Below are 110,672 nucleotides of genomic sequence, written 5' to 3' on the forward strand. Positions count from 1 at the left end.
CACATTGGAATCGATTGACCATGGGGTGACTTGTGGACCAACGAACCAACTTAGGTTCGGTGGCATCTTCTTCTTCCTCTTCACCTGAAATTGGAGGTTATAGGCATGGTTTCAGATTTCAGTTTCGGAATGCGTTTCGGTCCTCACCGAAACTGAAATTTCAGCCAAATTTTTGAAATTTCGAACGAAATCCAACAAAATAAAAAATGGAATATTTTATCTCGTAAATTTTCAAAATTTTGGTAATTTCTTCTGAAATTTTGGGAAAATATAAAATAATGAATAAAATCCTGATTTTTTTTGTGATATTCCTTAAATTTCGGACCGAAATTTTGAAATTTCAGTCGAAATAAAGTAGCGCTTTTGTTATTAGGGATTTCGCTTTCGGTATCCACTGAAGCCCGAAATTTCAGATTTCGGCTGAAATTTAAAACTATGGTTATAGGACACGGTTCCCTGCTAGTTGTGGGCACCAGCTGTACATATCCTTAATTCTACCTTTGTGCAACATACTGTTCTCAAGTTATTGCTGTTTTATTTAGTTTTAAACTTTAGTGATCACTTCTGTTTTCTTTAATTTTTTTCCTTTTCGGTTTTCTTTCACCATTGTTAGTTGTAGGTCAATTGGTTTGGTGAAGACATCTCTCATGGCAGAACTCTTATGTATATTTTATTAGTTGTTTGTAGTAAATTATTTGTTCACTTTAAAGAATTTATTTTTCAGGATATTAACGTCTGTATTATTGCTGCAGGTTGCTTTTCTCATATAAATAAGAATAGTTCTGAACGTGGTATGTCACTAACTATGTTGCAAGCTTTATTCACTTTCTACATTTATTTGTCGGTTGAGGCACCACATTTATAAGTAGCTCGCTTCCGATTTTATCCATTTATCTTGTGGTGTATTTCAGAAAAGCCAGTAATTATCTCTCACAATGGAGCAAGTGGAATCTACCCTGGTTGCACTGATTTGGCTTACCAACAAGCTGTTGAAGATGGTGCAGATGTTATTGATTGTTCTGTTCAAGTAACAGCTGATGGAATCCCCATATGCTTAGGATCTATAGATCTTTTATCTAGCACAACAGTTGCACAGTCACCCTACAATTCTCGTTCAGCTAATATTCCAGAAATTCAAGAGACTCCTGGAATTTTCACCTTCAACCTCGCTTGGAAAGATATCCAGTCTCAGTTGAAGCGTAAGTCGAAGTTGGTCTCCTCTTTGCATGTTACCTTATGCAAGTTGACTTACTTTCATAGTTTAAGAACAGGTGACATGCTTAGTAAAAAGAAACAATGTACAAGAAAGAAACTTAAATACTTCCCGCAGCCACAAGTTGAACTCTCTCTCAGTGAATCCTGAACTATTGGAATCCATTATGTGTTCGACATGGGTACTCCACCCATTCAGAAGAATTCATGTAACATGGGTTTCTTCTTTTTTACTTGTACTGGTTTTACATATTTTTACTGTATTTGCCTTTAACGTAGCCTTGCTTACAGAACTTTATCCATTCATTGAAAAAGTCAAAATCCACTTGTAAGATCTCTATTTATGGATTTTTGATCTATTTTTATTTGAAGCACCTTGAGATTAATAGATGTTGTAGCACTCCTAGTAAGCAAAGAATAAATGAGTTGAAGCCACATGATAAAATAAGTACATATTTCTTTTCTTTTCTTTTTCTTTGTCAGAAATTACAATTTCATAGATAAAGATGGGAAATCATTGTTACAAAAGGAGCTGAGATGCCTAATACACGATTTGCAGCTCTAAGATAAAATAAAGAAACATCTGATACAGATGAAGAAAACAAAAAAGTGCTTGCATAAGAACCATAAACATCAAACAGCAGTTAATAAAATACAAGTTTCTTTCCTTTTCTTTTTCTTTGTAATAAATTACTATTTCATCAATAAAGATGGGAAATCATTGTTACAAATGGAGCTGAGATGCCTAATACACTATTCGGGTCCAAGTATTCCTTTAGCAACTGTATCATATCATTAGCTTCACACAAACATGATTAAATGACACTTCTATAACTTTCCAAGTCCAATATTTCATCACTGGTGCAAGCTCATCTCCATAGACCCGGATTCCTCTTCAATGGCCATGCTATTCCCCCCTTCAACTACCAGCTTTCCAGTGAAGTTTCATGAGAGATCCTTAACCTTTGCAAGAGTTCTTGAGGCTTGTTGTCATTTAGGTCTCCGATCCCTAAATTGCTGGATTTTTTTTGGTTCTTGGGATTTTTGTGGAACAAAAAACTTCCTGGGAGATTGGTGTGAAAAAAACTCCTTGGAAGTATCCCGGTAAAATAAAAATCCCATATTTGGTTGACCGGACTATGGTGGGAAACAAATGCTTTGTTTGGTTGCTTGAACTGTTGGGAAGAAAAAAATTCTTCTGCAAGCTTATTTTTGGTTCCTGGGAGTATTTTTTTTTTTCCTTCCTGGGGTTTCGTGCGGGGTTATTTTGGTTCCTGGGATTATTTTGGGCCCACCAACCAAACGTGGGTTTCCTGCGGAAATTCCACAAAAGTCCCAGGAACCAAAAAAATTCCGGCAACCAAATGGAGCATAAAGGTCTCGGGAAAGCTATCTGTCTTAGAGTTATTAAATGGTATTCCGGTAGCTTTCTCTGTTCCCTAAAGGTCCTGAGGAAGCTAATTAGATACAGGCCCAACCAGAAGAATTGTATTTGTTCTGGATCATTTGCTGTTTCTGAGAATCCTTGTTATTTTCACGGCTTTACATTGTAAAAGATTTGCATACCATGAATTGGAACTAACTTATTTGGTCCAGCACTAAATGCATCATTTCTGCAATCATCAATGTTTAGTATTTTTATCATTTGCCTTATGTTTTGCTATAGCAGTAGTTAATCACTCGTTGAGACATACTAATACTCATGATTGACATTTAGTATAAATTGGCCTTAGTATAAATAAAATTGCATAAATAAATGTTTTTTTGACCAATGAATTTTCCATGATGTCACTTTTTCTTTCTGTCTACTGTAGCTGCAATATCAAACCCAGACTTAAAGGTGTATGCTATGCGGAGGAACCCAGCATATGCAAATGCAGGAAATTTCATGTCATTATCCGATTTTTTGGCCTTTGCAAAAGGCAAGCCTATTAATGGTGTCTTGATCAAGATAGAGGTTAGTGCCTATTCACATCGCACATTTCTAGTCCTATTAAAGACCCTTAAAAAAAAGCAACAACTTCAATAGATCGCATGGCTTTTCCTATCTGCTTTTGCTGTCTTAGTTCAGATGGAGAGGGTTGACTGGCAATACCTCGTAGATTAGGGAAATACTAATAACATCTACCCAAATGGATTGGGCCGTGGCATTATTCTTTGTCCCGTGTTAGCACGGAAAGGTGGGACCATCCCTTGCATGTCAGGGATTTCAGGTGTTTCAAGTATGGGTCCCATCATTTTTATCAGTTAATGAAGCACATAATAATCCTTTTCCATGCGAAAGTGATATTATCATTCCTCGTTTAGTTTCTCCAAAAGCAACTAAACTTCTTCACTTAGGCTCTGTTTCTTTCAACGTAAAATGGGCGTAAAACAAAAAATTTTATGCCAAATTTTGAACCTAAAAATGAGCATAAAATTTGTTTTACGCCCATTTTACGTTGAAGAAAAAGAGCCTTACTGAAAATTTGAACTATGTGAGGTGCCATGCCATGGTTGATGTCAAGGTTGTAAAATTAGTTCATCTACCGATTGGTTTGATTGTTGGCCTGGTTGCAATGTTTGGGCCTAATCAGCAGTCCCATTCTTCTTTTTCTTCTAGAAAGAAGAAAAGGATAGAAAGTATCAACAAGCCAATTAAAACAAGTATTTAATAAAGTCAAGAGAGAGTCTTTTTACCTTTAAAAAAAAAGGAGTCAGGCATCATCAAAGAAAAAATGTAATCTTCACCATCTTCTCTTTCTCTGTTTTTTCTAGTTTTTTCATCTCTGCAACTCCAAAGAGGAAGAAGAAGAGGAGGAGGAAGAATACCTGCCAACTCATATCTTAATGGCATTGTCAAACCAGGTCTTTTTGACTTCTTTTTTTTTATGGGTAAGCTGGGGTTAGGCAGGAACCTACCAGATATATTAAAAGAAAAAGTGATACACAATAAGCTTAGAAAAGCAAACCCTCTACATGCAGAGGGGGGCAACAAAAATGAAGGACAAAAGACAACCCCACTTAATATTGAAAGGGGGAACAAACAGGAGCATGGAAGCTCAAGGGGGACAAAAGCACAACAACAAAGCTAAAATAAGCAGCCTAAGCTAAGGGATAACAAACATCAAAAAGCAAAGGCCAAGGAACTGCAATGAGACATGAGATCAAGCAAAGGTTTTGCACCTCAGATCCCCGACAGTAGCCTCTACCTTCTACCAAGAGAGAGTAGAGAAGGGAACCCGGAGGTAGAGGGTGTGAGGAAAGAGAGAGGAGATCTGGTCTTCTTTTGGACCAAATGCCATGGACCATCTTCAGGGGGTGGGCAATTCTCCATTTTTTCCTTAAGCTTTCCACCTGGCTGAGAGCTGCAAGTAGGGGGGTGAGGAGTTTCCACCTGGTGAGGAGTTTTAACTTCAAGGACCGAGAATCTGTTCTGAAGGGGGGAAGGATTTGGATGCACTGTTTCTTCTTGAATCTTCAGGACAACTTACTGATTTTCTTGGAGATTTGGACAGGTCCCCATTCTTTCCTTGGAGGCCGGGGTTGGCTTGGATAACACTTACAATCCTTGGATAGATGGCTGAAATCATTACAATTCGAACATGCTTTAGGCTTCCAATCATAAGTGATTTTTTGGATTATGTCTCTGCTAGCTGATTTGAGCTTAATAGAATCAGGCAGTGGCTGGTTTGCTCTGACTTGGATGCACAACCTTGCATAGTTAAGTCTGGTCTCCTCAGCGGTGTGCGAGTCCATGTACAACGGTTTCCCAATTAGGCTTGTAATCCTGCTAAGGCAGTGAGGCGACCAAAACTTAAGGTGAAGTCCTGGAAGACGTATCCATATCGGAATTTCAGACAAGAAATCTTTCTCTAGAGTGATATTAGGTTCCCAGCGTTTGATTATGAGAGGCATACCACCATAGTCAAAAGTCAAAACTAAGTCGATTAAACATGAATTCCTAATTCTCTTGGGTCTGCTATCTGATCCTATCAGCAGGACTGGCTGATTCAAAACTTGTTTACCAAGGGAGCCCATCATTGATACACATGAAGAATCTCATAATGCCAAACTCTAACTATAAAGATGAAACAGAATGCAGAAAAATGTCACATGGTGCACATATGTAGGAAAACCATTTTTAAGTATTGTCAAAATGAAGCGGTTGAAAGTTTAAACCTTTAGATTTGATATAAAGCATCATGAAATTTTTGGTCGAGGCCGCCAACTTCAGGTCAAGAAACGTCTGTTCTTATGATTTATTCCAGTTTAAATCCTTTTAAAAACTTCATGGTCATACCAAAGGAAATGGTTTCATAAGATCTGAGCTTGTACACCTTTGCCTTGAGAAATAACGTTTATTTGCCTTATTTCTACAGAATGCAGCGTACCTCGCACAGAAGCAGGGTATTAGCATAATCGATGCCGTCATCAGCACCTTAAATGCTTCTGGTTATGGCAACCAAACAAGTCTGGAAGTCACAATCCAATCCACCAATAGTTCTGTTCTGACCAAGTTCAAGCAGCAAACCAACCACAGGCTCATGTACAAGATTGATGAGAAGATTAGCGATGTCCTTAACTCATCTTTAAAGGATATCAAGATGTTTGCAGATTCTGTGGCAATTGGAAAGAGTTCTATATTTCCTCAGAATAGTGATGCCTTCATAATTAGAGCTACTAGCATTGTACAGAAATTGCAATCATTTAACGTCTCTGTGTATGCATATCTATTCAGAAATGAGTTTGTATCACAAGCATGGGATTTCTTCTCAGACCCATATGTGGAGATCAACTCATTTTTCCAGGGGGCGGGGGTGGATGGAATCATCACTGATTTCCCAGGAACTGCCAGATCATACAGAAGTAAGTCCAACCTGATCTATATTACTTTATTTGCCTATTCGTTCTGATTGATTTTTTTTTCTGTTGAGTTTTGAGGCTAGGGGATATCTACTATTATTATTATTTTCTAATTATTAATAAAATTTAAGGTGTCTGTCCGGGTTCGTAGGTGTCCATTTCTTTGCATGATAAAATGGATGTAAACTAAATTTTAAACTTATTTTCCACTTAAAATTGGGCTTAAAATTTTTTTGCACCCATTTTAGATCGAAAGAAACAGAGCTTAGATAAATTCCGGGTTAAAAAAAACATAAACCAGGGTTGTCATGGTGATGGTGAGTGTTATTCTTTCATGTAACCCCAGTTTGAACCTTCATTTGAGACCTTAATCTTACAGAAAAATGTGAGATTCTGCTGACCCATACAAATTCAAATAAAGTAGATAACTGGATGCTTTGTTCTAAAATTATAGTGTGGACTGGTTTTAAACTCTGTAATACATCTGGATGCAAAAAAGAGAACAAAAAGTCACCATTAGTATAGTAAATGTAAGGTCACTTGTTGTTTCTCTACAAGTCCTGTTTCTCTTACAAGTACTGAAAATCATGACAGAAAAAAAAAAAAAAAACACTGGCTTTTTGACACTTACCATCTTTCGATCATGTGAACTTGTTTCTTTCTGATTCTCTGCATCTTAGTGATGGAAATTTTGCCTCTATGCTTTCTTGCAGGCAATACTTGTTTAAAGTTGGGCAAGAACTTGCCTGTATATATGAGTCCTGTTCAAGCTGGAGGTCTGATGCAGCTACTTTCCACTATTCCTCCAGCCACTGCACCACTCCCAGCCCTGACAGAGTCCGATGTAATAGAGCCACCTTTGCCTCCTGTTTCAGAGCGAACAAACTCTACAGGAGGAAGTTCATCGTTACCCACCATCGCCCCTACAATATCTCCAAGTGGAAAGTCACGTACTACTTCTCGCATCTTCATGTGTCTGGCAGTACTCCCTGGATATCTCCTGCTTCTTTGAATGTGATCCTACCGTTGAATTTGTTTTGTGGGCCACGATATTATCTTCTTCTTCCTCCATCTTTCGTGTGCAGTGTTCAGGTGCTTTCTCTGCATGATCATACTATTGTTATCTGTTTTCCTGATTCACTGCAATTTTTTTGGACTTGGTTTAACCATTTTTGCACATTTTGAGAGCATCCAAGTCCTGTAATATTTCAAACTTACATTTGCTTTTAGATTATTTGTACTCAGAATTGTGTTGAATTAGAGACCGAACAATGGATATCTAGTGCAATACTCTATTCTCTCTTACAGGTTTATGGTTTGTGATCGTAGTGATCAAAGAGAAAAAAAACCAGTTCTTTGAATGTAGCAAAAATGAATTAGGAAAGAAAAATGAATATAAAAACCCTACAAACTCTAGGGAAGGAAGGATGACAATGACTTAGGAAAGAAACTCCTAAATATATTAGGAAATAAAGTAATAAACTCTCTATTACTTTAGGAAATAAACTCTCTAATACTTGACTAAAATAACCCTAAAATAGAAATTCCGTCATAGAATGGTACTCTGTCTATAAATCACCTATAACTTCTTCAAATCATCGTCTAAATCGCGTGAACTTGTACTCGTTAGATAGGTAATCGAAAAACCTTTCTAATGATACTAAAATCAGGCCAAATGCACAATATTTGATGCCTAAAAAGTAAGCTATGACAAAAATAAAGCTTGAAAAACAAACTATTTTGTTTCAGACTTTGTAGTCAATGGCAAACTACATGTTCTTTGTGGTTTTCGCCAACATCTTTCCCCCTAATTAAAAAAAAAGGAAAATGATAAATGCGCCCATTTTCATTACTTTAGACACCCAGCTACTACGACTGTAGAGGGGCTGATGTACTTCACATTTGAAGGAATGAAGTGACCTGATTGCCACATACAATGCAGCTGGGTGTCTAATAAAAAGACTTCTCGGTAGAAAAGAAACTTCACATCAAGAGGCCTGTAGGGGTGAAGCTGATGGGGAAAATGCTAAAAGGAATGGTTACTTACAGCCACTTTTTGGGTCCCATGTGCCAACTGGACATGATTGCCTACCTGGCTACCTTGTTCCTTGTTGAGATGATTCTAGCCTGGGTTTTGCACCTTTGATTTTTGTTTGCATTTTTACACCTCATCTTTTGATGATTTCAGGGTAGCCCACTATTTGCACTTAGTTCACAATTCACACCTCGCCCACATATTTTCAAAAAGTACTGTGCATGCCACGCCATAGGATGATCTCGACCGTCCTTTGATGGGCCAGGATGATTCAAACGGTCCATTTGATGGGCCACAACATAAATAGGTTGTGCCCACAAATTCATTCCATAGGATGGTCTTAGCCCTCAGATATATAGAGGTTTTCATAACCTATATACTAGAAACCCTCAAAATTTTCTTAATTGAATACATCATCATAGCATTCCTGCCCATGCCATGCATGTATGGGTGTAAAATAATGACCCCACATGAAGATGAGGTGGATAGGACACCATTTTTCCTCATGTTTTGATCGGTGGGTCCAATATTTTACACCCATGCATAGCATGGCAAAGAATGCTAGTAGTATAATTTTAAAACTCATTTTCATTTGGGCCCCCCCTTTTTTACCCCTAGTGGGGAAACCATTTTTCCTCTGTTTTGATCGGTGGGTCCCAAGACCATGCATTGGGGTGGGCCCAATATTTTAGACCTCATCTTTATGTGGGGCCATTGTTCTACATATATGCATCGCATTGGCAAAAGAATGCTACCATGATGTATTCAGTTGAGAGGAGAGAGAGTTAACCACAAACGTGTATGGTGCATGGGAAATGGCTTCATTTGAGATATAGACAGGTGAGATTGCAGGGATTTGTACAAGCATAATATATTAAGGGCAGTGATAAATCGACCCCCTAAAGTGATAAATCGACTCCCCATGTGTCTATCTCTCTGGGAGTCGATAAGTAGAGTAAAAACTTAAAACTTAATTATTGCAAAAGATACATGGGGAGTCGATTTATCATATTTGGGAGTCGATTTATCACTCCCCTATATTAAGGGTAAAATATGTAGAGTAAAAACTTAAAAGTTAATTATTGCAAAAGATGATGTTATTGGTAATTAAGAAAATTTTGGGGGTTTCTAGTATATAGGTTTTGATTTAGGGCGTTTTTAGTAGTTTTCCCTATTTTCAAAGATCAGTAAGAGTCTGGATATAGAAGCATCTAAGGATTAAAATCTACAAAATAGCTGCAAATCCCCCACCAAAAAAGTGTTGGAGAATTTTCCAAATAAATCTATTAAGGAATTTTCTGATAATATTAATCTCTACAAAACTACCAATATTTATAGAAATCAAATTAGTAAAAATAAATCACTCCATAGAAATGTTAGAAATAGCCTGTTTTAATGGATCGAAGCACGTCAGAAATGACGCTCTCTTTAGAGTCAAAACGCCCTTGCCTGCACTGGTTCGCCGGCGTTTGGCTCCCAAGATTCAACCATCCTTCAAGATCTCTTCCGTGTTGGAAATTGATCCCATGAACTCGTTATCGCCCGCATCGTAAACAACAGTAAAATCAAGAAGAAAATTGTTGAAAACCAAGAACAAAGATGTGGGGGGTTTTCTTGAGAACTGATTGTTTTTCGAAGAGATCATTCGGAAGAAGAAGGGATGCGTTCTCAATATATTTGACTAGAGAAAGCCGTCATAGATATTAAAAGAGTGCACGTTTCATACGTTCCTAAAATCTCTCCCATGCCCCAAAATATCTCATAAGGTTTTACACCTTCTAACTTCCCTAAATTTTTTTTTTTGAAATGGTAATATAATAAATGAGACCGAGATGGAACTCCTATATTTACAATAGAATACAAGAAGACATAAGAACCGAAAGATACAATCAACGGCACTCCACTCCTCAAGGTGGAAGATGGTCAAGCCACATAATAGGTCCACTAGATACACTGCGCTTGGCAAGCGCATCCGCCTTATCATTTGCCGATCTTCTGACATGCTGATAGCCGATAGAAGACCCCAAAGTTATATCACCAATCTCATCAAAAATGGAAAGAAATCTCCACGGAGGAGCCGCCCCACCTTTCAGCCAACGAATCACAATTAACGAATCTCCTTCAACAATGGTCTGATCCATCAAACTTCTATCAATATTAAAAATACCAAAATGCGCAGCCCACTTCAGCTTCTGAGGCTTCACAAACACCTATAGAGCCATAGTATGCCCACACTACTCCCCCCTCTTCGTTGTGACACACCCCTCTCACCCTAGTCGGACCCGGATTGCCGAAGCTCGCTCCATCAAAATTAACCTTAAGTATATTTTGTGGAGGCGACTCCCACCTTTCCGAAACAAGAGCTCTCCGATCAACACTAAAACAAACCTCCCTCCATCCTTCCCAAAGATCAAAAGCCGATGCAAACCGGAAGGAAGGAAGGCAGATCACCCAAGATATAACCAAAGTGATAATCTTCAAGTAGATCCAATGAGGGTTCTTAGTTTTCCCCTCAAAGATCCTAGAATTCCTCTCCTTCCAAATAGACCACCACGTAGTGAGTAAACCAAAATTCCACAAAGTTTTCCCTTTTTCCTTCCAAGGAACCCCTCCCCAATGATGCAATAACGACGGAATAGACTTTGGAAAAACCCAACAAATCCCAAATCTCATGAAAATGAACCGCCAAATGAGCCGAGTAAAAGAACAATGCATAAACAAATGATTCACAGATTCCCCATCTTACAGGCATAAGGGGGCAGTGATCGATAAGCCATATACCACGGTGTTAAGTATAAAAGATTAAATATGCCTTTCTCCAATAGCTTAAGCTTTTGGAGTAACTGGTTGTTTCACATGGTATCAAAGCAAATGCCTGAGTTCAAACCTCTCGGATAGCAAAATTCCACATGCAATGGCCAAACCCAAAAGAGGGGCTACATGTGCCACGTGTAGGCCAACCCAAGAAAGAGGGGCCACACGTGAGGGGGAGTGTTAAAGTATAAAAGATTAAAAATACCTTTCTCCAATAGCTTAAGCTTTTGGAGTAACTGGTTGTTTCACACACGGTTCCTCAGAAAATTGATAGTTTGAATTCTATCATGACAAACAGCCCAACCAAAGATACAAACTCTAGGTGGACATTGAAATTTTCATACCTTTGCCTGAATATGAAGAGTTAGAAATGGGCAATAAACTCTTATAGAAAGATTTGACAGAGAAAGACCTAGAAGGTTCCTCGATCCAAAGCCTTTTATCCTTTCCATTCCATTTCTTATCTGCTGCAAATTAATAATTGGACTAGTTGTTAGAACTGTATAAGAATCTGGGAAGATAATGGGAAATGGTTTATTACCCCCTTTCTTTCTCCAGACCACCCTTTCTAGCATAAAAAGAGTAGTCATCCATACACTAAAGGGGGCGAATATATCACTTCCTCAAGAGTATGTACTAGTAAGGGGAGATATTACTTGCACTTATTTTTTCAAAAGTACAGTAGGCCCACATGGTTCGATGATCCAAACCATTCATTTGTTGGGACATTACTGTTCCAAAATATCTGGCCCATATTCAATGATCTGGATCATTCATCTGCTAGGCATAGCTATGGGTGGGCCATGTACTAGAGTCCTCAACATCATCCATAGCAAGGCCTAGCAGATGAACGGTTTGGATCATAACAAGTGGTCCCACTTGTACTTCCAACCCTTCCGCGCACGTTAGCTACCTTCCCGTATTTAGAGGACAAGTGGATAAGATTGTAGACGTTCTTCTTTTGGAAAATGATATATTAACTCTATTTTTTTAAAACTAGGACAGCCTCCTTTGCTGTAAAAGAGTAGTCATAAATACACTAGAGGGCTGTCCCAAGTAAAAAAGGGGCGAATATATTTTTTCTTAGGTCTCATCGAACACTAACCGTAAGGTCGGTAACCGAAAAATACGATTCCCATTTTTGATAAATATAAACTGTAACGCCTCAGTAATTAAAACAACCATGCAGATGGATTAAGAATTGATATTTCCACTCCCTCTTTACATTCTCATTTAATTCATGAAAGTGTATACAATGCATTTGGCCTTGAAACAACCATTGAAAAATCCTCTAAATATGGAAGGAATGTTATATAATAATGAGTAACATTACAAGAAGGGCAGTGATAAATCGACTCCCCATGTGTCTATCTCTCTCTAACCTAGAGGAGAGAGAAAGACAAACGGGGGGTCGATTTATCAATCTGGGGAGTCGATTTATCACTCCCCTTAGAAATGATAATTCCCCCACCTTTTGTTTGTTTTTTCTTCTTCTAAAAATGGCTTTACATTCACAAAAAGAGAAGCAAAAACGAGTAGAATTGTTATTAACTTTAAGAAAAGAAGGACAGAAGGTGTTGAAAATAGTTGAAAAGGTGTGGAAATAACAATTCCTTTTTCCATATGATTAAGGATTATAAACTAAAATTACTAATATCATAAATTTAAAAAAAAAACCCAATACAGGGAATGCATCAAGGAAAAATGTTTGGAGGTTCTACCAATATGATTCTCTACTGTAAATAATCATCTAGAGACTATACACTATAATATAGTGTATATTCTCCAATACCAAGAACTGTGTATCTAAACATATCTACACAAGAGTAATGCTATTTTATTCTATATATTTTTAACATCCATCGCCAAGTGCAGAGATGGGTTTATTGAACAACCATCTTCCTGATTTTATGAAAAAACTACATGTGAATCATATATTGCATACTATTAAGTACCGCAAGATCATTCATCCCAGGGTTCTCCATTCGAGGGAAAGCACAATTGAAAAGTGAGAGTGGTGCTCGGACAATGCGTTTGAGGCTGGAGAGTGGGCCGCGTTGCCGGATTCCGGCAAGGTCCGGCAAGCCATCCCCGTACGGGCCTCCGATGGTGCTCTCGTCCACAACGCGGCTCTTCGACTTCATTAGTTTCCGCTTCACCCTCGCCAATGGACGCCACATTTCCGGTCGCCGGAGAAGAGTTGCCGGAATATTCTGTAAGGGAAATAGTTGGGGTGTGTGTGTTTGGCCACCTTGTCTGTGTGGGTGGTGGTGATTTGGTGGTTACTGAATTTTATAGGCTGATTTGGCTAAATTTTGTTAGGTGGGTCCCATTATAAACACCTCATCCTTCCCTAGCCAGCAATCACAGGCTGGCAATATTTAATATTGGGATATCCATAAAACGGAAAATATATCCGCCCCATTTTATTCCTCTAGCCACTACCTTGGGTGTATTTATAGGCTTATGGCTGCTCGTTTTAGATTAAAAAGGGGTGGCCCATGAAAGAAAAATGGAACAATATATCATTTCCCTTATTATTTTGTTTAGGGGACTCTGTTGCATGAGAGAGCAACCACACATAGGCTCATTTTTCAACAGATTTTGTCTTTGTTCATTATGTGGCTTCTCTCTCATGCAACAGACCAGCTGCGAAATGGCTTCTGTGATGGTCCCTAGCAAATCCTTTTGTTTAGACAATTGGGTATCTTGATACGAGTGAAATTACATGGTTTCCGAACATAATAGGGGTACCCTAGTAGGTGCCGCCGTTATATTTGATCCAATGGCAGGGTAAAAAAAACAGAGAAATGTTATCAGCAAAACCTTATTTTGATATTTGCACATACCCAGCTGTCTTTTCTTCTTTCTAATTGTACAAATATGCAGCATATTTTTTCTTTCTTAATTGGCTTGGTAGAGCATTTTGGGAACGATAATGACCTTTTACAGCTCTTTGAAGATAAGATGTGTTTGTGCAAATATCAAAACATGGTTGTGCTGATAGCATCTCCTTATAAAAATTTAGGGAAATGATATCCCCCTTCCTCCTAAACAGATAAAATCCCCTCCTTTAATGGTTTATGTGAGAATGGTTCGCTGCTTGAGGATAAACTCACCCCTTTTAACATTTTTCTTTGCCTTCAAAACTTAATGAATAGCGTTAAGGGAGATTTTATCCGTCCATGGGGCTTTCATTTCCCAATATTTAATGATAATCTGGATGGTTAAAGGGTCCGTACTTAATTGGACAGGACCTTGACATGGTCCGATTTGGATCCGTATTGTGGAAGTCCAAAAATATGTTGGATTTGAGTAATTTGACCAAGACATAACAGAAGAATCCGTTGGAGCATCCTAGATTTGGTTTGCAACTCGGGTCAGTTGTTGGGAATCCAGATTGAGCTTTTAACATAAAATGGGGTCGGGTTCGGATTCGGATTGATGCCGATTCATATTTTAACAAAAGCTAAACATGACCAGACCCAGGTGGCACCTCTATACCCAGGTGGCATCTCTATCCCAAGCCCTTATCATTTAGCCATTAATATATTCCACAAGGATAAAGCATGCATGTACGTAGTTTTAATTAATTTCTTTCCATATATGTATACTTTACTTATTTGGAAGTTTAGATTAGTCACAGATAAGGGACTAATTCGTCTAAATAAATTACATAAATACACAATAATTTTGGGTAAAAATTCTAATTTTTTTCTAAAATTCTAACTAAGTACAATGTAAGTAGAACCTAAGACACTACAATGGATAGTCTGATTCAAGATGGATCATGACTGAGATAGGGGTGCAACTAGGGGGCCAACCCGAACCCGACCCGACCTGAGTTCCAACCTGACAAGGTTCAACCCGACCTGACCCGAGGAACCCTTTTTGCCAACCCGAACCCCACCCAACCCGAGATTTTTAGCTTAAAAAATTTTAAAAATTATTAAAAAAGTCGGATTCACTCATGTCGGGTTGTCCAAGCCTTCAACATGAACCCGACCTGAACTCAACCCGGGTTGAGAAAACCCAACCCGAACCCGAACTCGAACCCGACCCAAACTCAACCCAACCCGACTTTTTCCCGGGTTGAACCCGTCGGGTTCGGGTTGAGCCCGCCCAGGCTGAACCCCTAGACCAAGATATATAAAAGTAGGATCCGAAGAATATTTCAAATATGGTCCAACAGGTAAGGTATTTGTTAGTTCCACCCTAAAAATTGGCGTGCGGATACCCTATGTCATAAAAAAGGTAAGGTATTTGTTAGAATATGTGAGATCTCACTGTTGGATTGAGTTGAGATCTCACCAACGAATCGTCTTGATACTATCTTAGGCTAGTAGATTAGAAGAGGCAACATAGATTGATGAGGAAAGTAGGTTAGGCTAGGATGATTCCATCTTTACATCTTTCTATAATTTCCCCTTATCTTTTTATGTTTATCTTTAGGTGCGTTTGGATTGCCAGAATCCGGAATTGGTATCAGTATTCGATTCCAATTTAGGCGATTCCAATGTTTAGTTTCATTTGCAAAATGTAATGGGAAATGATATTTACCTCCGATTGGAAAAAACAAGGGAATATTTGGCGCTTTTTGTTTCCCGCCCAAGGGGTGGTATTTTGATTCCTGGAATGGAGAGCAAAAACAGAGTTAAATCTCCTCCTAAAGGCACTTGATCGAAACCAAGTGAAAAATGACAAAAATACCCCCAAGACATAAAAAATGATCAAAATGCACCAGTAAAAATAATCAAAATACCCCTGCAACATGGAAAATGATCGAAGTATCCCGTAAATCACGCCTAAATTGTGGAAAATGACTAAAATACGCTTATGATATAAAAATGGTCATATACCCTCATATAGGGTAAAATGACTAGAATAACCAATCATGAAAAATAACTGAAATACCCTATATCGGGTAAAAATGACCAAATGCCACTAAGTCATGCTAGAAAAATAAAATCACCCCATGATATAAAAATGATCAAAATATCCCATCATGAAAATTGACAAAGATACCCCTATTCATGGAAAATGACTAAAATACCCCCACAACATAAAAGTTATCCAGATACCACGTATCGGGTAAAAAAGATGAGAATAACCCCGTGTCGGGAAAATGACAAAAAGAGACCATATATAGGGTAAAATGACCAAAATACACTTGAATCGTAGAAAATTACTAAAATACCCCTATAAAATATAAATGATCAAAATACCACATATCGGGTAAAGATTACAAGAATACACTAAAATAACATTATGTTGTAAAATAATCAAAATGCCCCATATCAAGTAAAAATGACCAACATACCACTAGTCATGAAAAATGACAAAGACTCCCATGATAAAAAAAATGATCAAAATACTCCATATCGGGTAAAAATGACCAAACTGCCCATGAGTTATGGAAAATAACTTAAATACCCATATATCGGGTAAAAATTAGAAAAAAATTCTTGAGTCGTGGAAAATGACTAAAATACTACGGTGATATAAAAATTATCAAAATACGTCATATTGGGCAAAAATGACCAGAATACCAATAGTCATGAAAAATGACCAAAATACCCCTATTATGGAAAATAAATAAAATACCTCTTGACATAAAAATGATTAAAATAAGCCAATCGGATAAAACTGAGCGGAATACCCCATAGTCATGAAAAATGAACAAAATGCCACTCATCATGGAAAAACAGGGGCCAAGCAACTAGAGGTGTAAATGGATATTCAGAAATTCGATTACCATCCGCATCCGAATCCGTTTAAAGCGAATATTATCTGAATCCGTTTCAAGCGGATTCGGTAATAGATATTAAATATCCGTAGAATCCGAATCCGAATTTGGATAGTGTATACTGTAATCGAATTCGGATATAGCCATATCCGCTCCGAATTCGTTCCGTTTACACCCCTACAAGCAACATATAGCATGAGGGGGGCCATGTTCCCCCCCCAAATGACCAATGAAAGCTAGTGTAAATTATTCCGCCCTCCCCAAGTGTAAATTCCTGGCTCCGCCTCTAATGAAAAATTTGATGATCCAGCATGACGTTATTGCATATAACATGTTTGTTTTAATGCCTAGTCATTATGGCCTTTAAATTGCTATTCGAGTGAAATTACTATACTGGATCTGATTTTGTTATGTTAGCAATGATATTTTTAGAGTGTCAGTAATATGGGAATGGCTAGCGTCCATCACAAAAGGCTTTTCACGGCCGGTCTGTCGCACTTCAGACCAGCCATATCTTGTGGACTATCACGGACTTGGGCAGGCTGGGGATTTTTGTAAACAACTTACAACCCAAGTTGGGTTGCGGAAAAAGGAATGGCGGGCATGTTTTCATGTTGCCCACGGCTCCAAGCGATTTGACCAAAGTCTAAAACCTCGTCCAGACATCACCATTACGTATTCAACATGTCATTCATCTCTGTGACATAAGAGATTAAGAGACATGGTACTGACCTCATTGTTACATAATCTGGCTCCACCTTCAATTGATCTAGACTGTCTATTCTCTAGGCCTTACTTTAGATACTCCTATGCCGTAAAATCAATCCAATCCTAAGCTTATAATAATATGAATTTTTGTCTTTGAAACTAAACCCTTGCTTTCAATTATATTTTGTTAAATGTTAGGATCAGATGATGAACGGGTTGTTTTTTAGAGCATAGGCGATCTAAAACAAAGCCTATCAAGTGGACGGCTCAGATCAATCAAATCTGGGACCCATTATGATCCCACAGAAGGCATTCCTCGCCAAAAATACATTTAATTGGTTGTTGGGACTGTCTGTATAGCGCCAACTTGGAACTGTTAAAGAAACAAGATAGGGCCCGTCAGATAGACGGTCCTGATCAACCAGAGTAGGGTCCACTATCAATAATCCCTCACCTAATAAAACTACAACTAGGGCGGCCCCACAAGGAATGGGCCCCGCTAAATAGAGAGTCCATACCATCTGCCCATCTCAAACTGAAAACATCAGCAAGTGGACGGCTCAGATCAATCAAATTTCTTACCAATTAGGCCATTACAGCGGGGCTTATGGCCCACTACAGGGCCTATACGGTTCTGATCAACCAAAGGTAGGGCCCACTATGAATAATCCCTTAATGACATTACAATGAGGTCAAGCCCTGCGTGGAATGGGACCCACCAAATAGAAAGTCCAGATCATCTGCCTATCATAATCGAACGGCTGGATTCAAACCTGAAAACATCAGCATGACATGACTATGACGACAACACTATAGAAAAGCCCACGGATTCACGCAAGTTGAAGAAGGCCAATCGTGAACTTTGACTCATGCAATGTATTCAAATCAAAAAAGACCCAAAATAACGTTATAAGCAAATCCAAATCTGCACTATAAATACATCATTCCCCCCAATTTCACTCAGCAATCTTAATCTTTTTTCCAATCCCAACTGATAAAAAAAAAAAATGTCTGAAACCCAGATTTCTCATCTCTCTCTGAGAAATCCTCGATCCGTTGTAAGAAAATTTCAGGCGAGGCCTCAACATGAAGGAGATGGAGCCGTTGTAAGGAGAAGTATAGGAAGGTAAAAAGGCTAACAAGCTTCTTCTTTTTTTAGTTTTTAGTTTTCTTTGTTCTATAGGCTTTTCTGCTAAATGGGTTGTGATTTTTCAGGTTCGAGCTGAAATATTATGATCCTTTTCTTCTTTTGGATGAATTCTCAAGTGGGTATTTTTTCATTATTTATTTGTTGTTTTTTTTTGGTGGGTGATTGAAGTTACTGTGTTTTGAGTGTTTTTATGCCTTTTTTTTCTATTTTGAATCTTGCAGTTTCAGCTCCTGCTGGATTTCCTGACCATCCTCATAGAGGTTTGATTTTCTGAAATTTATGTTTTTTTAACATTGTATTGTGAATTGGATTAGTTTGTAAAGAGAAGGAAATGGGTGGGATTTGATTCTCTCTTTCTATGTTTTTACAGGTTTTGAGACGGTGACTTACATGTTGGAGGTGCGTTTCACGTGTCCCAAGGCTACTAACTATAACGATGTTTTTGGTCATTCTAAGGCTGGGTGCAGTGCATAGATTGAAGTAGTGTGTATAAGCCCTTCAAAACTAACTTCTAGGCCCTACCGTATAAAATGGGGTGCAAGTTTGGCCCTGTCAGCCGTGACCCGTCCTGAGCCCGAATAGGGTCAGGGCTGGATTTTCCAACCCTTTGGGCGGGTCAGGGTTCATTTTTTTAGACCCTGACTTAGGTCGGGTCGGGTTATGGGTTAATGCATCAGTTACCCTGACCCGGCCCGACCCTAAGTTTTCTATTATAGAATTGAACCATCTATGCATGTTTCTTTTGCTAATGTTTTCTATTATCTTGGATTGGTGTTTCTTTAGATTATTATTATTAATTGTCTATGTTGCCTGTCATGTTGTTGAATTCATATTGTCTTATTTTGTCCCCTTTCTCTGTTTATTGATCATTTTGTTCTATATGATAAGTGGTTGTTTTATTTTTGCTACTCTTAACAGGTATTTGCACTAGGGTCAATTAGGGCTGGTCCGACCCGGTCCTGTCCTGCCCAATCAGGGCGGGCCAGGGCTAGGGCCAGCACTGAGCCCTACAGGGCGAGCAAGGGTTGAGGTTTTTCGGCCCTGACTCAGGGTCAGGGCGGCTCATGGCCGAGATAAAGGGATCCAGGGTTGAGCTAGGGTTTTGAAAAACCCGACCCTGTTGCAGCCCTAATATAAATGTTATGAGACCCCTTTTCAAGTTGTCTACTTCGGAAGATATTTCAAAAAGCTAAAGTAAATCATAGTCGTATTCGACTCAGCATGTCCCAATTGAATACTTGGTTAACACGGCTGAGTATCGGATGATATGTCCAAGTACTCGGTTGATGAGATAATAATTTGAGAGGGGAAATGATATATTCGCCCCCTTGTTTTATTTACTTTGGAAAACCATCTCCAGTGTTTTTATGACTGCCCTCCTCTTACACTAGAGGGGGCTGTCCCAAGTAAAAAGAGTAGGGCCGAATATAGCATTTCCCTTTTAGAGTCAAAAGAGTCTTAAATGATTTAAGACAAAATGCTGAGTCAGGAAAGAATGAAGGCAAGGTAGAAGGGAGTCAACGATGATACTGGCGAGTTATGTAACTAGGCTTGGGACCATAGAAGCTTGTGGTCATGGAACCCACATCACTGCATGGGTTTCCTTTATTATCTGTCAATAGGATTAGGGGCCCCACAATCCAGAGAGTACAAGCAGATCCCACGCCGTTTACCGACCGCTCTTGGCCCTCTAGATACAATGAATGTTGAAATCATATATTATGATAACTTTATAGGGGGTGATTGGGAGGGGGGGTGGATTTAAGATATTAGGGGTCGATTTATCACTCCCCCGTATTATTCAGTCATTAATCTTTCTCATGACCACCTCAATTTTTTTGAAATTTTCAGGGAGCAGTCATCCATGAAGATTTTGAGGGGCACAGAGGTACGATCAAAGCCGGCGATTTGCAGTGGATGACAGCGGGAAAAGGGATTGTCCACTCAGAAATGCCTGCAAGCCAAGGAACTCAGAAGGGTCTTCAACTCTGGATCAATCTCTCTTCCAAGCACAAAATGTAAGATAATCTAATCTTTAGTAGACCCATCAAACTATTTTTCTAAAGGGTGATCTATGAATTAAACACTTTCTTAGAGCCTGAATCGATCTCTTTCAATCAAAATTGCAGGATTGATCCAAAATATCAAGAGCTACAAGGCAAAGACGTCGCAAAAGTTTCGAAAGATGGCATTCAGGTTCGAGTTATAGCCGGCGAGGCCATGGGAATTCGTTCACCGGTCTATACAAGAACACCCACCATGTATTTAGACTTCACTCTCAAACCCAATGCTCATCTCCAACAATCTATACCTCCCACATGGAACGCCTTCGTCTACATCCTAGAAGGCGAAGGAATTTTTGGGAATTTAAAATCTCCCGCAGCGGCCGCTCACCACCTTCTTCTTCTAGGCACCGGTGACGGGCTCGAAGCTTGGAATAAATCTTCTAAGCCTCTTAGATTCATACTCGTGGGAGGCGAACCATTGGGGGAACCTGTGGTGCAATTTGGGCCCTTTGTGATGAACACCCAAGAAGAGATAGATCAGACTATTGAGGATTTCGATTCTTGCAGCAATGGGTTTGAGAAGGCCGAGCACTGGAGGTCTCAATCTATGCTTGGGTTTGAGTTTTAGGTTGTTTTTGGATTTTCGATTTGGTTATTGGTTTGGGAAATAGATAGAAGATGGTGGTGATCTTTGGGTGTATAAAAATTCAGTGTTGTTTCAAGAATAATCAAGTAAAAAAATTAAGTTCTAGCACATTTTTATTGGTGGCATTTTTTATATAATGATCTACTTAAAAAAGGCACTCAACACATGCCCCGAGAAAGAGATTTTAGAAATTTATTAAGGTCCTGTTTGTTTGGAAACATGCTTGGTGGGTCGGGTGAGCCGAACAAGATTTTTGGCTTTCTTAGAGCTTTTTTTTTCATTCGATCTCCAATGATTATTGTATGGATGATTTGTGCTAGAATCAATTTTACATTCCATTTTTGCATCACAACAATATATGTGTTTTTTGTAGGGACATGGAATCCATTTGAGACTAAAAATTGATTCTACAACCATAAACCAAATGAATAATTTTGCCCAGAATTAGTTTGTGGACTAAAATGTGCTTCTTAAAATCCAAAATAAACATCACCTGAGGCCCTTTTCTTTTTTCTATCTAGTCGAACTCAACTTTTCCGAGCCGACCCCATCTTCTATCGAATTAAAACCAACTTTTACCGAGTCAATCACAACTTTTATTGAGTCGGCCCCAACTTTTACCGAGGCGACCCCAAATTTTTGAATCAATCCCATCTTTTTACGAGTCAACCAAATAATTTCCAAGTTGACCCCATATTTTACCGAGTCAACCCCGAATTCCATATTTTTCCATTCCAAATCTTCTTTTTCCTTCTTCCTCTTCTTTCCTATTTTTCCAGCACCTTCCATTTTTTCGGTGTCTGCAATTTTTTCTGACACCTTCCTTTATTTCGGTGCTTTCTATTTTTTTGGCATCATTTCTTCTTTATCTTTCTTTTTCCTCCCCTCTTCTTCTTCTTCTTCTTCTTTCTCTTCCCCTTCCTCTTCTCTGTCTTCTTCTTTTCCCTCTTCCTCATATTCCTCTTGCAAGTTGTAGCGATGGTCGACAATGGTAGAGATGAGATAATAGAAAAAATTAGAGAAGATGAAGAAGACGGCAAAATGGTCTTTTGGATTCCTAATCCGCCAAATCTGAAGGCTTGGTCAACTAAGGAGCAAGCATCACCATTGACTAATCCAAAAGACTTGCGTATCACGAACGCGGCCGAAACTACTCCAACGGAAACTCATGGAAAACCTAGAGATTGGTCTAGCTTGTAGGGTCAAAGCTCCCTCTAGGGCACGCCTACAAGCTTCGACTCGATTCCTCACTATGCGTACATGCACAAGCAAGTTTTCTTACTACTCTTTAGAAAACCACCAAGGTTCCATCCCATAGTCTGCTGGGCCCTGGGGATCAACATGTCACAAGAAGCCAACCTCCTAAATGAGTGCGGCAAGCACCTCGCTTAGACAAGAGTGCCCATCAAACATCTTCTACCGGCATACTTTCGAAGACACAGCGAGATGCTAAGTTTCATAATACCGACTACATCCTTGTGGCACCACTCCAGAGAACTTAGATAGTAAACTACCATTCTTTCATATTCAAAATGCAATTTATTCCTGTTTCACCCCCAAATATAATCCACCATTAAGATTTTATAATCGACCCTATTGTACATGCAGGTTTTAGAAATCATTTTTTATGACAAAGGGTATCCCCACCCCAATTTTTAGGGTATCCCTACCCCAATTTGGCATTTCCAGAAGATTGGAGGATAGATTGGCTCAAGGACGGAACAGGAGTCTGAAGACTTCGTCAGTTCCAGTAGCGAGCAGTTCGTGATTGGCTTTCGGGTAGAGCTGGGCTTTTTTCGTTTTGTAGACTCCTAACGCTTGTTGATTGGCTTCCTTGTCTCCGGGGTATCTATTCTTTTCTTAATCTATTATTTTCTTACTATATACCTTGTTTTGACCGTATGCCCCCCTCATTGGGTTCCTGAATAAGAAGGAGGGTGGTATGCCCCCCTCATTGGGTTCCTGAATAAGGAGGGCGGCGTTCGTTATTATTGATTTGATTGAAGGGAAATATACTCTTAAAAAAAACTCTATTTCAATTTCTATAATTTGTAATGGGCTTAATTTTTTATAGCTTTATTGGATCTATGTTACTTTATATTGGTTCTTGGTATTTTAATGATGTTAAAGGCGAGTTGGGCAAATATGAAATAGAGCTTATAGATCAGGCTCTCTTTGAATTTTAATTGTAAATGTTAGAATGCATTAGTAGTAGCTGGAATTCCCAACTATTTTTAGTAAATGATAATGTTTAAGAAACTAATCATTAAAAACTAAAATCAGTGCCTTTGGAATCTATGGTCATCCAAATAGCATAATACTAAATGCTTGGAGATTACAGTCCAAACATCATATTTTAAAATCTAGGATTTAATAATCTGGCTTTCTTCAATTCTGGGTTTTGAAGAAAGTCAGGATTTTAAAATGATGATATCCAAACGGCCCTTTAAACACCCTTTTTCTCCAATGTCTTTTTCTCTCAAACAAATGAGTGCATCATCCATTTAACAAAAGAAAATTTGTCGATTACAAGTTCCATCCACCCAAAAGAAGCAAAACCCACTTCCAGTCTTCTCTCATACACCCCTATTTTCAAACGCAAGCAACTAAATCTTCTGCTTCCAACATGGATGGACATACATCAGTGAATCTAAGCTCAAATAACCAAAAAGTCCACTTCTACTTCCACTTCAAACCTCCTCACCAAGGCCACAAGGCTCCCATTCCTCACTCAAACCAGCTTTCAGTTTTCACTGCCTCTTCATAGCATTAGGCCCTATGGCATGCTTGGTTTTCTGCCTCACTATTGGCCTTGGCACACCAAAGAGTATCAGGAACATGCTTGTCATCCTCCCTTGGGTATTCATATAATGGCTCACCGAAGCTGTTCCAATGTGGATAACCTCAATGTTTCCTCTCTTTCTCTTCCCCATCTTCGGCGTTGCTTCAGCTGATGCGGTTGCAAAATCTTATGTGGACGACATTATCTCGCTTGTGCCTGGCAGCTTTACACTTACTGCACTCTCTTTTGAGCACTACGAGATCGATAGGGGACTGGCCTTGAATGTATGTATCAAATTTGAAGTAGTCCCTTTACCTCAGCAATTAAAATGGAAGTGAAATAATCAAGCTTGTAAGTTATACACAATTTTTTGGAATATAATTGATCACCCATTCCAAAAAGAATCTTGAGGCATGTGATTTAGAATTCTCTTTTAGGTAGTTAAATTCTGAATTGTTGGAAAGAAGAACGATCATGTGTATAGTCAGTTATCCACTTGCGATCCTCAATGGTTTCATCAGCGATCCGGAAAGATGAGAACATTCATGGGTAGAGTGTCACTCTTATGCTGATGTGGATGTGGCAGAGCTATTTCCCACAAGAGAAGCCTCTTAGTTTCAGTACTTGCCTTTTGTCTTTGGCTTCCTTTTTCGATTTTCATAGCTCTTGGGGGATACTCTGCTTCTTGTTCTTCTCCAAACAAAAGGAATTGCACTTTCTGCTTATTTGGACCCATTTGTAAAGGGAGGTTGGCATGCTTGAGGCACTGTACAATCTTGAGTTCAATTTAGGAACCGATAGTGGATAATTGACTATATACTGATAACTGAATTATGGTGTACAGTTTATACCAGAATGAAAGGACATTAACTCCTAGATATGATTGATTATGTTATTAAAGACTTGATTAGCTACATTAGGTTGGGAAATATGTGGACTTGGGTTAGTTTCTTGATGACTAAATTTCTTATAAAAATGAAAATTTTCACCCCTTATGCTTAGTTTATATTGAGATTTTGGGGTTTGTGCGACAGTGCCAATAGCTTTTGCTGGAAGTGTTGTCTGTATGTTTACAATAGCAATGAATTTTGTAAGAGAGTTAACTTGGACTGTATATTTTATTAACCATATTTGGTGCGTTTGTGTAGATGCTTGCAGTTTTTTAAATGACAAGAAGCCTAACAAATGATAAGGATGGAAGGAGAGAGGGCGTGAGGATAGGGTGAGAAAAGGCAGAAAAATAAGAAAATAAAACTCGAGTCAAAATACAATTTATTTTGGGAAATGATATCAGCACAACCATGTTTTGATAATTGCACCTGACCTTGTTCAACCATTTCAATTCAAGGCCATCAGAATACCAGCAGATTGAAACATAGCATCACCCATCAACTAAGCAAATTACACCTGACCTTGTTCAACCATTTCAATTCAAAGTTTCTAACAAAGATTCCCAAAACTCCTTCAAAAGATTTTGCTGTAAGATCAAAAGTTGGATGAACCCAAAGCATAAATCTACAGCTAATAAACATATTGAAAGGAAAACATATATGATAGAGGAAGGTTGAACTTAGAGAAACAGTAAGATTTAGGCAAACATGGTTAAGCAGCGGTGCCCTTGCCCTTCTTCCTCTGAATCTTCTTCATGTAGAACTCGAGTTCTTTACCCTCCAAGATATATCTGTCAAGCAACACGAAATTTGGGTGAAGGCGTAAGCTTCTTTTCATCAAAATGTTTACAAAAATCTAATATGTAAGAGACAATGTTAATCGAAAGTACCCATCAGCATGACCACATTGGCCAGGCCGAGACGAGATGGCAGCCAATAACCTGCCCCCGCCAAACTGCTCTTCAATATGTGGGTCATGTTTACAAAAATCTTCTTTTCATCAAAATGTTTACAAAAATCTAATATGTAAGAGACAATGTTAATCGAAAGTACCCATCAGCATGACCACATTGGCCAGGCCGAGACGAGATGGCAGCCAATAACCTGCCCCCGCCAAACTGCTCTTCAATATGTGGGTCAAGCTTGTGTTCTTGTTGACGTTTCTCTAACTTCCTCTTGACATGGTTGCTTTTCTTCAGCTCCTCAGCTGCACCCTCCCCCTCCTATCAACCATTAGTAGTAGACTTGATAAGAATGGGATACTCTTTAGAAACCCTTACAGGATTCAAGGCCTCAGCCACAGTAACAAAATATTGGGAATAAGTGTACACACAAACACACAATAAAAAATGAAAATAACCATCAAGTGTCAAACCTTGAGTGAATGAACTCTCAAAATATGACAAAAAAGAATAGGAATAACATGATGTTGAATATACACGCAATCAAGCTTCAAATCAGGATAAGACCAGAGCGCATGTCATGACAAGGTCAATAGCAAATGAAATCTAGCTCAAAGATTTTGAGGATTTCATCAAAATAAGAAAACAATGACAATTTCACTGTAATCAATAGTATTTGTCTACTGCAACATCCATCTCTTCAGTTAAGAATGCTTCAGTTGTAATCAAGATATTACCAGAGTGCAGGTCATTCTTTTTTTCTCAGAAGTACTGATTTTTACTGTATTTTGATAACTAGTTAGTCATTTGAAAGCTTTATTGGCAACATCAGCACTTTACCCAACAGAAAATCCTCACGTCTGAGATGGAAACAATTAAACAGCATTCTAAACCTCTATCCGGATGCGGTAAGAACAAGAACAAGAGGAGATTAATGGCATGCCAGACACTCCAAATAAACGTGATTCGATGGTGCCAAGACTGTGGACGTGGTTGTAAATGTCTCTTTACAGGAATAGCTCTTCTCTGTTCCTTAAGGGGGGTTTAGTCAGTGCATGAGGCTCCCGCCATTGCGGGGTCTAGGGAGAGCTAAATGTATGCAGCCTTACCCTGCATTGCAGAGAGGCTGTTTCCGTGACTCGAACCCGTGACCACCAGGTCACAATGGAGCAACCTTACCACAAGGCTCACCCTCTACATAAAAATGTTACTTTAAAAATATAAATATAGAATGCAAGATATTAGAATCCTATATATATATATATATATATATATATATATATATATATATATATATATATATATATATATATATATATAGAGAGAGAGAGAGAGAGAGAGAGAGAGTTAAGTGAAGCTACACACGTGTAGCTAACTTAGCTACACCAATGGCTTAAATTACAGTGGGCCCACATTGTTTGGGTGATCCAAACCATTCATTTGATAGGCCCTCACATTGATAGGGTATGTCCAAAAAATCAGCTCCTTAGGATCATCCCAACCCTTCAAACTGTGGATGCAAAAATGGACAGATTTGTGAAGGTTTTTACACGTCCATTTTTGCCTCTACAAATCGTAGGATTGGAGAAAGTAGGAATTTACTTAGTCAAAATCTTAAAATGACTAAGCACCTCCAACTTGACAAAATGCAGAAAAAATGGGAAATGCAAAAGAAAGTAGAGAGGGAGACCCTGGCCGAGAAAAAATGTGGGAAAAAAAAAAAACCAGAGAGAGAGAGAGAGAGAGAGAGAGAGAGAGAGAGAGAGAGATGGTCCACCCGAACCTTCCACAATGTTACAGTTTGAGTAGACGACTCATTTGAGTGATTGTACAAGGTTGTCATGTCCTCGTCTGGTAAGGTTAGTTGGAGTCAATCACCACCTTTCTCTCAAAATATGGCACTCCTCACTCCATCCAACTTGAATGTTCGACAAGCCAATCATCCACCTCGCTACTTATCTGACAGATCCCACAACCTACTTATCATCTGTATGCTTGTCACCGTTAAAACACCCTTTTCATGTCACTTTAAATCTATCTCCTCTCAAAACTACATAAACAATGGCCTTCTGTAATTTTTTTCTTTAATAAAGAAGGCGAAGACTAATTTGATTGCATCTCCTTCATTTCTTTCCACTCACACTGGGCATTTTGTTACACTAGATAGAGAAGCTAAATACCCATTTCAATCTTCATTTTTGTAGCCTTTCATATCTCAAATACAATGGAGCAATGTTACTTTAAATAAATAAGGTGAAGGCCTTTTTCCCTATTTTCATTTCCATGACCCTTCATCCCTCACCTAAAAGAGCATTTGGAGAGAGCATGAGAGAGATCCAGAAAAACCACCAAGATAGAGAGATAGAAAACCACAAAGATAGAGAAATCCAAAAAAAACTCAATGGTGTCCACCGCCTCCGGGATTTTTAAAACTGAACTTTGACGGATCTAGTCTCGGCAATCCTAGCCCCTCTGGGATTCGTGGTCTTCTTAGAGATGAGGTTGGCACTCTTATTTGGGCTTTCTCCGGCCCGATAGGTTTTGCTGATTCTAATGAAGCAGAAATAAGAGCAGCTTTACAGGGCATCAGGCAGCTTGAGTCTATTGACTTGGCTAAGGTTATAGTGGAAGGTGACCCGTTAAACGTCATAGGTTGGCTGAAAGGTAGTAAGTTGTACCCTTAAAGATTTGCGTGATGGATTGACGAGATTAAGTCGGGAGGCAGGAGCTCGAGCTTTTTTATTTCTGTCCTTATTTAGTTGTCATCTTTGTAACTTCTTCTTCTCTTTCTTTTTTTTTGAATGGTAGCGAATTTCATTTCAAAAGGAGATGATCAAGAAAGTCATCCCCAAAAATACAAGCAAGCAGAAAATACAAAGAAGGGCAAAAAAAACAAGAGAAGGCGTCAAAAATACAAGATGACCAAGAACTTCTTTTTAACCCCTGATGAACCGCTCGTACTTCAGCTTCGCGTGCCTCTGCAGTCCCAATGGGCCCTGAAAAAGCCCACACAACCCCTCCTCCAGAATCTCTATGGACTTCCCTATTCCGGCAGGACCTAGATTACCCAAACTCGAGCCATAAAAGTTTAATTTTAGCATCCCCTGCACAGGAGGATGCCAATCCTATACAATGGTCTCCCTCCTCTCAACACTAAGACAAACTTCATTTCATCCCTCCCAAAAAGCATATGAAGAGACAAAACGAAAGGAGGGAATACATTTTACCCAACCAATAGTCAATGCTATGACTTTAATGAAGAGAGAAGGCGGAGTGCTAAAAACACCATAAAAACTCTTGTGTTCCTTTCTCTCCACAGGACCCACAGAGTGGCTAGCAAGCACATGTTCCAAGGGATCTTCCCTTTAGATCTTTAGGGAACCAACAACCACCCTTCTAATAAATCTCTAAGATTAGATGGGAAGACCCACGAAATACCAAACTTGAGAAGGATACTACTCCATACTTCCCTGGTGACTCTGCAGTGAATAAATAAATGATCCACCGATTCTCCTGCGCCTAAGCACAATGCACAATGATACCAAACTTGAGAACTGTAAAAAAATTTGACTGAAAATACCCCAGCAGAATCCCAAATCCATACCCTCTTATCCTCCCCAGTTAGGCGGATATTACAACTCTCTAGCAACTCAAAAACTCTAGGCACCTCAGGAAGCACCCTGTCAAAAAAGTTCCTTCTAAAAGAAGGGTCCTAGATCACCCTGTCTTCACTCCTTTCGAAACAATCTTGAACCATAGCATCCTTTTGGGAAGCAACAAAGAACACGGCAGGAAAACAGATCTTTAAGGGAGAATGAGAGCACCAAATATCATGCCAAAAACTAATTCTGTCTCCAATATGTACTCTAAAACAAATACCTTCATTAAATCGATGTTTCATACGCAATATGTCATGCCAAATTGACACCCCAGGTTTCCTTAATATATCTTTGGACTCCCAATCATCCAATTCTGCCCCATATTTGCTTTCAATCACCCTTGTCCACAACTCTCCATCAAATCTCCACAACCATTTTCCCAATAGAGAATAGTTTACTTCCTTGATTCTCCTGATTCCCAGACCACCTCCTTTCAAAGGTTTGCAAACATCTTCCAACTTTACTAATGTGAAACCCCATTTATCTCCTGAACCCCATAAAAACCTTCTTTAAATTTTCTCAATGCGCTTCACAATACTCCCAGGGCACTTGAAAATGGAAAGGTGGTAAATAGGGATATTCACCAGAACAACTTTAATTAAAGTTACCCTGCCACCTCGCGAAACAAGATTTCGTTTCCAAGTATCCAATCTTCTCTCAATCCTTTCCACTATAAGATCCCAAGTTGATATTCTTGGCCTACCCACCCCAAAAGGAAGACCTAAGTAAATCGAAGGAAGCTTATCCAAACTGCAAGCCATGATTTGAGCAAAACCCATTGCTTGAGATTGATCCAAGTTTATAGCAAACAATTTGGATTTGCTGAAGTTGGTCCTTTGTCCCGAGATCATCTCGTAGTGAAGATGTTTGTTCTCTTTGTCTATTAGTGAAGACAGTTTGGGTTTTATTTTCTCCTTGTCTGGTGAAGACGGTGAATCTAAAATCCATCTCTGTAACTTCTATTCTTTGGCTTTTTTTTCTTTCTCGCTGACCTTCTCAGTCGGCGTTGTATTTTTCTCTCTCTATTAATGATATCAACATGGAGGACCAAACCCTACTCGAGATAGTTTCTTGGATTGAATTTTAATGTTTATCTTAGGATAGCGACTAATTTCAAAGTTTGGTGAAAAGAAGAAAATTCCACACCACAAATCACTAAATTTAAGTCACCAAGACCATACATTTAAGGAGAAAATTACTTTCTCACTTCACAAACCTCATCACCTCAATGAAAACAAGTATATCAATATACTACAAAATAAGTTATAAGACCCATGATTTCTAAACCCGACTCTGATTATTTTTGGGCCAGGTCAATGTGGGTCGGGTAAAACCCGTCCCAAGTTGCAACCTTATCAGTTTCACATGATCTCCTTCATCTGCTACAAGTGAAACTAAATGATTGTGAATGCAAATTCTCACCATGATTATAATAGAGGAAAAATATATTGTTTAAAGATTTTTTTTATGATCACCATGTTAATAAGGCTCGCTACTATACAAAGTATATCTATAGGGACACTCTTAGGTGACTGTGTTTGGATCACTGAAATACGAAATTGGAAAAGGTCACGGGTAACCTATTCCAATTCCTATTCTGATTCCCTGGAACTAGGCGGGATAGGAATAGGATGCTGATTCCATTGTCTGTTTCTAGCGATGGAAATTCACCCTTAAAGGATCGATTGATACGGCTAGAATGAGAAGCCTTGCCCAACACGCGGATAGTCCAACTCACTCACCCAGTCACCCTACCACTCTCTTAGGAAAGAATCATTGGTGGTGCACTCTCATTCCATCACTATCAAAGACAGATCAGAGCGAGTACGTTTATCCTTAGATAAACGACTCAGATCATCCAATCTGGTGGACCTCATTATAGGCCACCAATGGTGGGGCCACTAGGTGAATGGTGTATATAACAAACAATGGGCTCCATCTTCCGTTGTGGACTATCACGTAGTTGGGCAGCGTGGGGATTTTTGTAAACAAATTACACCCCGGTTTTTAGTAGATACACGCCCCTTTTCTTTATTTATTAAGAAAGTTGGGTTGCGGAAAAAGGAATGGCGGGCATGTTTGGATGTTGCCCACGGCTCCATGCGATTTGACCAAAGTCTTAAACCTCGTCCAGACATCACCATTACGTATTCAACATGTCATTCATCTCTGCGACATAAGAGACATGGTACTGACCTCATCGTTACACAATCTAGGTCCAACATGTCATTAGGATCTACAACTAGGGCGGCCCCACAAGGAGTGGGCCCCACTAAATAGGGAGTCCAGACCATCTGCCCATCTCAAACTGAAAACATCAGCAGGTGGACCGCTCCGATCAATCAGATTTCTTACCAATTAGGTCATTACAGGGGCGCTTCTGGCCCACTACAGGGCCTGTACGGTTCTGATCAACCAAAGGTAGGACCCACTATGAATAATCCTTGAATGACATTACAATGAGGTCAAGCCCTGCGTGGAATGGGACCCACCAAATAGAAAGTCCAGATCATCTGCCTATCATAATCGAACGGTTGGATTCAAACCTGAAAACATCAGCATGACATGACCATGACGACAACACTATAGAAAAGCCCACCGATTCACACAAGTTGAAGTGTGTATATAGCTGAACTAGAATTTCAAGAGGATGCCAATGAACTGCTTGTTGAAGTTAGTTTCACGGAGTTGATAGAGCGACTTTGTCCCTAAGTGAAAATGCTTTCATTGAGTGTGGAGATGCACTACATGCAATTTGGACTTATATTTTATTTTATTTTTAGATTTTTGGTTAAATGTATGAACTTTATTTTTTTGTTGGTACAAGAAAGCTTGTTTTGTTTAATGAATATTTATGTTTATGTCAAGACGTGTTTTAATATTAATTCATAACAAGTTCTGCTTTGAATTGTTGGTGATTATGATCAAATACTTATGTATAATTTAGTTCGGTAACAAATATTTCACAGGTTTTAAAATTTTCATTTAATAAATATTGAGCAATTATTGTTATTAAAGGCTTTAGTGGTATGGAAATAATCGTCACTAAAGTAACTCCAGTAGCCACTAAAATTTTAAATATTAGTGACAAACTTTAAGCTGTCACTAATATTGAATAATTTGTGACGACATTTGTGGTCACTAAATACACTGAATAATTTGTGACGACATTTGTCGTCACTAAATACATGGTTTAGATTCTTAATCAATTCTTTTATTGGCGATGCATGACTTTTAATGACGACTACGTTACAATTTTATGGCAACTATTCTTGTCACTGATAGTATATAATTAGTGACGACAATTGTCGCCACTAAAAGCGAGTTCTAAGATTCTTCAACGATTTTTTTGTGGCGACTATAGGCCTTTTAGTGACAACTTCTTCATAATTTTGTGGCGACAAGTCTTGTCACTATTTATATGCTTTTAGTGACGACAATTGTGTCGTCATTAAAAGATATCTATTTAGTGGCAATATTTTAAAATTGTCACTATTATATTTAGTGACACACCTATAGTGGCGACTCAGTGGCGACGAATTTGTCGCAACTAAAACCTTTTAGTGACGACATCAAGATATTTAGTGACGGCTTTTTTCGCCACTAAAGAGCTTGTTTCTTGTAGTGAAGGGAGAATGAGAGCACCAAATATCATGCCAAAAACTAATTATGTCTCCTATATATACTCTAAAACATATACCTTCATTAAATCGATGTTTCATACGCAATATGTCATGCCAAATTGACACCCCAGGTTTCCTTAATATATCTTTGGACTCCCAATCACCCAATTCTGCCCCATATTTGCTTTCAATCACCCTTGCCCACAACTCTCCATCAAATCTCCACAACCATTTTCCCAATAGAGAATAGTTTACTTCCTTGATTCTCCTGATTCCCAGACCACCTCCTTTCAAAGGTTTGCAAACATCTTCCAACTTTACTAATGTGAAACCCCGTTTATCTCCTGAACCTCATAAAAACCTTCTTTAAATTTTCTCAATGCGCTTCACAATACTCACAGGGCACTTGAAAATGGAAAGGTGGTAAATAGGGATATTCACGAGAACAACTTTAATTAAAGTTACCCTGCCACCTCGAGAAACAAGATTTCGTTTCCAAGTATCCAATCTTCTCTCAATCATTTCCACTATAGGATCCCAAGTTGATATTCTTGGCCTACCCACCCCAAAAGGAAGACCTAAATAAATCGAAGGGAGCTTATCCAAACTGCAAGCCATGATTTGAGCAAAATCCATTGCTTGAGATTGATCCAAGTTTATGGCAAACAGTTTGGATTTGTTGAAGTTGGTCCTTTGTCCCGAGATCATCTCGTAGTGAAGATATTTGTTCTCTTTGTCTATTAGTGAAGACAGTTTGGGTTTTTTGTTCTCCTTGTCTGGTGAAGATGTTGAATCTAAAATCCATCTCTGTAACTTCTATTCTTTGGCATTTTTTTTCTTTCTCGCTGACCTTCTCGGTCGGCGTTGTATTTTTCTCTCTCTGTTAATGATATCTTGCCACTAAAAAAAAATAGAGAGAGACCATGGTCTCTCTCCATCTCACTTTCATTTTCTCTGTATTTTTGTCTGCATTTTATTGATTGGAGGTTTCTGAAGTTAACATTTTCAAAAAATGGTAAGGAGGTTTCTAAAAATACTCTTGCATCTGCATTTTTCATCATTTTATTTTATTTTTGTTTGGAAATCTAGATGTACACAGGAGTAATTTCTTGAAGCAAACTTTAGCTGAAAGTTTTAGGACCTCCCAACCACAAAAAACGAAGTGCTCTAAATAAACTAAGTTCTATTTATATATGAAAGGCTATAAAAATGCAAGGGTGCTTATGGGCAATAGAGTGCTCAAGAATCTCAAGAGTAGATAAAGATGTAGGTAGATAATGCCAACAATTGAGCAAGACAACCTGATGGATCTTTTTCTCATAATCTCACCACGACTAAAATCCTCCAAGCATTGAATTCAAAATTAAAATATACCAAAACTTATCACCATGTTAGGAGTGAAATCAAAGTGTAAAAGAAAACATACAAACCGATTGAGGAGGTAATGCAATCAAATTCAAGATTTGGGTGGGACCAATTGACCCAAAATTATATATAATCCAAAGCTATTGTATTATATTGTTTAAAATTACAGTCATATCTAAGAAAAAATTTACTCTTTCTTAAATATAGGCCCACCTGGAGGCAGCCATCTACAGAGTAAAAGTAGTCAACTTCGAAAGCTTAAAATAATTAAGAGCCATGATTTCTCACTCGGTTCCGAAGTTGCACAGATTTCAGAGGCAAGTGCAAATATAGGTAGTGGGTTTAATGATAATATAATAGATGATGATACATTAAAGTAGGGAAATAGATTTGCTGCAGATGCTCTTTTGCATGTACCTCCTAACCAGTCAACCACATCATCGATGTAGTGAAAGCATAGAAGTGAAGGGGCTATTTCATCTAGCGAAATGACACTGTCTAGAGGAAACATCAATAGTAGACTCCTTTGCAGAACTAGTTAGCGAAATGGAGACGCTTAACTAGAAGAATGTCATCTATGCCAAACTGGCTGAAGGCAGTGAATGATATCCCTAACTTAAAACATGACCTGCATTTTAGGGCATGTGTTCTTAAACACACGAAGGCTAGGGAACAATTTATATAGATCGATGTGAAGACTCGATAAGTTTTTAATAGGGCTGCAACTCGGGTGGGGCGGGTCGGGTTTTGGAGAACCCAACCCTACCCGAGAAATATCTCGGGTCGGGTCGGGTCGGGTTTTTTCACGTTGACACAATTTTTTAAGGAAAACTCTTGTTTGACAAGGCAACTCAACTCATAGAAGCAGAAATTACACTCACATTACACTTGAATCAAACAATGATGTAGTTACACTCACATTACACTTGAATCAAACAATGTTGTAATCAAACAATGATGTAATTACAATCAAACAATGCTGAATCAAACACTTGAATCAACTCAACTCATAGAAGCTGAAATTACACTCACATACTTGTGGACCCCGATCCGAAGAGGTTGTGAGGTGAGGGAAACTAGTCCCTACACCATCCTCTTGATCATCCACGTGAATGGAGAGCTCTGCCAAAGAACTCTCGAAACGGATGCCACCCTCATAGCATAGCACGAGTGGCGATATAAAAAGAAAGAGATATGTCTCGATCCGGAGCCAAAGCTCGAAACCAAGACATACCTGAAATAAACTCAGAGTCGCCATCCATGGATATGCCATGGAACCCTAAAATCAAATCCTCTGTGCAATGGATAACCAGAAATATATATGGGTTCGTGCCTGGTTACGAATGGGGAAGGTCTGAGAGCACCCCCAATTCGTCCGAGTGCAAGCACTTGGTCTCTTATGCCATTTTTATTAACTTCAAAGAAGTTTGGGTAAAAATCATGTGAAATGGGAACGATCCTCAGGAGTCGTCTACCTAAGCATGCATTTCCTGAAGATAAAAATAATAAACACACATAAAATAAAATGAAAGATGTGTCACCTGAGCATAGCTAGGTTATGAGTGACATACCTAATGGGTGTCTAAATTCTGATGTACAAACACATGCAAGCTATAGCTAAAGGTACATGATCAGTACAAGAAAGTAAGAAAACACATCAAAACATACAATGACTACACAACAAATCCTAAGACTCTAAATTATTAGCCCGAGTCCTCATATGGTCTGGTATTCATCCAAAGAAGCCTACGTATCCCCGCCTCCACGAGAATCAAGGCAACGTAGTTCTTCGCGCCTATTCTAAGCTAGGATGCCTAAGACACCTAGACCTCTATCCTAGACTCGATTTAAAAGACCGGACTAGTTATTAAAGTTTCTTGTACAATTATTTAAATTCCAGTGAATTGTGGATTTTAGGACACCCTATATGCCCTAACTAAATGCAGATTAGCCCTAAGCTAATGCAGGTGATTCCTACAACCTATGTGTGACTAGGCTGTATTTTCTAAAGAAAACCAAGGTGGACTAGCGTATCCTATTCTAGTCATCACTCGGCGATGTGGATCGCCGACTGACCGGACGGAGGCGTTCCTATAACTCTAGGACAGACCCCTAACTCTAAAACAATCACCAACAAGCACACAACAAAACAAAGATCAAAACCTAACTCTAAACTCTCTATCTAGGACAAAGTCCTAACTCTAAAGGAAGAGCTTTTCGAAATCAAATGCTGTTTATTCAAAAAGGTTTAAAACGCTATTTACAAAAGTTTGGCTGGACTTGGGATATAAATCCCAAGCTGCACTACGTACCTCGGAAGAGGATCAAGCCAACGTAGTTCGAAACGAACCCTCCTAACTAATACTTTTAAAACACTCAACACTTTAGGCTTTTTTAAGATTTTTCGAATGTTTTTGAGTTTTAAAATATTTAATGTTTTGGGATTTTTAAATGCTTTAATATGTTTTTGGATTTTAATTGTTTTCACCCTTTTAGTCAAAGACTTAAGGGAAATACACAAAGCAAAACCCTAGGGCTAAACCTTAGGGTAAATAGGGGAAACCCCTAAACAAATAACACTATCAAAAGCAAAGGTAAACGAATCAAAGATTCTCTAATAACACTCCTAAAAGGACAAATGAGCCAAAGACTCTCTGAAAGAAACGGAAACACGATTCAAAGACACTCTAAGAGAGAAAACACGAGTGAAAGACTCCACTGACAACAACTAAAGGATATACGAGTCAAAGACTCTCTAAAAGATGGAAACACGAGCCAAAGACTCCAAAAACACCGACTAAAGGATAAATGAGTCAAAGACTCTCTAAAAGAGAAAGATTGAGTCAGAACTCTTTAATAACAACACCTGAAAGACAAATGAATCCAAGACTCTCCTACAACACTACTGAAAAGACAAATGAATCAAAGACTCTCTAATAACGCCACCTAAAAGGCGAATGAGTCAAAGACTCTCTAATAACACTATCTAAAGGATGAATGAGTCAAAGACTCTCTAATCAAGGCTGACTCCTATGCGAATGGACTATCGACTAAGGAGAAGCTTACAAGCAAAAGGAATAAGAGACCTTGTGCACATTTGGCAAAGGTAAAACACCCAACCGGGCCGGACAGCTACCTAGCCCTCAGGGTGCAACAAATGTGCAACCCAATACCCATAAGGGTAGGGGTATGAAGCCAAGCCGAGTAGGGTGTTCTCCCAAAATTAAAAAGCACACAAAGAGGATTAACGAGAGAATGAGACCGGACGGGTCTCCCAAACACACAAAGATGGGCTCTAAGCAACCTTATCATTGCCCTTGCAAAGGGGGAAGCAAGGCTAAGACAACTAATTGACCAAATTGGTCTCTAATTAACATAGAGAAAATCGAGGCAATCTCAGAGAGGATTCTACAAATGAGGCTTGCCTCCAAAGGAGGATTGCCTAACGAGACAGGGTATGTCTCCTAGTACAGGTTCTATTATCTAAAGAAGTCTAGAAGACTGTGCTAGTCTATCCAAAGAGAGAAGAAAAAGGTTACCAAGTAAACTCAAATTTCCATTCAATTATTATAAAAATAAATCAAATATCCGCAAAGTAAGATCTACAACTAAAGATTGCACAACATGTAGCAATCATAAAATGATAAACAACATTAATTAGTCCAGACCAGCCGCTGGATAGCCTAATAAAGTAAAAAACAATATTAAACACTTCAAAGCCAACCACAAACCCCAATACGGGGACTCCAATGAAATCAGATGATGCCAAAGTAATCATCTGATTTCCTACACATATAATATTTCTACAAACCGCCTTGAAATCAGACGATATTCGTGTCAAGGACATCGATTAGTGCAAATCATCTGATTTCCTTCTTCAATTAAACAATTTATAAAATTAATTAGCCCAGACCAGCCGCTGGGTAGCCTAATGAAATAAAAGAAAGTATGATAAGGTTTCAAGATAGTCTCACCTGAATAATCCATTCATCACCATCTTCAAAACCTAACTCAAAGCTTAGTATAAGAAGAGTATTAGATTTTCAACAGATTATACGAATATATCAAATGATATTCCCAATTTATAAAAATTTTGATGCATAACAGGGGGCATATCTGAAAGGTTGGGTAAGCCTACTAAACAAAAGAGGGGAGCACTACTTAGATTGAATGAGTCCCCTAAAGATGGGCTTGGGCTATCGCCTTCATCGCCCACTTGCCGACACTCTCCCCTTTTTGAAAAGTTTTCTTCTTCATTAAAGGGATTGGTATTGTTGAGGCCTAATTTGATCTCGTTTTCGGCTAAGGCCGCATACTTCTTCAAACAATGCACATTGTTTCTTTGCACACCCCAATAATCGACCTTGTCCCCTCCTATACTCTAATCAATAGGTCCAGTAGCTAATTGTAATTCATCTTAGCCATGTCAAGCAAAATGCAAACATGAAAAGTCAGCAATCAATATGAAAATGAAGTGAATATGTAGTGGAAGAATTGGGTAGATCTAATAATCAATCACCGATCAAATACTAGCAGCCACAATGGGAACTCAAATCAAAACGAACTCTAGCAGCCAACTACAACATAGAATCTTATCCAATGCAGTCCCTCTGTGTTTTCCATCTACTGTCACTCTAGGATGCATTCGGTGGAAGCAAAAATCTTCAGCTGAATGTGACTGAAGATTCTGAATGGAAGGGCTCTGACTAGCTGAATGTATGCTAAGCTACTTGAATGTTATAGAGCAGAATTGGCACTCTAATGTAAGTCAAACTCTCGACCACTTGTCTCGTGTGGATTCCCGAGCTACAGGGTTCTTTTAAAATCAGCCAGTCAACACAAAATATATGCAAACATTCAATGGAAGTAGTAGGGAGATCAATGAATCGGACACATAAAACTATCCACACTGAACCTCTGTCAAAAGAACCCTGTGAGTTGTCTACAACAATCAACCACAAGCCAAAACAAATCTCACAAGCAGAAACAAATGTCCGCAAAAATTGCCACACAAGGTACTAGCAACTAATCACAATATCAATCCAAAACAAGCAACTGCAAGTAGTGATATGATTTCTGTCCTAAAGCCAACTCAAGTAGCCAATAATAACTCAAGCTTAAATGTAATGCTCAATATCGTCTCATGCCGGAGTCAAATCCAAATACCATAGCCTTCAAACATTGACACACTCAATACTAGCAGCCAATGGCAATCATACAAGCATCCACGAGTTGAAAATAATCTCCTCTAAAACTTGCTCAAAGCAACCTGAAAATAAACTTCCCGGATCCACAGGGTTAAGAAACCTCATAAGATTGCTCTGATACCATTGTCATGAGAAGACTGAGTTTTCTAATTGTCACACATTGAACTAAGTGACCGGACCTTCTCAAGCTGAATTTATTTGCAAGTATTAATCATGATGCAATCTCAGAATATCTAAGCACCATCACAGCCATGACCGAAGACAATTGACTATCACAATACTACTTATAAAGCTTATTGAAACCAATTCAGACAATAACACCATTCAATTTCAGAAAAATTATAGCAAAGATCAACATTGAAAATTAATACAAAACAAAATTACCTGAGCTTGTGATAGGGTTTCGACATCAAATCGGAGCCTTGCCGGAGTATGACCGGAGCTATTTTCCTCAGCCAAGAATGAAAAATTAATGAGGTGGGTTTCAAATGGGGATAATGATGGTAGATTAGAAAACTGGGTTTGCAAAGGAATCAGAAATTAGCTATGGAATGGGGTTTGGATCTGATGGAATAAAAGAAAATGGAGAATGGGGTTTTTGAGATGGTGGCTATGGGCAAAAATAGAGGAAAGAGTTAATGGTCGGAGCTCTGGCGAGCTAGCCGGAGAAGACGTAGGAGTGATGGCGAGGGTGGAATTAAAAATGGATTTTGATGCCGGAGATGGTGGCTCGGTGGTGGTGGGGAGAGGCCGGAGAAGAAAGCGATTTACCGGTTTTGGCTTGAATCTGCTGGAGAAGATGAAGAGTCGGCCTTCGTCCAAATCCCCTTCTCTCTTTCTCTTTCTCTCTCCCTGTGCCTTACGAAAAGAAGATGGAAAAAACCCCTTGATTTCTGAAAATCTCAGATCCAGATCTGAGATTTTCTCTTAAAATCTCCTTCTTCTCCCCGTTTTTCTCTTCTCCAATCTCTTTATGTTTCTTACAAAATGGGTTTCGAAGGGATTTCAAGGTGTACCGAGAGAGGGGGTTTGATAGTGCGATGGTGATGTGGTTGGGGACGGGTTTTGACCGGAGTTGGTGGTGGTGGTTGGGAGAATGGTGGTTGGCCGGAGATGAGGCCGGAGTACCGGATCTCTCTCACCCTCTCTGCTCTCTCCCTCTCTGCGAGAATGAGATCCTTTTTTCTTTTTCCTTCGATTTTTTTTTTATATCCAAATGTAAGCTGATAACGGCACCCCCCATTGATGAGCGCACAATTATTGATGAGCGCACGAATCGGCCGCGATCTGGACGGGATTATGCACCCCTCTTTTCATGAGAAATGATATAATTGCACTCCCTTTTCCCCCATGGACAGCCCCCTTGTAGATGATTCACTTCCCTTTTGGGAGTGAACTACATTCATTGCCCAGGTCTGTTTCGCCGAGCAAAATGGCTCCGATTTCGATGAAAATTTGCAGGGACCCCGGTAGGACCCCAACCTAGTTTAGGATGAAATTTGGGGCCTAATTCCAAGATTTGATAAGGTTTCGCTCAAACACAGCGAACTTTGGTCCGGTCAAAATGGGGTGTCTACAATACTATAACAGTGCGTGCGTGGGTTTTCACTTTTAACTTTTAACTAACAATAGAAGAAAAAAATACATACTATAACTTATGTAACTCGGGTCGGGTCGGGTCAAGCCCCTTCAAACCCGGCTCGACCCAAGATTCATGCGGGCTTTTGGATGCTCAACCCAGCTCGACCCGAAACCCGAGAAACCTGAACCAAACCCAGGCTATTTTCGGGTCAGGTCGATGCGGGTCGGGTGAAACACGGGTCGAGTTGCAGCCCTAGTTTTTAAGATGGATGTCTGAAAAGAAGATGCTTGTAACTAAGAGCATGGTGACCCAACCCGAAAAAAAACACGGGTCGGGTCCCGCGGTTTGACCCAAATTATAATATGCTGAAAGTCTGAAAATATATCTAAATTCCACTCTTCAACTTCCAGATTCCAATGTTATATATGCTGAAAGTCTGAAAATAGGTTGTGCTTTGGATGATCCAAATTCCAAACCGTGACCCCAATGTTAATAGGTTGTGCTTTGAACTAAAAATAGGAAAGTAGGTTGTGCTTTAAACTGAAAGTTTGAAACTCTGACCCCAAGGTTATATATGCTTTGGATGATCCAAATTCCAAACCGTGCATTTGATGGGCCATAATGTAAATAGGTTGTGCCTAAAAAATCATTAGCATAGGATGATTCTAACCCTCCGATCTAAAGAGGGAATCACAATATGGAAAATTCTATAGATCGAACGGTTGAGATCATCCTATGGCAATGATTTTTGGGGCACGATCTATTTACGTTGTGGCCCATCAAATGGACGGTTTGGATCATCCTATGGTGTAGGTTGTACCGTCCATCTTGAAAATTAGGGGGTGAATTTATCGCCGGCAAAAAAAAAACACTATTTTGGAAAAAATTGCGGGTCGACCCGCGACCCACCCGCACTGGGTACGGATCACTAGTTGCTGACCCGTAGGGAATGTGGGTCATTTTTACCCGCAACCCGCGTGACCCGCAGGTCAACCCGACCCAACCCGACCCACCCGTTTGAAGCTAGGTCTAGGTTTCTGTGAGAATGGTTCACTGCTTGAGGATAAATTCACCCATTTTAACATTTTCTTTGCCTTCAAAACTTAACGAATAACCTTAAAGGGGATTTTAACCGTCGCGGGGGATTTCATTTCCCAAAATTTAATGATAATCTGGATGGTTAAAGGGTCCGTACTTAATTGGACCGGACCTTGGCATGGTCCGATTTGGATCCGTATTGTGGAAGTACAAAAATATGTTGGATTTGAGTCATTTGACCAAGACATAACTAAATAAACCGTTGGAGCATCCTAGATTTGGGTTGCAACTCGGGTCAGTTTTAACATAAAATGGGGTCGGGTTCGGATTGATGTCAATTCAAATATTAACAAAAGCTAAACATGACCAGACCCAGGTGGCACCCGTATACCCAGGTGGCATCTCTATCCCAAGCCCTGATCATTTAGCCATTAATATATTCCAAGAGGATAAATGCATGCATGTACGTAGTTTTAATTAATTTCTTTCCATATATGAATACTTTACTTATTTGGAAGTTTAGATTAGTCACAGATAAGATAAGGGACTCGTTCGGCTAAATAAACCACATAAATACCCAATAATTTTGGGTAAAAATTCGAATTTTTTCCAAGATTCTAACTAAGTACAATGTAAGTAGAACCTAAGACACTACAATGGAGTCTGATTCAAGATCAATCATGACTGAGATAAGGGTGCAATTCGGGTCAGGTTGGGTCGGATTGAGGCCAACCCGAGCAGCCATTTGGTCAACCCGAACCCGACCTGACCTGAGTTCCAACCCGACAAGGTTCAACCCGACCCAACCTGAGGAACCCTTTTTGCCAACCCGAACCCCACCCAACCTGAGATTTTTAGCTTAAAAAATTAAAAAAAATTATTAAAAAAGTCGGGTTCACTCAGGTCAGGTTGCCAAGGCCTTCAACCCGAACCCGACCCGAGGAACCCTTTTTGCCAACCCGACCCCCACCCAAGCTGAGATTTTTAGCTTGAAAATTTTAAAAAATTATTAAAAAAGTCGGGTTCACTCAGGTCGGGTTGCCAAGGTCTTCAACCCGAACCCAAAGGCGAACCCGAACTCAACCCAACCCGACTTTTTCTCGGGTTGAACCCATCGCGTTCGGGTTGAGCCGGGCCCAAGTTGCACCGCTAGACCGAGATATATAAAAGTAGGATCCGAAGAATATTTCAAATATGGTCCAACAGGTAAGGTATTTGTTAGTTCCACCCTAAAAATTGGGGTGGGGATACCCTATGTCATAAAAAAAGGTAAGGTATTTGTTAGAATATGTGAGATCTCATTGTTGGATTGAGTTGAGATCTCACCAACGAATCGTCTCGGTACTATCTTAGGCAAGTAGATTAGAACAGGCAACATAGATTGATGAGGAAAGTAGATTAGGTTAGGATGATTCCATCTCTGCATCTTTCTACAATTTCCCTTTATCTTTTTATGTTTATCTTTAGGGTGCGTTTGGATTGCCGGAATCCGGAATTGGTATCAGTATTCGATTCCAATGTTTAGTTTCATTTGCAAAATGCAATGGGAAATGATATTTACCTTCGATTGGAAAAAACAAGGGGATATTTTGGCACTTTTTGTTTCCCACCCAAGGGGTGGTATTTTGATTCCTGGAATGGAGGGCAAAAACATGGTTAAATCTCTTCCTAAAGGTGATCAAAACCAAGTGAAAAATGACAAAAATATGCCCAAGACATAAAAAATGATCAAATTAAAAACGCCAGTAAAAATAATCAGAATACCCCTGCAACATGGAAAATGATCGAAGTATCCCCTAAACCATGCCTAAATTGTGGAAAATGACTAAAATTCACTTATGATATAAAAATGGTCAAATACCCTCGTACAGGGTAAAATGACTAGAATAACCAATCATGAAAAATAACTGAAATACCCATATATCAGGTAAAAATGACCAAATGCCACTAAGTCATGCTAGAAAAATAAAATCACCCCCTGATATAAAAATGATCAAAATACCCGTCATGAAAATTGACAAAAAATACCCCCACAACATAAAAATTATCCAGATACCACGTATCGGGTAAAAAAGATGAGAATAACCCCGAGCCGGGAAAATGACAGAAATAGCCCATAGATAGGGTAAAATGACCAAACTACACTTGAATCGTAGAAAATGACTAAAATACCCCTATAAAATAAAAATGATCAAAATACCACATATCGAGAAAAGATTACAAGAATACACTAAAATAACATTATGTTAATTAAAATGCCCCATATCAGGTAAAAATGACCAATATACCACTAGTCATGAAAAATGACAAATACTCCTATGATAAAAAATGATCAAAATACTCCATATCGGGTAAAAATGACCAAACTGCCCATGAGTTATACCCATATATCGGGTAAAAATTAGAAAAAAAAATCTTGGGTCATGGAAAATGACTAAAATACTACGGTGATATAAAAATTATCAAAATACGTCATATCGGGTAAAAATGACCAGAATACCAATAGTCATGAAAAATGACCAAAGTACCCCTATTATGGAAAATAAATAAAATACCTCCTGACATAAAAATGATCAAAATAAGCCAATCGGATAAAACTAAGCGGAATACCCTATAGTCATGAAAAATGAACAAAATGCCACTCATCATGAAAAATGGTACATGCATGCTTGGATAGTTTAATGGCCTTCCCCCCTCCCCCCCCCCCCGACATGACCAATGTAAGCCAGTGTAAATTAGGGCCCCAATGTAAATTCTTGGCTCCGCCTCTGATGAAAAATCTGATGATCCAGCATGACGTTATTGCATATAGCATGTGTGTTTTAATGCCAAGTCATTATGGCCTTTAAATTGCTATTTGAGTGAAATTACTATATTTGATCTGATTTTGTTATGTTAGCAATGACATTTCTAACATAACACAATCAGCTCCAAGCCCTTATCTTTTTACACTAGTTATGGATGAGCTTACAGAAGGTATCCAGGATGAGGTGTCGTGATGTATGTTATTTGCAGATGATATAGTATTAATCAACGAAACCAAAGCAGGAGTAAATGCTAAATTAGAGCTATGGAGAACTACTTTGGAATCTAAAGGTTTTAGACTGAGTAGGACTAAGACAGAATATATGGAATGCAACTTTAGTAATGTAAGGAGACGGGACGATGACGTAGTAAATATGAGTGGACAGGAGGTAACTAATTAAGAGGGATATATTTCGATATCTTGGTTCAATTCTACATAAGAAAGGAGAGATTGAAGAGGATGTTAACCATAGAATAAGAGCAGGTTGGTTGAAGTGGAAGCTTGCCTCAGGAGTTCTGTGCGACCATAAAATCCCTACCAAGTTGAAGGGAAAGTTTTATAAGACAGCTGTGAGGCCAGCGATGCTATACGGCTCAGAATGTTGGGCCACCAAAAAGCAGCATGTGCATAAGATGAGTGTAGCGGAGATGCGAATGCTTAGATGGATGTGCGGCCACACAATGTTAGATAAAATTAAAAATGAAAACATTCGTAAAAAGGTAGGGGTGGCTCCAATCGAGGAGAAGATGAGAGAGCACCGCTTAAGATGGTTTGGACATATCCAACGTAGGCCTTTGGATGCTCCGGTGAGAAGAGGAGACTCGTGCCAAATTGAGGGAGTAAAAAGTGGTAGGGGTAGACCGAAAATAACATGGGTAGAAACAGTGAGGAAAGACTTGATAACTAGGAACTTAACAGAGAACATAACCTTGGATAGGATAGAATGAAAGAAAATGATCCACGTAGAAGAACCCAACTAGAACCAGGATTAGAGCCGGGTAGATCCCTTTTACCTTCTTCATGAAATTTTTTCTAAAGGATTCATTTAGCCTACCCCAACTAGCTTGGGACAAAGGCTTTGTTTATTTGAGTTGAGTTGAGCAATGACATTTCTATAGTGTCAGTGTCTTAGTAATATGGGAATTGCTTTTGTCTTCATTCACGAGGTGGCTGGTCTGAAGTGCAACAGATCAGCCACAAAAAGCCTTTTGGGATGGACCCTAGCAAATCCCTAGTAATATATATTGTTTTACATTTTGGTAAAAAAAAGTCTTATTGATTAAGATATTATGAAATATTTATTGAAAATTTGATTCCATTCCGATGTTGGTTTGGACTGTACCTAATACTAGAATAAGAACCACGATTGATTCCCTAAATAAATTCGAGTGCTTACACAAACACTAGAATTGGAATCGATATTTCGTTTACAAGAGGAATTGGATTGGAATGTGTTACCGATACCGATTCTTAATACTCGAAATCAAAATGCACCCTTAGAGTGTTTTATATAAACACTTAATAGGGCTTTTGTAATGAATTCAAGAAATTCATGATTAATAGAAATCTTCTTTTTTTTATAATTTGGGTATTAGAGCAATTCAGTCCTAGGGTGTACTGATCACAAAGTTAGCAACACTGTTTTTCGGGGGACGGCCAATCTAGCCATCCACCAAGCCTCCTGCAATCCCCCTCCGTGCAGAAGCAATGTGGACAATCTCTCTCCCTACCGCTTCAACTCTATCCTCAATCTTCCACGTACATTCCTCATTGCTTTTATCTTTTTCACGCTTTCCTCAGAGACCAACCAGCCTCATCTCTTTACAATAAAGGGGGACATCTATTCTCCGCCCAAGGCATGCATCTTCCGTCATGGCCCGTTGAGGCTTTAGTCTCTCCTTCGATGACCACTACATACTGCCGCCACAAGATCGAAGACCCAACCCTACTCAAGATAGTTTCTTGGATTGAATTTTTAATGTTTATCTTAGGATAGCGACTAATTTCAAAGTTTGGTGAAAAGAAGAAAATTCCACACCACAAATCACTAAATTTAAGTCACCAAGACCATACATTTAAGGAGGAAATTACTTTCTCACTTCACAAACCTCATCACCTCAATGAAAACAAGTATATCAATATACTACAAAATAAGTTATAAGACCCATGATTTCTAAACCCGACTCTGGTTACTTTTGGGCCAGGTCAATGTGGGTCGGGTAAAACCCGTCTCAAGTTGCAACCTTATCAGTTTCACATGATCCCCTTCATCTGCTACAAGTGAAACTAAATGATTGTTAATGCAAATTCTCACCATGATTATAATGGAGGAAAAATATATTGTTTATAGATTTTTTTTATGATCACCATGTTAATAAGGCTAGCTACTATACAAAGTATATCTATAGGGACACTCTTAGGTGACTGTGTTTGGATCACTGAAATTCGAAATTGGAACAGGTAACGGGTAACCTATTCCAATTTCTATTCTGATTCCCTGGAACTAGGCGGGATAGAAATAGGATGCTGATTCCATTGTCTGTTTCTAGCAATGGAAATTCACCCTTAAAGGATCGATTGATACGGCTAGAATGAGAAGCCTTGCCTTGCCGAACACGTCCTAAGTTTATGTGGAAATGGATAGTCCAACTCACTCACCCAGTCACCCTACCACTCTCTTAGGAAAGAATCATTGGTGGTGCACTCTCATTCCATCACTATCAAAGACAGATCAGAGCGAGTACGTTAGATAAACGACTCAGATCATCCAATCTGGTGGACCCCATTATAGGCCACCAATGGTGGGGCCACTAGGTGAATGGTGTATATAACAAACAATGGGCTCCATCTTCCGTTGTGGACTATCACGTAGTTGGACAGCGTGGGGATTTTTGTAAACAAATTACACCCCGGTTTTTAGTAGATACACGCCCCTTTTCTTTATTTATTAAGAAAGTTGGGTTGCGGAAAAGGGAACGGCGGGCATGTTTGGATGTTGCCCACGGCTCCATGCGATTTGACCAAAGTCTTAAACCTCGTCCAGACATCACCATTACGTATTCAACATGTCATTCATCTCTGTGTAGGGGTGTAAACGAGCCGAGCGGAGCCAGCTTGGCCAGGCTCGGCTCGGCTCGTTAAGCTCCAAAGATCTGCTCGGGCTCGGCTTGGCTCGGTCAGGCTCGGCCAGGCTCGTGAGCGGCTCGCGAGCCTTACCGAGCTCGAGTTATATTAAGTTCACACCCCTCATCTTCCCTGGACAGCCCTATCTAGTGTAATTCGACTACTCTTTTTACACTAGGGGGTGGTCCAAGTAACAAATGGGGTTCCAAAAAAGAAGTGACATATTTTGCCTCTCCCATTCACTCCCTGGACAACCCTTTTAGTGTATATATTAATATATAACATATATATTTAAATATATTAAATGCTTAACGAGCCTTAACGAGCCGAGCCGAGCCTAGCCTGGCCGATCTTGGGCTCAGCTCGTTAAGCTTAATGAGCCTGGACAGCCGGCTTGGCTCGGCTCGTTAAGGATTCGAGCCGAGCTTTTTTCGAGTCGAGCTCGAGCGAGCTTCTGAGCCCGAGCCAAAATTGACACCCTTATCTCTGTGGCATAAGAGACATGGTACTGACCTCATTGTTACACAATCTGGGTCCACCTTCAATTGATCTAGACCGTCTATTTTCTAGGCCTTACTTTAGATACTCCTATGGCTTAAAATCAATACAATCCTAAGCTTATGATACCATGAATTTTTGTCTTTGAAACTTAGCCCTTGTTTTAAATTATATTTTATTAAATGTTAGGATCAGATGATGATCGGCTTATTTTTACGGCATAGGCGATACTATCACCAAGTGGACGGGTCAGATCAATCAAATCTGGGACCCATTTTGATCTCACAGAAGGCATTCCTCGCCAAAAATACGTTTAATTGGTTGTTGGGACTCTCTATATAGCGCCAACTTTGAGCTGTTAAAGACCCATAGATGGGGCCCGTCAGATAGACGGTCCCGATCAACCAAAGTAGGGTCCACTATGAATAATCCCTCACCTAATAGAACTACAACTAGGCCTATACGGTTCTGATCAACCAAAGGTAGGGCCCACTATGAATAATCTCTGAATGACATTACAATGAGGTCAAGCCCTGCGTGGAATGGGACCCACCAAATAGAAAGTCCAGATCATCTGCCTATCATAATCGAACGGTTGGATTCAAACCTGAAAACATCAGCATGACATGACCATGACGACAACACCATAGAAAAGCCCAAGGATTCACGCAAGTTGAAGAAGGCCAATCGTGAACTTTGACTCGTGCAATGTATTCAAATCAAAAAAGACCCAAAATAACGTTATAAGCAAATCCAAATCTGCACTATAAATACACCCTTCCCCCCCAATTTCTCTCAGCAATCTTAATCTTTTTTCCCAATCCCAACTGATAAAAAAATATGTCTGAAACTCAAATTTCTCATCTCTCTCTGAGAAATCCTCGTTCCATTGTAAGAAAATTTCAGGCGAGGCCTCAACATGAAGGAGATGGAGCCATTGTAAGGAGAAGTATAGGAAGGTAAAAAGGCTAACAGGCTTCTTTTTTTTTAGTTTTTAGTTTTCCATGTTCTATAGGCTTTTTTGCTAAATGGGTTGTGTTTTTTCAGGTTCGAGCTGAAATATTATGATCCTTTTCTTCTTTTGGATGAATTCTCAAGTGGGTATTTTTGCATTATTTATTTGTTGTTTTTTTTTGTTTTTTTTGGTGGGTGATTGAAGTTACTGTGTTTTGAGTGTTTTTATGCCTTGTTTTTTTTTTTCTATTTTGAATCTTGCAGTTTCAGCTCCTGCTGGATTTCCTGACCATCCACATAGAGGTTTGATTTTCTGAAATTTATGTTTTTTTAACATTGTATTGTGAATTGGATTAGTTTGTAAAGAGAAGGAAATGGGTGGGATTTTATTCTCTCTTTCAATGTTTTTACAGGTTTTGAGACGGTGACTTACATGTTGGAGGTGCGTTTCACGTGTCCCAAGGCAACTAACTACATTCTAAGGCTGGGTGCAGTGCATAGATTGAAGTAGTGTGTATAAGTACTTCAAAACTAACTTCTAGGCCCTACCATATAAAATGGGGTGCAAGTTTGGCCCTGTCAGCCCTGACCCGTCCTGAGCCCGAACAGGGTCAGGGCTGGATTTTCCAACCCTGAGGGCGGGTCAGGGTTCATTTTTTTAGACCCTGATGGATATTCGGAAATTCGATTACCGTCCGCATCCGAATCCGTTTAAAGAGAATATTATCCGAATCCGTTTCAAGCGGATATTATCTGAATCCGTTTATGAGATATCCGGTTCTTAGCGGATGCGAATCTGGTAAATGGTATATCCGATCCGTTTAACATCAGAATCCGAGAAGTAAATTCTTTTTATTTATTATTAATAATATCATTAATATTTATTTTTAGGTAATTACACACTATCTTTTGTTTCTATAAGAAAAGTGAATATTCTTTTTAGAAAAAAAAATATAAAAACAAAAATAGCCCAAACCCATTCCATCAAAATAGCCCAAACTCATTCTATCATATACAAAAAAAAAAAAAAAAAAAAAAAACCCAAAGAGACCAACACTATCATCCATCCCCATCGCCTCCCTCTCTCTCTCTCTCTGCCTTTGTTTTAAAAGGAAGAAGATGATCTCATATATTTTAGGGTTTGAGAGTTAATTTTGTGAAGAGAATGTAGAGGTCTAGTTTTAAGGTTTGGAAAATTCATTCGAGTAAGTAGGAGAAAAAAGATAAAGTGCTGCAATAAAATGTTCGAATTTACCGGATAAACGGATACGGATAATATCCGAATTCGAACAATATCCGACGGATACGAATTTGGTAATAGATATTAAATATCCGTCGAATCTGAATCCGAATTCAATAGTGTATACTGTAATCGAATTCGGATATAGTCATATCCGCTCCGAATTCGATCCGTTTACACCCCTAGGGTCGGGTTCTAGGTTAATGCCTCGCGTACCCTGACCCGGCCCGACTATAAGTTTTCTATTATAGAATTGAATCATCTATGCATGTTTCTTTTGCTAATGTTTTCTATTATCTTGGATTGGTGTTTCTTTAAATTATTATTATTAATTGTCTATGTTGCTCGTCATGTTGTTGAATTCATATTGTCTTATTTTGTTCTCTTTCTCTGTTTATTGATCATTTTGTTCTATAAGATCAAGTGGTTGCTTTATATTTGGCACTCTTAACAGATAATTGCACTAGGGTCAATTAGGACTGGCCCAGCCCAATCAGGGCGGGATCAGGACGGGCCAGGGCCAGCATTGAGCCCTGTAGGGCGGGTCATGGGTTGAGGCTTTTCGGCCCTGACTCAGGGTCAGGGCCGAGATAATGGGATCTAGGGTTGGGCTAGGGTTTTGAAAAACCCGACCCTGTTGCAGCCCTAATATAAATGTTATGAGACCCCACAGTCCATAAGTGTGAATACAATCGAATCATTCACTCCCTGTCATTAAAGAGGACCCCCTTTTCAAGTTGTCTACTTCGGAAGATATTTCAAATATCTAAAGTAAAGCATAGTCGTATTCGACTCAGCATGTCCCAATTGAATACTTGGTTAACACGGCTAAGTATCCGATGATATGTCCAAGTACTCGGTTGATGAGATCATAATTTGAGAGGGGAAATGATTTATTTACTTTGGAAAACCATCTCCAGTGTTTTTATGACTGCCCTCCTCTTACACTAGACGGGGCTGTCCCAAGTAAAAAGGGCAGGGCCGAATATATCATTTCCCTTTTAGAGTCAAAAGAGTCTTAAATGATTTAACACAAAATGCTGACTCAGGTAAGAATGAAGCCAAGGTAGAAGGGAGTCAACGATGAAACTGGCGAGTTATGTAACTAGGCTTGGGACCATAGAAGCTTGTGGTCTGACTTCCCCATTGGTGCAAGCATGGAAATCATGGGACCCACATCAAATTTAGTCGATTTATCACTCCCCCATATTATTTAATCATTAATCTTTCTCATGACCACCTCAATTTTTTTATTAATTTTTTTTAAAATTTTCAGGGAGCAGTCACCCATGAAGATTTTGAGGGGCACAGAGGTACGATCAATGCCGGCGATTTGCAGTGGATGACAGCGGGAAAAGGGATTGTCCACTCAGAAATGCCTGCAAGCCAAGGAACTCAGAAGGGTCTTCAACTCTGGATCAATCTCTCTTCCAAGCACAAAATGTAAGATAATCTAATCTAATCTTTAGTAGACCCATCAAACTATTTTTCTAAAGGGTGATCTATGAATTAATATTTCTCTGAAATTTGTTTAAACACTTTCTTAGAGCCTGAATCGATCTCTTTCAATCAAAATTGCAGGATTGATCCAAAATATCAAGAGCTACAAGGCAAAGACGTCGCAAAAGTTTCGAAAGATGGCATTGAGGTTCGAGTTATAGCCGGCGAGGCCATGGGAATTCGTTCACCGGTCTATACAAGAACACCCACCATGTATTTAGACTTCACTCTCAAACCCAATGCTCATCTCCAACAATCTATACCTCCCACATGGAACGCCTTCGTCTACATCCTAGAAGGCGAAGGAATTTTTGGGAATTTAAAATCTCCCACAGCGGCCGCTCACCACTTTCTTCTTCTAGGCACCGGTGACGGGCTCGAAGCTTGGAATAAATCTTCTAAGCCTCTCAGATTCATACTCGTGGGAGGGGAACCATTGGGGGAACCTGTGGTGCAATTTGGGCCCTTTGTGATGAACACCCAAGAAGAGATAGATCAGACTATTGAGGATTTCGATTCTTGCAGCAATGGGTTTGAGAAGGCCGAGCACTGGAAGTCTCAATCTATGCTTGGGTTTGAGTTTTAGGTTGTTTTTGGATTTTCGATTTGGTTATTGGTTTGGGAAAGAGATAGAAGATGGTGGTGATCTTTGGGTGTATAAAAATTCAGTGTTGTTTCAAGAATAATCAAGTAAAAAAATTAAGTTCTAGCACATTTTTATTGGTGGCATTTTTTATATAATGATCTACTTAAAAAAGGCACTCAACACATGCCCCGAGAAAGAGATTTTAGAAATTTATTAAGGTCCTTACTGTTTTGGATTTCGAGAATAGATTTTGGCTCTAAAATTGATTATTGGGAAACTTAGATATTTGGGCTCGACAAGGCCTCTCATTCTCATCCGAGAAAATGGGCGGAAACGGATTGATGAGAATCTGGGAGTGACTCTGACTCGCTCCGAAGAATTTTATAAACTTAATCGTGAAAAAGGAGAAAGTTTAGAAACAGGCTTGGTGGGTCGGGTGAGCCAAACAAGATTTTGTGCTTTCTAAGAGCTTTCTTTTCATTCTCCAATGATTATTGCATGGACGATTTGAGCTAAAATCAATTTTACAACGTGTGTTTATCAATTTTGCATCACAAGAATATGTGTATTTTTGTAGGGACATAGAATGGATTTGAGTCTAAAAATTGATGTTACAACCATAAACCAAATGAAAAATTTTGCCCATAATTAGTTTGTGGACTAAAATGTGCTTCTTAAAATCCAAAATAGACATCACCTAAGGCCCTTTTCTTTTTTCTATCTAGTCAACCTCATTTTTTCCGAGTCATCCCCATCTTCTATTGAATCGACACCAACTTTTACCGAGTCAATCACAACTTTTATCGAGTCGACTCCTTCCTTTACCGAGTCCACCCAGCTTTTCCGGTCGGCCTCATATTTTATAAACTTGACCCCAACTTTTACCCGAGGCGACCCCAAATTTTTGAATCAATCCCATCTTTTTCTTAGTCAACCAGAAAATTTCCAAGTCGACCCCATCTTTTACCGAGTCGACCCCGAGTTCCAAATTTTTTTCATTCCAATTCTTCTTCTCCTTCTTCTCCTTCTTCCTCTTCTTTTTCATTTTTCTAGTGCCTTCCATTTTTTTAGTGTCTCCAATTTTTTCTGACACCTTCCTTTATTTTGGTGCTTTCTATTTTTTTGGCGTCATTTCTTCTTTATCTTTCTTCTTCCTCCCCTTCCTCTTCTTCCTCTTCTTTGTCTTCTTCTTTTCCCTCTTCCTCATCTTCCTCTTCCAAGTTGTAGTGATGGTCAACGGTGGTGTAGATGAGATAATAGAAAGAATTAGAGAAGATGAAGAAGAGGGCAAAATGGTCTTTTGGATTCCTAATCCGCCAACCAGGGGTGGAGGCACATATAGCATGAGGGGGGACATGACGCCCCCCACCCCCCGGTGACTTGCAAAACTCCTTTTTATATTGCATGCATGCTTTTGGTAGTTTTAGTGGCCATGGCCCCCCCAATGACCAATGCAGCCAAGTGTAAATTAGTCTGGCACCCCCAAGTGTAAATTCCTGGCTCCACCCCTGCCACCAACTCTGAAGGCTTGGTCATCTAAGGAGCAAGCATCACCATTGACTAATCCAAAAGACTTGCGCCTCGCTAAGGCTGCCGAAACTACCCCAACGGAAACTCATGGAAAACCTAGAGATTGGCCCAGCTTGTAGGCGTGCCGCACTCAAAGCTTCCTCTAGGGCATGCCTACAAGCTGCGACCCAATTTCCCACTATGCGTCACATGCACAAGCAAGTTCTCTCACAACTCTTTAGCAAACCACCAAGGTTCCTGCCCATAGGCTGCTAGACCGTGAGGACTAACATGTCACCGGAAACCAGCCCCCTAAATGAGTGCGGCAACCACCCTACTTAGACAGGAGTGCCCACCAAACATCTTTTACCGGCATACTTTCGAAGACACGGCGAGAAGCTAACTGCCATAATACCGACTACATCCTTGTGACACCACTCCAAAGAAATTAAATCGTAAACAACCATCCATATGTAATTTCATATTCAAAATGCCATTTATACCTGTTTTACCCCCAAATATAATCCACCATTAAGATTTTATAATCAACCCTATTGTACATGCAGGTTTTAGAATTTTTTTATGACATAGGGTATTCCCACCCCAATTTTTAGGGTATCCCTACCCCAATTTGGTGTTTCCAGAAGATTAGAGGCTAGATTGGCTCAAGGAGAATATAAAAGAAGCTTAAAAAAACTCAATTTCAGTTTCTACAATTTGTAATGGGCTTAAATATTTATAGCGGCATTGGAACTATGTTTCTTTATATTGGTTCTTGGTATTTTAATGTTGTTAAAGGCGAGTTGTGCGAACTATGATATAGTGCTTATATAATAGGCTCTCTTGGAATTTTAATCGTAATGTTAGAATGCTTAGTTGTTGGAATTGCCGACTAATTTTTAGCAAATGATAATGTTTAAGAAAACTAAACATTAAAAACCAAAATCATTGCTTTTGGAATCTATGGTGGCATCCAAATAGCATATTACTGAATGCTGGGAGATTACAAGGTGCTATCCAAACAACATATTTTAAAAGAATCATCGTATGCTCCGGAAGATAGATTATTAGGAGCCATACTTGGAATTCAGGCATCTTGGATTAGAATCTACAACGCATTAGAACGCCCTTGTTGACGATCCTTTACTCCGACAGCATCTAGGGTTCCTCGAACAATGTGATATCTTATACCGGGTAAATCCTTAACCCTTCCTCCTCTTACTAAGACTACAGAATGTTCTTGTAAATTATGGCCAATACCAGGTTCAGATACAAAGTATGGAAAGGTGTCTATAACTTCCCCACCCCGACTTACGCCCCAACCTAGAGTAGCTAGATGGGGAAGTAAAATCAATCCCTGTTCATACATGGGTTTATCTGGTACGAAATGAGCCACTTCAAATAGATTCATTGCTCCGGCCCAGAATACGATTAATCCAGTATGGTTTTTTATTCTAGTAGGTAAATCGAGAAAAGGAAAAAGAAAGAATAATAAGAAATGAAACTCATATCATAGGAATGGAAATAGTCCGTCTTGCTCTTGTTGCTGCTTCAATAACAATTTGGTTTTCAAATCAGAAAAATCATTTGACCCATGTCATTGGAACAATGGATTTTGAAGAAAGTCAGGATTTTAAAACGGTAATATCCAAACGGCCCCTTAGACACTCTTTTTCTCCAATGTCTTTTTCTCTCAAACGAATGAGTGCATCATCCATTTAACAAAAGAAAATTTGTCGACTACAAGTTCCATCCGCCCAAAAGAAGCAAAGCCCACCTCTAGTCTTCTCTACTACACCCCATTTTCAAACGCAAGCAACCAACTCTTCTGCTTCCAACATGGATGTGTGAACGTCATCCCCGACTCAGCTATAGAGTCCTTATTTCTTTTATCTTGTTTTACTGATAATTATAAGATAGAGTTTGACCTTATGAAGACTCTTAGATGATAGGCTAAAGGGATACGGTAGAAGTGGTTTTAGTCATAGGATACTAGCAATAGCCCATAGTAGTTATCTATAAGAATTTCGTTTTATTCAAACGTCCTAATGTATATATTGGAAAAGCTAGACGTGAATAGACAGAGTGCTTCTTTCAACGTTTTCTTTTGCACAGAGTGCTTTCACGTTTTTGATAATTCTGTGTATCTCATGCACATAGTAATTCTTCTCTTTCTTGTTTATTCCAATAGTTTAGGTCTTCCTAAATAAACCAAAGAAAGTTTGCAGGATGGACATACATCAGTGAATCTAAGCTCAAATAACCCAAAAACTCCACTTCTACTATCACTCCAAACCTCCTCACAAAGGCCACAAGGCTCCCATTCCTCACTCAAATCAGTTCTCAATTTTCACTGCCAACAACCTCTTCATAGCATTAAGCCCTGTGGCATGCCTGGTTATCTGCCTCATTGTGGACCTTGGCACACCAAAGAGGATCCGGAACATGCTCACCGTCCTCCCTTGGGTATTCATATAGTGGCTCATCGAAGCTGTTCTGGTGTCGACCACATCAATGTTTTCTCTCTTTCTCTTCCCATCTTCAGCATTGCTTCAGCTGATTCCCTCCCAAAATCTTACACATGCGACATTATCTTGCTTGTGCTGGGCAGCTTTACACTTGCTGCACTCTCTTTTGAGTACTACAACATCCATAGGAGACTGACTGATGTCAGAGCATCGGCCTATGGCAGTACAGCGGATGGAACTAGTAGCCGAGGAAGTGGACCGAAGTTTTAACCATCCGAAGGCAATCTGACAGTCTGAAAGGATTAAAAAGATGTAACATCAGCTTGGCAATGGCAACTAAATCATTTTCATCTCAGTTGGGCAATTAACTCATTTGTTTGCATTTCAGTAGGCAAATAAGTCATTGTTTTCTCATTTCAACCATATGGCTTAACTATGAAGGCCAATGTCTCTCTTTCATTTTCAGTTTCCCTGGAGCTTTGGAATTTTAGAGCTTTTGTTTAGCATTTTGAACGAGAAAGGTGGAAAACAAGATCTGAGATCTGGAGATTTCAATTCTTTGTTCGATTCTGAACCACAAAGGAAGTAATTGTGATGACCGGATCTGGAGTTATTGGCCAATCCTTCTAATGCTCAGTTTGATCATTGAAAGAACAAGATCTAATTCTTGTGTTGATGCATGTGGTTAAAGACAAAATTCATGTTTCAGGAGATTCTTCTTCCGTGAGTTTTTGCAAACTTAGAGACTGATAAAAGTCTTGTGAAGCCTCTGATTTTTATTTTCAGATGTTTCCTAAGGGTTTGCATGTTAAAAGGATGTCAAGCTATTGTAAATCCAATCGATGCACATCTATTTGCTATTGTCTCAACTAGCACACTTCAGTGTGTTACAATTTTAGAAATTCTGAGTTGCTAAAAAACATTTACTAGCAAGTTGTTTTTTTTTTTTGTAAGCCTTTGTTGGAGATCCAATTACAATCATCTGAATTGAAGGCCCAGGCATTAATGGTGTGTCTGTTGTAATAGCAACACTATTGTAGGGACTTTTATTGAAAAGTGGACCTATCTAGCACAACTAAAGTGACTTTTGCACAACAATGGTGAATAGTAATTTCATTTACTCGAGAAGAATAACTACTATGAGTGGGAGTTACGTGTTTGACATTAATTTCCCAGTAGAATTCGTCACTGCATTGGAATTATTGCATGTTGTGAAGTCAGAACCAATTTCCTTAGGGTCAATTACTGCTACATGCTGGAAATTTGAAAAAATGACGAGAAAATGTTGCCTTTTGAAAAAACTCTACAAAATGCTATTTTATTAAAAGAAGAATTTTTTAGGACGAAAATACCCCTAAGCTTACTTTAATCGTTCTCTTCTTGGTTTTACCATTTTACTCTTTTACTTCCAGGTTTTACACTATTTTATTTCTAGGTTTTACTCCGACGTATTTTGTGTGAAACGGCCTCATTTTCTGGCGATAGAAGCCTTCTTCTCCAGCGAAACATCTCATTTCTCCGTCAACATATGCTCCTTTGTTCTGAGGGATTCTGAGGATCAACAACTATGCCTTTCTTGAAAGCCAGAGCACCAATCTATCAGTGTTTATATCGTCATGTGAGCAGAGGAAGAAAATAGAATGGGAAGATGAAAAGGAGAAATTGGATTATGGACATGTTGAGAAACCCCATTTGATAATTTTTTATTGTGTTATTGTAGCTAATGCAAAACTCCACTACCTCTCTTAACTTCTAAACTTGTAAAAGAGATGCTATGGCAAAGTCATATTTTTATCATTTTTGTGCTATCCAATGGACATCAAATGATTAGTTATTTTCAGAGAGGACAAAATCTTTATACTAGAATTTGTAGAACTACCCTGTTTCGATTGCAAGAGTGGTCGGTCCAAGGTAGGTGATGTTTACCACCATCTGATATTTGAATGAGGTCTACTTGACCGAAGGCAAAAAGAGTTCCGAATGTTACTGGAATTAAAAATTGTAGTCAAAGCCAAAAAAAGTTAGTTGAAGCCAAATCACATGGTAGCCTCCTGCCAAGAGGGTTGCCCCTTCTGGCACTAAACAGGGGAAAGCCGGCCGTTGGGCCCGTCCTCCTGCTGCATTTGCAGAGGACATGAACAGGGGAAAGCCGGCCGTGGGGCCCGTCCTCCTGCTGCATTTACGGAGGACATGTCGAGTCGGGTGGAAGGGTCGGTTATGACCAAGCTGCTTCTGGAGCGAATGGAGTTTTCCCCCCAGTGCTACCGGGTGCAAGGAGAAATGTTTAAGCCTGACTGGAAGATCGGAGTTGAGGATGGTGTCCTTGGGAATCCCCGGGTTGGGGTGGAGCTTGGGTTCATGACCGCCCTTCCTGGCGATGAAGCTGAGTTAGAAAGCTTCCCCCGCAAGGCTCTGAGGGCTCGGTACCTTCAGTCGATGTCCTGTGTAAGTATCGAGTGGCTGGCTTTTCTGCTTGTGCTTTCCCTTTTTTGTTGCCTTTGAGACCGCACGTGGCAATTCTCTAATGGTTTGCTTGTGGCGGGGGCTTTTGTAGGCTCAAAGTTACGCTAGGAAGATGCTGCAGTACATGGTTGAGGATGAGTCTGAGATCGGCGCTTTCGAGGAGCGAGTCCGTAAGCTAAGTGAGGACCTGGAGAAGGCCCAAGCTGAAAAGGCGGCGCTTGATGACACCGTTTCTCAACTTCGGGGGGAACTCCAGCTGGCCGAGGACAGGAGGAACCGTGCAGAAAATAACTTGGTGGTGACCCGTCAAACATACGCTGAGGAGCTGGTGAAAGCGTGGGAGGAATGGCGAGATTCTGAGGAGTTTTTCAAGGCCGCAGCCTTGTTCAGCGTGGATATTGAGATGGATGCTTTCGTCGAGTGCCGGCGGCGCGTTCGCGAGGTTGATTCTTCCTTCCCTCTTGAGAAGTTGGTGCACAAGGCCGAGGAAGCCGTTCCGGAGGATCTTTTGCCGGAGCCAGTGGATACCACGAGACCGGTCGAGGATCCGGCGGTTGCCCCGGAAGCTCCTACAGTTACTGAGACCTCTTTGGGGGCTCGGTGAGGCTCGGATGCCTTGGGATTTTTTGCTTCTTTTTATGGTTCTACGGGTGTGCTGGGTCTGTAATAGCTATTTGAACTCTCTCTTTTTCTTTTTTTTTCTCTTTTTTTTGTATATAATGCGCCGTGGGCCATTTGAGTTTTTCGGTATATTTTGGCGAGAATACTTCTAGTGCGCCCCTGTAGGGCGTCTTGTTTGTGGAATGACCATGTTCCCCTCAAGTGATCAGCTCGGAGTTAATGGGTCCTGCCTGCCCTTTTTTTAAAAGGGAAGGTCTTTTTTTCATGGGGAGCGTTTTAGGGTATTTTCGGGGGGATTAGCCCAGATGTTACCTCTGTCCCACTCCCTATCTTTTTCCGGCCCTTTATTCATCATAGGCCGGAAAGTGGAGGTGGAGATGCACATGGCTCAGGTAGAAACGCTATTCCATTAATTTGTAAAGGAGAAAACATGGCTTTGCTTCTGGAAATAACAAAAAGCAAACAAACGAAACATCCGTCATAACTTAAAAGAAAACACGAACCTTACCCTTTCTTTTTTACTGGTAAAACTTTCGGAGGTTATCCATGCTCCAACTTCTAGGAACTGGGGTCCCGTCGAGGTGCTCTAGCTGGTAGGCCCCGGGGCGGAGCGCTCGAACGACCCTGTAGGGTCCTTCCCATTTTGGTGCAAGTTTCTCGGTATTTCGGGGGTCGGATACCTCCGCCCGCAGTAGTACTAGGTCTCCGGGCTTTACCGTGCGTTTTTTTACTCAGGCGTTGTAGTATCGTGCCACCCTTTGCTGGTAGGAAGCGGTTCGGAGGAGGGCTTGCTCTCTTTTTTCGAGTACGAGATCGAGAGCGTTCCGGAGGAGCTCAGAATTTCCTTGTTCGTCGTAGTTCTCCGTGCGGAAGCTGGAGAGGCCGGTTTCCAACGGAATGACCGCTTCGACCCCGAAAGTCAGACTAAAAGGGGACTCCCCGGTTGCGGTCCGCGGCGTCGTCCGGTAGGCCCAGAGGACGCTAGGGTGTGCTTCTACCCAGCTCTTTCCAGCTTCTCCCAATCGCTTCTTAAGGCTTTGGAGCAAGATTCTATTAGTTACCTCTACTTGTCCGTTGGCCTACGGGTGTGCTACGGAGGGAAAACGGTGTTCGATGCTCAGATTATCACAGAATCTGTCGAATTCAGCAATTGCGAACTGGGGTCCGTTGTCTGTCACGAGTATCCTCAGGATGCCGAAACGGCAGACCACGTCATGATAGAAAAACTTCTCTGTCGCTTTTGAATTGGCCCTTGCCACGGCTTTAACTTCGACCCACTTGGTGAAGTAGTCGATGGCGACGTATAACATCGTGTGCCCCCCGGGGCTTTTGGGAATGGCCCGAGCAGGTCCATGCCCCACATGGCGAAAGGCAGGGGTCCTGCCACCGCGGTGTATGGGGTGGCCGGTTGGCGGGGGTGGTGGTGAACCTCTGGCACGGGCTGCATTTTTTGACGAACTCCTTGGCGTCTCTGAGGATTGTAGGCCAAAAGTAGTAGTGCCTTATGATCTTCTGAGCTAGGATCCTGCCACCTCTGTGGTCTCCGCAGATTCCCTCATGTACCTCCCGTAGTGCGTATTCCGATTCGGATGGTACCAGGCATCAGAGGTACGGCCATGTGTATGACCGTTTGTACAGCCTGGGTCCATGGACCACGTAGTGGGCGGCCTTTGCGGTTAGGCGTCGAGCTTCCAGCTTGTCTTCGGGTAGTATCACGTCTTTTATATACCGCATGATGGGATCCATCCAGTTTGGTCCTGGTGGAATTTCCAAGACTTGTACCTCATTGATGCTGGGGTGGAGCAGTATTTCTGTGAGCACGGTCCCGAAGTCATGGTTTTCTTCAGAGGCCATTTTCGACAGAGCATCCGCTCGATTGTTCATGTCTCGCGGTACCTGGAGAATCTCAACTTCTCCCATTCTCTGCAGCTTTTATTTTACCTTCTGGAGGTATCTCTTCATTCTGAGGCCCCTGGCCTCGTATGCCACGTTTACTTGATTGACGACCAGCTGGGAATCGCTATAGACTTTTAACTTTCGTGCGCCGAGCTCCGCGGCTAAGCTTAGCCCTGCCAATAAGGCCTCGTATTCAGCTTCGTTGTTGGAAGCTGTGAAATCTAGCTGGAGGGCGTATTCTACTGTGAATCCGTCGGGGCCGTGGAGGACCACTCCTGCCCCGCGCCCCGTTTTACCTGCTGATCCATCAACGTGCAGGGTCCAGTGAATCTCGCCGCTCTGTTCCGTCTAGTCGAGCCCCATGTCTTCGCAAGTCGTTTGCTCGGTGGGGCCCCTGGTCTCCTCCATTATTGCCGGTTCCGTGGCAGGGGCTGTGGATTCCACTATAAAGTCGGCAAGGGTCTGGGATTTAATGTCCGGCCTCGGTCGGACCTGTATGTCAAACTCTCCCAACTCGACGGCCCAGCTTACCATCCTGCCCGAGGTCTCCGGTTTTTAGAGAATCGTCCTGAGGGGTTGGTCAGTCAAAAGTATTATGGGATGGGCCTAGAAGTAGGGGCGGAGTTTCCGGGCGGCGCTGACAACTGCGAGGGCGAATTTCTCTATGTTCAAGTACCGGACCTCTGCACCGTGGAGGTCTTGCTTACATAGTACACCGGGTGTTCCTTCTTGTCGCTCTGTTTAGCCAATACCGTACTTACCGCCGTAGGGTTGATGGCCAGATACAAAATAGTTCTTCCCCCGGCTCAGGTTTGGCTAGTACGGGCGGTGTCTGAAGGTATTGTTTCAAGGCGTCGAAGGCTTCTTGACAGGCCGGGGTCCATTCGAATTCTCGTATGTTTTTTAGCTGTTTGAAGAAGGGCTGACATTTCTCCGCCAACTGGGGCATGAAACGGCCGAGGGCGGTGATTCGTCCTGCGAGCCGCTGCACTTCTACCGCTGTTGTCGGGGGCTCCATGTCCAGGATGGCCTGGATTTTTTCAGGGTTGTCCTCGATGCCTCTCTAGCTAACCATGAACCCTAAGAACTTCCCGAAAGTCACCCCGAAGGCGCATTTTTCGGGATTCAGCTTCATTCGGGCTCGTCGCAGGGTGTCAAAGGTTTCTTGAAGGTCGGAGATGTGTTTGGAGGCTTCCAAGCTTTTTACCAGCATGTCATCAACATACACCTCCACGTTCCTTCCGATCTACTCCCGGAATAGGTTGTTGACGAGCCGCTGGTATGTGGCTCCCGCATTTTTCAACCCGAACGGCATTACGGTATAGCAGTAGACGCCTTGATCGGTGATGAACGCAGTTTTCGGGATGTCCGGTTAGTGCATTTTTACCTGATTGTAACCGGAGAAGGCATCCAGGAAGGTGAGGAGCTCGTGCGCGGATGTGGCGTCGATGAACTGGTCTATACGTGGGAGAGGGTAAGGGTCTTTCGGGCAGGCTCGGTTTAGGTCTGTAAAGTCTATACAGGCCCACCAGCCCCCACTGGCTTTCTTGACCATGACCACATTTGACAGCCACTCGGGGTACCGGATCTCTCTGATAAATCCGGCTTGTAGCAGTTTCTCCACTTCGGCTTTTATGTAAGTCTGGCGCTCTACTGCGAAGTTTCTCTTTTTTTGTCGGATGGGTTTGAGGGTCGGATTTACGTTTAGCCTGTGAACGGTCAATTCCTTGGGTATTCCGGGCATGTCCTGAGCGGACCACGCGAACACGTCTTTGTTGGCTCTGAGGAAACTGATCATTTGGTCTCGTAAGGTGCCTTTCAGCAGGGAACTAATCCGAACTCGTTTCTCTGGTTGATCTTGGGCTATGGGGATGGAGTCTAGCTCCTCGGCGGGCTCTCCTCTGATCGTGCGGGCCCGCTCCCGGGGGTCTTCACTCCCGATCGTGAAGTTTTCGGCCGGGGCGTTGCTTCCTCTTAGGCTTGCCGCGTAGCATTGGCGTGCTATCATCTGCTGCCCCTGAACTTCTCATATCCCGGTTTGAGTGGAGAACTTCATTTTGAGGTGGGGGGTGGAGACTACCGTTCCCAAGTCTCTCAGAGCGGGGCGCCCTATGATGGCGCTGTAGGTGAAAGGTATGTCCACGACCATGAAGGTGGTCAAGACAATCTTTTGGAGGGGGTACGTCCCAAAGGTTATGGGTAAGTCGATCTTGCCATTGACTCGTACCGACGCCCCGGAGAACCCGTAGATGGAGTACTCCGCGGGTCCTAGTCTCCCTTCTCCCAGTTTCATCTTTTCAAAGGTTCCGAGGTGCAGCACATTGACGGAGCTCCCCATGTCAAGCAAAAATTTTCCAATGTCGAAGTTGGCGACGATTAGCCTGACGACCAGTGCGTCGTCGTGTGGAACTTGTAGTCCGTTGAGGTCTTCGGCGGAGAAAGTGATGACCCGATCCTGATCCTCCTGGGGAGGATCCGTCCGGGCCTTTTTGGAAGGCATTTCCATGGAGAATACCCGTTCCGCGTACTCTCGCCAACCAGCTGTTGTTGGTCCTCCTGCCAAGGGTCCACCTGCGATGATGTTGATTTTTCCGATAATGGTAGGCGGTTGTTCGTGGGCCCGCGGCTGCTCAAGGGGCTCTTCTTTCTTGGGACGCTGGTGGCGGCGTGTGTCATGCCTGTTGCGGGACCGGTGTCTACTCCGGGAGCGAAACCTGCCGGGGGATCGGTGTCGGCTAGTGGATCGGCGTCAGCTACTAGACCGGCGCCTGCTACGTGACTGACGCCTAATTCTGGGTTCGTCGGCGGGGTGATGGGCCTCGTGCGAGTTTTCGACAGGGCTCCTGAGATATTGATTTAGGTGCCCTTCCTCGGCCTGTTTTTCTAACTGGAGCCGGAGGTGGAAACAATGGTCGGTTTCGTGGCCGTGGTCCCCGTGGAACTCGCAGAACTTTCTTGTGGACCGCTTCTTCAGGTCCGTGGCCATTCTCCTGGGGGGTCCAGAGACCCTGATCTCTGATAGCAAGTAGGACATGGGAGAGGGGAACCTTCAGGGGGGCGCTTCCCAGTCTTTCGAAGACGGGGATGAGGTTCCGGCTTGCTTGTCTTTCCTCGGCCCATGGCCTCGTGGCCCTTCGGCCGTCGTTGCTTTTTCTTTCATCGGGGCCGGGCCGGCTCCGCTCTCGTGCGCAGGCTTCTTCTGCTCGTACAAATTTGTCAGCCTTGGATTCAAGCTCCTGCAGGTCCCGTGGTGGCTTGAGGGTAAGATGCAGTTTGAGATTCGGGTCGGTGGTGGCATGCTTCAGTGTTGCGACCGCTATTTGGACGTCGATGTTGGAAAGTTGGGCTAGCTCAGGGTTTAACTTCAACATGAAGTCTCTTAGGGTCTCGTTTCTTCCTTGTCGGAGGGCTAAGAGGGCATCTGCTGAATAGTGGCGGAGGCGGTTGTTGGCGAATCTTGCGCTGAACTTCCTTCCGAATTCGTGGAAGGATGCGATGGAGTCGGGCTCCAATCTTATGTACCAGTCGTTAGCTGTCTTTCTTAACAGGGAGGCAAAGGCTCTGCACATAAATCCGTCCGACGCGCCCCGGAGCGTCATTACCCTTTTGAAAGTTTGGAGGAACTCAAGAGGGTCTGTGCTCCCATCGTACAGACCGAAACGGGAGAGGTTTATTCCGGCTTCCACTGGGGTGTTTAAGACTTCCGAAGTGAACGGGGATGCCGTTTCCCTCTCCCTTTCGTCGAGGATGTCGTGGGCGTAAGGCTTTTTCATTTTCAGTTTTACTTCTCGAATTTGCCTCTGCAGGTCGGCTAGCGGATCCAGTCCGCGGGGCTGCGCCGAGGTTGCTACCTCCTCTGTCCAGACTGGGGGTGGTTCTTGGAAGCGAGCCATCCGGACAGGGGGAGCGCGGCTGAGTGTAGCTTGTTTTCTGTCGTTTCCCTGGCGCCCCTTGGCTGTGGGAGGCAAAGGCTATTTGCCGATGGGGAGGGCGTCTGGCGGGCCGGTACTCGCCTTCGCCGGGGATGACGCTCCCCCAGCTGTTCCTCGTCACCTTCGTCATAGGCTTCCGTCTGGTCATGCATCGTCAGGGGCCTCCCCGGGGCCGGAGATTCCGGCGGAGGCAATCGTTGGAGTAGCTCTTGGCGGAGTTCGTTAAACATTTCCATGGTGGGGACCATTTGCGGTGTGCTGGAGGAGGGCTGGTGTCGGCCCGAGAGCGGCGAGTTTGGCTCCCGGGAACTTGAGGCGTGGGTTTGCGCGTGTTGGGCCTGGCTCCTGGTCATTACCCCCGTTTCTTGCGTTGGGTGTGGTTTCTCATCGCCGTAAGGCGTTCAATACTCGACGAGTCCCACGGATGGCACCAATATGATGGCGTCGGAATCCGGGTCTGCGATCGCGCGGTTGGTAGAGAGCCTCCGCGGGGTCTGCAATCACAAACAAAGGGGTCAGGGTGGTCCGGGGTGGGTCCCGGACAACCAATTCGACACCCAAGTCAGATTCTTCGACCACTCAATATAAAGGACAGCGAGAAGAGGAGAGGGTTCGATCAGGTTTACCAAGACCAAGGCGCAGGTTCTTTTCTTGGTGTGTGGGTGGATGGGTCGGAGGGGACTAACAGGGAGAGGGGGATTAAGTTCCCGGCCTCCTCTGCTGTTGCCTCACCTCTTTCTTTCTTGGTTGTCTTGTGGAGATCTAAGAGAAGTCTTCTGAAAAAAACGGATCCCCTCTCTTCTTCCCTTCTCCCCCTTTTAAGGGGTGGCGTGCGGACCTTTTCATCATTATGGAGAGAAAACCTTCCTTTACAGGATTGGGCCATTCTCCTGTTCCGACGGCGCACGTGGCTTTGCCGGATAATCCCTTCCATAATTTGTGATGATGAGGCTTGGACAGTGAGTAAGTGACACGTGTCGTAATCATACGGTCTTGCCGTTTCCCAGCGCCTTTCCTCATGATGGTTAGGCTCTATTGGTGCATGGACGACACGTGGCGAGATTTGAGAGCAGCGCTGTATTTATGTCCCATCACTTAGAGACTGATAAAAGTCTTGTGAAGCCTCTGATTTTTATTTTCAGATGTTTCCTAAGGCTTTGCAAGTTAAAAGGATGTCAAGCTATTGTAACTCCAATGGATGCACATCTATTTGCTATTGTCTCAACTAGCACACATCAGTGTGTTACAATTTTAGAAATTCTGAGTTGCTAAAAAACAATTACTAGCAAGTTGTTTTTTTTTTACGTTATTTATTGTTACATGCTGGACATTTGAAAAAATGACGAGAAAATGTTGACTTTTGAAAAAACTATAAGAAATGCTATTTTATTAAAACAATGACTTTTTAGGACGAAAATACCCCTAACCTTACTTTATCTTTCTCTTCTTTGTTTTTACACTTTTTTACTTTTACTTTCAAGTTTTACAGTTTCATTTCTAGGTTTTACTCCGACCCTTTTTGTGTGAAACGGCCAATTTTCCGGCGATAGAAGCCTTCTTCTCCGGCGAAACATCTTCATTTCTCCGGCATATGCTCATTTGTCTTGAGAGGTTAGAAGGAGTTCTCTAGAGATGCCCCTTTCTCATTTTCTTTTTCCTCCTCCAAATATCCAAAATCTCATTATCTTTGTAAGTATTTCCCCTTTTCTAGTGGTTGTAGCCAAAATAGGTGGCCGTAGCCAAAATCAGTTGCCCAAAGAGCTTTCACTAGGCAAAAGGGTAGTGGAAGCCAAAATGGTACTTGCACGGGTTATTAATAGCCAAAAAATAGGTTACTTGAAGCTAAAAAAATGTAACTCGAATCCAAAATCGATAGCTCAAACCCACAAAGTGATAGTCGAAGCCAAAATAAGAAGCAAGGCACTCGAAGCAAAATGGAAGTTATTTGGCAAAAATGATAGTCGAAGCCCAAAATATGCTAGTTGAAGCCAAAAAAAAGTTACTCGAAGCCAAAAATGATAGTCGAATCCAAAAAATGATAGTTGAAGCAAAAAAAAATGATAGCCGAAGCCAAAAAAAAAATTCACTTAAGCCAAAAAACTAGTCGATGCCAAAAAAAAATTACTCAAAGCCAGAAAAAGTTACTTGAAGCAAAAAAAAAGTTAGTTGAAGCCAAAAAAAGAAGTTGAAGATTAAAAAAATTTAGTCGAAGCCAAAACGTGTTAGTCAAAGCGAAAAAAGAAGTTTGTCGAAGCCCAAAATGTGATAGTCGAAGCCAACAAATATTTCTCGAAGCTAAAATATATTAGTTAAAGATGAAAAAAGTTCCAAATGTTACTGGAATTCAAAAGTTTGTTTTAGTCGCAACCAAAAACATGTTAGTCGAAGCAAAAAAACCAGTTATTCGAAGCCTAAAAAAATTTAGTAGTAGCGAAAAACACAACGGCAAATGTTACAGGAAACACATTTTTCAGTTCGACCAAGTAATTTTTGGCTTCGACCAAGTAAATTTTGGCTTCGAATATCCTGTTTTGGCTTCGAGTACCTGTTTTTGCGTTGAGAAGAAGATAGGGAGATCTCGAAACCCTTTTTGAGAAAGATTTGACGAGGCAGAAGGCTGATGGGTCCAATTTTGTGCATTTCAAGCAAAAAAAACCTTTGAATACCCTAAAAAATGAGGGAGAGAGAGAGAGAGAGAGAGAGATGGAGATGATGTTAGATGGAGTTTTGAAAAAAAAATAGAAATATAGAGATAGAGGGAGAATGAGATTTCAGGCTTACCTTCTTACGTATTGCCGGAGAAAAGAGTAGGTTTCGCCGGAGAAGAAGCACTTCAACTAGGTTAAAAACAGGGTAAAAGTAAAACTGTAAAAAGAAGAAGGGAAGCAGAATAAATGTACTGAGGGGCATTTTGGTCCTAAAATCTTGATTTTTTATAAATCAGCATTTATTCGTTTTTTCTCAACAAGTGACATTTTTATGTCAATAATGCAACTCTCTGACACGTAACAGTAAATAACCCTTATTTTTTTGTAAGCCTTTGTTGGAGATCCAATTACAATCATCTGAATTGAAGGCCCAGGCATTAATGGTGTGTCTGTTGTAATAGCAACACTATTGTAGGGACTTTTCTTGAAAAGTGGACCTATCTAGCACAACTAAAGTGACTTGCACAACAATGGTGAATAGTAATTTCATTTACTCGAGAAGAATAACTACTATGAGTGGGAGTTACGTGTTTGACATTAATTTCCCAGTAGAATTCGTCACTGCATTGGAGTTATTGCATGTTGTGAAGTCAGAACCAATTTCCTTAGGGTCAATTACTGCTACATGCTGGAAATTTGAAAAAATGACGAGAAAATGTTGCCTTTTGAAAAAACTATACAAAATGCTATTTTATTAAAAGAAGAATTTTTTAGGACGAAAATACCCCTAAGCTTACTTTAATCTTTCTCTTCTTGGTTTTACCATTTTACTCTTTTACTTCCAGGTTTTACACTCTTTCATTTCTAGGTTTTACTCCGACGTATTTTGTGTGAAACGGCCTCATTTTCTGGCGATAGAAGACTTCTTCTCCAGCAAAACATCTCATTTCTCCGACAACATATGCTCCTTTGTTCTGAGGGATTTTGAGGATCAACAACTATGCCTTTCTTGAAAGCCAGAGCACCAATCTATCAGTGTTTATATCGTCATGTGAGCAGAGGAAGAAAATAGAATGGGAAGATGAGAAGGAGAAATTGGATTATGGACATGTTGAGAAACCCCATTTGATAATTTTTTATTGTGTTACTGTAGCTAATGGAAAACTCCACTACCTCTCTTAACTTCTAAACTTGTAAAAGAGATGCTATGGCAAAGTCATATTTTTATCATTTTTGTGCTATCCAATGGACATCAAATGATTAGTTATTTTCAGAGAGGACAAAATCTTTATACTAGAATTTGTAGGACTACCCTGTTTCGATTGCAAGAGTGGTCGGTCCAAGGTAGGTGATGTTTACCACCATCTGATATTTGAACGAGGTCTACTTGACCGAAGGCAAAAAGAGTTCCGAATGTTACTGGAACTAAAAATTGTAGTCAAAGCCAAAAAAAGTTAGTTGAAGCCAAATCACATGGTAGTCGAAGCTAAAAAAATATTTGTCGAAGCTAAAAATTGCTTGGTCGAAGCCAAAAAAAAGTTCTGAATGTTACTGGAATTCAAAAGTTTTTGTCGCAGCCAAAACATGTTAGTCGAAGCAAAAAAACAGTTATTCGAAGCCTAAAAAAATTTAGTCGAAGTGAAAAACACAACAGCGAATGTTACTGGAAACACATTTTTAGCTTCGACCAAGCAATTTTTGGTTTCAACCAAGTAGTTTTTGGCTTCGAATAACCTTTTTCGCTTCGAGTAATTGTTTTTATCTCGAGAAGGAGAAAAAACAGTTATTTGAAGCCTAAAAAATTTAGTCGAAGCGAAAAACACAACAGAGAATGTTGCTGGAAACACATTTTTGGCTTCGACCAAGCAATTTTTGGCTCCAACCAATTATCTTTTGGCTTCGAATAACCTTCTTTTTCTTCGAGTTGTTTTTGGGTTGAGAAGGAGAAAAACGGTTATTCGACGCCTAAAAAATTTAGTCGAAGCAAAAAACAAAACTGTGAATGTTACTGGAAACACATTTTTGGCTTCGACCAAGCAATTTTTGGCTTCGACCAAGTATTTTTTTTGCTTCGAATAACCTGTTTTCGCTTCGAGTACATGTTTTTGCATCAAGAAGGAGAAAAACAATTATTCGAAGCCTAAAAAATTTAGTCGAAGCGAAAAACACAACTGTGAATGTACTGGAAATACATTTTTGGCTTCGACCAAGCAATTTTTGGCTTCGACCAAGTATTTTTTTTGCTTCGAATAACCTGTTTTCGCTTCGCGTACATGTTTTCGCTTCGCGTACATGTTTTCGCTTCAAGTACCTGTTTTTGCGTCGAGAAGGAGAGGGAGAGATCTCGAAACCCTTTTTTAGAAAGATTTGAGCAGGAAGTTTGTGCATTTCAAGCAAAAAACCACTTATGGAAGCCAATTTTGTGCATTTCCAATTTTCTTTTGCAAATGCAATTTGGAAGCCATTAAATAAGGCAGCATACAATTACTTATACATTATCAACTACTCTCTTCAATGGTAAAGTCTGGAGCAAAAGCCACATAGAAAAACTTAACAAGTTTTACATAAACATTTAAAACAAAAAAAAATGGCAATTGATGGGCCTAGCCAGCGCATTTCTTGCAGCCACAGCGCCTCATAGTGTTGCTAGTTCAAAAGGAAGCTTTCCAGAATGGGGGTAGTCGAATCCAAGAGGAAGCTTTTCCAGAATTTCTGTAACTGCTCGAATGCACCTACAAGAAAAATGGAGCTTCACAGGAGACACCGGACCTACCAAAAATATAACAACGACCAATTAATATTTGAATTTCTGATCAAAAGGCACTCTATATAGTAATTCAAACCGTATATGTCACATACATGTTGCACATAGGAGCAGATGGCCCAATGGGAGTCTGGTTGACTTGTTGAGTTCGTTTGGGAGGATTTTTACATGACCTTTTATTGTGGCCTAGTTGGCCACATGACCTGCAATTATTATGTACACCAACTTGCAGTTCTCGCTCCGTCCTTCTTGAACAAGGTCTTCCAGGTGGCCTTTTGGGGTGTGGGGGGTGATACAATCATCAAAGAGTGGGGCGGAACCTACCATTGCGATCTATCTAATGTAGGTAGCACCACCTCTTCATAAGTGTCCCGATACTTCTTGGTGAGAAACCATGGTTGGCAGAAATCATATTCATCATAATTCCTCTTGGTTATGGCTGCCATTGAATGTGGGGATGGTAGTCCAATTGTATGGAATACACCACATATACAGATTTTCTTCTCTAAGTCCACGATATCAACATTTGTTGATGACAGTACTTCAAATAAATACTGCCCAAACGGGCGTGCTATATGGTGACGACCTTTATGACGTGAAAAATCTAAACGGGTCTCTGCATTTGGAGTCAACTTTGTCTTCCACTGATGATCGATCTTCCAACGATGCTGGAAGAAGTCAGATATTTTCCATCGAATATGTTCTACTAATGATGCAATCGGCAATGTCCTCTCATCTCCATTCCAAAATAGTTCTCTTTCTCGAAGAATACAAATATTGCTTCCATAATTTGATCTGACCAGCTCATGTGCGTATACAGGCAAGATACGATATGAGTCCTCTTCATTTTCACACTTAATTTCTAGTATAATGTCCTTCGCCATGTGTGCCTTCCGATACTAGTGACTATGCCTCAATGAAACTTGATATTGTTAATAATCAGACTTGGCTTGATTTCTTCAGGTCGACCGAACAAGCCTAAGCAAGTTTCAGCAACCCAGGCCATTGTGACAAGTGGATGATCATTACCACTCAATCTAAGTGAACATGTATGATTGGGGATAAATGTCTTGACCCTCACATGATTCAAGTGACTGGTACCGGCAACACGCCAAGGGCAGCTCCTTTCCTTGCATCTAACATCATACTTTGTAAGCGACGTGATATTTGCAACATACATAAATCGGTTTTGAATTGCATACTCTCGGACAATCTTCTTGAATTCTTTCATATTAGGAAAAATTGCCCCCACAATTATCTGATCACCATTCATATTGCCATTATCTGTTTCATGAGCTCCGACAAACATGTCATCCACTTCCAATGGTTGCCTTGTAAAACTACAAAATAATGGGTCACCCAAATTGATAGGGTGCGGCGCCACATCTGCACCCAATGGCCTGTCATCATCATCATTATCATCTTCTGTACAATTTGCATCGACCTCGTCATTGTTAAGGTTCACATACAAGTCAGCTTCAAAACTATTATCTATTTCCAACTCTCCCCTGTATAGTTGTGAAGCATCATAGTAAGAGAAATAGAATGATTCTTTCAAATTACAAACTAATAACTTGCAAAAAAATGAAGGAAAAGGTACATTACTTTCTATTTCGATCGATCCTTTCACTGACAGGGCTCGTATGAGAATCATCTCCAATGTCATTATTTAAGTCCATATCCTACCCGCATAGTTCAGAGTCATGAAAGTTAGCAAGATGGAATGAATATTTCAGTTTACAAATAAAGAAGTTGCAAAACAATCTATTAATAAGTACCGGCAATTGTTCATGGGTTGGGATGATTCATGTTGCATAATATTTCCATCGATTCCTTCTCTGACATGGCTCACATAAAAGCCATCTTCAGTAGAATTATTTAGGTCCAATTGATACCTGCATAGTTGTGACTCCTCAAAGTTAGTACACTTTAACTGATATTTGAAATTTCACCTAAAAATGCTAGTCGAAGCCAAACAAAAAATTACTCAAAGCCAAAAAACAAATTACTCAAAGCCAAAAAAAAGTTTGTGGAAGCCAAAAAAGTTAGTCGAAGCCAAAAACGTGGTAGTCGAAGCCGAAAAATATTTGTCGAAGCTAAAAAATTCTACTCGAAGGCAAAACGTGTTAGTCAAAGCGAAAAAAAGTTAGTCGAAACCCAAAACGTGGTAGTCGAAGCCAACAAATATTTGTCAAAGCTAAAAATATGTTAGTCAAAGACGAAAAAAGTTCCAAATGTTACTGGAATTCAAAAGTTTTAGTCGCAGCAAAAAACATGTTAGTCGAAGCAAAAAACTAGTTATTTGAAGCCTAAAAAAATTTAGTCGAAGCAAAAAACACAGCGGCGAATGTAGTAGAAACACATTTTTGGCTTCAACCAAGTAATTTTTGGCTTTGAATAACCTGTTTTCGCTTCGAGTACCTGTTTTTGCGTCGAGAAGGAGAGGGAGAGATCTCGAAACCCTTTTTGAGAAAGATTTGACGAGGCAGAAGGCCGATGTGTCCAATTTTGTGCATTTCAAGTAAAAAACCTTCAAATACCCTAAAAGAGAGAGATGATGTTAGATGGAGTTTTGAAAAAAAAAATTATATATATATATATATATATATATATATATACATATATATATACTAGTAAAACAACCCGTGCGATGCACGGGGCGGCGAAGAAAAATTAAATGAATAATAAAAAGATGCCCTAAGATGATTTAAACAGTATAGCATAAATTGCTGATATATTTGATTACCCAGGTGTAAAGTGTAGTCGTAGTTTCAAAGTATTGGATATGAGGTTTCAAAAGGCAAGAGAGAAATGAAATGATAAGTTTGATTAATTTAATCTGTCAGAAACTACATTGGAATAACCTATATTGAAGTACTGTATCTCAACACTAAAGAAGAATTGGTGAAACTAATGCAAAAAGAATTTAGTCAAACACAAAGAAATAAAAAAACTGAAAATCAATGGAAAGAAACGGTATTTTACAAAACGAAAGCATTTTAAGGTTTAAAATAGAAAAAAAAGAAATTTAAAAAAAAACTGAAAAGCAATGGAAAAGCAAAAATTCTAATCTAATCCTGATTTAAGTTAACACATATAGCATTACGGACTCTTCAACTTCGAAAAAACATGGTGGTTACTAAAAGAGAGAAAACAGCCAAACATGGTCAAAGGAAAAAAAAATTAATAACTCTGTTAGGAAAGTTTTTGACAGGAAAATCAAAAAATTAAGAAGGCAGAAACAACAACAAAAATGTAGAGAGCATGGATTAAAAAAATGCATGAAGGTAAGAGTAAAATTAGGGAGCCAGGAACAACGAAAATAACAGAGTCCGACACCAAAAAATTTAATAACTCTGTTAGGAAAGTTTTTGAGGGGAAAATCAAGAAATTAAGAAGGCAGAATACTTAAAACAAAAATGTAGAGAGGATGGATTAAAAAGAAGTATAAAATTAGACGGGAAAATTAAGAAGGCAGAATGCTTAAAATTTAATAACTCTGTTAGGAAAGTTTTTTACGGGAAAATAGGATCGGTTTTTTAGCAAGGTACAGAATGTATCGTCAAATATTCAATATGATTCCACAAGATCTATTTTCGTTCAAGTAACGGATTCTAGCCAATTGAAAGGATCTTCTGATCAATCCAGAGATCAAGAAATTAAGAAGGCAGAATACTTAAAACAAAAAAGTAGAGAGCATGGATTAAAAAGAAGTATAAAATTAGACGGGAAAATAACAGAGTCAGACACCAAAAAATCCCCCTAGTTCATTGACAACCTAGATAACTCAGTAATGTAACCAACCAAATCAGTGGGAAGCTAATCCAAGCTTTCATGAATCCAAAATTCCCCTATATTCTTGTTACCATTTGCGAAAAAAAATATCAAAATATAAGTAAGGGTATTTGCTAACAAACTGGAAAGCTGGATCATAAAATGATCTAGAGATTTTATTCCATAAGAATAAAATGTTCTAGAGATTTTATTCCATAAGATATATACAAAACTGATTACCATTACAAAAGCTGAAATGTGAACACTAAAGGAAAACAGAGAAAACACCTGAATATAAGAAAATGGGATTTATTTTCAATGCAAATTGGTAAATTGGCAACCATAAACATTTATTTCTAGAACTCAAAGATCCTCACAAAACATTGAACGAAAATGGGGCAGAACTTGATAAGACATTAAAATTTTAGAACTCAAAGATCCTCAAAGAACATTGAAAAACTTCGGAAAAATGGGGTAAAACTTCCGAAGACATTAAAAAGAAAAAAACTGAAAAAGCTCTCTGATATAATTATATAACAAAAAAGAAGAAGAATAGAAACAGATGAAAATATATAAAGTGTACATACCAATTGGCCATAAAATATAGAAAAAATGAAAAAAAAACCATAAAACTGAAAACGAAAATAAGCTTTTGTGGAAAAGTTTGGAAAGGAAAAATCGTTTGGCCATAAATTCCGCTCCTTTTCTACGCAGGTAAAAGATAATTGCAAGCAACCCTAATGAAATTTTATTTAAAGAGGCTTACAAATCAACCATAATCATATCATTTCACTCTAATCGTTGAAATATAAAAAAACATGAAATTTTTTTCGATCAGACATTTTTTTTCTTGCAATCCAAACAGGGCCTTAGTGAAATACTGTTTGGGTGCCTTACCAAGGAGCAGAAATCCAACGCCCATCTCCTGTGTAAGGTTCATGAGAGAGAGAGAGACAGATTGCAGAAAATGTAAATACTAATGCTGGGAAAATATCTGTAAGTAGGTGGGAAAATATCTGTAGCAGGTGGGACGTGAATATCTATGCCTGAATTGGATAATATCTGTAGTAGGTGGGAGGTGGGAAAAAGGAGATTCAGGAATAGACCATTTTACCCTTGACTGTAATATGGATGAACTATATAAGATTCAAGGGATTCAAGGGCTAGATGGTAAATAAATGAAACATGGACGTGTAAATCTCACAGAATTTTGGAAATATTCAAAAAATTCTCTAATTTCTCTTCTGCTATATATATATATATATATATATATATATATATATATATATATATAGAGGAATAAGATTGTGCGGTCGAGGGCCCCAAACTCATGTGGGCCCACTTTGTTAGGATGATCCAAAGCATTCATTTGAAAGGCCCTTACATAGATGGAGTATGTACAAAAAATCAGCTCCATAGGATCATCCTAACCTATCCATTTGTGGAGGTCAAAATGGACAGACACCGTTTGCCACAAATCTGCCCATTTTTGCCCTCCACTTTTTAAGGGGTTAGGATGATCCAATGGACCTGATTTTTTGTACACACCCTATCTATGATGGGGACTTGCAAATGAATGGTTTTGATCAACACAAAAAATGTGGGACCCATGTGTTTGGGCCCTCGACCGCACCTAAGCTTAGGTGCGCTCGACCGCATACTCATTTTCCTTATATATATATATATATATATATATATATATATATATATATATAGAGAGAGAGAGAGAGAGAGAGAGAGAGAGAGAGGGAGAATGAGATTTCAGGCTTACCTTCTTACGTATTACCGGAGAAAAGAGTAGGTTTCGCCGCAGAAGAAGAAGCACTTTGACTAGGTTAAAAATAGGGTTCGAACAAAATGGGTAAAGTAAAACTGTAAAAGAAGAAGGGAAGAAGAATAAAGGTACTGAGGGGCATTTTGGTCCTAGAATTTTAATTTTCTTATAAATCAGTATTTATTCGTTTTTTCTCAACAAGCGACATTTTCATGTCATTTCTTCAACTCTCAGACACGTAACAGTAATTTACCCATTTCCTTATTGCTGGTATTTTGAAAGAAAACTGCCAAGAAGGAATTACACATATATATTGTGTGGGCTTAAGAGTATAGAACTATTCCCTGTGCTACAGTGACAGAGTCACTTATTCAGCAGATTGACTTGTGAAAGCATCACTGGCATTTTACTCTCTTGCTGTCATCTTATTTTACACTACTTGTGGATTGGGACTTCAAATATTTCTGCACATTGCTATTGCATTTGCTCTGCTATCATTGCTTATTAGTGATTACCACTTACAGGGCTGCCTTATTCGATCTCCACCACTCCACTCTCCCACAATTGCATCACTGACCGTGAATGTATGTTCCAAATTTGAAGTAGTCCCTTTACCTCAGCAATTAAAATTGAAGTCAAATAATGAAGCTTGTAAGTTATACACAATTGTTTGGAGTATAGTTAATTACCAATTCCAAAAAGGATCTCGAGGCATGTAATTTAGAATTTTCTTTTAGGTAGTTAAATTCTGAATTGTTGGAAAGAAGGACGATCGTGTATAGTCAGTTATCCACTTGCACTCCTCAATGGTTTCTCAGTGATCCAGCAGGATGAGAACATTCATGGGTAGATTGTCACTCTTATGCTGATGTGGATGTGGCAGAGCTATTTCCCACAAGAGAAGCCTCTTAGTTTCAGTACTTTCTTTCTCTTTGGCTTTCTTTTTTTATTTTCTTTGCTCTGTGGGGATACTCTGCTTCTTGTTCTGCTCCAAAATATCAGGAATTGCACTTTCTGCTTATTTGCACCCATTTGAAAAGGGAGGTTGTTGTGCTTGAGGCACTGTACAATCTTGAGTTCAATTTAGGAACCGATGGTGGATAATTGACTATATACTGAATTATAGTGTACAGTTTATACTAGAATGAAAGGACACTAATTACTAGATATGATTGATTGTGTTATTAAAGATTTGATTAGCTACATTAGGTTGGGAAATATGTGGACTTGGGTTAGTTTCTTGATGACTCAATTTCTTATAAAAATGAAAATTTTCACCCCTTATGCTTAGTTTTATATTAGGATTTTGGGGTTTGTGTGACAGTGCCAATAGCTTTTGCTGGCAGTGTTCTCTGTATGTTTTTACAATAGCAATGGATTTTGTAAGAGAGCTAGCTTGGACTGTATATTTTATTAACCATATTTGGGGGGTATGTGTAAGATGCTTGTAGTTTTATAAATGACAAGCCTAAGAAATGATGAGGATGGAAGGAGAGAGGGCGTGACGATAGGGTGAGAAAAATAAGAAAATAAAACTCTAGTCAAAATACAACTTATTTTGGGAAATGATATCAGCACACCCATGTTTTGATAATTGCACTAACCCAACTTGTCTTTTATTAATTAAAGAGCTGCCAAAGGGTTGTTACAATTCCCAACACACTCTTACAAACCAATTAAAAAGAGGGATTTGCTAGGGTCCGCCTTTTATTAATTAAACAGCTTTTGTCTCCATTCACGAGGTGGTTGGTCTGACATGAGACAGACCTGCCATGAAATTCCTTTTGCATTGGACACTAGCAATTCCCGTAAAAAGAAATACAGGCTACTTTTGTGCAATTAATAAATCCTGGTTGTTGTGCTGATATCATTTCCCACATTTTTTCCTTACCTTTTATTACGCTCCCCCTCAGTCATACGATCTCGTAGCTTCATCTCCCAGAGCTAGTGTTAGGATTATTGGGCCATTAGGGAATTACTTGATTGTAATACATAGGAGAGAATGGAAGAAAATGATCCATGTAGATGAACCTAACTAGTGTTAGGATTAGACTAAGTCAATTTGAGCAGGGTAGATACTTTCTCCTTCATGGAAATTTTCTAAAGGATTCATTAGTCGACCCCAACTAGTTTGGGACGAAGGCTTAGTTGAGTTGAGTTGTAGAGGTGCAACCCAAACTTGAGCGAACCAGACGGCCACCATTTGCACTTGAGATATCCTAGGTAGGCCCCACCCAATGGATGGCTTGATCACCACACAGAGACACATGAACATGGAGATGGCTCAATACATAGCACAGACAATGATCTCTATAACGGAGGCCACAGCACGTACAAAGTTTGAGAGAAATTTACTCAAAGCTATTTGAACATTTTAAATGCAAACACATGATCATATTGCAAACCAACAACCCCTACTAATAAAATTTATACTTCATCCAAAACTTCATCCAAAGCCATCAGAATACCAGCAGATTGAAACATAACATCACCCATCAACTAAGCAAATTATACCTGAGATTGTTCAACCATTTCTATTCAAAGTTTCTAACAACGATTCCCAAATTTCCTTCAAAAGATTTTGCTGTAAGATCAAAAGTTTGGATGAACCCAAGACATAAGTCTACAGCTAATAAACATATTGAAAGGAAAACATATATGAGAGAGGAAAGTAGAACTTAGAGAAACAGTAAGATTTATGTAGCTTAAGCAGCGGCACCCTTGCCCTACTTATAAAATTTATACTTAATACAAAACTTCATCCAAAACCATCAGAATACCAGCAGATAGAAGCATAACATCACCCATCAACTAAGCAAATTATATCTGAGATTGTTCAACCATTTCAATTCAAAGTTTCTAACAAAGATTCCCAAAACTCCTTCAAAAGATTTTGCTGTAAGATCCAAAGTTTGGATGAACCCAAAACATAAATCTACAGCTAATAAACATATTGAAAGGATAACATAGGAAAGTTGAACATATAGAAATAGTAAGATTTAGGTAAACATGCTTAAGTAGCGGCGCCCTTGCCCTTCTTCCTCTGAATCTTCTTCATGTAGAACTCGAGTTCTTTGCCCTCCAAGATATATCTGTCAAGCACCACAAAATTTGGGGGAAGGCGTAAGCTTCTTTTCATCAAAATGTCCACAAAAATCTAATATGTAAAAGAAAATGTAAATCATAAGTACCCATCAGCACGACCACATTGACCAGGCCGAGACGAGATGGCAGCCAATAACCTGCCCCCGCCAAACTGTTCTTCAATATGTTGGTCAAGCTTGTGTTCTTGTTGACGTTTCTCCAACTTCCTCTTGACATGGTTGCTTTTTTTCAGCTCCTCAGCAGCACCCTCCCCCTCCTATCAACCGTTAATAGTAGAGTTAATAAAAATGGGATACTCTTTCTAAACCCTTACAGGATTCAAAGCCTCGGCCATAGTCAGAAAATATTGGGGGGAAAAGTGTACACACACAATAAAAAATGAAAATAAACAAGTATCAAACCTTGAGTGAATAAACTCTCAAAATATGGCAAAAGACAATAGAAATAACATGATGTCGAATATACACGCAATCAAGCTTCAAATCATGATAATACCAGAGTGCATATAATAACAAGGTCAATAGCAAATGAAATCTAGTTAAAAGATTTTTGGGATTTCATCAAAATGAGAGAAGAATGACAATTTCATTGTAATCATTAGTGTTTCTCTCCTGCGACATCCATCTCTTCAGTTAAGAATGCTTCAGCTGTAATCAAGATATCACCAGAGTGCATGTCATTCTTTCTTTCTTTTTTCTCAAAATTTCTAATTTTTACTCTTATTTTGAGAAAAAAGAAGAATGCTTATAGTAGATCATTGTGCCTTATGTATTGAAGCAGGAGAAACAGCTAATCACCTCCTTCATTGCAAAGTGGCTAGGACGGTTTGGGGCAAGTCTGATGCAGGACAATACCTAATTTAGGGAAAATCCTACACTCCTAGTGAGATTAAGACTTTAGGACAATTTAGGGCTTAAGCGGAAAACTAAAGAACACTTAACAACTTAACTAGGACCGAATTAACGCCTAATTAATCTATAGGCAGCAGCAATAATGAGACTTAAATAACACAAATAATTATAAAAATTGTAATTAAGCATGAACTAAACCTTATAGAAATCAATCAAAGCGATAAGAATTCGTTAGATAAATTGATAATAGAAAGATTAGTCTGAAACTAGGCCTACGCATGCAATAAATTAAAAAAATTAAAAGCTAATACAAGTACCAATGAAATAGATGTCACACAAGCATGAAAATAATAATATCCAATGACAAAAAACAAAACAAAAATGTCAAGCAGCAGCAAAAGGCTCAAAACGGTCCAGTTTTGGGTTGTAGGGGTATTTTAGTAATTTGGCAGATCTGGGATTTTGGTCTAATATTGTTGTCCAAATCTTAGGTTAAGGTTTAGAAGGTAAAAGAAAGGTTAATCTAGGGTTTAGCTGTGTTATTAGTGATCATATTTCTAGTTGGGATAGAGTTCTACCTCAAGCTGAGTTTGCCTATCATAGTTCTGTGAGCTGTAGTACAGGTCTTTCCCCTTTTTAGATTATCACAGCTATTCTCCTAGGAAATCGGTTGACCTTATTCCTGCCGTAGCTAGTTCCAGTTCTAGAGTTTCCGAGTCTGTCTACTCTTTTGCGCAGCATATTCGAGACTTACATGCAGAAATAAGAAGAACGATTATAATTAGTAATGAATCATATAAATCTTAGGTAAGTTTTTAGGAAGTTGTATAGGTCTATTACGGGATTACTATTTTAGGTAAGTTTTTATCTTTATTTAGTTTACTTTGAATTAGATGAATGGTTGAAATTAGTTTTTAACTTTAAATTATCTTCCAGGGTTTCTTTTCTTATAAATACATCTTATGAAAGCAATGTAAGAGACTTTGGAATATTGAAAAGAATTGAGAATTTTTTGTAAAAGTTATTGTGGCTTGGACTTCTTCTCTTCTCCTCTTGGTGGCTTTTAGCCATTCTTCTCTCATCTCCTCTGATCTCTTATTTTCTATTTCTTCAATCAAATCAACACAAACAAGGTTAGTAAATCAGATTTTCTATTTTCTTTGTTCTATAACCTTAAAACTAGAAAACCCAAAATCCATAAATCTCCCTTGTTCTCCAAGATTTTGTATGAGATTTTGAGGGATTATTTTTATGATTAAACCTCAGCCTAAACACCCAAGAACCCTAACTTTAAACCCCTTTTGCAGTCAATTGAAAATTTGCACCATTTTCAAGCCCAGAAACCCTTTTTAAAGATCCCTAGCCTAAACCTACCATCAAATCAGAGCCTAAATCCTAGATTAACCTTTCTTTTACCTTCTAAACATTAAACTAAGATTTGGACAGTAGTATTAAACCAAAATCCCAGATCTGCCAAATTACCAAAATACCCCTACAACCCAAAACTAGACCGTTTTGAGCTCTTTACTGCTGCTTGACATTTTTTTTTCTTCATTGGATATTATTATTTTCATGCTTGTGCGACATCTATTTCATTGGTACTTGTATTAGCTTTTAGTTTTTTTAATTGGTTGCATGCGTAGGCCTAATTTCGGACTAATCTTTCTATTATCAATTCATTTAACGAATTCGTATCGCTTTGCTTTATTTGTATAAGGTTTAGTTCATGCTTAATTACAATCTTTATAATTATTTGTACTATTTAAGTCTCATTATTGCTGCTGCCCATAAATTAATTAGGCGTTAATTCGGCCCTAGGTAAGTTGTTAAGTGTTCTTTTAATTTTCCGCGTAAACCCTAAATTGTCCTAAAGTCTTAATCCCACTAGGAGTGTAGAATTTTTCCTAAATTAGGTATTGTCCTGCATCAACTTGGTATCAGAGCACAGAGTTATTTTTTTTAGTAACCATTTAGGGTGTTAAGAGTAAAAAAAAAAAAAGAGTCCAAATTTGTATTTAGTTTCCCTTTGCATGCCCATAAGGAGTGGTAAGGATTACCACACAATGACATCCGGTAATGAAATCGATTGAGGAAAATTATGTGGTCGATGGCTATATTACTGAGGAAGAAGAATTAGAAGCGGAAGAAAATTCGAACAAAGTTGGTTTGATGAGATGTATGATCACACAACCAAAGGCGGATGAAGACTGGAGAAGAAGCAGCATCTTTTATACTTTCACTAAACATCAAGGCAAGAACTATAGAAAATTACTATGTTGTGCATTAAGGGAAATCCAACACATTCATTTGAGCACAGAGGCAAGAAAATTACTTTGTAGTCATGCCCACTGCAACCATTCAAAGTAGCTGAAAAGAAGGGCGTTGCTTCCACTAGCAAGTCTAAGAAACCCTTAGGTATTCTTAATCAAAAAGATTTTGAAAGAGAGTGTGAAGAGTCTGAAAAGATTTACGCTCTAGGACAAAAGAGGATTATGTCCTCCAAAATTAGGTTGTTATTGAAATTCCCCTTGACGTGAAACCGTTAATGAAAGAATATGAGGAATTATTTCCTGAGGAACTACAAGATGAACTACCTCCTATGTGAGACATTCAGCATGCCATTGATCTAGTTCTTGGATCCTCTTTGCCGAACTTACCCCACTATTGCATGAACCCCAAAGCACATGCCGAGTTACAGAGACAAGTAGATGAACTTTTGAGCAAAGGCTTGATTCGGGAAAGCATGAGTCCATGTGCGGTACGCGCATTGCTTACGCCAAAGAATGATGGAAGTTAACGCACGTGTGTCGATAGTCAAGCCATAAACAAGATCACTGTCAAGTATCGATTTTCAATTCCCAGGCTTGATGATATGCTTGACATGATGGTTGGCTCTGCCATCTTTTCAAAGATAGATCTAAAAAGCGGGTATCACTAAATTAGAGTTCAAGTTGGTGATGAGTGGAATGATGGTTTATATGAATGGTTAATTATGCCTTTTGGCTTAACAAATGCACCGAGCACATTCATGAGAGTAATGACACAAGTGCTTCAACCATTCATCAAGTTTTTGGTAGTTTGCTTTGCTGTTAAGTTCACCAGTCATTTCTGGTGAAACTTGTGGAAAATGTTAGGAACCGAATTAAAATTCTCTAGTGCGTACCACCCACAAACAGATGGTCAAATCGAAGTCATTAATAGGACTCTAGGAAACCTCCTTAGGTGTATTATTAGTGATCATATTTCTAATTGGGATAGAGTTCAACCTCAAGTTAAGTTTGCCTATAATAGTTCTGTGAACCGTAGTACAGGTTTTTCCCCTTTTCAGATTATCACAGCTTATTCTCCTAGGAAACCAATTGACCATATTCCTGTTGTAGCTAGTGCCAGTTCTAGAGTTTCCGAGTCTGCCGAGTCTTTTGCGCAGCACATTCGAGACTTACATGCAGAAATAAGAAGAAATATCATAATTAGTAATGAATCGTATAAATCTTATGCAGATGTACATCAAAGGCTACAAGAATTCAAAGAAGGTGATATGGTAATGGTAAGGATTAGGCCAGATCGCTATGGTAAGCGCGTAGTTAGCAAACTATATGCTCGTGGCGCAGGACCATTAAAAATAATTAAAAAGATTAGTGCTAATGCCTATGTTTTAGATTTACCACCTGGCATGGGAATTAGTGATACTTTCAATGTTGAAGACCTTTCACCATATCATGAACCCTTTTCTGCACTTGATAACCCCAAATATGCCCAATCTCCACTCATTCCAGTACTGCCTTCTTCTACCTCACAAATACCCAGATTTGAAAACAGAATAGTAGAAGACATCTTGGATGAGAAGATCGTCTCCAATCACGCTGGAGGAATTAGGAAGTTCTTAGTCAGATGGCGAAGACGACCAGATAGCGACAATTTTGGATTACAGTTTACGAGCTTCACGAGCTTGATCCAGATTTGTTAGAGCAGTACGAGCAGTTTAATTTACCGGAGGTATGAAAATAATAATATCCAATGAAGAAAAAAAAAATATCCAACAGTAGTAAAAGGCTCAAAACAGTCCAGTTTTCGATTGTAGGAGTATTTTGGTAATTTGGCAGATCTGGGATTTTGGTTTAATACTGTTGTCCAAATCTTAGGTTAGGGTTCAAAAAGTAAAAGAAAGATTAATCTAAGATTTAGGCTATGATTTGATAGTAGGTTTAGGCTAGGGATCTTTAAAAAGGGTTTCCGGGCTTGAAAAGGGTGCGAATTTTCAATTAGCTGCGAAAGGGGTTTAAAGTTAGGGTTCTTGGGTGTTTAAGCTGAGGTTTAATCATAAAAATAATCCCTCAAAATCTCATAACAAAATCACAGAGAACAAGGGAGATCTATGGATTTTGGGTTTTCTAGTTTTAGGGTTCAAGAACAAAGAAAATATAAAATCTGATTTACTAACATTACTTGTGTTGATTTGATTGAAGAAATAGAAAATAATAGATGAGAGGAGATGAGAGAAGAATGGTCCAAGCCACCAAGAGGAGAAGAGAAGAAGAAGCCCAAGACAACAATAGCTCTCACAAAATATTCTCAATTCTATTCAATATTCCAAAGTCTCTTACATTGCTTTCATAAGATGTATTTATAAGTCCATTTAAAAAAAAAAGTATTTATAAGAAAAAAAACCCTAGAAGATAACTTAAAGTTAAAAATTAATCTCAATCATTGATCTAATCCAAAGTAAAATAAGTAAAGATAAAAACTTACCTAAAATAGTAATCTTATAATAAACGTATACCACTTCCTAAAAGCACTCATAACTTGCTCAAAACACATCCAAATCATGTAATCTTGGGCACATTAGATAGGTAATTGAAAAACCTTTCTAATAATACCAAAAACACGCCAAACGGATGAGATTTGATGCTTAAAAAGTAGGCTACAAATAAAATGATGAAAATAGAAAATAAATAACAAAAAAAAAGACGACAATGTCTGTGACCCATGCTAGTCCCCGCCATCAGTCGCGTCCACATCTACGCTTGTAAACCTTTGAATCCACACCCATTGTTGATGTCCCCATCAAAGTCGCTCAACCGTTTTGGAATACAATGGGTTTTCTCAAATCTCTTATAGAACTCCTAAATGGATGGTCTTTAGTTCCTTGACAAAAGAAGGAGAATTTTTTTTTATTATTATTTTTTGAATGGTAAGAAGGGGATGATTTTGTGGAATGTCGCTTTGTTAGCCACAATTTGGGTCCTATGGAAAGAAAGAAATGCAAGGATTGTTAATGCTGTCTCTAGAGGCCCCGCCCTCTTATTGATCAAGGTGATCGCATTGACTATATCCTGGGATAGAACTTTGGGAAGGTTGGCAAGAGGTATGCAATGAAGTGGGAAAAAAAGCAAAAGATATCTCAACTTTGGAATGGCCCTCCTCCTGGATTCCTAAAACTCAACTTTGATGGCTCTAGCTTGGGCAACCCGGGCCAGGCCGGAATTGGATGGGTACTGAAAAACGATCAAGGGAGATCATTTGGGCTTTTGCAGGACCCATTGGGATGGCGGATGCATCGGAGGCCAAGGTTCGTGCGGCCCATCAAGGCATAAAGCTATTGGAATCTAATAGCGTGGATAATGTGGTAGCAGGAGACACCTTAAATGTCACTAAGTGGCTCAAGGGGGACCAAAAGCATCCTTGGAGGTTCGACAAATACTTCAATTCAAGGTTGCGAGAGCGGGAATCGAATGCTCACGATGGTAGAAAGCAGGAATCATGAAGTCGTCGGACACTCGTCGAGGAGTTGTCAGACAGTCGCTGGGGAGTTGAAAATTGCCTGGGAGTCGTTGGGGAATCGCGTCTCACATAATATTAAATTGTGGTTCCCAAAAGTGAAAATCGCATTTCCGGCAAATCATAAACCGTGATTCCCAAAAGTGAGAATCGCATTTCCGGCGAATCAAAACCCTGATTCCCAATTTTTGGAGATTCAAAACGATTCCCGTTTCGGAAGCGCATAGTTGGGAATCGGGAATCCCCATTCCAAGGTGTGATTCCCGCTTCCTTGCTTTAATTGGATAGGAGATTGTAAAAGATCATCAGCGTGTCAATTCAAGCATTTGTGTAGGTTGGCTAACAAGATAACCGATAGTCTGGCAAGGTTGGGGGTGTCGAAAGAGTCCTTGGCTTTATACGACTCGCTACCTTTGTGATTTTGTAGTGCTATTGTTTGTTCATGGGTTCAAATGTTTCTTCATGGGTCTATGTATCTCTTCTTTGTTGTTTTGTTATTCTCTCTTGTATTTTGACCAACTCGGTTCCTTTCTAATGAAATTTGCGATCATTCAAAAAAAAGTTGTCACAAACCCACAATAACCAAAGTCTAGTTCGAGACCTCATTCACTGCCTTTAGGTAGTTGGAGTGGATGCCATTCTTCTTATTAAGAGCCTTCATTTCAATAACTAGGTATGCAAAGGAGTCTACAAGTACTTATCGATGTCCCCTCCAATTTGTATCCTTTGGTAAGATGAAGTGGCTCACTCACATTAAAGCTTTCGATGCGTTGATGCTGTGATTGACTGGTTTAAAGGCACATGCGAAGGTGTATTAGCGGCGAACTGCGAACTCATCTCCTTAGTCGCCTATGTCATCATCTAACACAACAATATCAAACTCGCTACCAATATTCACGCCTACTTTTAAAATCTATGCAGCTTTGGAACAACTACGAAACCATGACCCACAATTGTTTTCAGGTCCTCAAAGTCCTCAACTGTTTTTACTCTGTAGTTGGGGGGCCCCGGTGGGCCTATATATAAGAAACAGTAAACATTTTCTCAGGTCTAATTGTAATTTTAAACAATATAATATGATGGTTTTGGATAAAATTATAATCTTCCATAATATAAGCATCGCGAACTTTCATTGGGGTTGTAATTTTTTAGGTAAATAAGTCACACCGAAATCATACATTTGATGCCATAATCGGTTTGTATGTTATCTTTCACACTATAATCCTGCTCTTAGCATGGTGATAAGTTTTGTTGTAGTTTAATTTTGAATTCAATGCTGCAAGGATATTAATCGTGATAAGATTCTTAGAACAACTATTTTTTGTTTTTCCTACATTTTATCGGTTGGATGTTTTGGAAATTATCATTTCCAAAAAATGGTATGGAGGTTTCTAAAAATATTCTTGCATGCATCTAGAATTTCTGCATTTTTCATCATTTTATGTTATTTTTGTTTGGAAATCTGGATGCACACAAGATTTATTTATTAGTAAACTTTAGCTGAAAGTTTTAGGAGCTCACAACCACAAAAAACAGAGTTCTCTGAATAAACTCCGACTAGGTCAATTTAGGATTTTGACTAAATTCTGTTTATAGATGTTAAGGACAATAAAATGCAAGGGCAAAGTGTGAGCAATAAAGTGCTTAAGTATCTAGAGAGTGGCTTAGAATGTTGGTAGATAATGCCAACAATTGAGCAAGACAACCCGATGGATCTTTTTCTAAGAGTCTCATCACGACTAATATCCTCCCAACATTGAATTCAAAATTAAAATGCAACAAAACTTATCACCATGTTAGGAATAAGATCAGAGTGTAAAAGAGAACACATAAACCGATTGCGAAGGTAAGGGCATCAAATTCAAGATTTGGACGGGGCCTATTGACCAAAAGCTATTGTATTATATTGTTTAAAATTACAGTCGTACCTAAGAAAAATTTTACTCTCTTTCAGATATAAGCCCACCCAGAGGCGGCCATCTACAGAGTAAAGTGGTCGACTTCGAAGACTTAAAAATAATTATGAGCCTTGGTTTCGAACTCGGTTCTGTAGTTGCACGGATTTCAGAGGCAAGCACAAATATAGGTAGCGAGTTTAATGATCACATGTTAGATGATGATATAGTAAACTAGGGAGATGAATTTGTTGCAGTTGCTCCTAATAACCAGTCAATCACATCATCAATGTAGTGAAAGCATAGACATGAAGGGGCTCCTTCATCTAGCAAAATGACACAATCTAGAGGAAACATCAATAAAGTGCAAGTAGACTCCTTTGTAGAACTAGTTAGCAAAATAGAGATTCTTAACTAGAATAATGTCGTCAGAAGACGGTGAATGATATCCTGAGCTTAAAACATGACCAGCATTTTAGGGCATGGGTTCTTAAACAGGTTAAGGCTGGAGAACAATTTATATAGATGGATGTGGTGACTTGGTGAGTTTTTAAGATGGATATCTGAAAAGAAGAAGCATGTAACTAAGAGCACGGGGAGAAACTTGAATTTTTAGACTTTAGTTTTTGTGAGTTAGTGGTGACTCTTTGAGGTTTGACAACATATTTTTGTGATTTGGCTATCGAGAAAGCTTAGATGCATCTTGTGGTCAATTAATGCAAAACATAATTTTATCTATCCCTATCTCTATTGATGGAATTGTTTGCAGTCCATATTTATAGTTTTAAGCCATGTAACATGTTAATGCGCATACCCAAACGGAGTAAAAATACATATCAAAGTAAAATTTGAGTATTTTAAGATTATTTTAGTCATGTTTCTAACTTTTACTTTGTGTTGCTGCTTGACAGGCATTACACAATGAAATGAAAAGAGAAAAGCTGAAAATGCAAACCTCTCCTTCTTTCTTAGCGGCCGCACCGGCCGATGGCTTCTTCTTCCGACCAATGTCGAGACCATAGTGCTGCAAATACCACTGCTTGAATGGCGCCGCATCGACCTGCACAATGGCACTCTTCACCAGGGTCTGTGTGCGCACTAGCTCATTGTTAGAGGCATTATAAACCACATCAAGGATTCGGGTTTTCCTCGTCACAGCCTCACTGCCCCACGAGTAATTCCCAGTGTCCAAACGCAGAGCTCGCCATTTCACATTCCCTCCTCGAACCCTAACCCTACGCACTGTCTTGTTACTCGACAGTTTCGTCATAGCTGGCTGACGCCCTAGCTCGTACCTAGACATAACACCACAAGAATCCATGAGAAGAAGGGGAAAAAACCCTAATAAAGAGAGTGAAACAAAAAAAAAAAAAAAAACCCCAGAAAGGAGAAGCAAAATCATAGAGGGGTTTTGAGAGAGAAAGAAGCAAAACCCAGAAAGGAGAAGAAATTTGAGAGATGGATTTTGAGATTTATATACTTTCGCTTCTTTCTCCATGCCTTCTTTTTGCCGCCGGTGGCGCGCCTCTTGTGCATGGAATCACGAGAGATACCTGCAAAATGAGAGGGGTTTTTGCCATGAAAACCAGAAATAAGGATGGAGAGATAAAGGAACAAGTAGAGATGAAGAGAAATGAAACAAATACCCATTTTTTGTTTTTCTTCTCTCGCGGTCTTACAGCCGCCCCGTAGTCTGGAGATGGAAGAAGGTTTGTGAGGCGAAGTGAAAGAGATGGAGTTTGGTTCCTATAAAACCCTACCTCACCAAAATTACCAAAAACTCCCTCCTAACTTCCTAAGTGCACTCAGGGGTGCAACTTGGGTCGGGCTCAACCCGAACCCGAAGGGTTCAACCTGATTTTGGCTCGGATTGGGTTGGCATTTCTTGGGTTGGGTTGGGTTGGGTTAGGGTTGGGAAAAGCCAACCCAATTTAATTTTGGGTTGGGTTAGGATTGAGGCGTTAGCAATCCGAGCCGACTGAACCTAACCTCCGTCCTCTAATTTCATCATGATTTTCTTAGGATTATGTTTTTTCCTCTTGCATTTTTTCTGTTTGGTCCTAGATGAAGTCGAACCCAACCCAACTCAACCGGAACCCAACTCAACTCAACCCGACCTGATTTGTAGGCGGGTTGGGTTAGGGTTGACCATCTCAACCCGAGGCTCGGGTTGGGTTGGGTTGGGTTGGGGTTGAGGGAATGATATCTCGGGTTGGGTTGGGTTGGGTTGAGGCACCCTACTCCTAACCCATTGAAAGCCGTCTTTTGGGTTCCACAAAGGGCCTGTGTGTGAAATCTAGACCGTTGATCTTGTAGCTCGGCATGAGGTGACCCGCATGGTCTTAATCCCATCCCGACAGACAACTCATGGCTAAGTTGAGAGATCAAAAGAAAAAAAATCAATGGTTTATCTTTACTGGATGGAAAATAAGGCTTGATGGATCAACGGCCTAGAATCATCCCATCAAGGTTATCTTATTGGCATTTAGCCAGACTCATGGTGGCTATTCAGATCAACGAATCTGATCACTTACGACATAGAAGTGGGGCCCAATAATTGTCAACCCCTTCGTTTTTAACATTATCTCCTTTGAAAAGGGTAGGGATTTTGGGAGGCTTGGGCCCACCTTTGTCACATCAGCAATGATCTAGACCGTTTATCGGGCATGTTTGGCCAATTATAGACTAGTGCGGTACAAGTGGGGTCCACTTCTTCAATGATCCAAACCATTTATCTTTTAGGCCTTGCTATAGAGTATAGATGGGTCGTGTGTCAATCTCCACTCTCATTCGATGATTCTAACACTTTAATTTATGGCTGTTAAATGGTCAATACTAATAGAAGAAAAAAAAACTTTGCTTAAGAACCGTCCTATGGGAATGGGTTTTAATGCCTGCTGGATGAACGGCTTCGATCAATGAACTAGTGGGCTCCACATGTACTTCTAGCTGCTCAGATGCTCCCACTAGTACAATCTTTAAGCTAATATCATCTCCATGTGAAAAATCATTATTTTAATTTATAATCTCTTATTTCTAATACTTAATAGAAAAATCTAGTTATACAAGATATCAGAAAGTACCTTCTTAGAAAATGTTGTTCATATACTTTACAATCGTATATGTAGGTTTAACATAGGAGAAGGCGATATATCGGCCTTATGATTGGGGTTTCAACAGTTAAAAATATTTTTCACGTTTGATCATCGGTTGAGTACTAATGGTCTCCTTTTCGAGTCGAGCATTGAGGCGAATTAACTGTAACCAATGTTTTGAAAATCTTACGATTTAAGATTTAAATCTTACAATTCAATCAAGTATTATGGATTTCGATTTCAATCCCATGACTGAACCTTAATTTGTATGAATCTTGTGATTTTCTATTGAATCATACTATTCGATCATATATCGTAAAATTTATACAATTTCTCCTAATTAAGTTCTGTATAAAAGAAAATATGACTTCTTTTTTTAAAGACTTAATTTTCTTTCTGAATTAGAACAAGCCTTCGAAACCCTCTCGTGAGAATGAATAAGATAGATAATGAGGGGGAATTAAAACGAATTAAAACCAATTTGAACTAGTCGAGCACAATTTATGTGCTTGATGACATTACTTCCATGGAGGAGAGGAATGACTATAATGAAGACAAACATCGATGGCGCACCCAAATTTTAGAATTGATATTTTCCATTTTATGTTTGAAACTTTGAAAATTGATAAGATCATGTGTCTTTTAATATTTTTAAGATTATCACCTAATATGCATGGGCTAGATGAGAAATAGATGATCAGTATGTGACAAGTTTATTAGCAAACAATTCGTATTATGATATTGAATAGCTAATCAAGAAAGTTTTTATTTAAATTAATAGATTTTAATATATATATATATATATATATATATATATTTTTATTATTCTTTAATTATTTATAATTTTTATATTTTATATATGATATATATAAATCTAAATCAATCTTACGATTTAGAATCCGATACTACATTTTACGATTTGATTCTAACTTTCAAAAGATTGATTGTAACTTTTTGCTTCCTTATTTGTAGAGAGATTCAAATGATGGAAAATTTCATAACTATTATAGTCAAGAAAACTCTGGTTAAATCCATTAATTTCTTCGTTCAGATTACTTGAAACACCGGTAGAATTCCTTTCTTAGAGACATTCAAAGCGAAATATCCATCTATACATAATCAAAAGGAAAATTAAGTGTTTTTTAAGTCCAAAAAAGGGGCGGTGATGACATATTTATTTTCTAAGACTTAATATATTCTCTAATACTTGATATAAAAAAGATTTATTCCACTCGAAATACAAAATATAAGAGCGCCAACTGTATTAAGGACATAGAAAATCCAAAACAACACGTATCAAATAGATAGAGTCAAATCAAGAAATATCATTTTAATGGACGTATATTGGCCGCGGATCAAATATACTTTTCCCAGCGGTTTTATAAATTCACCATTAAATGGTAGCTTTGTGCTAATCGGTAGTTTTATGTTGACCAGTGGCCATGACCAATCATTACAAAGAAGCTGAAGATACAATGGTACTTAAACAAAAAATATATATTTTTATTTGTACTGGTGGTCATGACTGTGGGTAATACTAAGGATTCTTGCAGTGGTTTTACCCTCTGTAAAGGCTTTACCGATGATACTTGTAGCGACATTATTGTGACTACTGGTATAAGCTTTAGCAACGGATTTTTAGACTCTTAATGGCAATTTTGACACCAGTAGAACCCTACTTTCTTGTAGTGAGTTCAGATCAGCCAAAGTTAGTGTTGCATTGTTTTATAATAAGGTTGCCGACTCCTTATATTGTAGAATCCATACAAAAGTTCGTGAGGAAGCTAACCTATCTAAACATTAGTCAATCAAATCCCCCAAATAGAAATTGAATCAAAACAGTTTGAACCCCCTAAAGTAGCAATGTATTTCGACGAAGTTTCCACCCCAACATGGCATCCTCAAACTAAATTTCGACCAAGCTTCCGAAGGAAATCCTGAGGAATTAGACATTGGTAGAATCATATGTAATAGTGTTGGAAGAGAAGAAGATTGTTCTCTTGATGTCAAATAAATGAAGATTAACTTGTTATACGACTATATTGACACACTCAATTACTATATGTTTCCTATGCAACAAAACTACTAGATTGTTTCCTCTCCATTGCAACTAGTGCATCACTCATAAATTAGACACCACAATGCTATTCAGATCTCTTATCAATCGGATCCTACTTTTTGAGTATGAGTCACGATCCATTTCGAATCTGACCGCCTGTTGAGTGTCCTAGGTCTTACGTTGTATACAGTTACGTCTTAGGATTAAGGAAAATGAGAGAGGGAAGAAACTCAAGAATGGTAGAGAAAAATCGCAATCGAAACTAAAAGTAAGAAAATGAAATGGTGTTTGTGGTTTTCAGTAAGGGTTTTACATATTACAAAAATATCCTCGTGGATAAACATAAATGAATGAAAATATAAAGTGTATTTCCGCACATTGGCACCCTTTATTTGTATCTAGGACGCATCATCGGATTTTATAACTACGTTTAGGTCATGATCCTAGATAATTTCGGACCCTCATATATGGATCCAAAAGACATGGTCGGATCCAGTTGTTGTGCTCAAATCTTGTTAATTAATTAACGTCGGCCCGGGTGCAATGGCACCACTGTTCTCTCTCTCTCTCTCTCTCTCTCTACCCTCTCTCTCTTGGTTGTGAAAGTTCCTTGATTCAATTCATTTAACTATATATTTGTAATTTTTTCTGAAGTTGTTATTTGTAATTTTTTATTTTGTTAAAAATGTGGCGACTGATTATTGGGCTCAAAATTGTGTTTAATTTGGAGTTCAAAAACACAATTTTGAGTCCAATTAATAATTAGCTTTGGACTCCAAATCAATTCTCAAAATCCAACCCAACAAGGCCCAAATGTAGAGAAGCCCTGATATGTTTGTCAATCCCTTTTAGAGATTTGGTAGGGACCATCACAGAAGGCATTTCGTGAAGCAGCTATTGCATGAGAGAGCAACCACATAGGATAAATTCAATGAATAAGACAGAAAGTGAGCCTATGTGGCTGCTCTCTCATGCAACTGCCGGGTCCGTGAAATGCCTTCTGCGTTGGTCCCTAGCAAATCCCTTTTATTAAATAATAAGGGTACTTTTATTATAAAAATTCACCTTTAAAAATTGGCAAAGTAGACTACTACGGTCGGTTTCTAGGGTCATCAGTCATGTCATTTCGTCGAAAAGGAAAGGAGTAGACAAAAATCGGAATGACGTAGCGAGATGGGAAAGGAAAGAAAAAGAAACGTAATGGAAAACATCTTAGAACAGACGTGTCAAATGCCTTCCTAGCAGCTTCCTTTGATCAATGTGACTTACGGGTTAAGGTGAAAGAGTGTTCACAATGGGAAATGATAAATGCGCCCCTTTTCATTACTAGGGACACCCAGCTACAGTATATCTATGACTGCAAAGGGGTTGATGTACTTCAGATTTGAAGGAATGAAGTGACCTGATTGCCACGTACAATGCAGCTAGGTGTCCCAAGTGATCAAAAGGTGCGCACTTATCATTTCCCAATATTAAAGGTGCAACATTATGGGTCCAACTAGGACCGAGTTCGGTCGAGTTGATGCCAACCCTAGCCCAACACAGGGTAACATTACCCCAGCTCAAATCTAACCCGACCCAAGCTGATTGAGGAGGGCCAACCCTAATCCAATGCGCCTCACAATCTCTCATCCTAACCCAACCTGTCTTAACCCGATTTTCCAAAATTTGATCGAGTTGGGTCAGCTTAGATTGAGGCAAAAAATTAAAAATACACAAAAAAACATAATCTCAGGATTTTGAAAATCAAAATAAAATCATGAAAAAGGACAGGTCGAGTTCAGGTTGGGCTGCACAAGACCTCAACCCTAACCCAACAAAAAATTAAATCGGATTGGCTTGGAAAGCCCAAATCCAACTTAACCCGAAGAAATGTCAACCCAACTAGAGTTGAAATCAGGTTCGGGTTAAGTCGGACCCAAGTTGCATCCCTACATATTACAGCGGCAAAGTGTATTCCAAAAATAATAAAAAGGGCCACCAATTTATGTGATCCACGGTGTTGGCATACATGGGCCTAATGTCTCTATACGGAAAACCTCAAACAAAGTAAGAGATATTTTATGGACTATGATAATCAGAATCTGAGACTTTATAAAGTTTCTTGTCTTCTTTTTTTCGGATAATCTATGCAAATTTGAATCCTTGACAAGGTTTTTGTCAGGGGTTTTGGTGGGTTAGGTGGGGACTAAGACTTATGACCAGAAAGTTGGAATTGCACCCTAAAATCTGACTACACTAATTGATTCAATGGACTTTTTCACTAGTTGACAAGTGCTTCAAAACACTGATGTTGGCCGAAAGTCCGATAAACACAGTTAAAGCAAATCCTAGATCGAGTACTTAGTTGACATGATCATAACTCGAGAGGTAAAGGAGTTTTGATTGATTTTGTGGTGCAAAACATGGACTTGGCCAAGTTAAAATATTTTCAACTCGGACGAGTTGACAATAGCGCAAGTGAGTTTCAAAAGTATGAGATGATTAGATCAAAGAACGGAATATATCTAAATCATTAACCCGTTTGGATACGCGGATTTTAGAATCCAGGTTTTTAGTTTGAAAACAGTGTAAAAGAGGGTTCAAATTCAAGTTGTTGTATGTTGTATGTTGTCCTAACATCGTTTCTTGGATTTTAAGTGAGAAATTCAGGTTTTAAAAATCTCTCCTGCATCCTAAGATTTCTAAAACCTGAAAATATGGGAGGATCTGCTACTCTCTTGCTGACGGAAAGAAGGGCGAGAAGTCAAAAACGACGGTCGGTCCGCTTCCTCTCTTGTCTCTTAGCTACAATTTTTAAGAAATCCCGAATTCTAAAATCCACGTATCCAAGCGGCCCCGAAGTTTATAATTTAATTTAGATTATTATGCATCAATGTTTTCAAGTAAAGGAATGATCAGTTTAGGTCGATGACTTAGTTCTCTCATGTCATACTATATTTTGTATCAGTATAACATGAATCGATTCCCAATACATTTCCCGATTATTCAACAAAGGAATTATGTTTCTTGCTTCATTATATTTAGCAATTTGAGGAGGATTCGATCAAAGATATTGCTAAAGCAAAACTCGAATAGCTAACCAACTAATACTGCCCAAATGAACAGAATTCAGATGAAAGTTGTAAACCACAAACCTAAGCCCTGATTAGGTATTAGGTAGACCGGTGAAAGAAGTAACATAGGATCAGATATGTGAGAGACACACTTTAAGATGGATTAGAATTTTTTGGTTAAGTAAGCAGGCTTGAACCAACAATCTTGTTGATTGTAACACACGGCACCTTAAGGGGATTTCATTGTATTCCACTTCGGATCGGATCCACCTGTGTATTGGTCAAGGTCCGTTCGGATCCCTTATCGTTTGGACCCTTTTCAGAATGTTTTTTGGATCCTACTTTGTATGGGTCATAGTCTGTTTTGAATTAGACCATACAACGTAGTGTCCTAGGTCCTACTTATGTTGCACACAGTTGGGCTTAGGGTTAGGAGAGAGAGAGAGAGAGAGAGAGAGAGAGAGAGAGAGAGAGAGAGAGAGAGGAATTGTTTGTGGTTTGGAGTAGGGTTTTTAAATGTTACGAAAATACCTCTCATCAATAGATATATATGAACAAAAATATGAAGGGTATTCTCATACATTGGTGTCATTTAGAACTAGGACGCTCCATCGGTTTTTGTGGCTACATTTGGGTCACGATCTCAAATAATTTGGACCTTAGGACATGGATCCAATGTATATGGTTCGAGTTCAGCTTCTCTGCCTAGAAAATATCCTTTAACATTCAAATCATTTGGTCCATCGGACAGTCTAGGCCCATTCACACCCCCCCTAGAGATGGGCTTAAGCCAAGATGAATCAAGCTAGTAAATCAACTACTAAATATCAACAAATGTATAAGATAATACTCAATCGAATGAGACAAAAATCCTCAATCTCTGCATAAATAAATACAAAAGATGTAGCACACCAAAAGCTAAAGCTAAATCAAGTATTCGCTAACAAAGAATAACTCCTGTACTAAAAAACTACATCTCTCAATGTAGACTGAGGGTATACAAGGACCCCGCCAAAACGTCTCAAGGCGTGGAGTTAGGGAAGTGAAACTATGTATGCAAGGCAACCTCTACATGCTTACACTGCCCGTTGTTGTGCGCCACCATAACTGTTCGCTCCGTTCGCTCCGTGGTGGGACTTCTCAGAGTTTCCCGACCTCCTCCTTATGACTATCGGCCATGTAATGGCTTCAAGAATGACTGCAATGACGCCCAATGCAATGATGATGCCCGTGTAGGTGCGCTTCCACTTCTTCTCAGGGTCAAGAATGTCGAAGCCTTTGAAGATGTTGACAATGCTTAGGATTATAACAGTGTATCCGATCGAGTGATGGTAGATGTTCCAGTAGAGACGGTACTTGTGATCCTTCTTTGGCCTCAGAAGCAAGGCAAACACCTACACACAACGCGAATCATTATATACTATTTCCAAAAGAAAAATGGAAATTTATGGTGGCGTTAAGGTGGGTGAAGCATAGCCACAAAGTTCAAATTCGGGATAGTTCGATGATGCAAAGTTCGAAAAGTTTGGGACTGTTTGGGAAGAGTTTGGAAAATTTTACTGAAAAGGAGCATGTGTTTTTCTGTTTACAACACCCATATCTACTGTATCTGTTCTTATTTTCTACATAAAACACAAGAAAAATCAAGTAAGGATGGTTATGGGCATTTGTCTAACTAAATTATAATGTGTAAGTTCAGTTTCACTGATATTTTTTTGAATGCCAGTTTCACTATGATGTCTTTTTCAATAATTCTAAATTACTCACAAGATTTATAAATAATATATGAGAAATCGATAAATTTAATAGTCAAATCCCCATTTAATTAGGAAGATTTGGTTTTAATTCGGAAAATTTGTATTTAACTTGAAAAAAGCAAGAACAATTTGAATTTTTCAGAATTTTTAAACTTTAAAACAGGGCATAAAATTTTTGAGTTTCAGTTACTTGGAGAATATTGTAACTAGGGGTGAAGCACATAGGAGCTTCTTTATCAATTTCCAAAATGTAAGATGGTTTTTTATTAATTCGAAAAAATGCAAGAGATTTTGAATTACTCAGAATTTGTAATGTTTAAAACAGGGCATAAAAATTTCAGAAATTTTCAACTATCCAGAGAATTTTGTAGTTATGGAGTGAACCACATGGTGCTTTCTTTATCAATTTCCAAATCGTAAGAGAGGTTTCTATCAGTAGGAAGACATAAATGGAGGTGTGTTCTTTATTAATTTCCAAAATGTAAGAGGATTTTCTATGAATGGGCTTTCTTAAAAAGGGGGTTTCCTTAAAACATGGGGTTTGTTTGTCAATTTCCAAAATGTAAGAGCATTTGTTATCAATAGCAAGACATAAATGGATGTCCCAAAAAAGAAATACAAAATAATCATGTAAGTTGAACCATACATGTGTGTACAAGAACACAAGTAGGTAGACCAGCATTAGGACGTTAGATGTATGGGTTGGTAGCCACAAAGCAACAACTTCTAACCGTCCAATTACATGAAAATGAAGTAATATATTCGCTCCCTTTTCTTACCCAGGCCACCCCCTTGTAGTGTAACACTCCGCATACATATAGATACGGCGGGTATGTACATACATATACATATTTTGATTCAAAAATGCATTCATAAGTGAAAGGAAAGAAACAAGATCACCCACATAAAATACATAAATATAAGTATCTGTTAGGCATATAACACATGAGACATTTGTGTATACATAAAAAAGAAGATCACCCACATAAAATACTTAAATATAAGTATCTGTTAGGCATATGACACATGAGACATTTGTGTATATATGTACTAGAAAGAAGAGTACCTGTATTGTGCCAAGACAGAAGAGGGTGATGCCGATGTTCCGGTGAGCGTCGTAAGTGACGCCCGGGGAATCACTGCCGAGTTTCAAGCCAGTACCCCATCCGGCAACGCCGACGATGTAGGCTGAAGTCTGGCAAGCAACATGGAGGTAAAACCACGCAGGGTCAGCTGACTTGAAAACCCTCATGTACCTTGCTATGATGGCACCAAGAGGCATCAAAGTACCCCAACTGACTGCATTCAACACTCCATGAACCTGTAATCCAATTCAAAGTTTGTTAGGATTTGGATTAATAAATGCAGAATCAAAGACTTTTCAGCATGGAATATAGATGGGGGAGTTCGATAAATAGATCAATATGACAAGAGGGATGATTGGGAGGCTATATGCTACATACTACATATTTTGTTAAAATAAGATTTTATTAAATCTTCAATTTCATTAAAATAAGATTTAAGAATCATGGAGTGCTTTTAGAAAAGATGGGACTTGGAAGATTTTGGAATTGGGTAAGCCATAAAAATTGTTATTGCAGATATTTTGTTAAAACATAGATTTTGGAATTGGGTAAGCCATAGATATTACTACCGCAGATTTATTTTAGAGAACATAAAACCAAAAGCGCTTCAAACTTCTATTTGAAATACCAAAAGACCTGTAATGGTAACAAGAGACAAGAACTTGAATTGAAACTGTTCTTAAATCCTATTAAAACAAATTTTGGTAGCGGAGATGCGAATGGTGAGATGGATGTGTGGCCACACAAGGTTAGATAGAATTAAAAATGAAAACATTCGTAAAAAGGTTGCGGTGGCACCAATTGAGGAGAAGATGAGAGAGCACCGGTTAAGATGATTTGGACATATCCAACGTAGGCCTTTGGATGCTCCGGTGAGAAGAGGCGACTCGTGCCAAATTGATAGAGTAAAAGAGGTAGGGGCAGACCAAAAATAACTTGCGTAGAAACTGTAAGGAAAGACTTCATAGCAAGGAACATAACATAGAACATTTTTTTTTTATGGGTATAAGAGAACATGACCTTGGATAGGATAGAATGGAAGAAAATGATCCACAGAACCCAACTAGAGCCGGGTAGATTCCTTTCACTTTCTTCATGAAATTTTTATAAAGGATTCATTTTAGCCAACCCCAACTAGTTTGGGACAAAGGCTTTGTTGAATTGTTGAGTTGAGTTGAGTTGGAGTGCTTATAGAACAGATGGGAATGAGAGATTTTGGAATTTTGATAACACGGAGATTATTATTGCAGATTTTTTGTTAGAGAACATAAAACAAAAAACAGTTCAAACTTCTGGTAGAAAATACCAAAAGAACTAGAAAGGTAATAAGAGAAACAAGAACTTAAATTGATCTGTTCTTCAATCCTATTTGTGATTTAGCCCAAATTCAAGCCCCAACACAAAACAGAAACTAACACCCTACAAAGAGAAAAATCACCCCCCCAAATGTGAAATAAGTCCTCAATTGAAAAGCTGTCACATAATTTCAAATCAAAACAATTAAGAAAGAAATCCACCCAAAAAGATGAAAAAAACCCTGAAATATGACCCTGATTTAAATCCTCACCATTCAGATCACCAAAAACCAAAAGACCCCAGTAAGCAGTAACGAAAAAAAGAAGAAAAAAACAGTTTTTTTTTTTCCATTAGAGAACCTTCAGCAGCGATCGAATTACTTACATTCCTGCGTCTAATTTTCGAATTCGATCCGCCAGATGACCCTTGCCCTGACAGAAAATCTATAGTCCCCGTAGATTGAATATTAACTCCAGTAGTTGGATGACTTGTAGGGGTATCACTAGTAAGAGGACCTTGTTGCCACAATTGATTAACAGAAGTACTGCTATTAGGCAGTGTCACAGTAGCAAAGAGCGTAAAATCGGTGCTAGTGGATACCACAGACATATCTGAAACATTAAAACTCAGATTCTCCTGCTGCATAACTGGAAAAGAAGTAAGAACAGTTGTGTAAACATTTGTGCTCGCATTTGAATACCGAACTCCAACTAGAGCCTGTGATCCAGGCATCGTTGTTCCACTCGGGTTTATCGCCCAAGCGATCCATCCGGCCGAAGTTAGTCCAGTTCGATAAGCGATATCTATAGTTCCATTAGAGGAGAAGTAATTCCAGTGGAGAAAGGCATTCAAATAGGGAAGATCAATGCAGGAAGGGAAGATTTTGTTACTGGTAATGGTTTGGGTCAAGCAAGTTTGCGCCGATGAAGGTACAACAAACAGAGGGATTAGAAAACAGAACAACAAAATAGATTTGAGGTTTATATCCATGGTGATTGATTTCCTGAAGATATATGGACTATTAGGAGAAGAAAAGGAGGTTTTCACTATCTGGGTCTGAGTTATTTGGGCAAAATAATCAATTCTTTTAGGGGATGAAAGATTGAAATTTGAGGTACCCACAAAAAATTAAGATCTGGGTATTGGATTTCTCACTGAAACAGATGTGGGTTTTTTTTTTTTCAGGAGCACCCACAGAGGGATAATAAAGAGCTGTGGGTGGAAAGATGTGAGGGAAAGAGGAAGATGAGATTGGGGTTTTAAGGAGAAAGGGGGATCGGGGTTGTTGACTAGTCTGGTTTGGAAGCTTCTAAGGGGGTGTCTGTGATTCCAAAGTGAAAGAAAAAGAGGTTTGAATTGGAAGGAGAAAGCAAAGTCCTCTTTCATTAATTTTCTTCGTATTATTTTAGTGTTTTTGTTTTCTTTGGTTTGATTGTTGCCGTTTCCAAACCATCCCCCCTTTCCCACCTATATTGGTTCAGGTTCAACTACGAAAGCAACTAGGAAAGTTCCACCTATATTGGTTCAGGTTCAACTACGAAAGCAACTAGGAAAGTTTTAAATTGCTTTCAACGGCTACTTTTTTAAGGCTTGGCTGGGTAGTAGCGTGACTTAGCCGTCAATGTGTTATTTGGGAAATGATATTGTCACTCTTCCCTCATAAATCATAATTAGAAGAAACAGAAAGGCACGGATGCTTTTTAAAAGATGTTTAATTTGAGGAATGCTAAACTTAAGGGCGCCCTTGCAAAAATCAGAGGAAAGGTTCCCCTATTGGCAGTGGTGGAGCCAGGATTTATACATATACATAAGGGGGGCAGGCTTATACATAGGGCGGGGGGTAGGCTTCAAATTTTAAAGGAGCCGGGACCAATTGAGTTTGGCCTATTAAGGAGTTTGGTCCAACTCAACAGGGGCAGCTGCCCCCTTATGCTGCTAAATGTAGCTCCACTCCTGCCTATTGGATGCATGTTCCAAAGTGCATCTAATATTCATTTTCATTTTTCCTTCTTTAAATGCACTCCGGTGACTTGCATCCAATGGGGGCTTCCTTTCCCATATTTTTGCAAGGGTGCCCCTGAGTTTAGCATTCCTCACTTAATTTTGGGAAGAGGAGGGGTGGTAGCTTTCCCATTTTGAGAGGAAAAACCAAAAAATGGTGCTGTCAACGTTTGAAGAGACTATTAATTTGTTCGGTTCCATTCTACTATACATTCCCAAGTCGGTTAGGTCCATGTCCTTTGTTTTGCATTTTTCAACGTTGTTATGACTTATGAATGCAGTGGGGGCTTTTGTGCTTTTGCTGGGGCGCCCTTGCAACTGAGTTCTTCGCAAGGCCACCTTCAATTCAGCACTCCACCATATATGAAGTCCCTCCTTTGTATAGATCAGTAGATGAGGAATGCTAAAGTGAAGGGAACCCCTGCGAAAACCCATCTGAAATGCTCCCCATTGGTTTTATGTCACCCCAACCTCATTTACCATTCCTTTAGTTTTGCAATTTCAGTGCTGCTATAAAATGCTGAATCAAATGGGGTGTCCCTGCGGCCAGTTTTTTGCTAGGTTCACCCTTGAAGCTGAGTTTTTATGGGTGCCCTTCAATATAGAATTCTATTATATACAATGTCGCCACTTTGCATAGACGAATGTTAAAATGAAGGGCACCCTTGTAAAAACTCGACTGCATTTATCATTCCTTTAATTTTGCATTTTCAATACCATTATAAAATGTGGTCGAGTGACAGAGATCCAATGAAGTGCCATTGCGGGTATGTTTTTGCAAGGCTGCCCTTCAGTTTAGTTTTCCTGCTGGATAAAGTATAAATGAAATAACGGATTCATTAAGGACTTCTGCAGAAACGCATTTCGAGGTTAGCCACCTAAAATGAATAAGACAAAAGCTGCTGAAAAATGCCTTTCTAATAAACATCATGTACTCATGATCCCACCCTTGATATTTGATCCAACGGCAGCTCACTTCTGTTGGATCAAATATCAAGGGTGGTACTCGTATCGTACCACATTTACATGTTTATACGCTCATTCATCGTATAATTTCTCAAGTAAAAGTAAATGATTAATTAATCCATCTTGATTAATTAATTAATTAGTATTCCTCCTTAAATAAACTACAATTTCGGTTAGTTTAATTTGACCTCCCTCAATTAGGTGGGCCCCACCTGTTTTTCACATGCAAAGTTATACATTCACCCCTTTTCTTCCCCTGCCCACCCAATCGAGTCTATTTAAGTATTTATGATTATGATCATCTTTTTCACACTACAAGGAGGTGGCCTTGGAAGAGAAGGGGGAGGATATTTTCCCTTCATTTTTTTATTCTCGGCTAGCTGCCTAGCTGACAAAAACCGACCGAGTAAAACGACTCTAAGGTCGACACAGAAGTCATTAATTTTAGGGCGAAGATAAATTTTCACCTCCTGTAGGATAATTCGCACTCCTTGAAAGGATGATAAGAGGCCTTTTCCAAACAAGAAGGACGTCCTGGGTCAAACTAAAACCCACCGGCTAGGCCGTACTGGGTCAATCAGACAGAGTGCATGACGCGACAAACGCGTTCTAGCCACTCTCCGTCCTGACTAGATTCCCCACTAACACGGCATGCCACGTGACAATCATCACACTTTGAAGGACTCTCTCATTGACCGTCATGATGCACAGCATCACAGCCGCCCACGTGTCAAATAATTAAATGATCTGGATTTCAATCCTACGGACACAATTCTTTTGATCTAATGGTTTAAGAACTTGGGATCCTGGCCAGGACTGGATAGTGGGGCTCACTAAATGAAGGGTCCGGATCATTCCGATCTCTTGCGCCGGGTCCCAAACAATGCAACTCATAAGAAGTCAAGTAAGCAAATCTCGTGGGGGGGGGAGGGGGGGTAAAAAATATTTCTACTCTTTTAATTTATATTCAGTCAACATGTTGATATAATTTATATATCAATCTCTAACTATTCTTTGGATCTATGTTGAAGTAGTCTAATGTGTGAAGTGGGGAGTTGAACGGGTAAAAAAAAAATCAAGTTGAATCGTCAAAAAATTTGACTAAATCCTTCAAAATCATTTTTTTTTATAGACAACACGTTTTTTTTTTTTTTTTTTTTTTCAATTGAACTTTTCAAATCAAAGCTGATTTTTCACCAATTTAACAAAATTTTCTCGATTCAACTCAATTTCGTGACGATTCGACCCGTTTTTTCACCGATTCAACCTTACTTTTTTTTGTTTTGTTGTTGTTGATTTTTCAATTTTAAGCTTATTATGCCTTTTTTTTTTTTTTTTTTTGCATTTCCCCCCTCTTCTCTTCTTCTGCTTCTTCTTCTTCCTCTTCCTCTTCAATGGAGAGAGCGCGATGACGATCCAAGAGGGCAACCAACAGAAGAGATGAATAGTTGCAGGCAAAAATGAAAATAAAATCTAGTAAAGGGCAAAATTGTCTTTTGGATGGTGAAGTTTTCAAAACTACCTTTTATAGGAGATTTTATATGGTGCCCACCGTCAAGAAACAAGGGTGGAGAGAGAGAATCCCTCCACCTTTATTTCTGATCCAGCAAAAGCTCCCTTTTTTTACTTTTTGCTGGATCGGAAATCAAGGGCGGGGAGAGAAAACCCTGCCCATGTTTCTTAACGGTCGGGCATCGTATAATTTCTCCTTTTATAGATTCATTTCAACTACTTACTATAATTACCTAGGAAAATGCCCAAAAAATTATGGAAAAACTTTCTTGGAAAATATTGCAATGTCTAGTAGGTTTGCAATATTTTCGTTGAAAGAGTCACATTTTTTCGATATCGGAAAAATATTTCCTTAGAAAATAAGACTGTTCTTCAGCATTTCTCATTCTTCTTTCTTCATAGTTGGTGAAATAGGCAGAGTGGAAGCACAATAATAGCAGAAGCGGTCAGGAGATAGGTTAAAGAACACCCAACTTTATCAAATGATGGGAGATTCATTTTTCATGAAAAAAATTCTTGGAAAAATTTTCCTGCCATCTAATTCCAACAGACCCCTATGAATTAATCTTTTTTTCTAAAAGTCTACTAATTAGATGGTTAGGATTATCTAAATCGCAATAGTTTCTCAAGCATCTCATCCATGACGATACCAACAAGGTTAAAACTCTCTTACACAAGCATGACAATTAGGAGTGCGTCATTAGTAATAAAAAAATAGTAGTTTAACCTTAAAACGTTATAGACTCATAGCTTTTTCCTCTACCCCTTTGAAGTTTTTCATCACTTATTAGACAAGAATCAATCGGTTCTTAATAAAGAAAAGATGGGTTTAACTATTTTTTAATCCATTGTTAGCCAAATATTCAAGGGTGTCTCAATCAAAATGATGGGTTTAATTATTTTTTTAATTTTTAGGCAAGCTATGTCATGATTTATGATAGCTTCACTTGTTCTCAGTCAATTCTAATTAGGTAACACCAGTTAATATCTCCATGTAAAAGGGATTAACATATAATATAAATAAAATAATTGTATTACCGTATCATGTTCATATACGTTTACATACCATGTAAACGTGCTGAACTTTTACTAATTAATATCTAAATTATAGTTAATTGATGTTAATTTATCAATTTAGTGGTAGTTGTAGAATGTGTCACTTTGTTAGGCCAAGCTTTAGCTCTTTTCACTTTTCATTTTTTATATAAAAAAAATTCGTCCTTAAGTTAGGACGAAAGCATTTCAAAAAGTCATAAAAAAAAATAAATTTTAAACCAGAGTTAGAGATCAAGCATCTCAAAGAATGATCTAAATCTGTGAAATTACCCGTTACGCCAAAAGCTTAAGCTGTTATTCTTGGTGTTTATTTAATCATTTATACTTCAACACTCCCCTCACATGTGATCCCTCTTTTTTCTGGGTTCGTTGTACACGTGGATTTTTAATATCAAGGAGTTGTTGGGTTCTAAACCAAGGACCTGGGTTTCAAACCAAGCTACCGTGTGAAACAACTAATTAAGCCAAAAGCTTAAGCTGTTAAAGTAAAACAATCTAAATACAAAATCTAGTCTAGTCGCCTAATCTATAACTTGGATGGTCCAACGCAGTGGAAGAGCAAGCATTTATACATAAGGGGGGCAAATCCCTAGCAAATCCCATTTATAATAATATTATAAGCAGAAAGCTAGATTTTAAGGAAAAAAAAAAAAACTGAATTTTAAGCAAATCACTTTTACATAGTATAAAATTATAAAATTATATGCAAAAACTTGGATTAAATCAGCCAAAATTGGGATTTTATAATATTGGATTATAAAATCCAGGTTCTAGACTATGAACTTGTTGTTGAAGGCTTACCTGTACAAGTAGGTTCTTTAGGAATGTTTAAGAATGAGGCACTTTTGTGCAGAAGTATCATTAGCCTCATGATCCCCAAGAGAGAGCTCAATCAGCTAACAATTTGTAGTTCGTCATGAGTAAGGACACTATTGCTGATATAATAACTTCTATAAGAAATGCTGACATGGATAAAAAAGGAACAGTTCGAATAGCATCTACTAATATAACCGAAAACATTATTAAAATACTTCTACGAGAAGGTTTTATTGAAAATGTTAGGAAACATCGAGAAAACAAGAAATATTTCTTGGTTTTAACCCTGCGACATAGAAGGAATCCGAAAGGAACATATAGAAATATGGAAAGAATGTCCTTTGCTTGATGAACAAAGGTCTCTCTTCGACAAGAATATGTTAGAGAATCTCAGGTAAAACCTCAATGGAACTAGTTCAACTCAGCCTTGCAATGAAAGAAAAGGTTCTGGTGTTTTCTTGCTCTTGACTAACATGTCGTCTACGTAGACTTCCATGTTTCGCCCGATCTGTTTCCTGAAAAGCTTGTTAATGAGTCTTTGGTGCGCACATTTAAGAGGATTTTTGTTGTGTAGTTATGCTTCTACAAGGCCTTTTATGGGATCCCCGGCATAGTTACGAATTTCTATTGAACTATTAGTGATCCTTTGCTAGTTTTCTCCATTGGAGTAGCAAGGTTTGTGGGCTCTTGCTAAGTACTTTGAATTAATTCTATCGGTTTGTCCTTCAATTGACAATTTGATTTTTTGTTGAGTGGCGGAGGCGATGGGTAGCCGGAGATAGCATTGGGGTTGCCGTTTGGAGATTGGGGGTAAAGATGGGTTTGATCGAGATGCAAGGTTGGGGCTAGAAGGGCCAGGGTGTAGTTAGACTTTTATAGTCACAGTTTTGCGTCAGGACATTGTGTTGTCCGAGTAAGGATGCAATAGTTAATCTCCTTGAGACGAAGCGTAATGCTTATCCAAGGAAGGTAATGGTATGGATTTACAACCATTTAACCAATATTTTATAATATTGGATTATAAAATCCAGGTTCTAGTTGATAAAATTCAAGATTATAATTGATTAGGGTTACACCGTCGAAAAAGGAGAGTTGGATTTTCTCGAAATGCGATTTGTGCCAATATCCCCTCTCAGGTTGGAGTCAGTCTATAGAATGGTGGAGAGATTGGCGGTTGTCCGTGAGTGCTCCTTTGAGATTTTACATCGGAAGAGAGATTGGGGGTTGAAAGATTGTGATATTAGGGAAGAAGAAAAGATAAAAAGGAGACAAAGGGGTGGGTGAATTTGGTAAGGGGTGCCTAAGGGAAATAAAGGGGTGGATATGATAACTAACTTGCCAAATGGTAACCCAGCTAGTTACTCTTTTCAGAGATTTTATACTATGTAAGCCCTTATAGTCCCTTATTTTTCAAAAAGTGCTAGACAGACCGCCCGCAGTACAGGGTGATCCAAACCTTCCATATGATGGGCCATAATGTGAATAGGTTTTGCTATGGAAATGATTTTTGGGGCACAACCTATTTACCTTATGGCCTTTCCATATGGACGATTTGGATCATCCTATAGTGTCGTCCGTATGGTACTTGTTGAAAAATAAGGGACTATAAGGGCTTACACCAAATAAAATCTCCTCTTTTCAACAATTCAAAGCTAACAGCAGTGGTCCTCACATGGAACAATAATTTCACTAGATTCCTTCTTTCACTTAACCCCTTTGCCTTTATTTTTGTAGTAGTTACAGTAGTACCTTTGCTAGGTAAGCAACACTATCTTTCAAAAAGTAAACTTTCCTTTTTTTTTTGGTTTGTTGTTGACCAACTTCATCCCTCAAGTTACATTGTGCATAGGTAGCTTTAGCTTTGAGCCTTTGAGCCTCAGAAGAACTCGGCGAACGAGTTGCTTTTTCGGATTTTCTTTTAAAAAGAAGTAACCTTTACCCGGTATTCCACTGCCAAGTCGCAAGGTTCTATTGGAAGTTTTTTCCCAACTCAAGGGGGGCAGTATAAAATCTATTGCCTAGTTTTTTCCCAAGTTTTTTCCCCTGGTCCAACGGTTAGATCTATTGCAATACGATATATCCTACTCTCTAAGTCTTATGGTATGGATCCATTGGACATTGCTGTGCCTAAATCCTGTCCACTAACATTTGGATCCTTTAGATCCAATCAGACCCATCACACCCCTAACTGTCATTATTCAAACACAGGAGTGCAGATATCAGTCCCTTCTAAATTATAAGATTTCCACCAGAACACACCTTGCCTTAAAAAAAAATTAACAAGAAGGGCTTAGAAACTTAAATCAATCACTACCTCCACCTTACTATTTTGAAAGCACTCTTTTTTCTTTAGGCTACTGTCTACGGCAAGTAAAGGTTGCCATCTTCTTGATAGTACTCCTCCTTTAGGTGTGTTCAGTTGCCATCTTTGGCATAGAAAGGAAATGAAAAGTGGTTGTTTTTCCGTGGAATCCGGTTTACCCGGTTGTTTACTTAGCTTCCTCGGAAAACTCGGTTACTGAGTTGTTTTCCCTGAGAGTCGACATGTGATCACTTTTCTCCCGATTTAGTTTCCGTCTTTTATAAGGCAGAAACAGGGTTTCTTTCACGGGTTTTCTTTCCGTCTATATGGCAGAAATAGTCAACATTACAAGCATGATTTTCCTAAGGTTGATGAGAGAGTTATAAGATCCTAATACAACTCTTTTGTCTTGCTTTACACTTTATGTAGAGTCCTCAGACTGATTTGGTAAGCGACTTAGAGTAGAAGTATCCCATTTTCTTCATTCGACTCTCAATCTCCTGTAAATGTGTGCATATTAGTTGCAAGCATATGAAAATTCAAATGGGTTGATAAGCAAGTCTTCAACCATCACTATTTCACAACCACCAACAAAAAAGACTCATCTTAGCTTCCCTCTCGAACCATCTTTCATTTTCTTTTCTATCTTGTTATTCTAGTTTGAAAAATGGAGAAGCCCAGCCGCCCCCCCCCCCCCCACCACACACACACCCACACCCACCCACCCACGCACCTAACGGGTCCGAAAGGGTCAAGTGTCGAGAGGCCCGGCCCATTTGAGGTCGGACTCCATTTTGGTTGGATTGTGTTTGATTGTTAGTGCCCAATGGGTATTATTCTGCTTTGTCGGGCCTAGGGGTGCGACAACTCATGTCCATTTTGGAAATTTGGGTTGAGCTTTTTATCTTGAAATCGGGCCACGCTCAAGTTGAACCCATAGACACTGTTTCTAAGCAGGGCTCTGATATGGAAATAAAAACTACGAGTGCAAAAAAAAAAAAAGGAAAAGTAAAATACAGGCACCTGCAGAGAAAGTGTCTCAAGTTGGCCGACTAGAGAAGACCAAAAACATAGTGGGCCCATGTTGTTTGGATGATGCAAACCATTCATTTGATAAGCCCTGACATAGATTGGGTGAGCCCAAAAAATCAGCTCCATAGGATAATCCTAACCCTTCGATTTGTTGAGGTGCATGCCTATGAATGCAGCTACACGTGTTATCACAGACACAGGTTTACTCAAATACGAACCTAAGCTCAAAACCCTTAAATCCGAT

The 110,672-nt window shown here is 39.4% G+C and overlaps 5 protein-coding genes across 6 annotated transcripts in view; 3 read left to right on the forward strand and 2 right to left on the reverse strand.

Moving 5' to 3' along the window:
- LOC143849622 (glycerophosphodiester phosphodiesterase GDPDL4-like) overlaps positions 1-7,362 on the forward strand; it is a 15,205-nt gene extending 7,843 nt beyond the window's left edge. Inside the window, exons 5-9 of the mRNA XM_077358706.1 lie at positions 753-791; positions 912-1,199; positions 3,027-3,169; positions 5,574-6,060; positions 6,771-7,362. Of these exons, the coding sequence (XP_077214821.1) occupies positions 753-791; positions 912-1,199; positions 3,027-3,169; positions 5,574-6,060; positions 6,771-7,069 (1,256 nt within the window). The 3' untranslated portion in view covers positions 7,070-7,362. The remainder of the gene's footprint in view (positions 1-752; positions 792-911; positions 1,200-3,026; positions 3,170-5,573; positions 6,061-6,770) is intronic.
- Positions 7,363-18,280: 10,918 nt separating this feature from the next.
- Positions 18,281-21,270, forward strand: LOC143849879 (pirin-like protein). Its single transcript, XM_077359160.1, has 6 exons — positions 18,281-18,486; positions 18,576-18,625; positions 18,732-18,770; positions 18,881-18,909; positions 20,362-20,528; positions 20,640-21,270. The coding sequence occupies exons 1-6, from the start codon at positions 18,368-18,370 to the stop codon at positions 21,142-21,144; spliced, it is 909 nt and encodes a 302-aa protein (XP_077215275.1). The 5' UTR covers positions 18,281-18,367; the 3' UTR covers positions 21,145-21,270.
- Positions 21,271-25,349: 4,079 nt separating this feature from the next.
- On the reverse strand, positions 25,350-90,135 carry LOC143849615 (small ribosomal subunit protein eS8-like). Of its 2 annotated transcripts, none has more exons than XM_077358698.1 (5): positions 90,042-90,135; positions 89,876-89,948; positions 89,351-89,690; positions 79,958-80,127; positions 25,350-25,625 (listed from the first exon to the last, which is right to left on the reverse strand). In XM_077358698.1, exons 1-5 carry the CDS (start codon positions 90,043-90,045, stop codon positions 25,547-25,549), a joined length of 666 nt encoding a protein of 221 aa, XP_077214813.1. In that variant the 5' UTR covers positions 90,046-90,135; the 3' UTR covers positions 25,350-25,546. The 2 variants fall into 2 exon arrangements, with proteins under 2 accessions (XP_077214813.1, XP_077214812.1); XM_077358697.1 differs by lacking the exon at positions 25,350-25,625 and adding an exon at positions 79,579-79,858 and having other exon boundaries at positions 90,042-90,132.
- LOC143849614 (pirin-like protein) lies at positions 49,433-53,040 on the forward strand. Its single transcript, XM_077358696.1, has 6 exons — positions 49,433-49,596; positions 49,685-49,734; positions 49,856-49,894; positions 50,005-50,033; positions 52,108-52,274; positions 52,413-53,040. Exons 1-6 carry the CDS (start codon positions 49,478-49,480, stop codon positions 52,915-52,917), a joined length of 909 nt encoding a protein of 302 aa, XP_077214811.1. The 5' UTR covers positions 49,433-49,477; the 3' UTR covers positions 52,918-53,040.
- Positions 90,136-97,464: 7,329 nt separating the features above from the next.
- LOC143849714 (cytochrome b561 and DOMON domain-containing protein At5g35735-like) lies at positions 97,465-102,161 on the reverse strand. The gene is made up of 3 exons (XM_077358872.1): positions 101,128-102,161; positions 99,429-99,683; positions 97,465-97,999 (listed from the first exon to the last, which is right to left on the reverse strand). Exons 1-3 carry the CDS (start codon positions 101,731-101,733, stop codon positions 97,682-97,684), a joined length of 1,179 nt encoding a protein of 392 aa, XP_077214987.1. The 5' UTR covers positions 101,734-102,161; the 3' UTR covers positions 97,465-97,681.
- Positions 102,162-110,672: the final 8,511 nt, after the last annotated feature.

Source organism: Tasmannia lanceolata, unplaced genomic scaffold (genome assembly GCF_043159265.1).
Source record: "Tasmannia lanceolata isolate RefF3 unplaced genomic scaffold, GAP_Taslan_0.1 ptg000018l, whole genome shotgun sequence".
In the NCBI taxonomy this organism is placed as follows: domain Eukaryota; kingdom Viridiplantae; phylum Streptophyta; class Magnoliopsida; order Canellales; family Winteraceae; genus Tasmannia; species Tasmannia lanceolata.

Bases quoted from the DNA above. Each gene is read 5' to 3' on its own strand.
- LOC143849879 (XM_077359160.1), top strand. From the start codon at position 18,368: ATGTCTGAAACCCAGATTTCTCATCTCTCTCTGAGAAATCCTCGATCC. The intron at 18,910-20,361 runs GTGCGTTTCACG...TGAAATTTTCAG, and splicing joins CGGTGACTTACATGTTGGAG to GGAGCAGTCATCCATGAAGA. The intron at 20,529-20,639 runs GTAAGATAATCT...TCAAAATTGCAG, and splicing joins CTCTCTTCCAAGCACAAAAT to GATTGATCCAAAATATCAAG.
- LOC143849614 (XM_077358696.1), top strand. From the start codon at position 49,478: ATGTCTGAAACTCAAATTTCTCATCTCTCTCTGAGAAATCCTCGTTCC. The intron at 49,597-49,684 runs GTAAAAAGGCTA...GTGTTTTTTCAG, and splicing joins GTAAGGAGAAGTATAGGAAG to GTTCGAGCTGAAATATTATG. The intron at 49,735-49,855 runs GTGGGTATTTTT...TGAATCTTGCAG, and splicing joins TCTTTTGGATGAATTCTCAA to TTTCAGCTCCTGCTGGATTT.
- LOC143849615 (XM_077358698.1), bottom strand. The intron at 89,691-89,875 runs GTATATAAATCT...TGTTATGTCTAG, and splicing joins GCATGGAGAAAGAAGCGAAA to GTACGAGCTAGGGCGTCAGC. The intron at 25,626-79,957 runs GTACTTATGATT...GTTGCTTGACAG, and splicing joins CAATGTGGTCGTGCTGATGG to ATATATCTTGGAGGGTAAAG.
- LOC143849714 (XM_077358872.1), bottom strand. From the start codon at position 101,733: ATGGATATAAACCTCAAATCTATTTTGTTGTTCTGTTTTCTAATCCCT. The intron at 99,684-101,127 runs GTAAGTAATTCG...ATTGGATTACAG, and splicing joins CGAAAATTAGACGCAGGAAT to GTTCATGGAGTGTTGAATGC. The intron at 98,000-99,428 runs GTACTCTTCTTT...CGTTGTGTGTAG, and splicing joins TCTGTCTTGGCACAATACAG to GTGTTTGCCTTGCTTCTGAG.